This window comes from Ylistrum balloti, unplaced genomic scaffold (assembly GCF_031769215.1).
Source record: "Ylistrum balloti isolate Yb309-2 unplaced genomic scaffold, AGI_CSIRO_Ybal_v1 Utg370280, whole genome shotgun sequence".
Lineage (NCBI taxonomy): Eukaryota > Metazoa > Mollusca > Bivalvia > Pectinida > Pectinidae > Ylistrum > Ylistrum balloti.
Window position 1 is genome coordinate 215007 of NW_026782215.1, and position 144179 is coordinate 359185.

The following is a 144179-nucleotide window of genomic DNA, read 5'->3' on the forward strand; positions in this document are numbered from 1 at the left end:
TATAATGATTTGAATAACACAAGGTATTCCAGGTAGCAACCGTCATCTGCTTCATCGACGACACCTTATATGTAAATCTTCGTTTATCCAAGTGAGTAATGTCACGTTTCCGAACGCTAACACGTTGTTTGATATTGTATTGTATGGTTTTTTATAAGACCGAGAAAATCGTTCATCTGTGTTTGGCCAAAAGATCATCCGCAGATTTACAATAGATTATCATTGTAAATCTATAACCTCGACTAAAATAAATTTATCTTTTAAAGTAAACGTATCTTTTAATATATCTTCATGCTGTGACATAAACTAAACAATTTTCAATTTTTACTCAAATGTTGCCTTTCTTCAAAAGGTAAACATAGACATAATTGGTGAATTTCTACTAAAGGTCCTCCTATACAACAGTGTTGCCTTTATTCTAAAGATTATCCTATACATAAGTGTTGCATTTCTTTCAAAAGGTCCTCCTATGCATATATGTTGTCGGTCTTATAAGGGTCCTCCTATACACCACTTCACTTTCGTCTGTCTTACAAGTACTCCTATACATAATTGGTGACTTTCTACTAAAGGCCCTCCTATACATCAGCATTGTCTTTCTTCTCAATGTCCCTTATACATCAATGTTTTCTTTCGTCTAAAGGTCATCCTATACGTCAATGTTTTCTCTCGTCTAAAGGTCATCCTATACGTCATGTTTTCTCTCGTCTAAAGGTCCTCCTATACGTCAATGTTTTCTCTCGTCTAAAGGTCCTCCTAAACGTCAATGTTTTCTCTCGTCTAAAGGTCCTACTATACATCAATGTAGTTATTCTTTTAAGGTCCTCCTTTACAGCAATGTTGCTTTCCTTTTAAGGTCCACCTATACATCACTTTTGTCCGTCTTGAAGGCCCTCTTATACATCCAGGCTGTCTTTCTCCTTAAAGGCCTCCTATACATCAATGTTGTCTGTATTAAAAATGTCATCCTATACACCCATGCTACCTTTCCTCTAAAGGTCCTCGTATACACAAGTGTTGTCTTTCATATAAAGGTAATCTGATAAATCAATGTTGCCTTTTATCTAAAGGTAATCCTATATGCCAATGCTGTCTTTCTTCTAAAGGTAATACTATACACCAACATTGTCTTCCTTCTAAAAGTCCTCCTATACATCGCTTTTGTCTGTCTTAAAAGGTCCTCCTATACACCAGTGTTGTCTTTCTTATAAAGGTAATCCTAAACACCAACATTGTCTTCCTTCTAAAGGTAATCCTATACATCAATGTTGCCTTTCTTCTAAAGGTAATCCTATACATCAATATTGCCTTTCTTCTAAAGGTAATCCTAAACACCAACATTGTCTTCCTTCTAAAGGTAATCCTATACATCAATGTTGCCTTTCTTTAAAAGGTAATCCTATACACCAACATTGTCTTCCTTCTAAAGGTAATCGTATACATCAATGTTGCCTTTCTTCTAAAGGTAATCCTATACATCGATGTTGCCTTTCTTTAAAAGGTAATCCTATACACCAACATTGTCTTCCTTCTAAAGGTAATCCTATACATCAATGTTGCCTTTCTTCTAAAGGTAATCCTATACATCAATGTTGCCTTTCTTCTAAAGGTAATCCTAAACACCAACATTGTCTTCCTTCTAAAGGTAATCCTATACATCAATGTTGCCTTTCTTCTTAAGGTAATCCTATACATCAATGTTGCCTTTCTTTAAAAGGTAATCCTATACACCAACATTGTCTTCCTTCTAAAGGTAATCCTATACATCACTGTTGCCTTACTTCTAAAGGTAATCCTATACATCAATGTTGCCTTTCTTCTAAAGGTCTTCCTATATATCAATGTTGCCTTTCCCCAAAAGAGGTTTCTATACATCACTTTTGTCTGTCTTATAGGTACTCCAACATCAATGTTGTCTTTCTTCTCCATGTAATCCTACATGTCAATGTTGTCTTTCTTCTCCATGTAACCCTATATGTCAATGTTGTCTTTCTTCTCCATGTAATCCTATATGTCAATGTTGTCTTTCTTCTCCATGTAACCCTATATGTCAATGTTGTCTTTCTTCTAAAGGTAATCCTATATGTCATTGTAGCCTTTCTCCTAAAGGTAATCCTATACATCAATGTTGCCTTTCTTCTAAAGGTAATCCTATACATCAATGTTGCCTTTCTTCTAAAGGTAATCCTATGCACCAACATTGTCTTCCTTCTAAAGGTAATCCTATACATCAATGTTGCCTTTCTTCTTAAGGTAATCCTATACATCAATGTTGCCTTTCTTCTAAAGGTCTTCCAATATATCAATGTTGCCTTTCCCCAAAGGGGTTTCTATACATCACTTTTGTCTGTCTATTGGTACTCCAACATCAATGTTGTCTTTCTTCTCCCTGTAATCCTATATGTCAATGTTGTCTTTCTTCTCCATGTAATCCTATATGTCAATGTTGTCTTTCTTCTCCATGTAATCCTATATGTCAATGTTTTCTTTCTTTTTCGTGTAATCCTATATGTCAATGTTATCTTTCTTCTCCATGTAACCCTATATGTCAATGTTGTCTTTCTTCTCCATGTAATCCTATATGTTAATGTTGTCTTTCTTCTCCATGTAATCCTATATTTCAATGTTGTCTTTCTTCTCCATGTAACCCTATATGTCAATGTTGTCTTTCTTCTCCATGTAATCCTATATGTCAATGTTGTCTTTCTTCTAAAGGTAATCCTATATGTCATTGTAGCCTTTCTCCTAAAGGTAATCCTATACATCAATGTTGCCTTTCTTCTAAAGGTAATCCTATACACCAACATTGTCTTCCTTCTAAAGGTAATCCTATACATCAATGTTGCCTTTCTTCTAAAGGTAATCCTATACATCAATGTTGCCTTTCTTCTAAAGGTAATCCTAAACACCAACATTGTCTTCCTTCTAAAGGTAATCCTATACATCAATGTTGCCTTTCTTCTAAAGGTTATCCTATACATCAATGTTGCCTTACTTCTAAAGGTAATCCTATACATCAATGTTGCCTTTCTTCTCCATGTAATCCTATATGTCAATGTTGTCTTTCTTCTCCATGTAATCCTATATGTCAATGTTGTCTTTCTTCTCCATGTAATCCTATATGTCAATGTTGTCTTTCTTTTCCGTGTAATCCTATATGTCAATGTTGTCTTTCTTCTCCATGTAATCTTATATGTCAATGTTGTCTTTCTTCTCCATGTAACCCTATATGTCAATGTTGTCTTCTCCATGTAATCCTATATGTCAATGTTGTCTTTCTTCTAAAGGTAATCCTATATGTCAATGTTGTCTTTCTTCTAAAGGTAATCCTATATGTCATTGTTGCCTTTCTTCTAAAGGTAATCCTATACATCAATGTTGCCTTTCTTCTAAAGGTAATCCTATACATCAATGTTGCCTTTCTTCTAAAGGTAATCCTATGCACCAACATTGTCTTCCTTCTAAAGGTAATCCTATACATCAATGTTGCCTTTCTTCTTAAGGTAATCCTATACATCAATGTTGCCTTTCTTCTAAAGGTCTTCCAATATATCAATGTTGCCTTTCCCCAAAGGGGTTTCTATACATCACTTTTGTCTGTCTTATTGGTACTCCAACATCAATGTTGTCTTTCCTCTCCCTGTAATCCTATATGTCAATGTTGTCTTTCTTCTCCATGTAATCCTATATGTCAATGTTGTCTTTCTTCTCCATGTAATCCTATATGTCAATGTTTTCTTTCTTTTCCGTGTAATCCTATATGTCAATGTTATCTTTCTTCTCCATGTAATCTTATATGTCAATGTTGTCTTTCTTCTCCATGTAATCCTATATGTCAATGTTGTCTTTCTTCTCCATGTAATCCTATATTTCAATGTTGTCTTTCTTCTCCATGTAACCCTATATGTCAATGTTGTCTTTCTTCTCCATGTAACCCTATATGTCAATGTTGTCTTTCTTCTCCATGTAATCCTATATGTTAATGTTGTCTTTCTTCTAAAGGTAATCCTATTCATCAATGTTGTCTTTCTTCTCCGTGTAATCCTATATGTCAATGTTGTCTTTCTTCTAAAGGTAATCCTATATGTCATTGTAGCCTTTCTCCTAAAGGTAATCCTATACATCAATGTTGCCTTTCTTCTAAAGGTAATCCTATACACCAACATTGTCTTCCTTCTAAAGGTAATCCTATACATCAATGTTGCCTTTCTTCTAAAGGGCCTCCTATACATCAATGTTGCCTTTCTTCTAAAGGGCCTCCTATTGTCTTCCTTCTAAAGGTAATCCTATACATCAATGTTGTCTTTCTTCTAAAGGTAATCCTATACATCAATGTTGTCTTTCTTCTAAAGGTAATCCTATACATCAATGTTGTCGTTCTTCTCCATGTAATCCTATATGTCAATGTTGTCTTTCTTCTCCATGTAATCCTATATGTCAATGTTGTCTTTCTTCTCCATGTAATCCTATATGTCAATGTTGTCTTTCTTCTCCATGTAATCCTATATGTCAATGTTGTCTTTCTTCTCCATGTAATCCTATATGTTAATGTTGTCTTTCTTCTCCATGTAATCCTATATGTCAATGTTGTCTTTCTTCTCCATGTAATCCTATATGTCAATGTTGTCTTTCTTCTCCATGTAATCCTATATGTCAATGTTGTCTTTCTTCTCCATGTAATCCTATATGTCAATGTTGTCTTTCTTCTAAAGGTAATCCTATATGTCAATGTTGTCTTTCTTCTCCATGTAATCCTATATGTCAATGTTGTCTTTCTTCTCCATGTAATCCTATATGTCAATGTTGTCTTTCTTCTCCGTGTAATCTTATATGTCAATGTTGTCTTTCTTCTCTATGTAATCCTATATGTCAATGTTGTCTTTCTTCTCCATGTAACCCTATATGTCAATGTTGTCTTTCTTCTCCATGTAATCCTATATGTCAATGTTGTCTTTCTTCTCCATGTAACCCTATATGTCAATGTTGTTTTTCTTCTCCGTGTAATCCTATACATCAATGTTGTCGTTCTTCTAAAGGTAATCCTATACATCAATGTTGCCTTTCTTCTAAAGGGCCTCCTATACATCAATGTTGTCTTTCTTCTAAAGGTAATCCTATACATCAATGTTGTCTTTCTTCTAAAGGTAATCATATACATCAATGTTGTCTTCTCCGTGTAATCCTATACATCAATGTTGTCGTTCTTCTAAAGGTAATCCTATACATCAATGTTGTCTTTCTTCTCCGTGTAATCCTATACATCAATGTTGTCTTTCTTCTAAAGGTAATCCTATACATCAAAGTTTTTTTTCTTTTAAAGGTCCTCCTATACATAAATGATGTCTTTTTTGTAAAGGTCCTAAATTTCATTGATGTTGTTTTCAATCTAAAGGTTTCGCTTTGTATCTCCGAATACTTGTCTTACTCAACAATAAACTGGTAGCAATGCTGAATTATCATCTTGTACATTACACATATATAACACTTCATGGCAAATTTTGCTTCAGATTGTTTGCTACAAATGGTAACTGTTTCATGTTTTTTTGTAATGGAAATAGCAAAAAAAAAACTGAATGTATATATTCTTTTTTAATGTCAATATTTTCAAGTCATCATGTTGATATGAAATTAATTCCATATATCATAACAAGTATATCAGGTCATAGCAAAACCACAGAATTCAGCATCATTGTAAACTGTTCCAGCTTCTATACACGAACAATGGCTTTTTTTATATTAAAACACATTAGCAGCAACACACATTCCATATTGTATGTCCTTCGCAATTTAATTTTATCATAAAACAATTTTTGTTATAATTTTTTATGTAACCAAATTGTGTATAAGCATCGCTAAACACCAGTGAAGTTAAGGATTCAGTTTAATGCCGTAATAAAAATTTGTGAAAACATGTACAGATGTTTCGTATTTAAAAATCAAAATTTAATATTTTGTAAGTATTTTGATTTGCTTATTCAGCGTTGTGGCTTACTCTTTTTCTAATTGATTTTTTGTGCTGGTGTGCACCTTGTGATACATCTGTTCCAGCAGTGTTTATATGAGGAGTTGATATAAATTTTTAACAAGGTACACAAGTATAACATACTGGTAATTTATATCACAATAATCACTTACAGCACTACTTGTGAAGCATTAGACCTAGTTAGCTGTACATGACATCTATTAAATGCCACAACCAACCTGAGCAATAAAACTTCACACAAAAAAATAAAAACAAATTATTTCTTATGACTCTCTCTCAGAATAAATAAACATTTAAAATCTATGAATTGGTGTAAAGACAGACTTAGTAGAAAAGTACCATAGACTTACTTAGTAGTACAGTACCACAGACTGACTTAGCAGTAAAGTACCACAGACTTACTTAATAGTACAGTACCACACACTTACTGAGCAGTAAAGTACCACAGACTGACTTACTAGTATAGTACTACAGACTTACTTAGTAGTACAGTACCACAGTCTTACTTAGTAGTACAGTACCACACACTTACTTAGTAGTACAGTACCACAGACTGGCTTTAGTAGTATAGAACCACAGACTGACTAAGTAGTACAGTACAACAGACTTACTTAGAAGTACAGTACCACAGTCTTACTTAGAAGTACAGTACCACACACTTACTTAGTAGTACAGTACCACAGACTGGCTTAGTAGTACAGTACCATAGACTTACTTAGTAGTAAAATACCACAGACTTACTTAGTATTAAAATACCACAGACTTACTGAGCAGTAAAGTACCACAGACTTACTTAGTAGTACAGTACCACACACTTACTTAGAAGTACAGTACCACACACTTACTTAGTAGTACAGTACCACAGACTGACTTAGTAGTACAGTACCATAGACTTACTTAGTAGTAAAATACCACACACTTACTTAGTAGTACAGTACCACAGACTGACTTAGTAGTACAGTACCACAGACTTACTTAGTAGTACAGTACCACAGACTGACTTACTAGTATAGTACCACAAATTTACTAATGTAGATTTAAGAACATGGTAGTATCAGTATACACATTATATCAAAATGGAATTCAATATCCTTTTTTTGTGTAAATCCTTTAATGTATTTTCCTGATGTATTGCTCACTATTTTAAGTTCCTAACTATACCAGGATTACTCTCATTGAGTAATTATTAGACAGGTTCAATGGTTAAGTCACAATTAATATCTTAAGTCTTTTTCGTACGAAAAAAACAGAAAGAAAACATCACTCCGCAACCAAAACTGTATCACAGAAAACAAAAGTAGAAATACTAACAAGCTGTACACATCAAAACCTTTCAGACAATTAATTTGATTAAAAATGTCATGTAAATATAGGTAATAAATTAATCATACAATACAAACTGTACTAGCATTATCAAACAAGAATCAATCCTAGATTAGTCAAGTTCTCAAACAAAACTTAATCCTAGATTAGTCAAATTATCAAACAAGACTAAATCCTACATTAGTCAGATTATCAAGGAAGACAATCCTCCATTAGTCAAAATATCAAACAAGACAAAATCCAAAATAAGTCAAATTATCAAAAAAGGCTTAATCCTGGATAAATCAGATTATTAAACAAGACTTAATCCTAGATTATTCAATACAAACAACCCAAACAAAACGCAAGCACACATTAGGATAAAATCAATTCTAAAGTCATAACCAAACAAATTTCAAAAGAAGGTTTATTTCGTTGACATACCCATCAATATTATTTTTCATTTTTTTTCACCTGTCCATAGGCTATCATTTTGTTCCTGTAACAACAAAGGAACTGTATATATCATGTATGATTTAAGATGAAATGAACCCGTCTTCACATCAATGGAAAGTAACACAAGTCCTGACTGTTTTGTTGACAAAGTGCAGAACTAAGCCTTTCTTGTATGAAACTCTGACTACATACATTGCTATCCATTAATGACTGCTACTTCAGGTAGATGACTATAACTAATCTACATGCAGTTTGATTCAAAGTCATTTCAATAATTTTCCAAAACTAATATTGGTACATTTTTTTTTTAAAAAATCAAATCGTATCTGGCCTCTGACCAGTTATTATAAAAAAAAATTAATCTTATCACATAAAGTTGATCTTCTAAAGTTACAAGGTTTGTATATCTTAATATTCTAATGAAAAAAATGAAATGATGGCCTGCCTAGCAGGCTGAAACATATCAGCAGTCACATATTTTCACAAAAAGTGATGTGATTAGCTAACTAAAACTTAAGCCTAAACCTGCATTATGATCCTAGAGCCAGGACTTTGAATTGATTACATAATCTTGGGAATTACCTTCAACTATCATATATCATACCAAAATATGGTAATGTCATGATGATGTCATTCCAGTCATTTTTTCACTAACTTCCCAGAGTTTTTTAGCCAGTCCCTCATCGTAAGCTTTCTTATTAATGTACCACGTATGATCACGCACCTCACAGTCCATAAAATAGTGACCTGAAACACCCTTAGTTGCATCACACACTGCACAGTGGATGGTTGTTTGAGCTCCTTCATCTGGACTCTACAAAAAAGAACACTTTTTATTTTATCACTATTTAAATCTTGTACCATTTTGATATCTATTTTGACAAACTTCAATTTTCCTCAGTTGCCTTGTAGTTTTCAACTGTAATGCAGAAACTGGGAACAAGGCGCAATGAAGATTAATCTGATCTCAGTTTTTGTTTGTTTGTTTGTTCATCAAGCCGTGCAGTCATAAATGACCCCTCTCCTTACAGTTGTTTTCTAATCTTATCTACCTATGCCCCATTCACACCTATCCAGAAGTTCATTTATCCATTTCAAAAAATGTTTCACTTTTCAATGGCCAACAAAATAGCTCTTGTCAGGCCCATGTGTGCTGACTAAATCTGAATAGCCTAGCAGTGAATGGAGCACAGAAAGATGAAACTAGATAACAACTTTGAGCAGAAATAGATTCAGTTACTTTATAACTCACTAAAAAAGCAAAAACAGCTATCACCAAATTAGCCTACACTGGGCATGGTTTCAAATCCCTTCATTATATGTCCCAGTACAATTTTGTTAATTCTTTAAAACATTCCCCGAACATGATATTCAGAATATGTCATCACTTCATTCCAACTTCAAGGAAAGAAGAATGTATATGTAATATCTTAAATAAATAATTTAAAAATTTTAAATAATAAATCACCTTATCTAAATTAGGTAAACAAATGCTTTACAGTGATTCTATGACAGTCGTCCTGAAGTAATTCATGTTGATAGAAATACACTCATTTGGTTATGTCTGGATCATAACAAATTTATTGTACTGCTAAGTTAAATTCAGATTTGTTTTCCTTAAAATGTTGAAACGAAACATGAAATCATGTGATGTACTTTGGCAATATATCTCAGGAGAAAGTGGATGACCATATTAAAATCAAAATTCTTTCAGTCTTATATGGATCCTCTTTACTATAAACTAACTTGTATTACCTTAAAATAAAGCAACCCAATGAAGTAGCATATGAGTTTAAATGGCTGAGGCACATTGCGGAGAAGTTCAGTACGTATAGTTCCCGGATGTAGACAGTTTATAACAACATCTGAAAATAAGATAAATTGACATATGTATTTATGAAACTTTTCAGTTGACTTCTCAAAGCACCAGTGATATGTAATGATACAATGATCCAACATACATTCATCTGAGAATCACTGGTTAAGGAATTACTGGTTCCAGGAATCAAACCTGGACAACTAGGTGAAAGGCAGTGTTACCACTGCTCCACCCGACTACCCATGTTAATCATTATGATAAATTTTGATAAATTTTGATAAATTCGATAATTCTTTCCTGTTCACAGATTTTATAAGTTGGTTGAATTTAAGCATACTGGGTCTATTACAATGATATATCTTAATGAAACATAAAATCTACTAAGGAAGTAATTTGCAGCTCACATCTGATTGTAAAGGTAGTTCCTGCCAACATGTTTTTGAGCACAAGTACTGAGGCACCCATATTAACCACTGATTAGACCATAATTTAACATCATATACATAATGTTCATGACTTAATAAAATTTTATCTACAATTTTAACCCAGTCACCATATGTACCCTCTAACTATACCAAAATACTCTATGATACACTAGCTAGTATTAAAGCCTTTAGTACATGAATGACAAATCTCTTATTTTTTAGGATTGAATTCTCATTCTAAAACTCATCTTCAAAAAACAAGAAAGTATTTAATTGAGAAGGAAATTATGTTTTGAACGAAAGATTTTGATTAAACTAACGCAAGATACATTGAACACATGGAATATACATGAGAATGTGATTCTATCCTTAGACAAATATCTGAGTATGAGTATCTCGTATTACCAGCCAACAGTTTACCTCAGGACTAACTAGCAACCGCCCATGCTGCATGTATTTACCCTGATAAGAGACTTTGCAAACAAGTAAAAATTCAGAAACTACCCAAGTACATTAATTGTATATAAAATACTAAGGTACCTATCATTTCTTAGATAATTGTCCATTTCAGAGCTGTGATGCATTTGAAAGCTTTATATATATAATACTAACCATTTCTGAGATAATTAGCCATTTAAGAAATGTAATGCACCTGTCACTTTTGACCTCTGGAGTTTGTCAAAAGTGTTGCGTATTTCCATGCCTGTGATACACTTATGTACAAAACACATAGATAAACAAAATTTCAACTGCTTCCCAGGTAATAGGTCATTGGCTGTTTCAAATACCAACATAAAGGGCTATAACCTTGGTAAAAATTGACACAAGCATATATGAGGAAGACAGACATGCCAATTCCAGTAAACAAAATGCTGCCCCCGCTCCCCCATTCCCTCACTTTTACATCTCAAACTTGGTTGTAGGTAGTATAAAATGTCTATCTGTCTCAATATTATGCTATTATCATTCAAATGTAGTGAAAAAAATTTAATAAGAGGTCATGAAAAGGTAAATACCTGAATCTTCCAGTCTCCTACTCAATTCTTTTGTAAACAAGATATTTGCAAATTTTGTATCAAAATAAGGTTCCCCACTGTCAAACTTCCTTATCCAAGTCATATCATCAAAGTTAATCTTTCCAATAATATTGACAAGAGAGGATACCATCACAATGCGACTATGGCCCGTCTTCTTTAGCAGACCTAGAATTATAAATCAATGTTAATATTTACAGGCATTACAAAGATTGAAGCAATAATGAAAAGCTCTTAAATTTGGTGGGAGTATATTTTTGGGGTTGTCCTCATCGGATGCTCATGTATTTAATTTTGCACTTCCTTCAATCATTTTTAATACAGCAAAGTTAAATCTTCACGAATATTACCCAGCATACATTTTCAGGGCAAATAACTTCAGATATAGCAAATAACATCCCTATCAATTTGTTGGTATGACAGCTATTCCAATTTTACTGGAAACTTTGTCAACTACAGAAAATAAACAGAAAATAGTTCCATAATACCATCATATTTTTATCGTATTTTTGTGAGATATTCTCAATCTTTACAATTCCATTCACATATTGCTTACGGTTTTCTAGTTTATACAAAATGAATTCATCAAATAAGAAAAAAAATTAGACAAATGCAATATCTGATTCACACTAATTCTTACTGCAAATATACAACGGTCCCATTTCTACGGCCAAACTTGACATTTATGGAAGAGTAAACATCAATTTTGTTGGTAAGGCCAAATAGAGGATACACATTGAAAATGTTAATATAATCAAATAAATATACATACCCAAGAGTAAATTTGTCAGCAGGAACGGTCCCAAGTGATTTGTTGCAAGGGTATATTCCAGGGCCTCTGACGTAATCTGTCTTTTTGTACCTTAAAAACGTATCATATTGTCTGATTTGTATGACTTTGTTACTATGCTGATCATGATCCACTGTTTCATTTCTTTATTTCCATATATAAAATCATTGAGGCAAAATTGAGTACAACAAAGTAATTAATGTTAATTAATGTAATTAATTAAACAAAACAATGAAATGTCACATGACAGCTCACTTGTGAAAAGACAAATTTAAACAAAATCAAAAAGTTGAACAATCAATCAATCATCAGTGCTTTATAGCTTATTCGCAAGGAGGTATTTTAAGAAAGGAAATAGAAAACACATGGACACAAAATATCCACCACTATATCTTTCCAAACTTCAAATACACAAATTGCACAGTCCTTTCTGCATGGTTCATCATATAACATAATTTCATTTTACATCAATGCCCCTGATTGCAAGATTTAATCCCCAAAATATAGCTGGCAGTCAACAGAATGAAACACCATACAACATGAGGTCTGTGTCATTCACGGCTGGACGCTAGCCATGAGTCCAAAGTTGTTCCAGCAAACATAACACATGATATATGTTTACAATAATTACAGGCTTTCAATGAAAATGCTGAAGTATTGATCTGTATTTTACACCAACATACAAATAGATAATATGTATTAATATATTACAGTTGAACATCACTATTTTGAAGTTGGTGGGACCAATGGAAAAATTCAGTTCATCTGGATATTTGATTTACTTGAGATCGAATGTTTGGTGAAAAGTTTACCTGGGACAGATGAAATACTTCAAAATAAATGGAATTTTTGAGTCATACAAATTCAAGATAACGAGGGTCAACTGTATTTGCTTTTCTTATTCTCACCAAAACCACCTCGGTTACATACCTGCCACCGCTGCATTGTTTATAAGAATGTCAAGACGTGGCTCGTCCCTCAGGATGGTTGCTACAAACTCTCTCACACATTCCATATATCCAAGATCTAATTTCCTGACTACAACATTGGTGTTTCCAGTTTTCTCGATGATTTTTGCACATGCCTTTTCACCTCGTTCTATATTTCTACATGCCATGATGACCCGACATTTTCGACGAGCAAAGTCTTCTGCTGTTGCAAAACCTATACCTGCAGTCATATGTGGTTGTAAGTATTTATCTATCAACACCATCTATTTACAACAAAAACAGAAGTCATCTTGTTTAGACTGAGCGTTGCACTTACCAATAAATAAATAAAAATTCAACAAAGCAAAAAAGGATTGTAAATGGAAATAAGCATTAAACTACTTTATGACTTGTTCTTAGAAGTTCCTGCAGCGATCAGCTCAGCTTAAGTGTCACCAATCATTACATAAGCAAAATGAGAAAGAGTTATAAAATTCATCTACATCAAGTTTAACTTAAGCAGATAATCCCACCAATATTTTATCATTGGTAATGTGTTTATGCCCCTGAAACTACTATTTATCAGAGATATTATGGTTCTTCACAGTGCCTGATATTTTGATTGAAATCCCACAAGGAATCAAGCTGTTTAAGTGCAGACAATGATAACTGTTATCAGAGAACAATAACTTGCAAAATCTCAACCATCAAGTTACGAGGTCACCATCAAGTTACGAGGTCACCAGAAACAACCTCCAGGTCCAGTCCAATTATAGGCTACTACCATTATTTAACCACGCCAATAAAATAAAATGAGAGAAAATTGCAGCCTGTACATACAAACTGTAAATGATTAGCTTTCAACTTCAATACACACCTAACCACAGCGATACTTATACATTCACTAAGAAGACATAAAACTTCTGTTTTTATATACATTTTGTATATCAAAAGGTTTTTTTCTTGAAACATATACATACCAGAATTGGCACCAGTGATGATGGCAGTCTTTCCAGTGAGATCAGCTTTGCTGGTACACTTGCCCTTGATAATCTCCAAATAAATCTTCAAAACCAGTCCCAGACTCCCTACCACTGCCAGCAGCCACCACCACATACCTTATATTTGAGGAAATGACATTAATAAAATCATGCAAATTTTAGCTTTAATCCTTTAAGATAGAAAGTGTTGGGGAGGGGGATGAAAAAGTTATGTATGATTGTATGAATAAAAGCAACAACTCGTAGGTTTATATCAACAAACACCAAATAGACATTGTAACTATAAAAATTTGTTGTTTTGTCAACAAGTTGTATAACTGGATAGTCTTGACCTCGCTGAATCAACTAACTATATTATAAGTTTCAAATCCATCACAAGTCATTGAAGAATATTTCTATTGTATGCACATGATGGAAACTACCTCTCCTCTCTCTTGTCTGCCTCTCAGTCTCTCTCTCTTAAACATTCAAGCCTGTGAGATTTCTCTTGGGATGAGAAATGTGTGTTGATGTATGAAAATGAGTGGAGAACAATTCTCAAATCTTAAACTTTATTTGCTTCATTTTTCAAGATATTTAAGGTTATGACAACCTTTTAATTAACATCATGTAGTTTAAGTCCTTCTGTTATGATGATAAATGATGATGTATGGACAATGATTATGTTATGTCTGATGATAATGATGATGAGGAGTCATGATGATGTTAATGATGTTATAGGTAACATAACAACTGTTTGACATAAAATCAGTGAGTGTGAGAGGGTGTGAATGTTATTTTTGTCATTATGTATACCATATGAAATTTTCTGAAAATAAAAAAAAAATATATGTGCCAAAATCAATAACCCTATTGGAGTGTGAAATTATCCTAGTCATTATCTAATTGATAAAATGATGATGTTTTGGTTATATGTGACAGAGTATACATATTAAGGATCTTGATATTACATTCACAAAATTATGATATCATCTTCATTTACCAAATTAATAAAAAAAAAGTACTGATATTTATGCGGGTTGTTTCCCTTGCACTGTATATATAACTGTAAAACAGAACATCACCACGTCCAGCAGAAACACCCGATAAGTACTGATGTCACCCAAGCAACATATAATATTGCAATACAAGTTTGCTCTTACATTCGCCGCACATCTAGTCGATATCATCTTCTGTTGGGACCGACCGCGAGACGTATTGTCCTACACGTGCTTACATGTGGTAATGATTACATATACATATTAATATTTGCATAATGAAACCCAGAAGGCAAATTATGTTTGATCATGTTACCATCACTTCGATGGAATTCTCACACCAAACTTTATTTGAATCCAAAACTTACCGTATGCGCTATTGCCAAGAAATTCAGTCTTCACGACAGAGTTGGAAGTAGGCTTGTCTTATCAAGCTTTATGCAGATAAAAATACATTGTTTACATGTGGGCAAATGATCCGAGATCAGCCAAGTGTTTGGATATTCGATCATCCGGATGTACAAGACGCTTGTCTTGGGCCAAACAAACAACCAAACTAAGTGGAACAAGCGCCATATTTGAATCTTCAGTTTCATTTGCATTTCATCAACAGTGTTCGAAATTCCGACTGTAAATTGAATTATATGCTAATTATTTGTCTTTTCGCAGTGACATCCTCATTTTTATTAGTTTCTCGAATTGTAGCCTAAATTTATGTAGTTAAAATAACAATAACATTCAACAAAACTTTTAATCCAAGATGATCATCTAAGTTCCTGAGAGAGAGAGAGAGAGAGAGAGAGAGAGAGAGAGAGAGGGAGAGGGAGAGAGAGAGAGAGAGAGAGAGGGGGGGGGGGGGGGGGGGGGGAGAGTAAGGGAGAAAGACAGAGAATTATTTATGAAAAAATGGCAGTGATTTTTTTCCAATTTTGTCGTCAGTTTCATTTATAAGTTTTTTTTTCAGTCTGATTTCTGAATTGTTAATATTCTCTCATTTCAATCTTCAACATATCTGTACTTTTCATTTTCTGAGTCGACATTACTAGCCGTAGTACTGTGACTTTTATGTCTATGTATACAGATACTTGTCATAATAAAGTTTTTTCACCTATATCAAGTCATTACGCTACATCCTACACAGGTAGCATATAAATTTATATCCTATATTTTAGTGGGTTAAATTTTCATTTCATTCTATATGATTTTAATTCTGTTTAAGTACGCTGAACACCGACACTATCTGCACCTTATAACCACTTCTTTTCATGTTCTACCTGTAACGACGGCGTTGAGTAGACATTCATCATATAAAACAGTCGAACCTTGTTATCTCGAAAACGGCGGGACCGTAGGAAAATGTTAAGTTATCCGTTTATTCGATTTGTAAGATAGAATGTTTCGTGTAAATTTGGCCGGGACCGACGACATACTTTGAATCTTATAAGGTCTATGGATTATGAGTTTGAGATAACGAGGTTTGACTGTAACTTCTCATCAGGAAAACAATTTACGAATCTCGATTTGTTCTTGGTTGAAATATTTGTTTGGAGCAGCAAAAGATCAAAATGACAATAATAAAATAGACCTTCGAATATGGAAAACAAAATGGAAATAACCATAGTATTTACATTGTATTGAAATGTATTTTGTTTTTATCTATCTTGCTTCACAAGCACATTTCTAAAAGAAGTTAAGTATTGACGAAACGGAACAAATCTTCATTATGTATACCAGTAATATGATTTTGAGATCAAATTGGCATTAAAAAGACCTTTTTCCAAACAAGTAGCAAACCTTACAGCATCTTGTGTTGGAAAGAAACTTGAGTTTGTTCAGATTGGTTACAGCACTGATACAAATATACCACGATATGTAAAAAGTGAGTGATATCAACTGACATATCCCTTTATTTCTCATCACACTGACATTTAAATTATAGTAAAATTGGGCGCAAAAGTTGATGGTCTTCTGGAGCTGCCGCTAGCTGGCGCTGGAGTTGAAGGAGCGGTAGACGGCGCTGGAGTTGAAGGAGTGGTAGTCGGCGCTTGAGTTGAAGGAGCGGTAGACGGCGCTGGAGTTGAAGGAGCGGTAGACGGCGCTGGAGTTGAAGGAGTGGTAGTCGGCGCTGGAGTTGAAGGAGTGGTAGTCGGCGCAGGAGTTGAAGGAGTGGTAGTCGGCGCTGGAGTTGTAGGAGTGGTAGTCGGCGCAGGAGTTGAAGGAGTGGTAGTCGGCGCTGGAGTTGACGGAGTGGTAGTTGGCGCAGGAGTTGAAGGAGTGGTAGTCGGCGCAGGAGTTGACGGAGTGGTAGTCGGCGCTGGAGTTGAAGGAGTGGTAGTTGGCGCTGGAGTTGAAGGAGTGGTAGTCGGCGCAGGAGTCGGCTTCGTCGTTAGAGCTGCTGTTCCATTACCAAATTGTGTCGGCATTACTACAATTAGATAGGTGTGAAAGGTGACAATCGGGAAATCGACGTAGTTCATGTTAGGTTGCATATCATCAAACAAAATGACATTTTCAAGAATGTTCACGTGATAATGTGACCATGGGTTAAAGTTATATTAGTGCAATTTCCTAGAACAAATGCATACGAGATTGATGAAATTCGTCACGAAGCCATAATACTCTGTACCTTATATAAATCATAAATGCAAACTTTTCTTTTGCTTGATAGACAATTAATAGAATTGTTTCATGTTTTAATCCTAACGCCATTCACTCGTTTTAATTGAGAAATTAAAACGCAGGTGTAGAAAATAGTCAAAAACATCTTTTGGATGGTAAAATGAGAAATAAAAGTAATTATATAAAAAGTGCTGAATTATTATATATCATATATCTTGATTGAATGAAGCAGGAGTTATTTCTTTTGTTCTTACATTTTCTGAGCTCAAAACAATCTTTCTTGTTGCATTCGGATTCCTTGCAGCAAGCGTCACAGATCTTAACCCCGGAAGCATCCGAAAATCGAGCCTGGATACCATTCTTTATCATTCCTTCGCAGAGCTGTGTCGATTAAAAGGAATTGATCACTTTCTCTAATTTAATCAAATAAGATTTTTATGCATCCTCGATACTCCAAGAGTTACGACCGAGAATAAAGAATAACAAGATTTATTTCATGGATTCAAAACAGCAAGTTTTCAAACTTTTGACTAAGCATGTAAAAATACCACAATGACTTTCTTTCTTAATTTCAACTTGCTAACGCGTGAAACTTAAATATATATCCCCCCAAACCAATCGCCAATTTTTTATTGACATCATTACGAATGCAGATTTTATTTCGCCTACGACGAAAATGCACATAGTCGAACAATTTTAACCAAACTTGGCATATAGCAAGAGAACATATTGGACACTTCAACACTTCCATTATTTACAAAAGATCGTGCAGATGTTGAGGTACAGTAACTCTGAAAATTAGGGGTATCAAGAAAAATATTCACGTTTAGTTCAGTTTCTCATTATATACAAGTGCTTTATAAATTGAACATGGGACATGCTTACATTTTTGTATAGCTGCCTGGTCCCGTTTGCTCAAAATAAGCGTTAACCAATAGTTAAGGAACACTTAACTGTTGCTGCTGAACGAACAAGAACGCCGTGAAAGCAAAGGTAATATTACATCTGACGTGTCTAAACAAATCTGCACCTTTACCGGTACTAATTATTTATATTTTCATATATTAATTTATTTATTTATTTATTTATTATGGGAGGTAAGAGAATGGAGAGACATGCGTTTTAGAAGTAGGACAGTTGAGACACAGGTATACGTGATAATGATCAATCCTTATTTGGTGTGATCGTGTGTTAGATACGTACTGTACTGCAACGTATCGGACACAAGAATTTAATTTTGATAATCTAATTCAAAATGTTTCACTTAGGAGTGACATTGTCTTTTATATAATGTCAGCTTACATGCTTCTCCTCGCACCGGAAGTTGTACTTAATTTGACTTCCTCCCAGAATGTGTACGGACGTAGCACACACCTGTAACGAAACAAGAAATGAAATTGTTTCCTGATATCTTCGGTCATCCTCTGCACCCCTGGAATATGTCACGGCAAAATTGATGTCCGATGTGCGACACCATCTGACCTTTGATGTACATCAAACGATTTTCTAGGTCGCATAACGATATATTGTAATGGCTTTGAAGTTGTGTGTCGCACATTTGTAATCTTCAAAAGGAGCGTATTAGGCTGTGTCAAGTTTCTTTTTCTCTGGGAACCAATAAAATTACTTTGATTTTGCAGGGGTGCAGAGAGCGAAACTAACCGTAATCCAACCCCCGGAGTAACCACGATGATCTTAGGGTTTAGTATAAGGATTCTGGTTTTGATTTGCTTTTCTAGTGAGGACAGACTATTTGGACGTTATACGGGGAACTAAATGCACATGTGTTGTTAGTGACCTAAGACGTGCCAATAAGTAGCCCTGAGTAGACAAAAAGTGTTTTGCAATCTCTTAACCAAAACCGGAAATGACACCGGCTTGAAACAATATATTGCAATTAAAATATATAGAGATATAATATAGAAAAAGTATAGCGGAGGCAATTTTTCCTTTTGTGATAGAATTATTTAAAATACCTTCATACTCATTTCTTGCTCTAAGTACTAAGAGTATTTTCAAAGGCAAAAAGTGAATACAAAATAAGCGCGACCAGTAAGAAGTGAATAAACCGGAAGACATGAAAACAGAAAGTTAAGCAGTGGAATCCATATAACAGTTACTAGTCTAATATGTTGACTGTAGATACAACGATGAACATATCTAGACAGTTACTGGTCTAATATGTTGACTGTAGATACAACGATGAACATATCTAGACAGTTACTGGTCTAATATGTTGACTGTAGATACAACGATGAACATATCTAGACAGTTACTAGTCTAAGATATTAGCTGTAGATATACCGATGAACATATCTAGACAGTTACTAGTCTAATATGTTAACTGTAGATATACCGATGAACATATCTAGACAGTTACTAGTCTAATGTGTTGACTGTAGATACAACGATGAACATACCTAGACAGTTACTGGTCTAATATGTTGACTGTAGATACAACGATGAACATACCTAGACAGTTACTGGTCTAATATGTTGACTGTAGATACAACGATGAACATACCTAGACAGTTACTGGTCTAATATGTTGACTGTAGATATACCGATGAACATATCTAGACAGTTACTAGTCTAAGATATTAGCTGTAGATATACCGATGAACATATCTAGACAGTTACTAGTCTAATATGTTAACTGTAGATACAACGATGAACATACCTAGACAGTTACTGGTCTAATATGTTGACTGTAGATACAACGATGAACATACCTAGACAGTTACTGGTCTAATATGTTGACTGTAGATACAACGATGAACATATCTAGACAGTTACTGGTCTAATATGTTGACTGTAGATACAACGATGAACATACCTAGACAGTAACTGGTCTAATATGTTAACTGTAGCTACAACGATGAACATACCTAGACAGTTACTAGTCTAATATGTTGACTGTAGATACAACGATGAACATACCTAGACAGTTACTGGTCTAATATGTTAACTGTAGATACAACGATGAACATATCTAGACAGTTACTAGTCTAATATGTTGACTGTAGATACAACGATGAACATACCTAGACAGTTACTAGTCTAATATGTTGACTGTAGATACAACGATGAACATACCTAGACAGTTACTGGTCTAATATGTTGACTGTAGATACAACGATGAACATACCTAGACAGTTACTGGTCTAATATGTTAACTGTAGATACAACGATGAACATATCTAGACAGTTACTAGTCTAATATGTTAACTGTAGATACAACTATGAACATATCTAGACAGTATCTAGATATTTACTTGTAGAAGTTATTACCTGTGTATCAGTGCACACGTCTCTTTCGTTACAAGCAGCTGCCCCGGATACAAGGTGGTCACAATCCAGACAACGGATACTGTTATCCACTGCAGGCTCTGAATAATTAAAAAAATAATAAATTACCTTATATACACAACGTTTGCTTTTTATTTTCTAGAAAGCAAACAATAACAAACAAACAAATTAAATCAATCCCTTGCCGGTCTACCGATCGAACTAAAGAAAATTTCTTCTTAGAATACTAAAACATGCCATACTCGTTAATCTTGATTCTTCACATTTTACGACTTTAAGATTGACATCTTACCACAAAACCATGTGATTAGCAAGACTATTTCAATCATGAAATTCCCATTTCTAGATAACAATATCCTGGCTAGTACAGCTGTCGATGCTACGAAATTTAGTTCTGAATTTTTGCTGCCGATTTTCCAATACATAGAATCGTGAGATGCATGTTTGATTTATTATTATCTTTTTCGTTTTGTTTTATTTTGTTTTAATGTAAAACATATATCTATTCAGATTTAGCCACGAATGAATGGCATTATTGGGGTAAAATATAAAATGTCTTTTGAAACAAATGGTCGTATCGTCCTTGTAATATGTGGAAGGCTTTTTCAGTTAGGTCGATATGTTTCATTTTGGCTTTCTCTCTATTGATGTTATTTATTTTTGTTCTTATAACAGAAAAGTTTTTAAATACCCGAGTTTTACCTTAGTAAACAAGTTCATTTTAATATCATAATTGTTAATTTATGTACTCATTTAAATGTTAATCTATCTACGATGACAATGTGGCTTACTTGTTCCACAGAGCTCGGAGTTGCACGGCCCTTTCGCGACCACGCCCGGAGCAGTATTACAACATTGAGCACAGTTCACGAGTTCACGTGACGCTCTGGACAAATCTCTTCGTCCTGTACCACTACCTAAGGTTGACATGATATTACATACCTGTAATACATAAACATTATCGTTACATCTACGATTAAAACACCAATATTAATTTTACAGGTGTGAATAAAAACAAGAAAATATCAATATGTCAACATAATTATCATCCGAACCCATCAAATTCAATCAAACTAGGGGAAAATATAACCAAAAGAGAGATCTGCTGGGAGACTCCTGAAAAATGCACAAGAGAATAAGACCAGGTGTTCCGGAAGAGTACGATAACCGCCATGTAAGCCTCGGTCAATTCAAGTCAGTAATGTCACGTTCTCAAATGTAAACACGTTATTCAACAATGGAACCAACAGGTAAGCTAACAATCATCACACATGTCCAACCTTTATATCACACTAAAATAATAAAATATTCTTTGTCTATACGTCTTTCTGTCAGATAACTATACTGAAATATATCAGACACATCAAACATCTATATTATTTACACTTGCACAATCAATATCAGCTTAAATACAACTGTATATTCAAAGAGTCTCCGTCTTTACCTCTTACCTTGCCTTCGTCACATCGAATTTGATTTGATAAGGCCTTTTTTCATGTTGCCATGTTTCTAGCTGTTTATATACAAATGTAAACATATCGTTCATATTTCATTAATGTGAAAGGAAAATCCATCCAAAGTATCCAAATACTCGCAATATCTGCGTGATATACGAAAGATTTTCGGTGTAGTTTCACGCATGAAATTTGGATATGTCATAATCTGATCTATTTAATGGCGATTTTTTTCACTCTATCGAACTGATATATAAATGGCAGTGTAACAATCTTTAACTTACGAATGACGACCTGCACCCAGCATTGTACACAAAATTCAGATTCTTTGTGGTGACCTTTTCCAGAAAGCATTGCTGAAAAAAGATATATGCATTAGAACAGTTTGCTGAAATCTGCGGACATTAATTTTCCAACGTTTGACGAAGAACATTAAATAATCATATATTGTCTTCGTCACAACGAACATGTCATGACGTTTTATTCAACGGTATTCTTGGCTGATAAAATCTCATTTTTGCTGAAAGTATAATTGTCGCATTTGTCATCCTCCATACAGAATAATTCGTCTCTTACATGATTCCCAATTACTCCAATGTAGCTAAATGGACGTCCATTGTTGAATTAATTATCTTCTTTGTTAACTTACTTGCAGGCTCCTGTAGTTAAACGATTTATGCCAATTTCAATAATTGCCAAATTTTATTCTCAGTATACTCCTTTGATCAATTTTGTTCATTAACCGTCGGTATTTTCTGAGGTAAATTTATTATCACCCCTGTTTGTTAAGTTTTTGTTTCCAGATATTCATTTACTTTTTAAAACCTTTTCTACAATATCTTATTGACATTTAGTTCAGAATGTACAGGTGTTCTTGAATTACGAAATGTATTGAATTATGGGACTAGTGCACTTCCTCACTTTAATTTTGACATTTCTGTCGATCAAATTTAATTTTCCTCAGTCGCCTCATAAGTTTCAAAATTTAAGCCCTTTTGACGAGACCAAAGTGGGCGTTTCTGAAAAGGTAAGAATAAGCTAAAGGATATCTAGATATTTGAAAAAAGGTTGATCCAAAAACATTTAAATGATCTATTTCTGAATGATTGACTTACCTCTTGAGGGCCACATCTAATTGTTCCTGCGGCGAGACAGGCGTCGATGTCTATAGCTTCATCACACTGCATGCAAACAACGTCACCTCGAACAACTGTGACAGTGTAAAAAGGATTATAAAAAACATACGTAGAATTAATGAAACTGCATCATGTTAGTGATGCTAGGAGCCTTAATTGCTGAAACCTTGGAAACAGCCGATGAAAATCAGTATTGGTTAAATACAGCCCAAATGGTGCTTTAACTCCATGGTTTAATCATTTCGATAGTTTTCAATACTGCATTATTTCAAATGAAAGTAATGTACATCATATCCACACACTTGTGCATTTTGAACCGTGCAAATATTCGAATTAATTAAAACGTAGCATAAAAGGTTACTGGATATAAATTGTATTAATACATAAAATATACTATTTTCATATTTTGTCATTGGATTGTTGATTCAAGATTTAAAAGGGTCAGATAATTTTGCTTTCTTATATCTTTGTCACGAAAACCCAAGGCTTGAAACCCTTGCAGTAGCTTGACTAGTTAATCAAATAACTCCGTTTGTGATGGTGCTGATATTGTGTGTGGTGTATTCTGAATTGTATTGATCTTCCAGAAGACTTTGTCAGATGATAGACTTGAAACAACTAATAATTGAATATTCTGCAGCTTGACAAACAAACAGGTCGAAGATGATATTCGTATTTCCTGTTAAAGCAACCATTTACAATAAGCAAAAAATTACACAATTTTTCATATATCAGAACCATCCAAATTTCTTAGAAGGAAAATATATAGCTTTCGCTGTACTTACCATTTACCAACAACACAAGTAACCAGACTAGAAAAGGAAAAACAGAATTCTGATTGTGACAATCGATAAGAACATATGCACATGTATATCAGTTGAACATTAAACATGTCTGATGTCATTTCCACTAAGATATGAAGTTACTCTATCGCTTATTATTAAGAAATGTATTTACTTATCATCGTTTATTAAAACAGTGTTAAGTTTTTTTCTTTTTAATATTTCTGTTCGTTTTATTGGAAGTTGTTCCAGTATCACATGTCCATGAGTATTCTTTTGTTTAAGACAGGTAACTTACGCAAAAAAACACGTACCTAAATATATACATTGATAGGTATGCTTGTTATTAAGCTGTTTATTAATTCGTCTCTCTATACTAAACTATCACATACAAACAAACGAAAGGAAATCAGACTAAAATACTGTTGCAATAACAAGCTGAAATGCAAACCAATAAGCCAAAATACATACCAGCTGCTTGACCTCCTTCCATTATGTTCTTACTGTAATGAACAGAAGAGTTGAATTAAGATTTATCACATGATCCCCCCCTACCGATGATATTTGATGCCAGCCATTTTCAATTTAGTTTTATCAAATCGTAAAAAGATATTCGAGTGTGACATTTTTGCCTTCCTCGAACCACATTTATTTTTTAGGGAAGCTATATTAGCATGTGTATTTGTGTATTGGCACCCAATAGATATTTCAACTTCACTTTACAGTTAAAAGTACATTTTTCAAACATGATTCAGTATGAATTATGTTTTTTCTGGTTTCGTGGTTAATTACAGGTATACAAAGGAGCTAGATCCACTGAATTCTGCAAATATATTTACTACAGCTAATTAATTTTTGCGGAGAAAGAGTAACTATTTTAATGTGTATCCTTACAATAATTTAAAGCTTATCTAGTCTTTAAAGTACGCTTCAAGTTTGTATGTTCACCAATTTTTCATTGCAGGAATATAGCAACAACAACGTTCATGTGGTAGGTTATTAGCGCATCTTGATTAGAGCACTTCATCTGATGAAATATTACTAGATCTTTGCTTTATTCCTATCACAATTACACTCATATGAGAGTCCAAAGTGCAAATACCAATTTGCAAAGTTACGTGAACAGAAAATCTACTTTGTTCAAATGAAAGATTCCAGCACTAATTATACACCGACATTAAAGGAAACTCATAGAAAAAAAATAATAACGTATATACATTTAGTATGCTAACATAAAATCATATACCTGATACTTTAAGTTTAGAACATATATTAAACAAAATGTATCCTGTGATATTACCTTCGTAAAATGGCTGAGTTCTTTTGTTAGCCTGATCCAAATTTTTGTATAGGCTTGACCAAGTCAATCTGTGATGTGCGACTTGATGATAAGAGGGTTGCCTGTGAGACAAAGGTGTCACGTGCATTATGGCTTGTATGAATTTTGCCATATGTTGACAAAGATTGGGTCAGGTCACGTACACATAACTCATTACTCGGGTCTATGTCAAATCAGAGTAGTAGTGCAAAGATTTTTGCGTAATGATGAGTTCTAATTCTCTGGATGGTATATCCTTGTACATTTATGAATATTGCATTTGAAAGTTTTAAAGAAAACCTAAAGATTGTAAGAAAATACAAGATTTTTTTTTATCTAAAGCTGTCATTAAATATGGTTTCCTCTGTTAGAGTGTTCAATCAAAAGTCAAATTTTCTTTTCCTCTTTATTATTCAAAATTAAGGCATAGATATTCAAATGTTAATTTGAATGCAATTTGCATTTTTGAAAATAATTGTTCACCTGTATATTTGTTTGCTTTGTGTTAGAAATATTAAGTACGTTTCATCAATCATAACCCAACTCGTATAATCATGCAGCGCATAAGTCAATTAAAATCAATATGATCATATGTACTATACCTGTTCGTATTCCTGTCTCTGGACGGACTTTCTTACCGATGTAACTGCTGAAAATATATATAGTAGCAACAGGTGAACAAGTACTATATTCTATATATATCTGGATACAAAAACGGTCTCCAGATGAAACAAACAACTGCCACCCTTATTCTTCTATGCAAGGTCATTAAGAGCATATTATTTATGTATATGGACATGACGTTAGGATAAGATTACAACCATGTGATGACGTGCACTATTTAGATAAATACGTGATCTTACATAGGTAGTTGTATTTCGTCCAAATCATATCAGTTCTTATACGTCATGCTATGATGATCTCAATACATGTAGCTGTCCCTAACAAAAATGTATATTATTTATAAAAACAAACAAAGAAGATATCGACAAATCAAACGAGCGCTATATTTGAGTAAAGACACATTTAGACGGAGACACATTAAAATATACAAGATATTTCATTAGGATTTAGCGTTTTTTGTTTCATAAACATCCACCATACTATTTCATAAAATAAAGTGAGTAATGTTAAGGGAATATCGAACACATTTGACTCTTTATCGTACAAGAAACAAACAATAAACAACAATACCAAGATGTCAATATAATCATAATCAAACTGAAATTCACTATAACTAGGACAAAATATGAGCAAAAGGAAAATTTACATGGAGACCCCTGATAATACAAGGAGATTAAGATCAGGTCACGTTTTCAAACAAGAAAAGGGTATACAATAAAGGCAAACTAACAAGCAGCAAACACATCCAACTTAATATCGCACAAAGAAATAGAATATTTCTCAATGAGATCACTATGGCGACCGTAAAACATCCCCGTGATTTTCGTCAACCTGCATTTTTTTGAAACCCTGCGTTACGAAAATAAATTTCAAAGCAAATCTATTTTTATATTCATATAGAAAACTTATTCATTGCACTAAGAGATAAAATTTGCTGTGAAACATTCAGAGACAGAGTAGGAGAGAGAGAGAGAGAGAGAGAGAGAGAGAGAGAGAGAGAGAGAGAGAGAGAGAGAGAGAGAGAGAGAGAGAGAGAGAGAGAGAGAGAATATGGCGACAACCTGTTCTGTCTTTGTTGATGACACGAATCCCCTTGAAATATCTAAGCTCCACATTTAAGACGTTCAGTTGGGAATTAGGTTTATTCTCAGATATGGTAATTTGTGTTGCATTGTTTGCTGACTTTCATGGAAATGTAAGTGTACCATGGAATTTGTTTTCTGGTTTTATGAGTTTTGTATGTTTTGTGTTATCTTTGTCCATTTGCGTAAGTCTGCAAAAACACTAGTGAAAAATAACACTAATATATAATAATAATAATAATATTTCTTTATATTTCACTGGCAACAATGTAATAAAAAGCAAAAAAAAAAAAACATTGCTCTTTTTAAGAAAGGTAACATAATAAACAAATAATTTTCTAGAATGTCATTGAGAATGATCATGCGTAGAACGCAAAAACTATACACAGTAAGTACTACTGGAACATTTTCTAGGAGGTCGTTAACTACATTAATGTTGAGCATTCTATTGTCATGAGACATATCTTATAGATTCAAACTTCTGTAAATTGGCTTTACTATCACTTCACGAAGAATTATTATCACCAGACGATAGATGTTTATCAGGAATTGTTGTTCATTATTGCTTGTTCCTTTCTTATAATAGGGTTAGCAATTCAATTGGCAGCCGTTCTTCTGTTCACATGACAGGGATTCTCAGGCAGAAGACGATTGCCATTCCGGAACATCAGGTCCCATTCTCCTTATACGTGTACAGAAGTCTCTGTGTCTATGTGTCTTTTATTCATATTTTGCCTTTAGATTTTTTATGGAATTATAGTATGATTAAGATCCTTTTCACATGTGGTATTTTCTTCTTGTTGTTTAAACAAACAGTATACTTTTAATGTTGAGACATATCTGATCAGCCATCACTTTGACCAGTCAAAGCTACTGTTGTAAATGACATATTGATGTTTAGAGAAACTAAGAGGAAGTCTTGCTGGAAAAGATGTTTTTCATTATTGGTTATAAAGATGGACGTGCTTGAAACTCGTTACATTGCATAGCTAGTCCGTTGTTTATCTTCGAGAAAAAATTTACACGTCCGGTTATGACTCTTATCCAATGCACATAGAAATAGTTTGTAAACTGTAAATATGTTACGATTTGTTTCTATATATTAGTAACGGCAATGTGTAACATTATCCATGATCTGCAGAAATAAATTCTTATATTGTTGTTAATTAAAATTGTTTAGAAAAGGTTTTGTATTGGAATAGAGCTTTAAAGAATTATATAATTCACGGAACTGAGGCGAGTAGTTATATCTTATAAAAAAAATATCTTAAGAGATGCAAGAAGGAAAACTGAAAAAATGCAGAATGCAGAATATCGAATTATGGAAGGCAAGTACAAGGAAGGATATAGTGTGAAGTTGCAAGAATTATGATTTACCGTATCGCTTAAGCCTTATGATATATATATATATATATATATGAAACGTTTATGGCAGTAAGGACTTTGAATTTCCGACCCATGTAGGTACACTTTCAAGCGTTCATATGTAAAAAAAAAATCAAAACATGCTAAAAGCCTGATGTTTTTCAAATAACCTTTACAGTAATATACTTTTATGGATTTAGATAAACTTGCTGAGAAAATAAAATATGATAAGATAATTAATAAGAGCACTCAACTGTTTTCTATTCTTCTGAATTCCAGTTTAAGACAAAATTGTTGGCATCTTCAGTAAACGAGAAAGTGTACCAAAGGTTCCCATGGGGTTCTTTCGACAAACTTTTTGCAAATTTATCGATTTTCAAAATTGAAAGAAATACGATATCACAAACATTTCCATTGCAGTTGCCAGTATTTTCACCATATCACCTAGATTTAAAAATCTGAAAATAACAACTCTTTTTTCATAACATAATGGCCTACAACATTTGATTGTGTAATTTACTGGTCACATTGCGATCTATGATATACTTTGATTGCTCTGTTAGTAGTTATTATATAGGTAAGTTTTAGACGTTCTCAAAAAGTCAACATAAACTGCGTATGTCATCTTGTGGTAACAATAAAAAAAAATATGCATAAAGATGCTGTCAGATGTTTGCTTGTATTCGTTCAGCATCCATTTCATCGGATACCAAATCAAATCCTAATCCAATTAAGAGTGTAGGAGACGTAAATTCTTAAATTACCCAATTTGACCAGCCCTGTACTTATGTCGAGTTTAGTATAAATAATAAGCATATTATCAACAAAACGTTTTGTTTTCGACTAAAATGTACAGAACATTGAATGATTCTTTGTAAGTCTTTTTTCCGGTAAAACCATCGTTTCAAGTTTTATCATTATTGATTTCCAATGTTTCAGAACACTAAAACTGGATTAATAGTAACAATGACAACTATGTGTAAAGATAAACAGGATAACAGAGGAGACAAAATGTCGAATAACTCCTTTCAATAGAATTTTTGAAAAAGGTTCAATAGATCCGAATATAGCTGCATCGCCCTGTAGGATTCGTCAGTGGTGATAAGAGCCTACTGCTTTCTTTATGAATATGTGAAGATCTACATTAGTATACACGGATACATAAAAAACAGACGGGGATGTGCATTAACACCTAATTTCAATAAATTTCACAATTTTCAATATGGAATATTTTCATATATCTTAAAAAGACTGTCTTTGGGGATACAACATCGCACGTCATGTCTTCAAACCGATGATATTTTGTGACGGTGACATTATTTATTAAAAGTATTTTAGTTACATTGTTACATTTGGGCATCAAATACTGCACAGTATTTATTGCATACATATCAAAATATTGAACAAGAAGTTAAATGTTTAAGTATCGTTCGAAATTAATGTAATCAAAATACAGAGACTGTAAGCTTAATTTGTCATCGAAGAATTTTTGGTAAAACTACAATATGACGTGATTTCAATTTCGCTATTGTAATTTTTTTGTAAATTTATTGTAAATTTTCAATTTTTAAGAAAGCAACATTCATGCAACCCCAACCTATACGTGTACAAATCACAGTTGATTCGACATTCAAGGGCTTATTATCAATATCATGATTTTCAGGCAAGATGTCGTGAGATGCAGGTTGTGGTAGCTATTTGATCAAAGTGATCTCATTGGTAAATATTTCATTTCTTTATGCATTGCGAGGTTATATATATATTACTTTATGCAAAAAGATAGTGAATACATAAAGCAAAAAAGATGGGAATTGTTTCGCAAAAAATGCAAAAACCTTAATATAACCGTAAATGTACAAGCAAAAAGATGGTAATTGTTGTTTTACAAAAATGCCAATATCAACTTAACGTAAACATACAATGTACAAAAATTGACATCAATGCACATCAATGGAGGAATCAGTAAGATAGGGGAGGAGGTGGGTAAAAAATATCTGGTCGACCAAAATTTGTCTGTGCACAATTTTTTTTCACCAGTCACGTGATCACATAAACCAAAACATCACGTGACTTCCCTTCGTTGTGGCGATAGTAGTAAACAAAGGGAGGGTAAGCGTGATCCGGACAAGAATGTATAATATTCTGACAGAAATTGATAACATGCTAATACATTCAGATAAATATATAATAACTAATCAGATGATAAATTGATGCTCCTGTTTGTTCTTTTGTTGTAAACCCGGCCCTTACTTCGGGAACGTGACATTACTTACTTGGGTTGGCCATGGTTTACATGGCGGGTCTTGTCGGAGAAGCAGAAAACGCTTACTCTTCCGGAACTTTGGGAGTAATTGTCCTTGTATTTATTCAGGAGTCTCTGTGTTAATCTTTCGTTTGTTTATAGTTTGCCCTAGTTTTATATGATTTGAGTTTGGATGATAATTATGTTGACATATTGGTATATCCTTTTTTTGATACACACATGTAAAATTAATACTGGTGTTTTAATCGTAAGTGTAATGATAATGTTTGTGTATAACAGGTATGTAATATCATGTCAACCTTAGGTGGTGGTACAGGACGAAGAGATTTGTCCAGAGCGTCATGTGAACTCGTGAACTTTGTTCACTGTTGTAATACTGCTCCGGGCGTGGTCGCGAAAGGGCAGTTCATCTCCGAGCTCAGTGGAACAAGTAAGCCATATTATTTTGTGTGTTGGAAATATTAGAAATTTCATTGTCCTGATAGATTAACATTAAAATGATTTTATAAACTGACATTAAGATATTAAAATGAACTTGTTTACTAAGGTAAAATTTGGGAATATAAAAACTTTTATGTTATAAGAACAAAAATGAATAACATCAAAAATGAAACATATCGATCAAACTGAATAAACATTCCACATATTACAAGGACGATACGACCATTTGTTTCAAAAGACATGTTGTATTTTGCACCAACAATGCAACTCATTCGTGGATAAATCTGAATAAATGTATTTTTTACATTAAAGAAATCAACACAAAACGAAAACAAAAACATAAAAACCCACACACACAAACAAACAAATCTGTCAAAGAAGTAACAACAAGATCAGCATATTGACGAGATTCGTAATAAAAACAAGCATGCATCTGTCGACTCTATTTTTTAGGAAATCGGCAGCAAAAATATAGAACTAAATAACGTAGCATCGGCAGCTGTACAGTTGATATTTTGACCTAGTTTTATTATTCAATTTTACTTTTGATCGTGACTCTTTTGACAGCTTGGTTTATTCTTGGTTGTTTATGCATCCAACAGATACAAATAATGTAGATATGGTGAAGGTGAAAATATTTTTTATTGTAAACACAGTTGAGAATGGAAGAAAACAACAGTTGAGATATTCAACCACTAGCTGGCGTCGTGGGTGGCAGGAGACTATCAGCTGTCATTTCTGGAAAATAAGAAACAAAATCAACATATCACCTAATAAAGAGACCCAAAGGGTCAGTATCGCTAGCCTGGTTTAGTTTTCTGAAATTGATTAAGTTTACCTGAAGGAAACATATTTAAATAACTCCCCGCGATAGGCTCTACCCTCCTCTAAAAAGGGGAAAATTTTTACTGTTCTTTTCTCAAACGGAAGAAGTATTTTTCCTATTTCCCCTTTCGGAACACACCCCTCCCATCCTAGCGGGCTGATATCCACCGGTTCTGTAAAACTGATTTCCCTTTGTTCAAGCATACTTCAGTCCAAATTTGGACAATGATAGGATTTTTCCCATAGGGTCCCGTCCCTCTGGCCCAAGTCAAGGGGGAATGGTTGGGACATCAGACCTATCGTTGACAAAAATCTGATTTCCCTTTATTTATGCATTACTTCAGACTTCATTTTAGGACAGTATCCAGCAATGCCTGAAGAACGAGATAGATTCTACAAACATTAGTATAATTTTCCGCCACACCCTGTCCCTCCCGCCCCAAGGGGCTTTAACCCACCGTTTATTCAATGCTGATTTCCATTCACAGAAGACTAGTAGCGATTTGTATGAAAGGTTGACAGATGACGAATGGCGTACGGATAACACCTTTGGATCAGGTTAACTAATAATATATTAGTTATTGATTTTTTATATTAAAGTGGCACCATGGTTTGAAATGTGACTATGCAAGTTATGTATTTATTTATTTAATTGATAAAGAAATCAACAAGCAGAAATCACTTACTGCTATGAGTAACGTAACAGTCTTCTCGGTTGCAGTCTTTACCCCGGCAGCAGGCCGAGCATATTGTAATGCCTTCTGACTCAGTATTTCTCCTTCCAGCTGGCGCCACAGTCGTGCCGTCGTTATCCAGGAAAGCTTGACATAACTTCAAAAACGAAACGGTAAGAATAATGTAAGCAACTTTATTTAGGAGGTGTATTAGAAACAAAGTATTATTTGTCCTGTTAATGACCTTGTCACCGAGCCTACATCAGCTGACATCAATTTTCTACTTAGCTGTCTCTCATTTTCTTTTGTTTTGACATAAATCAACGGACGACCACCAATGTATCATGTATCCATTTTTACTGAATCTTCAATAGGTACAGTACCGTTGAGATGATTTAGTTTTGCATGTTGTATCGTTGTTTAATGAATACCGAATAAAAGAAACTGAAAGGTCCTGATCTGCTTTGATATTTCTAACCAAGTGACCCATTGCTTAACAACAAACGATTAGGATATTAAGTACTCAATTTCACTTTCCTGAGATATACATTGTAAGTATGATTTTTTAATTAAGATATCATATAATGAAACTTCTTTTTATTAAATGTATGTAAACAACGTACATGTAGTGATTCACATCCAAACTCATATCTAATCAAACCGCCTACAACGTGGATTGCTGACTTGCAGATCTGAAACGAAAATAAATAGAAGATTGAAGAATATCTTTTTATATCCAGATCGCGAAATTTGAATTCTTTAAGATATGTTTCGTTTAAAAAGGAAATCGCGCAAGTTTAAAATGTGGAAAATACTACCTACTAATTCGGTACTGAACTTGAATATTAACACCGCTAAACTAAACAGGTTTTATTTACCTCAGTGTCTTGGCATACTTGTCTCTCAGTGCAAGAACTAAATCCTGGCACCAGATGATTGCATACCACACAGGTGCTGACTTGAGTTATATTTGCTCCTGAGGAGGAAAGTAATTGTGGTTTCGAAATATTAGGATGCTTCTTAAAGCAGAGGATAAACATTGATAATTAATCATATAATGTAAGTATTATGTTGTGATTTATCAAATCAAAATATTCGTTGTAGATAGGTATATATTAACTCAACCATGTGTATGTATGTCGGATATGGATAAAACTAAACGAGGATATAGAATTGGAAAGAACCACCGAGGCTTAGCCAAGAATATTTTGTCTTTACCAATCTTCATGTGATTGACTGTTTTCTCCCGTCTTTTACATGTAAATTTGGTAAACACGATATTACCCAAGCAACTGAAGTGCGGAATATAGCCAATATTCTTTGTAATAAGCATCCAGACTCTATTTCTAAGAGTTTAAAAGAATATTTTCTCTTCATACGGATTATGGGTTATGATTTCTTTATCTTAATACATCCCCGTTGTATTTGGTCCTTTTCAGGTGATAAACATAACACATTATGTTAAAGCTTCTAGTAATTCAACTTATTCAGATTATATCCAAAGCAAGAACTAACAGGAAAACAAAACAGAAACATATGCAATCAAAAAGAAAAGGAAACACATTCTGACACATTAAAACGCAAGTGAACAGCTTGTTAGAAATAATATAGTCGAGCGCTTGAATTTAACTATTTCTCCCAGCGTGGGAATAACTGTGTCTATGTAACATACATATGAAATATTAAATTTTTCCCACAATTTCTTATCGAGTGAACTGTATTCGTTGCGACATTATCAGTGCTCCGTGAACTTTCTGTCGAAATCAGTGACGTCATGTGATTATGACATCATATTTACTGATGAATCGATCCTACTGTAAGTGGTGATTCAAAACACTTTTTAAAGACAAAAACTGGTTTTCCAAATTAAAATGCGGAATGAACCTGTGATTTCACTCATTACAGAAAGGGCGCTTAAACTCTAGGTATTATAGATAACATTTAAAATAAACACATACCAGCTCCACACAATCGCGCGTTACAGGGATCGGCGCCATTGGTAGTGTCGCAACACTTTGCACAGTTGACTAAATCTCTCTTTTTTCTTCCAGCACCAGACGATAGAGAGTCCATGATATTACAAACCTGGGTTACAGCAAGGACGCAGCGGGTTTTATTTGTCATCATTTATTTATTTATGTAATGCATTCAGTTCATTTTTACTCAAATTTCACAAAATAATAAAAAAAAAAAACATTAAATGTTTCTTGTTCAATTTGACCATAAAAAGAGTAAATATCAGATCAATATATATATCTAATTAAGTATCATTTCATACTGACGACACTGAGGCAACCAATAGTATCTTGCCACTATATAAAGTTGAAATTTGTTGCAAAACGTTTAAAATTAAAAAGCGACATGTTTTCTAATCAGTGGCAATGGCAGACATATGACTATTTACATATCATTTATTACGGGTGTCAAATTGAAATCTTATACAGTCGATCTTGTCATCATCCAATAATAAATACAATATTTCTATTCAGCCTTCAATCGCTTCAACTTCGATTATATTCTAATGACAAAATAGCTATGAATATATAATTGGGTGTGTTTTGTTAAAATAACGATTAAAGGTTGAAAAAGTCCTCAATCCAATAATTTGAAAAAAAAGTGTCAATGACCAAATGTATTGGTTTGTTATTTGTATTAATATCTCTCATTGAGTTGATAAGACTAAAACAGAAAATGTCGATATTTTTAATATATGACAAAAATAATGTTATAAAAAACTTACAGCAGCAGAGCGACAGCCGGCATTGTATACATAGTTAAGATTCTTCGTTGTGACTTTTTCGAGGAAACATCTCTAAAACAAACAAAATGCACATTTTCAGAAATAAACAAATGAAACAGATAGACTGATTTCAATGTTTGAAATAAAATATAAGAAAGAAATGGGATGATAGGAACATTGCCGATTTCTTAGGTATCGCGAATTTTCAACAGTAAACCCTAAGAATACAATGGTATAAACTTATAAGAACACGGAAATTGCTTCCGCAAAAGTTTAGAAAACACTGATAAAACCTACATTAACGAACAAGTATAAAAATGAACAGTTTCTTACACAAAGATATGTTCCATACAAATTGTATAATTCAATAATTCGTCAGAAAAAGAAATCTCGAAAGCAAATCACAGAAAATAAGAAGAGCAAATTATGACTCGGAATTAAAGATAATTTCAATGTAAATTGTTTCAACAGCTCACCTCGCTGGTTCCACAATCAATTATACTGGTTAAACAGTCGGATATGTCAGCAGCTCCATCACAAAACAGACATTTCATTTGTCCTTTAGAAGAAAATGAATAAATAATGCAAATATACCTTGTATAAGAATACATCATTTGTTTACGTCAATTTTACTTTGAAATCTACAGTAACCTCGTCTCTTTTACTTTTTTATTTTGTTTTCCGTCAAAAATGGTTTTAATTTTTATATCAAAACTGTAATAAGTCAATGTTAAATCGAAATATTTTTTACAAAATATAATATTTCTTTGAGTAAAAAATAAACATTTTAAATAATTGTTACATACAAAGTATAACAAAGAAATATTTTCTATTTTTTTTTTATCTATTGCAAGAGTTATAACCAAAATTTGTGTCTGCTAAAAAGATCTGTATCTTTATATTAAAAGTTCTCAAATACTTACCATATGAAACGCCTACAAGAGCTAAATGTAAGGGAAAATTATAATGATTAGTGATTGAAAATTACTGTCTGAATCTCCCAATAAGGCATGATACCTATAACGATATGAAAGAAACCACAAAAATGCAAAAAAAAAGTTTTGTTTGGGTTGATTAAAAAATTAAAATGTCGGCTGAACCTGTAATATAATTGGCGATAATAAAGTATGGTTTCTCATTCCGAAAAGACTGATTAATAATTGCATGAATGTGCATTTTCTTTGTGTTTAAGTGAAACTTTAGACCTGCATTAAGGAATGGTAAAATTACATAACACGTTTGTGGAAGGTCCATACCTAATTCCAGTCACATAAAATATTTTGAGATACTGTCCTATTTAATTGAATTTTCCCTTAGAAGAATAACAAATTGCAAATCATCATTCTAAAGATAATTTAATTGTTCTTCATACATTATGCTTTTAAGTGTTTTGTAAAGTCTCGAAATGATATCATATAAGATTGAATTTACCATTTTCCTTTGATCGATAAATATATTTCATATCTTTTATTGCTATATTAATTCGTTCAGAAAATGAAATTAACAAAATGGATTTCTTCTGATTATGGCAAGCAACCCTCACACCTCTTCCAGTACGAAAGATCTTTACGTTTAGATCGATAAAATGTCTCCGAAAGAGCTCTCCAATATGAAGCGATTCAATGAAAAAGTATTATTCTTATGTTCATTTTTTATGTTAGAAATATTTCTGTTTTATTACACATTTCTAGAATATATACTTTGTATGTTATATGAATATGAATATGAATATAAAATATGTCGAAGGTAATTTGTTAAGCATTAAGTAATCCGTGAATGAGGATTTCGCAAGTTATATAACTGGTCTTATCAAGCAGATTTCGTGTATAAAACGAGTGATAAGGCATATTGCAATATGGTGTTTCACATGAACTTTGCTGAGTGTTGCGATAGCAGGCTTTAGTTTCGAAGTGGTTTAGCTCACATTTTCACAAAGTAAAATTAAAACTTCTCCGGGTCATGTAAATTCCAGAATTTTCGTTGATAGTCTATCTGTCTTAATATTGTTCGATGAAAAAAGTCGCCTTTAACATAGAAACCTTGAATTTAAACATTCAAGGGAGATAATAAGTAATGTCTTTTCAACACTATTGATATAATCCTTGTCTCTGGTTTATTATAGCACACACAGTGTTTCTTGAGTAAATCATGATGAAATGTTGTTATTTGATATACATTACATAAATATACATCTAACACTACTTTCAAGAGTTTACAATGTTCATGCCGTCGCTTCTAATGACTTTTCGATGAGGTGTTTAATACGTTTAAGAGTCTAAGAAACATTTTTAAATTGCTAGCTTTTTTTTTTTTTTTTTAGTGTGTATTATATGACAACATTATATATCGATTTTAGCCTGTTCTCTTTGACTCCGTTTTATAAATTAACTAAGTGTTATGCAATTTATTCATATGCAATCCCTATACCATGCAATCTGACGTGCTATGAAATTTATTAAACTATTACCATATTTTAGCACCTTTACGTTCAATCTTTAATAAAGGTCATATGAAAATGAAGCATTTCGTAATTAACGTTCATATCTTAGACAAATACAGTTTTCAATAAAACCTCCAAATATCCAAATATGACAACATATGGTACCCAAAATCAACGGCGGGCTTCATTTAACTAATTATCTTTTTCAAGACTGAAGATTTATTGTTTCCATTTAAGAAATATTTACCTAATGGTATTTTGATTCTGAAAATTATGATCTTGAAAATACTAGGTCTGGATGATTGTGGTCATTTCCCAACACTGCACCGTAGTGCATATTTATATTTGTTCGTTTATGAATAAATGTATTTTGCAATATCACATAACATTTATGAATAATTGTATTTTGTAATATCACACAAGAACTGTTACATTAACAATATTCACTTACCTGACAAAACTAGAAACACCTTTATCATGTTGACTGTAACAAAATGAATTTATTATTATCAAGGATACTCTTTATTCTTATCACATATCTGAGCATAATGTTTGCAAATTTTTAATAAAAAGCATAAGAAAATAATATTGTTTAAGAAAAAAAAGAAAAGTTATATGAAAGCAGTTCTGAGAAACAAAATTCTTTTTTTTTTACGAATTCGTTGAGGTTGACATTATGGTCTAAATCAGTCCATGATAAATGAGATATCTTATTCTCATGTACATGAAGGCCAATAACACCGCTGATGTCCGAATTCCTTGAAGATTTCAGAATTTCATGCCAGTTAAGTTTCTTTCTTTGAAATCGAAACGTACACGTATGTTGAATCTATAACCCAATACAATTTGATTGAATAACAAACTTATATTTGCAATACGAGGTCTGCATTTAAAAAAGCTTCGTACTCGAATGATATGTTGGAACCTATCTACAGTAACACAAATATAGATATTTGCATTAATTATTGTCAGATAAAACCTTGTAATGACGAATAATTAATTGATTTCCTACAATATGTATCCATACTAAAGAAAGAAAATTGGAGAAGAAACTTAATCTTACCGTCCCATCCAATACTTAAAGAGGTAAACTATTCACTCGTCTACAGAGAACAAAGAATTTTTCACCCTTAGTTTGATATATTCAAATAACTACAAGATACTCAAATTGAAATTGGCTATCAAAATAATAAAGTTAAATTATCTACAAGCTTTCCTGACCTTGAATAAATGTCTCCTGCCTGCCTGAATGGTTTTCCCAGAATATGTGGCTGGAGGCTAACGCATTTGGCTTATATTTGCCATACAGCTGATAAGAAGAAACCTTATCTTCTGCACTAGAAACTTGTTTGGGGTTCGCTCCTAGTTTTCTGGTTATCTAATTCGACATTTAGTGCAATATGTTGTTGACATTATTTAAACGGTCATTTTTTACACAGTGCATTAAATATTCCAAAACAAATGTAGCATTTATCTCGGTGAGTTAAAGGAATTTGATGACACCTTATCATAACGTAAGTCATCATGAATTTTTTTCCGCATTTGACTTTTCTCTCAATCATTTTGGATTTTATTTTCCTCAGTCACGTCCATGTTTTCGATAGTTAGACTCATAGCATCACTGACGAGTTCTAGAAGAATAAGAAGCTGCTTGATGCAGTTTAATTCATTGTTTTGTTCTTCAGTTTCTAACTCCAACTAAAATGTGCTATTTAATAGAGTGTCTTTGTGCAATTTTTGAGATAGCAGGTGGTAGTCAGTGCCGATGGACTTTAAGTCTTAGAGGTTTGCCTTAACATTCATGCCACGTTTTAATTCATTCAAATTGTGACACAGTTCATATTATACACATGTACTTGACTTGAACGTTTGTACAATCTAAGTATACACAGGTGCTATTTACGTGTGTGTCTTTCGTACAATGTTTGTTCTCATCAGACAACAGCTTAACCATGGACGAGCCGGACAAGTGTGGTGTTGGATGATACAAAGTCTACTATCACTATATACAATGTTTATTCCACAAAATATACACGAACTTTTGGTATATTGCAACTATATGTAAAATATGCACATCTAGCGCCCACTCATTTATTTCAATATTCGTACTAAATACAAAAGATAATAATCACTTAAGACAAATAAACACTGCCTTAATATAATGTAGCACTGAAGAAGTCTAGGATTGACGTAGTCTGAAATCCGCAGTCAAACTAGCAAGAATACATTCTTTCCACCATTCTTTCATGAGGCTGGTACCTGATCGGGAATCCTAAACAAGCATACACCACGGGATACTAGCAACAGTCCATTGGGCGCCATGTTCATAAAGACTAAAAGGTCGTCAGTTCACATAGAACATATAATCGACTCTTCTCGTGTATGTAGATTTTAACCAATCCGAATAACACCACATTTGATTTCCTGTTAATTTAACATTCGGTTTGAAGAATATGATGTGGAACAAAAACAAGCTAAAATACAGCAAAGAAATGAACCAACAGAAGAAATAGCTAGCCCTTGTGTCCTGGTTTAGGGGACACTGTTTGAAGTGCAAGAAACTGTGTACTAAGTCTGTATAAGTGCGTCATATCGAGTGATCATTGAGTTTTATCAAGTCATCAAATGTCGTGAATGTTTCTTGTTTCTGGTCGTCGTCATAATGGTATTTGGTATAATTCGTCATAGGTACTTTAAATACTTCCGATTGCATCAACAATACGCTTACATTTCTATTAACTGTATTAAATCATGACTCATTTAAAAAATACAACTTACACAAACGAAAAAAAATAGTTTCGTAGTTGTGTTTTTTCCCCAGTAGATTTGAAAATGTGCATTGAAGCCCCGTTCCCAATTCAGTGATAACTGAACATGAGACGGGGATATATACATGATAAAGCAAATCAGCCAATTAGTAATTTCCATCTCTCAGTTGACTTGTCTGGAAGAAATCATTCCTGGTTCAAGTGATCAAAGACAAATTGTACCGTTTTTATTTTCGACTCCACTAATATAACCCTGTACATAATCTTACTCCAGGAAAGGTCTGTCGAATCTACTGATATAACCCTGTACATAATCTTACAGCAGGAAAGGTCTGTCGAATCAACTAATATAGCCCCGTACATAATCTTACTCCAGGAAAGGTCTGTCGTATCTACTAATATAGCCCCGTACATAATCTTACTGCAGGAAAGGTCTGTCGAATCTACTGATATAACCCCGTACATTATCTTACTCCAGGAAAGGTCTGTCGAATCAACTAATATAGCCCCGTACATAATCTTACTCCAGGAAAGGTCTGTCGTATCTACTAATATAGCCCCGTACATAATCTTACTCCAGGAAAGGTCTGTCGTATCTACTAATATAGCCCCGCACATAATCTTACTGCAGGAAAGGTCTGTCGAATCTACTGATATAACCCCGTACATTATCTTACTCCAGGAAAGGTCTGTCGAATCAACTAATATAGCCCCGTACATAATCTTACTCCAGGAAAGGTCTGTCGTATCTACTAATATAGCCCCGTACATAATCTTACTGCAGGAAAGGTCTGTCGAATCTACTGATATAACCCCGTACATTATCTTACTCCAGGAAAGGTCTGTCGAATCAACTAATATAGCCCCGTACATAATCTTACTCCAGGAAAGGTCTGTCGTATCTACTAATATAGCCCCGTACATAATCTTACTGCAGGAAAGGTCTGTCGAATCTACTGATATAACCCTGTACATAATCTTACAGCAGGAAAGGTCTGTCGAATCAACTAATATAGCCCCGTACATAATCTTACTCCAGGAAAGGTCTGTCGTATCTACTAATATAACCCCGTACATAATCTTACTCCAGGAAAGGTCTGTCGAATCTACTGATATAACCCTGTACATAATCTTACAGAAATAAAGGTCTGTCGAATCAACTAATATAGCCCCGTACATTATCTTACTCCAGGAAAGGTCTGTCGAATCAACTAATATAGCCCCGTACATAATCTTACTCCAGGAAAGGTCTGTCGATATAGCCCCGTACATAATCTTACAGCAGGATATAGATATAACCCCGTACATAATCTTACTCCAGGAAAGGTCTGTCGAATCTACTGATATAACCCTGTACATAATCTTACTCCAGGAAAGGTCTGTCGACTCTACTGATATAACCCCGTACATAATCTTACAGAAATAAAGGTCTGTCGACTTTTCTGATATAACTCCGTATATAATCTTACAGCAATAAAGGTCTGTCGAATCAACTAATATAACCCCGTGCATAATCTTGTTGCAGGAAAGGTCTGTCGAATCTACTGATATTACAGCAATAAAGGTCTGTCGACTTTTCTGATATAACCCCGTACATAATATTACTGCAGGAAAGATCTGTCGAATCTACTGATATAACTCCATATATAATTTTACAGCAGGTAAGGTCTGCCGACTCTACTGATATAACTCCGTACATAATCTTACAGCAATGACGGTCTGTCGACTCTTCTGATATAACCCCGAACATAATCTTACTGCAGGAAAGGTCTGTCGAATCTACTGATATAACCCCGTACATAATCTCACTGCAATGAAGGTCTGTCGACTTTTCTGATATAACCCCGAACATAATCTTACTGCATTTCTAGTTTATATACGTCACTAACTCTACAGGAGCATTATATCAGTGCAGCTTTAAAACCCTATATATTTGATAACTGGGTTATCTTTCAAATATTTTTTTAATTCACTGATTATTTACAAATTAGGCTTTACAAAATGACACAATCATGCAAATTTTTTTTTCTATTGGCAGTCGAACGAACCATATATTACTTTAAACTGGTATATGCAATAGTGGTTGAATATGGATAATCTTTTTCTTAGAAAGACATTCTGGCAACTACAACTTAACAGGGCAGTAGGTCCGTAATTATACATAAGTTTGTGACACTCTTAAGTTTAGTATTCCGGACTTATTAACTATTGTAGAAGCTCTTGAAATAATTCCAAATACACTTCACTTATATAAGAAATCATCATAATTACTTATATTAATCATGTGAAAGTAAACCTCAACCAAATCGTAATCCAAACTCAAAGTCGGTGAAACTAGGGCAAAGTATGACGAAAATAGGTATTTCCACCGAGACTGATGCAAATGTAAAAGCAGACTAAGAATTGTCCGGTGTTTCATCAACGACACCCATCATGCAAATATTGCACTATACCAATACAAAATGTCTCATTCCAAAAAGTAATATCATTTTTATATAGACGAAATTGTAGTGGAACCTCCAAGCTGCAAGAATGTTCAATTTCATACCCTTCAGTAGAATAGGATCCATTGTGATCCTCATTGTGAGTATAAAGCATAATCTTAAATAACCTCCACCTCTGGAAATCTTGCATTGTATGTTTATCTGTCGGCTGTGGTATCTGTATTTAAGACAAGTCCTAGGATATTGAATAAACTGCGACATTTTAACACAATGAATATGATTAAATCGAAACCATCATGCTTATCATACATCGTGGTGTTCCTTTGAACTCTTAAATATTAAAGATTTAGCTTACTGATGAATATGAAAAATATATTTATATTTCTCTGATATGGAGGTAGTATCCTTACTATTATAGTAGACAGTTTAAACATCTGGTGAGAATTCATTAAAACTATATCAATAAGGACGTATGTAAACAAAAGTGAATGCCATAACTTTGCACATCTTCAATAATTACACAAAGTTGTGAACATTTTCTAACATCGACAACGGTGTGTATTATACACAAAATACCTTAGATAAAAAGGCAGGTAATGATTGGGCACAAAAAGAGAAGCAGCAATCTAAATATGTCTTTTAATTTATTTTCGTCTCCCTGTATCCACGTCTGAAGTTTAGAAATGTGCTGTTCAATTTTGTTAGTTTTATACAATCTTTTATAATTGATGTCATTGTCATTAAGATGTTTTCCATCATTGTACTCTGAATCGTAGTACCTTGACGCTGCTAATTTTTTTCAATTATCTTGTTCAATTAATAATTGATGATTATTATGGAGGAATATACTATTTAGAATGTCAAAGTGTACTGACGGACGAGCGTATACTCAAGTAGGTTTTGTAAGTTAATTTTTGTACATCGCTATATACATTATGTCTAGCGCACCCTCTTAATGTCGTTGTGGATTTATTTCTTCTGAGAGGCACGATAAAGGAGATTTTTTACATTAATACTGGTAAAATAAATATCAATAGCAGAATCATTTAGTCATTAAAGAAACGATTCGAAATCGCTTCTGAATGATACGAAGAATGTCAATCTATTGGCATTAATTACACGGTTTATTCTTATTTATTTGAGAAAGACCCCATAATGACCGCTTAACTTCTTCAAGGTCACTTGCATCAGCACTTCTAGTAATATCCGCCATACTAAGAACAAAGGATATGGCTTTAGTACGTAAGAAAAAGTAGCGCTGATACAACATACACTGATCAGCAATTCCACTAGTATGTAAGTTTTGTAATTCTCCAATTGTACAATGTTAAGGCTAGTGGTTTTGTCTGCCTTAACAGCGCTAGTGTCAAGCCGAAATGTAATATATTTCCTTCAGGCCGAAGAATTAGATTGGGATTATGCTCCTTCAGGTCAGGACCTCGTCAATGACGATCAAACGTGAGTAATTCTTTACTGTAATTTCATACTGTCGAAGAATTTCATGGATTGTTTATATTGTAATAGTTAGAAAGAGTGGTTACTACATTTCATTCTTGTTCAATTTTAATGCAGCCGAATGGAGTGCGTTGCATTCACGTCTTCAATAATTCAGTATTGAGCATATGAAATTCCTGTTATTACAAGGGAGTAAAACATAACAACCTATTAAACAATGTTCCCTTCTATGAAAAGGAAAATCACTCGAAATTCGACCAACTTCATAGACAATTAAGGAAGCATCTGACAACTATCAACTGTTCGTCTAAATGTAATTCATTATTGTATATCTTATCATTAGTCTTGCAAAACATTTTTTGCCTGCTTTAGCCTACGAAAATACAGAAGAATGATTACAAAGAGAAAAAACAATCAATCATGAACATTTAGTCAACATGTAATACATCCTATCTGCTAGAGAGAATAAGTATGTATTTATGTATATGATATTTTGTGATATGGAAGAGATGTAGCTGTCTATTTATATATCTGAGGCGTTGAAAACTTTAATATGCATACCATATGGGGAGTTGTCAAATACAGGATGTAAGACATATTTAGTATGCACTTCAAGTCAATAAAAAATATAAACTTAGCAATATGCTATCCATGGCAGAGATATGAAATTCATTATATAGGCCACTATATCTAAGATATGATATACACTGTGTGCATCGCTTGCTAGTCAGGACATATGCAAAGAAAATACCTGGGTTATTCTTTAACGACGAAACATATATATTGATATAAGCATTCCCGTATGTTAGGCACGACTTTTTTGGAAGCATCTGTTTTACCGCAATGTCCTCTATGTTGGTTTTCTTTTTCTTTTGTATTTTTGCTGATTTCCAGTTTTTTGCTTCGCATAATCTGTTTGGTGTTGTATTAATTTTTCTACCAGAACCAATCGTTTGACAGGGCAATGAAGGTCATTGTCCTAGTGTTCTTATCTTTAGATAATGATATTGATAATGCTACCTTTGTTGGGTGTGCGTGGTCTTAATTTTGTGATGTTGTAAAGTTGATTTAGATCATTACATCAGTATATATCTTAAAGGTAAATCATCAACAACTAGCCACGTTAACCTCTAATAGAAGCCTTTAGACCATCACCAAAGAATTTGATCTCCGCACTAAATGTCGACATGAGAAATTAAAAAAAGGATAACACATTAAAGCAAAATGAAGTGTATCAGAAATCTAAGAGCAAATGAATAAATATAATGTTTTTCGTTCTATAACGATTTCTTCGCCGAACTTTGTCAACAACACCATATATCCCGCCAAACCTAGGGAAATTTAAACGTTTCGGCAGGTACCTTACAAACACAATTTCTTTTTTTCGAGGAAAAAAAGTACAATGATTGCATACAACATATAACGGTATTGTGATATACATGTAGTACCTTATCCTGTTTTTCTAAAGCAATGATTAATTGTACATTTTTCCTGACACACATCATTTCATCCTAATTTGTAAAGTAAACTAATGTTTCTTTCTTTTTTGTTTATCAAGTATTGAAAAGGTAAATTGCAAATCAGCATAAATAACTATTTAAAATATGTGGGTTTTCAGCAATGCTGGATTGTACCTGCAAAGAAGAGTGTACCGAAAGGTTGTTTACCGACAGTATCTGGACTCTTTATACACAGAAAGAGCTTCACGAGCAGAACATCTCGGTATCCTTGGACCAACATTAAGAGCAAATTTTGGGGATTCTATAACAGTACACTTCCGGAACACAGCTAGTCATCCTCATTCAATTCATCCTACACGATTGTCTTACACAAAGCAAAATGAAGGTATATGAATACAACTAATGTATACTGGTTCCTTTACTCTAATATTGGAGGTCGGATGGCACAATGGTAACACACTCGACTTTCACTTGCTCGACTACCTCGTTCGCTCTTCTCCGCACCAAAACTTCTGATTAACATAAGATGATTAAACATTGATTACACGATAGATTAAATTGATGTTAAAAATAAAGTCATCTCTTTGACAACAATTACAAAACCAGTTATTCCAGCTTAAATTCATAGTTGGCACGGATGTAAGTACTCGAGGGGATTTACATTGGAGTACCTGGGGGAACCTATATTGTCGGCAAGTTGACGCCATACCATTTCACTCCCTTTCAGAGAATCGAACACTCTAGTACCCAACCACCTCTGTTAATGTAATATGGTAAGAGTTTGTGTATACCACTCTGCCTACCGACCACCTCTTTTAATGTCATTTGTTTATACAGTATGGTAAGAGTTTGTGTATACCACTGTGCCACCCGACCACCTTTGTTAATGTTATATGTTTATACAGTAAGGTAAGAGTTTGTGTATACCACTGTGCCACCCGACCACCTCTGTTAATGTTATATGTTTATACAGTATGGTAAGAATTTGTGTATACCACTGTGCCACCCGACCACCTCTGTGAATGTTATATGTTTATACAGTAAGGTAAGAGTTTGTGTATACCACTGTGCCACCCGATCACCTCTGTTAATGTTATATGTTTATACAGTATGGTAAGAGTTTGTGTATACCACTGTGCCACCCGACCACCTCTGTTAATGTTATATGTTTATACAGTATGGTAAGAATTTGTGTATACCACTGTGCCACCCGACCACCTCTGTTAATGTTATATGTTTATACAGTATGGTAAGAGTTTGTGTATACCACTGTGCCACCCGACCATCTCTGTTAATGTAATATGTTTATACAGTATGGTAAGAATTTGTGTATACCACTGTGCCACCCGACCATCTCTGTTAATGTTATATGTTTATACAGTATGGTAAGAGTTTGTGTATACCACTGTGCCACCCGACCACCTCTGTTAATGTTATATATGTTTATACAGTATGGTGTGAGTTCGTGTATTGCACAGTTAGTAAGACATGTCAGAAGTAGAGCGTGATTTCTGACCAGTGTTGATAGAAGCTTTATGGAAACACGGGATTAGGAATGCATGATGTTTAATTATGGACATATGTTTGATTATAACATAACAAGGAAAACATGAATAAGTAAATATATGTCATTAAGTCTTCATAATCGTTTTCATTTGCGAGAATATACAAAAGCAAATAATTTATTGAATTAAAGATTTAATTTGTATACGAAAATACTGCCTTATGCCATTTTCTCCGAGCAGGAAAGCTCTATTTTTTGCTTTGTGTTTGTATAACATATTTCAGCTTGAATATCAAAGCCCACTGTCATTCCCCTAAGAGTGGACGGGGTAAAATGGGCGAAAGTTTAACTGAAGCGAAAGTTTTCCAGTGTACAAAGGTAAATAATTGTACCATGTCAGAAGTATAGACAATGGATAAAGTTAAGAAAAATAATATGGCAGTTTACTCCAATTATGTTATTCAGGAAGTCAATATGACGAATTATACGAATTCCTGCCACAGCCCGACGACGCCGTTTCTCCAGGTCAGACGTTTACGTATCATTGGAACGTGACTACTCTCAACATGCCACCACCGGACGTCACGTGTGTATCCGGCTTGTACTACTCTGACACTGATAGAGTTCGTGACGTCAATAGTGGTCTGGTCGGTTTTCTTATCTTGTGTAACGGAGGTTAGTACGCAATATTGAAACTGATACAATACCCTGTTACATAAAAACTCGAATTTTTAAATGTGTCACATACGTGATAGCCTTGATTGTTTCCTTGTTTCAGTGGGTTCTTAACCTCTTTTTAGTGTTTTTTTTCAAGATTTTCCTGTACCGATTAGGGTCATGTGAAGACGCAGCTGACACGAACTAAAGGAGCACATGCATGTTGCACCCAATTGCAGATGATAACATATATGATTTGTTGTTTATTTCCTTATGTTTACTCACATGGCCCGAAGGACCACAAGGGATAATTTTGTTCAAACCTTAGACTTTTTTGTTAACCATTAGGTCCAGAAAATTCCCGATCACAGGGGTGAAATTTGTCATAACCAGTAAAAGATTTCTCCTGGTAAACAAAATGGCTGCGAAAGATTAAAGGTTGTGTCTAGGTCAACGTATGACAATATGAGAACATAAAAAATGACATTTATCTATAATTTATGGTCATGAATGTCACTGCTTAGAGTTGACTATCAAAAGCGTAAGTTTGTTCTGATAATAGACTGAAATTGGATGGATGTGCCAACTTTTAATACCAGTGGTGTACTTCTTAATGTATTTGTGATGAACGTTGGCAATATGTTTGATAAACCAGCGCTGCAGACCCATTTGGCCTCTTGCTTTTTTGTGTTCTTTTCTTCTGTTTTCTTTAACCTTTTTTGTTTATCCTGACAATAAAAAGAATATGTGTTGTTTTTATGTGAAATTACATTATATCGGCCCTTCATCTTTTCGATGAAATTCATATCTTCGTAGAATAAATTAATTTTACCAGAACTTGTATACTAAGATTTCTTGATATAAAGTACCAAATATGGTTTCTAAAAATTGGTTGGACTCGCACAGAAATCCATGAACTAGATCTCTTTTTCCAACAGAATTCACCATGGAACACTATTTCATACGTGATATTGTACGTAATCCTCTCAATAACACATACATTCAGAAGATGCAAGTTGATGGAATTATGGAGAAGTTTTAGTGTCACCATAGTGATATCATTGAGAATGATTCTATTTCATTGTGTGGTATGAAGCTGGACGTTAGTCAGTTTGCTTTTTGTTTCCGTTGTTGTATATCTTGTTTTCGTTTGGTGACATTACTTACTTAGATTGATCAATGTTTACATGGCGGGTGTTTTTTTCAGGATTATCCGTGTAGATCTTTCATTTGATCATGTTTTGCTCAAGTTTTATTGAATTTGAGTTCGGATTATGATTATTGTACTATAACCAAACCATTACCCCACATGAAATATTGTACCGTAATTATTTCAATAGCGCAAAAATAACATTGTACCGTCATTATCTAAACAATACTAGAGTAGCATTGTATCGTAAACATCTCAATAACTCGTAATACTGTACCGTAATTATCTCAATAACCAAGATATGGTATCATATTTATTTCAACAGACCAGACGTAAGTTGTGTGTACCGATATATATCACCTCAATCACCCTAACATAACATTGTAACATTGTACCGTAATTATTCAATAATCAAGGCGTAAAAATTTACCGTAATCATCTCAGTGATCCAAGCGTTACATTTTACCTTACTTAACTCAATAATTCATACTGAACATTTTATACAAATTATCTCAGTATCACAAATTCAACACTGCCTATTATGATATCAACAATGTTAAGATAGCATTGTGCTTTTATCATCTCAATCACGACGTAATAATCTCAAGAATCCACACCCAATAGTTATCTCAATTACCCTAACATAATAATGCACATTGATTATCTCATTAATTCACTTTTGTGTTTTTGTACAATCTATGATATTTAAGTAAACTACGTGTGAAGCGTAGTTATTATGCAGCATATAAACATCATTGTGTATATATCTTATAACGGAAATTTTAAGCTAAGATGCCTGCCGACCATAAGACGTCAGGGCACTTACTTGATAACGAGCTTAGAAGAAAACTTACTCAAGTGCTAGCCATATTATCTGTGTATGCTATGTGTACACAGGGATATGTAACATTGTATTTTAAAACTCCATGGTACTGTAATACATAGTGAGAATCTGTGTTTATATTATGAATAAATGTCGTAATTTATTGTTACATGCCACTGTGTTTTGTGTACGTACATTGCATATTTTGAAAAAAAGATATATTATATATATATATACATCCTTCTTTCTAAGTATTAGAGTGTTAAACCACTTGAAAAGTAGCACTGACACATTTAAACCACTCCATGTCTTTTCATATGCCACTCATTTTTGTCTCAGAAATATTTGACATCAGCTGCAAGCAAAACCTTGGCGTCCACGTTATTATCATAATAACATATAATTAATAAATATACCTTCCCATTTTTGATGATAATTATAGCCAAAGATTCAAATATCATTCATTAGACAGAAAGATTAATAAAATATATTGATGCAATAGTCAATCAAATGAAAATGATCTCACCAATAAACAAAAGAAATATGATATCTAGGTTCGATTCTTTAATCAGACGTCCGATGTAAAAGAGTCACCTTGACTTTTTTCCCTGGTGCTCCAGTTTCCTCCCACAATCAGACACATCACACGATCCAATCCGGCCTAAAGGAGTGATTATCATAATTGTATAGTTTTTTCAAACACAAAATCGATGGATCTTTTGAAAATAAAATCAAAACCTTTCACGGAGACTCTTATAAAAAGCATTAAGATCAATGGTTCCTCCGTTTATAATGCAGTTTGTCCGATTACAGTCATGACAAGTTATACAATATCATGTATCATATTATGTTGGCGCTTGTATTCACTTATTCCATAGTCAATTTATAATCGTAAACACACGGAAATTTGTTTGGTATATACATATTGCTGTAAAACGTCACTCTAGAAAACTGAATGCTTTTTTAAACTTTTGCTTACAAGACAGAATTATATTCTTTCTGTGTTTGTATATATCGTTATCATTTGTAACTAACGGCAATGACCAGAGAATATTTAGTTGTTTTTCTATGCTTTTAGATAAAGTCAATGACATGTAAAAATTCAATTGTTTTCCTTTATTTGTAAATAGCGGCAATGACCAGGGACCATTTATTTGTTTCCCTTCGCTTGTAGATGACGTCAGTGAGTCTGAAAATCTGCACATACTCTTACAAAGTTTTGACGAAAACTTGAGCTGGTACCCAGATTCTACAGATTCAGCACAGGAGAGTAACATAATGCATTCTGTCAATGGATTTGTATTTGGGAACCTTCCTCCAGTTCATGTCTGCACCGGGGATGAAGTGACTATGCACTTTGGTAGTTTGGGAAGTGCAGCGGAACCTCATACCGTGAGAATACACGGACATAGCTTTGTCTACAGAGGTAAAAGGTAAAATTTCCTATACACACTAGTTGTGTTAATGATATATCACAGTGTGGATGTTCAAATATTTTATATAGGTCCTATTCTACCTGAATAAGTACAAGTCGATTTATCTTTATCTTTAAATAACTACATTGGATTATATATTGCAAGACTATTCCGTTTTTTATTCACATCACCAGTAGTATCAAACGTTCGAAAAATTCGCTGCAAGGAAACTTTATTTCCATGGCTATTTACATTGTTTAGTGCATAACATGATACAAATACTTAACGTATGATATTTAATTCCTTTAGAACATGTATATATATGGCCTTGATAAGTACTACATTCTATGCATGGTATTAATATGATAAAAATCTTGATTGGCTTCATTACTTTATCTTTATCAATTCCCGATCTTTTTTACTTGTAAATGGTAAAATAATGATATGTGTTCGATCATCGCAGGCAACCTTCCTTGCCCGTTATTTCTGGACTCACGGTTGATGCTCAGTTCCTAGCAATGGAACCCGGAAGTTGGCTAATGACGTCACAAAATCCGAAACTAATGAAAGGTGAAATTTTACAGAGTCAGATATTCAAAACATGTCTGAGATTAAGACAGGATAAATTTGAAGGTTTACTGCAATTTGAATATAATCTAATTCTCAGGAAGTGTACCATAAATTGGATAATGCGAAAATTCCATTCGATATCTTATATATTTCTTGGTTTACCATATATATAAATAAAATGTTAATAAAAGCACAACTCATTGCTTTACACTATAATGAGCAAAACAAAATTCGCTTTCTTCGATTTCATGCGTCACTTTGTTGTGTACGTTTAGCTGGAATGCAAGCGATGCTAGTTATCGAGGACTGTAGTAATTCGCCTATAGACTACGTGGTGAATGGAGTCATTCGCAAATATTACCTAGCCATTGAAAATGTCATGATTCCAGGTCGGAGAGAAAGGTAAGAAAAAAATTGATGTCAAACATTGTTCAGAGTGTGAAAAACTGGTTAATATTTGATGGCATCTCTTTGTTCATGTTGATATTTATTCTGTTTATATCCAATGTTGTAATTAATATAAATCATTTTCATGATGTAATAGGAAGTTTAAATAAGAAAAGAAAAAGAAAAAAGCAGGCCGAGCCATTGATGTCAAGAAAGATTATAAGTAGGTCGTGAAATCCTGTCCAGACAGAACTCTCAATGTTAATCATTTTTGTAACACCATAAATACAGTTAAAGTTTTACTATTGATACAACTTTTATTTTTACTTTTGCAGGTAAATAAATCCATGATTACTTAAAGAGCAAGTTTTTATTTATGGATGGTTTAACCCAAGATGCAAAATTCTTTTAGTTTATTGACATAACATTTATTTCTAGCTAGAATTGAGTGTTTTTGTTATGATTGATGAATTAATTCAATTTATTTCCTTTTCATTGAAGCCTTGTTGGATTTGTTGGATATACTGACTCAAGATTCAACACAAAGCAAATGCGAACGAGAAGTGAAGATTATCTAGGAACACTGGGCCCACTGTTAAAGGCAGAAATTGGAGATACTGTGAAAATTGTTGTGAAAAATAACGACACACACCCGCATTCTCTGCATCCAAACGGAGGAGTTCGTGTCCACAAATACAACGAGGGTGCTTTCTATAACGACTCAGTTGGTATGTATGAGTGACCATGGAACAAAGCGTGTTAGCAATACATATTCTACCTACAACAAATCAAAGACTAATTTTTTTATCCAATGTCCATTCAAATTCGCTGATCTAATTAGCTGACTGTAAACTAATTGTGTTTCGCGGTTGCCCAATTCCACGATTTCCGCAGCGATTAATCTTTGCAATCATATTCTATTATAATTTTATCGTTCTTGTTTTAATTCGCAAAGCTTTCCTTTCGTGGCGAAATACTCCCATATGACTGTTTGGGCCTCGAAATTTGCAAGAATAAATCGCATACAAAAACAATAGTTGGTGTACAGTCTTCAATAGTCTCCGGTAGATTGATATAATATTTAACACATGCATGTTTTAATGCCGTAAATACAACTGCTGCTTGTTTTGATAGTCATATATCATAAAATAATTTAAAGGATCAATGATGTGACGAGTTAATGAAATCAAATATCATCCAGGTCATCTATTGCTCTTCCACATTATCTACACTAACGAGATTATCACAATCACTGATTTAATATCAACATCAAGAGCATGCCTGAAACCTTTTGCAGAAACAGCACCAATCCTACCAGGTCATTCGAAAACGTATTTCTGGACAGTCTCCGCGTTTACTGGCCCTACAGCTTACAATTTACCTTGTATGCCAGGCTTCTACACTTCCGGAGTTGATGTCATCAACGAAGTACACAGTGGTTTGATCGGGCCCATATTGATTTGTCAAAATGGATTACTACGGAATATGGTAAAACAAAAAGCTGAAACAATATATCAAAATACTATTTTTTTTTCTATGAAGATATGTTTGTTAACACGAATATATACACATTCTTGGCAAACTTTAGCGTTACACATGTGTATAACATTGTACCGGTGAATTTAACAATTTTATCAATTTGATAAAAACTTATTTCATCACTACATGTTGGAATAAACCGCACAGCGGTCTATTCAAAATGGGGTCATCTTGTTGTCGAGCGTAATGTTACAATATCTGAAATTTTAAAAAAACGTGCTAATGTTTTCCCGCATTTATTTGAACACCTCATGTGTGATAATTTGTTTTACCTTTAAAATGTTTTCCGTTAAATATCGTATATATTTCAATATTTCACACGTCTAACAGAATATACAGAGGATATATAATAGTGTCTTCAGTCATAACAAGTATATTTCACAAATGTGTCTAATATTTCAAGCGCACTCATGAAAGATACAAAAAGTATTACAAACACGAACGAGATATATTTGTTATTACTGGAGACACCAATAGATATTCTATTTATTACATTTGCACAAGCAAGAGAGCCAAGTCACTGGCATGTTAAGAACAAATTTAAAACGAGGAAGCAGACAAGGTTTCCGAGGGCACTACTCACTCATTACAACTTCGTAGTGCGCGACAAATATTGTCCTTTTTATAATCATTCAATATATGTTTACAAAAAAAAGAATCAATGTAAATTTACTTTTCTCTTCCCGATAAACAATTTGTATTGTTCATGTCGGTAAAAGACAAAATTTGTTGTAAAACGTTCAAAGAGTTTAACCCTCGATAAGTTTCTATGCGGCTGAAAATATGAAGGCAACCTACAGTTGTCACTGTTGATGACACGAATTCCCTTGAAATGTCTAACGTGTTTGCTTCACATTCAAGACGTTGGGGATTTGATTTGATTTGATCACTGATAAGGTAGTTTGCGTTGCATTGTTTGCTGGCTTTCATGGATATGAACGTTTACTTTGGAATCGAATGTCGTATCACAAGTAAAACAACCCCTTCAGATGTCTGGTTTTGTGTTTTTGTCAATTTTATCAGATGATTTGTGTTCTCTCTTTTCATTGGCTTAATCTGCAAAAGCGTTATCTTTCCCTAGTGAAAAATAACATTTTTATCAATGACATATTTCGCTATATTTCACTAGCAAAAATGTAATAAAACTGTATATTCTTCACGAGTGCATACTGATGAAATGTAAATGGCATGTAAGCGGAAACCATTTGATATCCTTTATGTATTGGTATATATGTGGTTCAAACTGTATTGCTAGTTAATATATCTTATATAATATCTGAATGTTATATCACAAATGAGCTTGAACTGGTCTTTCTCAACGGTGTCATGGTACGAAATATACACACATACCAGTGTTTATTTTTAAATAAATCGATACTGAAATTTATGAAAACGTTCTTGGATTTTTGGTAAGTATTCCCCCTCCCAACCTCTCCTAACTTATATAGACCCCAGCCCTAGGCATCACTGACAAGTCCTAGATGGACGAAACAGTTAAATCTAAATCTAAATTTTGAGTAATGTAACGTTCTGTTTATTCGTTTCAGGATCCGGGGATGCGAGATATTTTTCTTTTCTACATTCGAAGCAATGCCAAAGCAAGCAACGAAATCCATGGTAAGTTATTGTGACTTTACGGTCATTTTCATTTTGTCTCACCATTTCAGAGGAATGTTTACATTATATTTGTAGAGATTTTTCTTATCAATTACATTGACGTTAAATGTATTCGGTAGGTTTTCATTTTCACACTTCATATAACGACAGCAAATTTCAATCCTTACTTAATCGTTTCTTGATATTCAGTTTTCAAGAGCTCGCAATTTTCCATCTCATGTGTAACCCGGATACTGTTTGTCTCTCAAAAATGTTTATTTACTGATAGTTTATGTAATTACCTTGTAGGATTGAACGGCTTCCCGTCTAATGCCTTCCCGCGAATAGAAATAGATGTTGGAGATACAGCCAACTTCCACGTCATGAATATCGGATCTGATGACACAGCGTCTTCATTGTTTGTTGATGGTATTTTCCTATCGCTAGGTGGCACTCGAATATTGACTCTCGGACTGCATCATGGTCTTATTAAGTCCGTTCAGCTTCCTGGCCATAAAGAAGGTATATATACATGTGTAGCCCTTTTTTTACTGAACGATTCGATATTGAGATGAAAGCTGGTATAAAGGCAACAATGTGAAGGCATAGGTCACTGGATAATTTGGTCAGAAAAAAATTCAAATATAATTTTTTCGTTAAATGGCCATCAACAATTAAAAGTACTGTTCAAAGATTCTGTTGAACGACATTTGGTTAACTTTATGTTGTTATTGTCAGAAGTGGTCTTGGATGCATGTGTTATTACCATAAAAGATCAAAAGTGACTCGCCTATAATGTAAATGTAATTATGACAATACCAACGCTCTAAAATAGGTCTACTTACATTGTTGCATTTACCTATAAACATCATATTAGTACTACGATAGCTTATCTATATTTTTTTCTTGCCATGTTTAGTTCTTACTTAACGAAATATGAGGGTCCTTTCACACAGTAGTAATCTTGTTTTTCGCTAACTTATAATGCATTTAAACATATGAATATCATATTCTTTTTTTCTTTTTGACATGTAGATAATAAATGCAGAAGTAGAGAGATTCACAAACAAGTTCTGCTATATTTATTTCCTCTATAAACAAAGATGTACTGGTTAATTTTTCCCCAGGACAATGGAAAATTATAAATACTGCCGGTGATGAATTATCCTTCAGTGTCCGAGTGGGCTCGGGTTTAGAATCAAGGGATCCTTTGACGTCGAATGTTAACCTCACGTTTTACATTGCAATTAAAACGGAGACGTTTGACTATACCAGCAGATATTTCAGTACGTCAGAGTGGAGGGGGTATGTACGATTTTGGAAATTCTAAAACACTTTAGAAAAAATTGTATCTCATTTCAAAATAGTGATACCTGAGATACCGACAAGTCGGTGCTGTCATGATTGTGTCCTTGGAAAAGTAATTTCACCCAAATTGCTATGGATGACACGTGACGGGTCTCCCATATGAAGGTCAATGAGGAAGACATCAGCTAGTACAAGGAAGCCCCGTCTAAAAAATACCTGGCTGTTCTAGGGGCGACAAAACCAACCAACCAAGCTAAAGACAAAGAGACAGAATGGCATTGTCATAGATCTGTCTACTATGTTTCCTGATTTGAGAACGAACCGTTAAACTACTTTTCGCATTTTGTTACAAAATGATGATACATTGTGTGACATGAAGCTAGACGTATTTGATTTCTTCAGTTTGCCTGTTAGTTCCGTTGTTATTTACCTTGTTCTCTTTGAGAATGTGTCCATTACTTAGTTTGATTGATTAAGATTTACATGTCGGGTGTCTTCGATGAAGAGGAAGACGCTTACTCTTCCGGAACACATGGTCTTATTCTCCTTGTACTTTTCCAGGATTCTCCGTGTAAATCTTTATTTTGTTCATTTGGTGCCCTAGTTTTATTGAATTTTTGTTTGAATTATGAATTATCATTTATTTTCATATCTATTGATTACATCATGTCTTCAAATAAGAAATATATCGACCACGTCAGTTCTTTATACTCGACAGCATTGGCAAACAAGGACACAACAGACTCTCCTACAACAAAACTCTTTAAGGACAGCTTTCCAACAAGCTTTATGATAGGCCAGATAATTTCAATTTCTTTCTTTTTTTATTTCTCGGTAGCAGTATAACTGCATCCCCGACCTTTATTGTTTCCATGTTGCAGTTTATGCGATATTCACTCTTTATTCAATATCCCGATTGACGTGGTTCTTATTTGGGAACGTGACATTACTCTTTGAACACTTTGTCTTCCACTTTTCAGGAGCCATCATGTAAATCTGTCTTTCATCTATATGTTTGCCCTAGGTTCATGAATTTCAGTTTGTATTAAAACCCAGTGCTCTGTTATGATATTTGTTTTGTCTTTTCTCCAGTTTGCAGACCGGGGATTATAGAACAGGACCAAAGTTCAAAAAGGCAATGTATCAATGCTACATACGCGGATTTTACTGGCCCTGTAGGGAAACATCAAAACAGCCACCTCTACGTGTAACTGCTGGCACGAATATCAAAATTAGTAAGAATTATTGAACTTCTTTATTACATTTACATAAGAACTATCAAACCCGATTTTCTCTACTTAACTTATTCTTTTTTAAGCATCGGATGTCAAAATTAAGTTCGAACATTGAAATTATTGGTATGTCTTAATTTCATAACTATGGTCATGTGGCCATCGCAACTTCTACATGATGATTGTGAAATCAATGATCTTAAAAAACGATCAAACGACACGCGAGTGAAGATTTCTTTTCAATACATATTGAAATAAACGTCGCTGATTTAGTTAAAATATAATAGATATTTGATCTTTTTTCTCCGATTTTATGAGAAAACTTTCGTCAGGTCAATGACCAACCCTGAGAACAAATCCATGATGTCACTCTACTACATGTGTAATTATTATATGCTTCGTCGAGACTTTTTTTCCTAACGTGACTTTTCAAACTTTGGCATTGGATTTTAATGTTTTGCGTCAATCGATATCAGCTGTTTTATAAGGTCGAATATGAAATTCAAATAGATAGAACACATTTAATCAATACAGGTAAAAGCAAGATGTGTTGTTACATTTAACAACACAGTATGTAATTTCTATGAAATGTTAGCGTGCTTTATGTCAAACGCTTGATCAAAATTATGAAATATTTTGGGTGAAGTAATCTTAATCTTTTGATATTAAAACATTAGCTACAGTTATTCCCATTTACTTCTAAATTATGGTTTGATTATATGATATTGATAAATTGATTTTGACCATTTTCCCCCATTTCCCATTGTTTCTGTGTAACGTTTTTAGTCAGTGTTTTAATGTATTTCCTTAAGAACTTTAGCCAACAAATAATGCAAAGAGGATAACTCCGTAGTTTTTTCCAATGTTAAATGTATACAAATACATAATTAGATTAAATATGCATTTAAGTTCAAGACTTTTCGTGTAAAGCAAAAATACGGGGGTTTTTTTGCCCTTTTGAAATAACGTTTACATATTACACACGGAATAACGAATAATGATAATAATTGTTATTTATATAGACATAGTTTCGCTCTTATCATTTAAGAGATACACTATTAAAGAAGAGTGCTCAACTTTAATCTTTAAAGGAGCCAGTTTATAGAAATTTTCCATTGACGATGTTTATTTTCCAGTGTTTCAAAACAACAGCACCCGAAACTTCTCGATGTATTCTCCTGGAGTAGTAATACGCCGGTCAGACGGTGGAACGCGTATGGTTGTACGACCCATGGAACAAGTAGAATTCATATGGAGCATACCAGAGTCCATCGGTCCCGGAAGTGGAGATCAAGACTGTGTGATGAGAGTATGTTTATATTGTCTATAATTACTGTATCTTTGTGAAAAACATGTTTTGTGTTAACTCACAATATGCTTGTTCGAGGAATAAGATTTTTTCCAATACAAATGATTGGATGGATCACTTTGCTTTATAATTAGGATCCGGTAATGAAAATATGGGAAATTAGTAAAAACACTATGCATGAAAATTGTATGTGTGATTCATGAAAATTATCATTTTATTTATTTATTTATCATTCTTATTTTCATAGATTATAATTAGTCAGATGCATATATCAAAAAATCAGTGCAGAATCAAATTCTTATAACCTTTTTGTCTAATTTTACATTTTCATATTTTACATTACAAGAACAAAAAACAAACAAAAATTTAAAAATTGGGGGACCTAGATGCATATACTTTCTTATTGTTGATATAACATGATTCTATACAACTTATCCATTGAAATATATGGTACTATCCCATGATATTACAGCAGGTGTCTGTCTTTTAGATGCTAAATGACATCTTCCATCTATTACAGGTTCATAATATTCTAAATACATTTACTTCATCTTTTCTGTAAAAGTAGAAGAAATTAAAGTATTATGAGCAGTAAGTCATGTTCTACAATGGTGACCACATGGATTATATACTAGTCAGTGCTTATTATCGATGGGTTTTGTTTTTCCACTTTTTAAGTAAAGAAAACAATAAAGAAATATGAAATTGTGAAAAAAAATAATAGTAACAAAAAAAACAAACAGAAAAAAACAAACAAAACAAACGAAAACAAAATAAAAAACAAAATACCAACATACCAACATAATCATAATCCAAACTCAAATTAAGTAAAACTAATGCAAAATATGAACAAAGTAAAGATATACTAGGAGACTCCTGAAAAGTGCAAGGAGAATAAGACCACGTATTCCGGAAGAGAAAGCATTTTCTGCTTCATCGGAAACACCCGCCTTGTAAATCAATCAATCCAAGTACGTAATGTCACGTTCTCATGTTGTACAACAATGGAATCAACAGACAAACTAACGAGCTTCAAACATGTCCAGCTTCATATAGCAAAAAAAAATGGAATATTTCTCCATTAGGTCACTATTACGACCTTAAAACTTATCCATAATTATCATAAATCTGACGACTTCTTGCATAACATTCGCGAATATGGTATAGGAACAGGCCGTAGAATAACGAATCAACTGCGACATGTAAACACCATAGGTTGGGGATACAGGTAGGTTGCAATCCAGATATGGAAAATTCACAACTTTTGTCTGGTCGATGATTATTAAAATTCATTAAAAACAATCCACATTGACTGATTTCGAAGTGTGTAAAATGACTATGTAGTAAGTATCATTTCTTATTGATGCCTAATGTCTATTACAGAGGTATTATTCTAATGTGAATTCGGAGCGAGATGTAGCTACTGGTCTGATTGGTCCACTGATCGTTTGTCGTAACTACGCAGGGACCATCGCCGACGACACGGTTAACATGCCATTGCTTGTCGGTGTGGTCAATGAAGCGAAAAGCTGGTACATCGATGAAAATATTCCAGCTGGTTATTCGTCAGTAAACCGTAGCGATCCTAGCTTCATCAAGAACAACAGGATAACTGGTATGTATACTATGTTATCATTACTGCACCAGATGATATAGTTCAAAAGATCATCTCTTATTCAAATAGGCTATATTGCTACTGCTAATATTGTAATTTGATTGGTCAAAAACAAGTAAAACGTCAAAAAACAAAGTTTCACTTATAGTTTTACCTTATATCATAAAGCAAATGTAATAAAATCAACTTTTCTTCAGTAATAGGTTACCGTTCTGCTGCACTTGATTGGATTAAAGAAGGATACATCAACAAGAGAACGGGCTTTTATTTACATAATGTTGGCGATGAATTTCATTCGATCCACTTTCATGGCTGCATCATCACTGCTAGCAGTGACGTAGAACTAATTGGGCAGAACGTTGTCTCTCTCTTCCCTAGGGAAACTAAACACGTAATCTTCTCGTGCACACAGGTTGGGAGCTGGCAATTTGTAGGCATGAGATACCAAGACACAAAACAGAATCATAAGCTCGCTGGACTGATTGAAATCATTCCAGAACTAACAAGTGGTATTAGTTAGAATTATGATTTTCGATTCTGAATAGCATTACTAAGAGTTTCGAGATATCTATTTGCATGAGGGTTTCAAAACGTTGAAAGTATACAACCTAAAAAAAGAATATTGATTTGAAGATAGATCATACATGTAAGGGCATCTGAGCGATATGAAATATTTTGTTCATAACAATTACGACAAGGAATTTTAACCGCAATTCAATTTGGAACTAATCTATAGAAAATACTTAAACTCATCTTATTAGCAACATTTATACAGTGGTTTTTGTACTGATATTTTTTATACATTACTTGCAAATAGAAAAGAAATTCAGATATACTCAATACTAATTATCTATTGACCAAGTAGCCGTCCATGGCCGCTAGTTGTTAAACATGTTATTGTAAAATGGTAAAAATGTAAACAATTTAAACCCTTGTCGATGTTCCCCAGTCAACATAATCTCACAATATCTACATTAAACAATAGTGATATCCAGCTGCTTGTTCATAGCTTGTCAATCATAATTTTGTACAGTGGTCAAACAGGTAATCAATCATCACATACATTGAGTCAAATGGTTGTTTATTCAAACGACATTACACAATCAAGTTATGATAAGTACATTATATAAAAACATCGCAACATAACAATTACATAATTTAACATAACATTTTCTGACATAAACTTTGATCACTGCAGATGAGAGTCACCAAGCATACAGATTGGACCATACAAAATCATACAGATTGGACCATACAAAAGCATACAGATTTGACCATACAAAAGCTCACATTCACATAGTGGCCAAATAATGACATAACATGCATCCCATCCTATGTATATTCAGTATTCCGAATACAGATTGTCCGTACTTTACAAGTTGTGCCGTCGAGAGATTGTTTTTTCACACTTGACTGACAGAAGTAAGCTATTTGTAGAGAGAATGCAATCGAGTCAATTTTAACCTAGAATTTAGTATTACCAAGCTTTATGTTATGGATTGATTACTTATACCACACTTGTTCCATAGGTAAATAAATACTCTGTTCTAGTTTTGTAATGTATAAGTAACGATTTTATTCTGATATGTGTCAATTACCTATACTTTGTAACGTAGCTCTGTTTCCCAGAATGTAAATTTATAATATTGATTAAAGTACTAAAATGTATTTTGAGATTCGGTCGAAGTTTGCTGATTTAGACAATCTGTAAACATTTATTGTCATACAAGGACAAAGCTGAAGGAGTGTCTTAAAGGTGTTTTTAGCTTCTTGTTTCTTGTGTCATTTTTGTTTTTGTTTGTTTGCATTATTTTTAATGTGAAATTGTATATAAATATGTGTTTATCTTCATAAGTTACACTTAAATTTCAATTTATATATATATAATTCTATGATTTTCCTGAATAAAATCATTGCAAATATTTATAGTTTTATATGTATTTTTCTACGATTTTCTTTCAAAACCAGTTCAAGCAATACATGCATGAATGTTCAATTTTAATCGTCTCATGCGGCACGCTCTGACCTTTCTTCAGTAGACTTTACCATCTAAATATTTTTTAACCATTGTTTAATATTGTTACAACATGTGCAAATTCCTGCAAAGGCTGTGACCGCATGCGCTATTCTAATAAAGATGACAAACGGAAACGATTTAAACGAAATGTTGAATCGATTTTTATTGAAGACATAGATCGTTAATACAGGCTGGTTTCGTCTGTTTGTGTTTGCTCTCTGTTCTTTATTCTCACGTATCGATTTTTTTTAATTAAAAGACCGAAGTTTCCATTCCAATACCTTACGAACAAAATCCTATAACGTTGATCATAACGTATATCACGCAGCCATACTAAGTATTCCAATAATATGTATCAGCTGGGTAATGTTCTCTATCAATGATCTAATCTACTATAAGTAAAAATATATGAAACATTAAAACGTTCGTAAGATACTGCATTTATAAAAATATGAACCCTATTTAATCGGCGACATTTCCCTCATTATCATCAAATCAGTTAGAAATATATCAATACAAGCAATGGAACTCTGATCCAAGAATGGTGCTTCTTTATTATTTCCTACCTTTTATATATGGAGATATTGATATTTACCGAAGTTTTTGTAGGGAAATTGCAATATTGAGCACCATTTGATTTATACCCTTGTGAACTAATTGGAATTATTGGCACGATATGGTATTTATTACATGGTAGTTATATTCCAGTTTTATTATTTATATTCATGATTTAATAAATATTTACAGGCTAAACGAACCAATTAGTGGAACCTTGGTATTAACTTTGTTTATCACAAATAAATATAATGGCCACTTCTAATTTAAACATATTAAAATACATATTCAACACAAACAATACTTCTACAAAAGCCCCCTTATTGCTAAGAGAGTATGTACGACAGGTGCTAAATGTAAAATATTCTTATCGACGTTGTTATTGAATTGATTAGACACTGTCTCGCCCTGTAAATAGAGTATGACCACAATACCTCACTATATTTAAACATCAATCTTACGATGTGGATGTATGTGTACATGTGTTGCAGCTTCGTAATTCATCCCGTTTTTAGCAGTTATATTGATCACGAAGATTACAAGTTTTATGAAGGTAAGTTTCCTTAATCTTTTTGCCTGTTCCTATGTAAAATAATATCGCAAACACTTTGGGTGTCATAGAAAACTCGGGAAGGAGAGGGAGGAAATTGAAGACAGTTCTTCAAATGAAAGATTGTACATGTATACTGGCGGATTGGGGGTGGCAATTTTGTCGTCTCATGAATGTAAACGACAATTACATAAGTGATTTATTTCGTTGAACAACGCTAGAAGATAAGGCTTAACAAAAACTTTAAGACGATACCTGAGAACGTACAAGTAAATTTAACCAGGTGTTCCAGAACAAGAAGCGTCTTCCGCTTCATCGACCACAATCGCCATGATGATCTTGGTAAATTCGAAAGCAACAAGAAAATACCAATATTAGAACATAATCACAATACAAAATCAAAACCAATGGAACCAGAGCAAAATATAAATAAAAGAAATGTTCACAAGGAGCTTGAAAATGTACAAGAATAGACCAGGTGTTCAAAGAAGGGTAAATGTAGAATAGAAGTTCTTATAACACAGTAGGAGATTAGAGTGTGACATTTCCATGACTACACGGTCACCTTCATCTTATAACACAACCAGTAGGAGATTAGAGTGTGACATTTCAATGACAACACGGTCACCTTCATCTTATAACACAACAAGTAGAAGATTAGAGTGTGACATTTCCATGACTACACGGTCACCTTCCCTGGCCAAAGACCAGTGTTGACCGTACTTACACTGACGTAGGTAGTTAAGAGATGGTACAGAATCGACTAACTTTTTCGGCTGCTCTATAATCCTTTGTAAACTAAGGTCGAAAATAGTATGACTGAATGGTAAACAGATTATAGACCAAACAAATACACCAGATGGTAACAATGTAGTGTAGTCATTTCGGTTACGCTTTAATACTTGGTCATAGATGTGCAATAGTCTGCGCCCCTCGCCTCTATTAAGTAGTGGCCCGCTGCGCCGTATCTAGATGGTTTTCCATTACCAACCGTCTGAATGATTGTTTTCCCTGTCGACTATTTTGGAATTTTCTCAGCAAAATCACATCATTGACTGTGAAAATTCCAATATATAACGAAATACAGAACCATTTAAAAGTAACAATCTTTACTGTGATTATTTCGATTCGATACATACTAGATGTAATATTTAAGTTGATGTAACTTATGAGGATGTTTTACGTCATAGTGGTTTCATAGAAATTCTATTTCTTTGGGCAATTTAAAACTGAACGTGTTTGATGATCGTTGGTTTGCCTGTTTGTTCCTTTGTTGTATACCATGTGTTCATTTGAGAACCTGACATTACTTACTTGGATTGACCAATGTGTACCAATGTCGATGAAGCAGACGGCGCTTGTTCTTCCAGAACACGTGGTCTTTATTTCCTTGTACGTTTTCAGGAGTCTCCATGTAAATCTTCCTTTTGTTCATATACAGCCTGAATTTCCTCTTCTCTTTTTTTTTTTTTTTTTTTTTTTTGTTTTGTTTTGTTTGTTTGTTTGGGTTTTTTTATTTTATGTATTATTTATATCTATTTTTTTCAATTATGTTTATACGTTCGTATTTTCTTGTTATATTACATAATAGCAAACAAGGTACTAAATTACCACTTTAGAAATGGATGCATGCAAAATTGTATTATTTTTATTTTAGGGCAGTATGGTTTCACGAGGTATCGTCTACTTTTGGACAAATACAAGAGAAACACCGCATATGAAATATGTCAGCTTTATGGAGGAAACCTCATTCGTCCCGACAGTATACAAAAGCTACAACGTCTGATTCATCTCAACAAAGCAGTGTGGCAGTTTGAAATGTTTGTATTGGCCATTCAGTATGCATGAAATTTAGATTCATTGTTTTTTTCACGAGGCAGTTTTCAGGCATATAGGTCGGTATAATGTTTTCATTTAGAGAAGAACTGTCAAGTTTATTAATTTCCGTAGGAGATGTACTTTTTCACTTCAAAGATTATCTTAATTTTATATTATGAACTTTATTAATTTTACAACAGTGACGAAAAGAGTTCTTTTGAGGGGTCTTATTGTGGGAGGAAATCGGAGTATTCAGGAAAAACCCACGTGGTCGGGCAGGTGACCGCATACCTTTTCACTTTATTCCGGGGATCGAACCCTGGACGGCTAGGTGAAAGGCGATTGCGTTATCACTGCGCCATCCAACCACCTCTTAATGTACGAATCCATATGTCCAAGAACAGTTAAAATTGGTTTTATAAAGTAAATATATTGGGATATTTATTTGAAAAAACCAATATCCACGAAATTCTATTGTTTTCCTGTGACCCAAAGATAATTGAGTCACACGGAAATATGTGATTTTGCTGTAGCCTTTTTCAAATCGATAAATATATGTATCAGCATGGTTCTAAATGCGGAATTTATTTTCCGTTCCTAATCATACAGATGAACCATAGATAATCAAGTTTGACAAAAGAAGATCTTTATAGAGACAACATAAGCATACATATTTGTTCCTTGAAATGATGGGGATCAGATATTTGTGTATGTCTCAAACATTTCATCGGTCACATCGGAGACAAATTTGTAGATGACATATCAATTTCGTGTTTTTCAAAGGCATCATGATTTCTGGATTGACCTTGTACGTGAACCGGACACCAACACATTCACATGGACGTCTGACTGTACGGCTTTAGACCCATCAACTGATTGGCACTGCATGCTTCCCAACTTTGACGACAATCCCGATAAGCTATGCATAGTGTCGAAACATGGAAATTATTGGAATAGTAAGAATTGTGATTCAGATGCCATGGTCATTTGTGAAACATTGGAAATAGGTACGTGAATATTTCTTAAAACAACTCTCATTCTCCATCACAGATTATGCCCCACAATTTGTTTTCAATATTAATTATTGTTATGTATATTAATGCTTCGCCTGTAATATTTCATAGATTAATCGCATTAGTGATGTCGGAAGTGACAGTGACTAGATTTGTCAGTGTTAAATAAAGCTATGCAATGTGTCGGATATGATTTTTTTTCAGATTTGTCGTGTGTCGCCATGGTCTGGTTTCATTGTATTAATCTGCTAAAAAAATCCTTAAAACTGATTTGTGAAACTCGAGCAGATGACTTGAGGCATAACAACATAGATTTCATTAGAGGTTTTTAATTTAACTGACATTTCCAAACAGAAGAAAAATGTTCCGAAATATCGAGGACTCAAATTTGAAAACAAGTGGGAAATTGTTGTATAAGTTGTGTCTTTCTCATGCTGCGTTAGAATAAAGTCCAGATTTGAACCAGCTCTATTTGTATCAATGTGAATTAATTCTCTTTTTAAGGAAATCCCTGTTCCTATGGTTCTTCAATTAAATATCCGATGATCTCGATGGAAAATTTCACTATAATCACCTGTCATGAGAAATGTATTTCGGAATCAAATTGTTGGGCATATACCTTCTTCCAAGAAAGTTCATCGCCCGGGACTTGTGCCTTCCATTATGATGCCAGTAAAGAGACAAACCCACTTTATGCCGAAGCAACAACAAAACTGAAATACTGCTATGATGGTAAGATTGCCATAAGTACATTTATATTCGTGTTTAAAATAGTGCTTTATCACTTGTCTAGTTTTATTTTCCTTCTTCAAACAAAACGATTGATTTAGTTGTATAATTATTACATTATCAGTTAGGAGAAGTTGTTTTCGTCGCACTGACAGGTACTTGTATTTTGTGCCAAATTTCTACTCCTCTGTGAATCAGCGAAATGACTTCGGGTTAAAATTCATTTAAAAGTCTAATCTTTTTATCTAGAACTCGTATAACTCGAAGACCGCGTTTAATTCGAAGTATTTCGTCACTTTGATCATACTTAAATAGAATACTCGGATAACTCGAAGTTTTCCAACGGTCTCGTCGACTTCGAGATAACGGAGTTCGACCGTGTATGAAGAGAACTGTTGGCATGGTATTTGTAAGTATGAGATTTATTGGTTAAGGAAATGACATTACATTTTCTTCGTTTATCATATAATGTTTACATGCACTGGTCTTCAAAAGAAAAATGTAGGAAGATTAATGTGTTTCGATCTCATTTCAGATCAATTAACCTAAAAAATTTGATTCTAGCAAGCCTCTGGAAAACAAACTGAAAAAGAACACTGTGATAAGTTTTATAAATCACTGATATAATGGGAATAAATTGGAGATCCTTTCTACCACGTGATCAGTATTTGACTGCCAATTTTTCAGCAAACGTGTTTTTTTTTCGTTTAATCTTGCTGTTATATCTGTGATCTCTGTCATGACGTCATGATATGATATACATGAGTGTGGTACAGTTTCTTTATCATATCGGTGTCACAATGTGCGAGTTTCTTATATGTATGTCGGTACATGCATATTCACAGATTCGAAAAAAAGAAATTCTGACAACCGAGCTCCCTTCATGAATATACTTCTGTCTACAGAAGTAATTATCACAAGTTACATTTCTTTCCTTTTAGACAAAGTGGGAACTTAAAACTGGTCTCTGCTACAAAGTATTACAACTCTCTTTATCTCAAACAGCTAAAAATTAATTCAACACAATTGTAAATGTACATATTTTAATGGTTATCGTGTTTCAGCGTTTTTTATTGCGATGAATCAAATAAGTACACAGTAACCGAAAGTTTTGCTAGCATTTTACGTTTAAGAAACTACCTGCCTACACTTTTGGACCGTTGATAAATTCGTTGATGTGGAACTATAATGCTAAAACGAAAATATAAATTTTCATCGGGTTTCATTTTCACTATTTTAGAGCAGAGAATAAAATCTGGTAAACCGAGAATTCACATTTTCTGTAAATGAAGTTACTGAAGAAATTGTCGTTTTTTATGTGACTGCACATAAGTCATATGATATTTTTTAAAGACAAACAAAAAATAAAATATAAATAAAAAAACAAAACAAAAACATTATTAAGGTATCGTCAGTCTGGAGTGTAGTTCATGAGTTTAGAATGTAAATAAGGAGATAAATTATCGATGCTGTCATTATTTATTTATAACTCGTGTTTTGTTGTTTTTAGGAGAGCTGGTGGAGGCGATAGATCAAACATGGTCCATAGGAACAAATGGTGATTTAGATGTGCCCATTTACAACTGCACATCAAATACCTTAACCTACTTTCAGCCTTACTACTTATCACTTGATCTATATAATGGTGGGTATTGTTTATTTCTTGATATTCGTTATTGGGTCACAGTTGTGCAAATGTTATGACTAAATGGCATCATCATCGATACCCTATGGTTTACGATCACTTTTGCTCTCTGCACCCCTGGAACATGCCATGGCAAAATCGAAATCACAAGCGAAATAATTTGATTGGTTCCAGGAGAAAATCAAAGTACTGAAAGTAATGAGAGGCTAAACGTATTGAAAAATGTTCACAAATAACCGCAAAGATATATTACTTTCCTCATACTCCTACACTTTGGAATTCAAAAATTACTAAAATAAGAGAACCAGAGGCTATTTGTCTTAATTTTAAGCGATTTTATATCTTCTTTAAATCTTATTTAAAATTTGACGACAATAATGTGAACAAATCAAAATAGGTAAAAAAAATAACAAAATACACACAACCATATATTTATCGCCAACAAGCCAAATGATAAATAGCTCTATGATGGAGTTGACTAAATAAAACCTTTGAAATACCCAAGATGTTGAAATTACTCTCCTATCAATATGAGGATTTAAACAAATCGAAAGGACTTAATACCTTCTTCTTTATTTTGAATATATTGCAAAGTAATAGTCCTTACTTATCATGAATATATTTGTAGTTGAGGAAAGTAGATAAGGTGTACACAGCATTTCAGATGGATTAAAGTGTACCGTAAATTTGCGGGTATAGTGCGCACTCGGGTATAGTGCGCAGGTACTTTTCTGGGGTCAGATTAAAAAAAAAAGTTTTCTACAGAAAGATTAATTGATTACTGGTTACCGCGATGAAACGGTTGTGGTTTGATCCATTGATAATTAGGAAACCACAATCATCGTGACCCGAACATATTTAATTACCTTACGTAAACAAATTCACACAGGTATCTGACTTAACAAGCATGAAAGGCTTGGCTAATTGGATAATTAACGGTTCTTAACAGGTAACAAACACATCGAGTATGAGGTAAGTAATTACATTAAAGGTATTTACATGGCCACTCTTCCTTGAAGTTTCATGGTTAGAGTTTTCTTCCAGTGATTATGTCTATAAAGACATAGTTCTTTGAGATTAAACCAGACTTCCATATATATATACAAAATTTACAATATTTCCGCTATAGCTACTACTATTTTTGATCTCCAATGCATTAGATAATGTCACCATGACACGCTAAATGAATAAATATGTTATGGAAATATTTCGTTCTATTTAATTGATAATTATAAACATGAATATTTTTAGATTTTTTTATACGCGCTTTGTTTGAAGGAATATTTTCATTTCAAGGAACTTTGATACACATTAACAATCTTTGAGAAATCAGCACAATCAACCTTCATCAAAAAAAACTAAAAGACAACAGAGTCAACATCATGATCATTACAGTATTAAAAATATATTATTAATAAATCATGAGCACCAAATGTACCTTGCCTACGAAGCGCAAACTTTTTATCTTCAAAAACTTGAAAAAGTGTCATGGCGGTGGGTGTGAAAAACCTGAAAAATTGTCATATCGGCGGGTGTGTGCGTGGGCACGGGGAGTAATCACGTGACTTGTAATGATCACGCTTTCGCCAGAAGCGGCTCGCCTCGGAGGTAAGTTGACCTTAGTTTGATATGATAGCTTGTGAATTTGAAAATAAGACATAGCCCACGGAAGATGTACATATTCCTTTAGTTTTTTCCCCAAAGGACAGCATTAAAACATGTGTAGTTTCTGTAAACACTTCGACAAAGTGTCGAGCGAGTTATAATTTTGTGTTGATCACACCTATTCTTTTATCCTATCGCTGGCGAATTTGAACGAAATCACAAAATTAACGTGTTTCATATGCAATTTTCCATCGTCCACTTGATGTTGCTTGCAAAAGATTATCAATCCAACAGTGAATATGTCTGTAAAACCTGTAAATTGACGGATCTGGTCAAATTACGTAAAATGATCACGCTTACACTATGTCTGTTGGTTGATAACGCTTACACAAAATTAAAATGTTAATAGTAATCTCTTCATTTTGTGGAATAATAAGTTATTTTAGCAATGTCCTTATCACCTGACTATGTCTGTTTATAATCAAAAATGTATCCTTTTGTCACTTCGGATTTTTTAGCATCTATCACCAAAATTGAAATATGCATGGACACCAATTATTTTTATTTTTTTCAGAATGACTATGAAAAAGACTCAGCTATGGCTTAACTGACCAAAAAGAAGATATTCAAAGATCTCAAAGATCGAAAGTGGTATTCGGTCGCCATTTAAAACGTTAAAGACGTTTTCAAGATCACCATTAAAGTCACCAATGACCAAAAAAATCAAATTGACAGGAAAAAAGTGTTCACCGTTCACAGGTTGGGTAGCGCCCCTCTTGAACATTACAAAGGCGCGTCATCCAACCTCAAAGCGTTTACCATATACCATTACGATAACACTAGATTCATTTCATATCAAAAGATCTAATTAGTCATGTCCACAAGGAGCCGCACATGGAACATTCAATTTTGCCACGACATGTTCAATGTGTGAAGAGAGCGAAAGTGATCGTAACCCCTGGAGTATCAGTTTAAATCATTACTTGTCTCTACCAAATATTTTTTTATTTGTATTTAAAGGTTATGTTTACTCGTGTGTCTTTTGTACCATGCAATTTTCCCTTTATGCAGTTATTGTCGGTTTTCGAACCTCGGTCCAGACATTATTACATCCATACTTCGAACACATGCTTATATAAATCTTAAACGAGTGTAATGAATGCTGTTGCAGTTTTTAAGGAACTATACCATTCGGAATAGAAATTCTATATATCATGGTCAATCTTGAATCCTTTCGTTCTAATTGTTTTTCGTCTGTTTATTCATTGGAATAATTTACAATTGTAACTGAGCGTTATTGACTAGTCTTAGACGAGCAAGTTAGCTGTATGGTACAGTTTGCTGTATCTAATTCTGAATTTTTATCAAAAATCACTAGAGTGTCTTTTGTACAATCTTCTACCTGAAAATATCACTATGATTTAATCAGTTTCGTCTTTTCAGATACGTGTTCGACTATGACTGTCACAAACGTGGCCACATTAACAGTCACGGATATGACAACTAACAGCATGACGGTCTTTATAACCGAGAGTCCGACAACTGTGGTCACGACAATAGAAATACCGACAACTGTTGTCATGACAACAACAGAAATACAGTCTCAACTCGTAACGACAATAATTTCTACTGTAGTGGAAGTTCCGACGACCATTGCAGTCACGACAGTCATTCCGGCGTCTAACGTTACTATAACGATAACACCTTCAAACGTTCCTGTCACAACTAAAGTTATCACAACAACGGCAGAGGTCCCGACAACGATCACCATTACTGAAACTCCTTCTGTTATCGTCTCGACTGTAGCGGTCACCGTTGCTGCGACATCAACAGTTATCGTTCCTACAACAGTTGTTCATTCGGAAGTTGAAACGCTTACCACAAAGGTTTTGATGACAACTGTTGTCATAACAACAGAAATACCCTCCCAACTCGTAACGACAATAGTTTCTACTGAAGTTGCCACAACAACAGTGGAAGTTTCGACAACCATTGCAATCACATCAGTCATTCCGGCCTCTAACGTTACAATAACGATAACACCTTCAACCGTTCCTATCACAACTGTGGTTTCATCTGAAGTTATCACAACAACGGCAGAGGTCCCGACAACGATCACCATTACTGAAACTCCTTCTGTTATCATCTCGACTGTAGCGGTCACCGTTGCTGCGACATCAACAGTTATAGTTCCCACAACAGTTGTTCATTCGGAAGTTGAAACGCTTGCCACAACGGTTCTGATGACGACTACAGTCCATGATAGCACATGGAGCACCGTATCTCCGTTAGCCTCGGCGGAATTGTCCCAGAGGTTAGAAAACATTGTAAAGAACCTTACGGTACCAAAGAAAAGCACAAACGCTTATCAGCGCAAATTGGTTTGTGCGGAAGACAGTCGTCTGTCTGCAATGTCTTTAGGCTATGTCGGCGTCATGCTCCTGCTTATTCCACTTGCAATACTTCTCTGTTTTGACATTCCATCTGCAGTGGTTCATATCAAGAAGCTCAGGGATTCTTTGCGGAGGTAAGAAGATGCCCATGAAAATATTAAGACATTCCTGGATCATCACGAACATATGTTGGCTCATTTCTGTCATTTCGTTGTTTCATTTTGTCGTTCCAACAAAACAATAAATCATTTTCGTCCCAGCTGATTATCGTCTTTTCTCAGAGACATAACGAAAAGACGACATAATGTCAAATAACGAAAAGGTGAAGTTGCTGTTTTTTCGGGGCCTCGCTATTTATCGTCTTTTCGTCTCGAGATAACGATAATTATCCATTATGTCGCCCCGCTGATTATCATCTTTTTGTGGGCACAAAATGATAAATTAAGTCTCTTCTCCGTCTGTTCTACTTAATTAATGTGTATTATGTATTCTACTTCTATCTCGGTTCTCCTTTTGAAGACATAGCATGGCAATGATTTTATCTTTGTCTACGTAATGCGTGTTATTGATGAAATAGTATACACGTAACATTGCGGAATGTTTTGTTTAAACATCGGTGTTTCAGGAGTTCGTTTGTTACTTTCTACAAGCCTTCGTTGTTTTCCCCGTTGTTTCACTTGAGCTTTCGTCGTCTTCACTGAGATGTTTTAATGGCAAAATCAGTCTACTAGTGAGTCCTTTGCTGTTTCAACTTGTAATAAGTGAGCAACGGTTTTCGTTTGGGAATATGATGATTATAAACCCGGAATAGATTTTTCGTCATCATAATTAATTTTAATCGCTCGTGTTTTCAGAAAGTGTACTAACCACCTGATGCTATGAGGAACTAATTACGGTCTGAATTGAAGATTTCAATGTGATAATGTTGTAGAGTTGACTGAATATATATGTGTGTTAAATAGTGTTGACATGTGATACTTGACAACGTCGATCTGAACAAGAACTAAAAACAAAAGAGGAAACGGAATTGAGAATGAAATGAATTTTTTTCGATAAGTGGCGTGAAAATTACCTCGGATAACGTCAAAATTGATGCTTAAATGGGGAAAAAATAAGTTTATTATCGTGAGTTCAGCAATTTCGGTTTATCGTTAACTTCAAATACGTAGTCAAGATCATTATTCATCATTATTCATCGTTCACCCGACAAAAGAAGCACACACTTCGTATAAACAGGTATCGTCTCCACATCGGTTCCGGAACGATATATATTTCGGAGCGCAATTTTGCCGAGCTTTGTCATATGAACTGCTGACCTGAAACAAACAAAATACTGAGATTAAATCCATTCACCGTGAAATATTATGAGTATATATTTGTCAAATTTATGTACTTTTTTAAATACACATTTTTACATGTCAAACATCCTCCTTCATGATGAAATAACCAATCAATCCATCCGCTGATGCCAGTGTTTTGTTGTCGTCTGTCAAATGAATAAAAAATTACCATGAATAATAGGGATTACCTCTTTGCAATGATGTACAGCGGAAGGCCAAACATGCACACCAGATATTGGAAAAATGGGTATTTTAAAAAGACCACTTTTGACGACTTATTTCTGATTTGAATCAACAAGCGTGATGTAGACCGACGGATAAAAAATAATTTTATTTTACCAGTTTGTGTTGTAAAAGAAGTTAACCAAGAAGCAAGGCTCAGTTCATGGAAAAAAGACCAAACGATAAAAACTCGAATCTCTTTAGAAAAGGTGCACACCTAAACACAGTTATTCACCTTTTGCGTTTTTTTTATCGAAATTTCATATCTGTTAAGTGATGATTTTACGTAACTGATGTGTACCTCTGGGTCACTGTAAGCTGACACAAGCGTTACAGATCCAAAATCACGCCTGCGATAGAGCGACAACTACAACAACGTTTAAACAAATACGCCCCCCCCCCCAAAAAAAAAAAATCAAAGTATAACATTGATGTGGACCCCCTCCCCCCGACTGCTCAGATTTCCTACAAATTCGTACGATGTACTTCCGGGATCTCCAAAGTCTTTTCATCTCAGTGGACGTGGATGAAATACTGAATTACCCAGAGAGATTGGCCTCTTGAACAAAATATGAACCATATGTGTGAGTTATAATTAGATGTACTCATTCTCTGTTGTTTTTATCATCCAGCACGGACCTGCGTTTAACACATCACTATTTCAAACTTTCATATGCTATCATTTGGTTTAACCATTTAAACTTTTTTTTTCATTTGACTACTTTCTACTACAAATAACCGTTTAATTTGGCTGTCAAAATAACAATTAAACTAATTTAATCCCTAATGCCCCTATTAACCTAACGGTCAAAATCGAACAATATCTAAATCTCAACCAATCAGAGGCCACCATTTGCCTTAGCATGGTTGTCAGGTCAAATGACCTGTTTACAGTTACTTGTTACCAGGGTAACCAAACTTTCAGGGGGAAACAAGAAAAAACCTGTACTATATGTTCAATTGTACTGTTCAAACTTTTACTTCCAAAATCCAAGATGGCCACCTGTCGGCCAAAAAAGGTACAATGCACAACTAGGGACCAAGGGGAACCTGCATATGAAATTTGAGAAAGATCCATCCAGTACTTTTCCAGAAATAGCGGTAACAAGAATTGTTTACGGACGGACGGACGACAGACCACGGACGCAGGGCGATTTGAATACCCCACCATCTGATGATGGTGGGCTAAAAATGCAGATCCGGACAAAGTTGGTCTATTAAGAGATTATCAAGGTAATTTCAAATATAACATCCTCCGTTTTCTGCAAATTATCATATACATGTATAGTGTATGAAAATTGTGATTTTTCTTTAGTTATGTTATAAGTGCTTCTCGAGATCTAGATCTTGACATTTCTTTGGATCACTTTGAATTCTTCTCATTCGCCTACTAGGTTTCAAACTTAAGACTCTTAACATAGCTGACGAACCCTAGAAGGACAAAATAGCTGTATGATGTAGTTTAATAACCATTTAGCTCTACTTTATCTATTTCTAAATTTGTATTGAAAGGCGCTATTCCCATGTTGTCCATCATCATACAAATGTAAAATGTCTTATCGTTAGATGCTGTACGGGGTATATTTTTCTCTAAGCCAATTACAACTTGCAAGTCAATTGGCTATAACTGTTGACAAAACCTATTCGTTCCTACAGGAAGGGTGGGATTTTAATGATTTTGCTCTTTTCCCCATTCTGATCCCCACTCATCCCGCCCCTGGGGTCTGACGCCTACCATTTATAGAAAAACTGTTTCCTTTCACCCACAAACGCTTCAGACCAAATTTGAGCAATAACCATTCATTCCTACAGGAGCAAAATTGAATCATTCCTACAAGAGGAGTAGGATTTTAAAGAAGCTGCTCTATTTCCCCTGTTGAATCCCATTCCTCCCAACCCAGGGGACCCCGGAGACCTAATGTTTATTCAAGATTGATTGCCTTCACCCAAGAATGCTTCAGACCAAATTTGAGCAATATCCATCCTTTCCTACAGGAGGAGTAGGATTTTAAACAACTTACAAAATGTTCCCTTATGGGTCTGACCCCTCAAGCCCTGGGGCCAAGAACCAGTATTTATATCAACTTGGTTCTCCTGCCCACAATGGTGTTTTTTTTTTTTTACCAAATATGGCCAAAATCTATCAAGTCCTTCCTGACAAGTAACTTTCTTAGTAAACGGTAGACGAACAACGGACATATACTGTTCCGTGACAATAGCCTACGGTCCTCTGGCCCTGGTGGACTAATTATGAAGTCTATTGAACTTTTTACTATTGCTCCTCCCACTTTGATTTTTGATATTTGTTTTGGCCAATTTAGATCTTTTGAAGTTGCCACCTAGATTACAATAGCCCAGGCTCTTAGAAAATTGACAGTACTAGAGTAGGAAACAGCTGTAAGATGCAATTGATTAGACTCTACTATATCAAATTCTGAATTTGTATTGAAAGGTTCAGCACATTTGTGCCTCTTACATAAAATCATTCAGGTACTGTTAAAGCATAATTTTCATGGGCTTTTTATTCTCCTTGATTTCATCATTACTCTTTATCCTCAAATTCATGTCCATGGACTGTTAAAATTAATATAATGTGTTTTATCTAAGTATAAATATTTATCTATGAAATCAAGTGCCCAAGAAATATTGATTTTACAGTATATTATGTATATGTGAATTTGCTAACAGGACCAAGTTTGCAAAAGTTTCATATACTAGGTATATTAATCACTAGGCTGAGAAATGATGAATTACAAAACCAGTACTTGTATGATTTATCTTTAATTAAACTGTTAAATTCATACCAAAGATGTCATAGTTAACACATTTTTTGAAATAAACATCCTTGTTTATAATTTACCATGATAATAGTATGTTGTTGACAATACTACTACCCATCCTTTTCTATCCTTCTGTACAAGCACAGCAAGTATTCTTTCAAACACAAAGCACAAACTCAGAAAAAAAATTAAAAATTCAATCATTTCAATATATGAGTCAAGATTTAGATAATTTAAATAACTGTTGAAGCACACTAATAATATTTACATTTAATTTGTATCTGTTTGACCAAATTGTTCATTACATCATAATATGATATACAGATGGTAAATGTATGTTTTTAAATAGATGTTACCTGTATATACAATATTTACATTCTAGGTTCTTACAAAGAACAATCAATGTCCCTGTGTAAAAGTGTTAAATTACTATAATTCTACTTAAAAACATTTCATTAAAATTTTTAAAACTTTTGTTGTGATAGTATTAAAAGCGAATCACAAACCTCTAGTTCAAAACAATAAAAAGTAAAAATCGTACTTTACAGAAAACAACACCACTTGAAAAACCACTTACACTAATACTCCATTTACAACAAGCCTTCATACAATGTGTTAATCTACACGACCATAATAATGTGATAATCAAAAAATATTATGTATTGAAGTTGAAAATATTACTTGAACTGCATAGGATAATAATTTATCCCTGTATGGTCAGAACTATACCTTCATACCAGCCTACAATTGAAAGTGGTCATTTTTCACAACTGGTATGCTTGTCATTGTATAGAATCTCTCACTCAACAATCAGGCAAAAATTGTATTGCTTCAATTAAGAAATATAATCTTGAAAATGTAAATGTTTTTAGCTCATGGACTTTATGTACAGTGCAATGTTTCAATGTCAAAAACAACTATCAGGGTATATGTATTGTGTAAAATAAGCTTAATAACATGCTTCTCTGTGGTGTTCATGTTTATCTTTCTGCAAAGCAGACAACTTTCATTATCCTTTTCTCTTTCAACCATGCGGGAGAAATAATGCATATGCAAAAATAATTTGTCAAGCTCTTTAGAATAATATTTTGAATGCATTTCTTGTCTTAGATGACCTTCATGAAAATCAAAAAATTTTGAAAAAAATATGCTTATGAATGAATTTATGCTGAAGTTTCTTGGCGTAGTCATTTTCACAGAAAATTTTGATAAAAAATGAATAATAAGGTCCCTGTACCATTAATAAGCATATGCCAAATTCTAGAAGCAAAAATTGTTAATATTTTTTCCAAATTTCCTAGTTTTCATATGCCTGTGTAAGAGTTAATCAATACAGGATAGTATGGGTCGAGTGAACTATAAACTTGAGATCAATGCAATTATCACACAATTTACATACACAATCTGTTGACAAATTCAACCACATCAAAATACCTACACTATTCCGTAATTACATTTTACCTGAACATCATAATTCTGTCTCAAATTTGCCACAAATCTCACTTTAACTTTAAGGATATCATCAATTTTTAAAAAACAAATTTTTCAGGAGGAATTCATTTTCCACATATGATTAAAATAACAATCTCTTTACTTAAAATTCAAAAGACAGAAAAAAAGAAAAATACTATTGAAACCAAATCTGAAGTTTGATATAAATGGAGTAAAGATAATTTCTGGGGCTAAATCATTAATGTTACAGTGAGTCGATAAAAAGATTCCTTCCATCAACTATCAGGGGTGTATTATAGATACCTTGAATGAATATGAAATAGTATTAGTAAGTATTCTGATGAATGTTATTTAATATCTATGTCTAATTTTCAAAATGAATCGTTTTAAACCCTGATTAATGCCATCAAATGTAACCATGACAAAAATATATGATAGGTTTCCTGTCTTCATTGAGATTCTCTTGATAATAATAAGTGCATCACTATAGAGCTTGAAGTAAAAAATTCATTTGCAGTCAAATTTAGGAATAAGATGAAAAATTGTTAAAGTCAAACAATAGATGAAATTGCATTATAATATCATTACTGTCCTGTTAATTCTTCAGGCATGGAAATGTAATATTTTATATTTACCTATCAATATTTTACAATACTACAAAATTGAAAAGTTCAAAACACTTCAAAATATTAATGAAAATCTATGAAATTATATCTTGCTTTCCCAATACTGGAAATACGTAATTGTATCACAAGAATTTTCTACGACATACAAAAAATATAATTAGAATCAAAACCACGGAGAATTTATTTGAAATAAGTATTGAATGAAATAATATATCATTTAAAACATTTTAAATCATATTGTTTGTTTACATTTCCATGTAAATGATAAATAACTATAATGGAGCAGTATCCTAACTAGATGCATGAATTTTGATTATCACATTGAGAAAGATACTGCCAAATGATGAATAAATTGATTATGGCATCAATGAAAATATTTACAGTGGATCCAGACTACAAAGTAATAAAGGATTTGATAATTCAGATGGAAATTTATGGCAAAGTCTGGGAAAAGAGAATCAATCCGAAAAAATATTGATGGAACATCAGCGCGAATTGTATTTAGGACAGCAATAAAAGTTCTTTAACAAAAGCTTTTGTCGGCTGTTGTAAGATATTGAAACAAATGAAGCATCAGTCAACACAAGTCTAACCCTATAAGATATGCATATGCATTTCTACTACAACTTAAGTTAGTATATCATGTTGTACAACCTTATGGAGTCTTGGACACATTTCCTACACAAGGAATCATCAGCACTATAGCTTGTCTTTGGTAAAAGATCTATATGTCTTGTATTTAAGAGGTATTAGAATTTTAGGAATATGGTAATGCAGATGAGTAATGGACAATCTTATAAGCCAATGCGATTTCTTTACAAATTTTACAAAACATTGCCAATTTCTGGTAAAATATTTCCTATACTTAGAGTTAAACTAGTGTAATTTATTATGAAAATGCCCCAATTTTAAGTTTTACAGTCATTCTGGGAAAATCACACTTTCAAGAAGGAATAAAAGTGATAGGATTAATAATAAATGATTGTTTAAAATGACATCAACTCCTGTTAGACAATTCCAATAAATCAACACACGCGATAAACACTGTATGGATGTTTATATAGGGGAAAACAGATCAAAATATAAACGTTTGACTGAATACACACATCACTCAACACAAAAACCGAAACAAGTGCACCACTTTGTAAAAACAACAATCACGAAAAGACTAAAAACTCATACTTGCAATCATATATTTCGAAATTATTTATATGAATATTAATTTCATATTTTGCATATTTGCATGATGGAAATCCTTTTTTTATTGATTAGAAACTGCATATCTACAATGAGGTAATAGTTTTCACACCTGATTGTAATGTTTAGCAACTGAAATATGATAAAACAGAATTAGCATCAGTTTCTCGATCTTTCAAAAATCCTGATTCAAAAATAAGTTCAAAACTCAGTTCCAAATTTAAACAAGAACAGTTAAACGAATAAAAATCTTATTGAAAGGTATTGAAAGCTGGAGGTGAGATTAACAAATTGTGAATCAACTTGTGTTTGCATTCCTCAATTGATATATAACTACTGCCCATGTTTATATCAAAGTTCATTGCAAGTCTTCTGAATTTTTTAATCTACAACATCAGTGAATTATTTTGTCAAAAGGTAATTCTTAAAACTTCTTTTTTATTTCCAAAATTTAAATAATTTTTAATTTTAGTAATATTTTTGAATATCCTTTAAAAAGCAGCGCAGTAATTAAAACATCCAAAACATTTCCATATTTCTTGACATTTCAGGAAATTTATTATAATAATTGCTACAATAAGAAATTATAAACAACAAACTTCACACTTTGTTATAAATAGAAGTCCAATAATTAATGTGACCATGGTCCACTACAAAGGTATGATATCACATATTCATGCATAAAATGATAAAATTAACATACAACACTAACTCTCAGAAACATTATAGAATCACAATCTAAAGAGAGGGGAGTGTATATCATTAAAGCTTGTTCATTCTAGTCATTTCCCCTTGAACTCGGAGTTTGCACTAATTCAAACCAACTGTCTCTTGTGTTATGTAACATTTCAGAGCATAATAGTAATAATTATATTTTTGATGTGCTTTCCTCTTAAAAATTTTACATCCCTGTGAAGGGACAATACATGAGATAACCTTGAAACAAATGAGCATAGGTTTATTTGAAGTGCACACAATTTTACACATTTTCACATTTACGCTAAACAAATGCACAAACTTGTGTATATCAATTTATTTGTCACAAATTCAAATATCTAATACATGTATACCAGAAATGTCCCTTTATAAAATCTTCCACAATTGCTCATTTTCATTTGCAGTTTTTTTTCCAAAATAAACAGTGTATTTTCCATCATTTAATTATTGTTTTATAGATTAGAGTTTAATAAATATATATGTATATATATATTGACATGATCAGTGAAATGTCTACTCCATTAATTTTTAGTCTACTAACAAATCATTTGGAAGATAAATTATCTTAAATTTACTCCCGATCTTCAATATCATATAATACCAAAATGTGACATTTATATTTTTGTAAGTGACAATGTTCTTAAATGAAATTTTTCTTGAAAATGACTTAACATATATGACAGTATGAATCCAAATAGACTCTTGATATTTCACAAAACAATAAGTCAAATAATTTCATTTCTATATACCCTGCATAAGGAAATATGAAGAAAAAGACTGATAGTAAATTTGTTCTAAGAAATGAAAACTAAATATGAATTATGAGAAACTAAATATGTACAATGTACAATCATTCTTCAAACTTAAAAAAAATATTTTGGCAATCTATTTAAATAACACACATCAACACTTTACAAGATGACCTGTGGAATGTGTACATGAATCACATGCACAGCATTTGTAACAGCCGTAAACACAGAATTAATCACAAAGAGTAACATGAGATTTGAATCAGATTCACATCATGCAAATGTGAATGAGCTTCACATAGAACGTTGATTTGAATGTAGTGAATCTGATTTACACATACCGACATGAGAATCGAAAAAATGTGAATCAGGAAAATAAAATCTATGAAATGTGAACTGTATTCACATGAGTGAACAATGTGACACTTATTCACATGTTAGTACTGCGAGTGTGAAATTATCAAACTGAGTCAAATTTACAAGTAACAAAAACATATATCATCGCTTCACATAATCTCTGTGAATCCTAGTCGAGAGTGATTATGTGAATCACCAGTTCTTTACTATCCACAAATTTCATCTTGCACACTGGCAGTTTTTTCCAACTTTTTTTTCCACGTTTGTGTGTCTCTGTGTAGTTGTAAGTCACAGCCTTTGTGTAACATGTCTGCTTCACTTTCCTGTTAAAAAACAAAATGGGATTAGATGATATCATATAACTATATCAGACAGCATTGATTGTTAACCATTGTCAAAATATCAGACAATTTTAACTGATAGACAATATCACTACATCAAAGATTTTAACTGAAAGACAAGGTCATTGTATCAGACAATATTAACTGATAGACAGTGTCATTTTATCAGTTGATATTGACTGATGGACAATGTAATTTTATAAGACAATATTTACCGGTAGACAATGTCATCAAATCACACGATATTCACTGAAAGACAATGTCGTCTTTCTCTACCAAACACAGCTTCTATTTATACATGTCTGAATCACTGCAAACACATTTTATTAATTTTGCCAGACTTCAATGAGAATAGCTGTTTCAAGTGTCACACTGGCTTATGAAAATTTCTAATAAATATGAAACATTCAAACAAATTTCAATACCCGATTTAAAATTTAAAATAAACATGAAACAAATCATACAGAACTGATCTTGATATACCACCATCCCTGGAGTAGTTACCTCTGTGTACACATTTTATGATTCAGCGCATGATCAGGGATGATCAGGGATGATCAGTCCATACCTTACACATCCCAATATGAGTGTCTATACAGCACTTGTCAGTAAGACAACCCACCACCAAATTATATACAGCCGAGACATGCTAACTTTAATGACATTCACAGCACAAAATACATGGCCTGGTATGGAAACTTACCTGTCTTCACCCCAGTGGCAAGCTGAGATGAGCCCACATTTGCCACAGCTCCGGCTGCCGCCTTCTGTTTTAGTAAAGTCCAATCAAATATATAATCATACTGGTAGTTCAGTGTTCTAAACAAAATCCTGAACAGTTGTCGCAGGTACATGTAATCTGGAGCTTCCTCAAACCGCAGTCCTCGACAGTAGTTCAGGTACATGGCAAATTCAGCTGGAAAACCCTGCAAGTGTACAAGGCTATGATATGTAGACACAGGTTTCAGAAGGAAATTTCCATTGCAATATTTTATCAAAATTACTGATATACTTTGTTTTCAATATCTGATAGTATAGTGTAAACTACTTATTATCATGTTCCATTTGTAAGAAGGAAATGTGATATTAAGCAAAACATGACATTAACTGACGTGACATTAAGTGGTTTCAACTGTATTCCTTAATTCCATCTCATGCAACTGCCTCATTGTTTTTCATCATACATTTTACATACGATCTTAACTTACTTTATGTACAAACAAAATCATCCTTCTTAACAGTGCTTTCCATGAAGTGTAAAATCAAATAGTTGGGATATTCTGATTTTTGAAAAGGGAGAGGAATGTTCAAATTTTGAAAGGTAAATTGATCAATGGAAAGGAGATCAATAAGAAATTATAACAAAATTAAATCCCTCATCATTGATGAACAAGTACTGTATGTTTTTCACTGAATTTAATCAAAATGAAAACTTCTACTCACCTTGCATAAAACTTCAACAGGTGTTGACATCTTCTTTTCACTAATTTTTTCATATTTCTGTTTCTTTGTGTTGGCCTTGAAGATTTAAAATAAAAATAGGAAAGGTCTATAATGTTCTGACAACCTATGCACTATCAATTAATTAGTCAATAAATTCATCAGAAATTCTGGGGGGAAAATCAACATTCAATACCAGGTAACATGCTTGGGTGACTTTGGGTTTTGTTTTTCCCCTGATATTATTTTGTAGAAAATACATGAAATTGTTGTAAATAATAAAACTCTGTACAATTTGAGTATATCCTGTGTAAATCCTCAAAGCAACCCTGATAAAGCTTATTAAGGCAATGTGTAGGATGGTGTGTAGGTACATACAACTCATCTGATACACAATAAAGGGTGTTTTGTGCTGTAGATGTCAATGTCTCAAACTGTAGGAGACCCACAATTCTGTTAACTTTTACATCTGAACTAATTTCAAATTTACACCTACTTTCTTTCTGATCATGAACCCATGAAACACAAATTCTTCTGAGGTGTTTTCACCTTGTAAAAATTTAGATCAAAGACTGTTTACAAATAAAGTCAATGATATTGAAGAAGACCGGCTGATGATTTGTTTTACAAACATGTGCAGTAATTTAGTGTCTCATGCCTAGAACAGAGATTTATCTCTGTTAAGATATGAAGTCATTATAGTGGTGATACTAAATAGCTTTAGGGATGGGACAGGACGGGACAGCCATGGCCATGAGTGGTATCCTAAATTACTTTCAAATGAAACTGTTTTCAATACAGAGACAATTCTAACTCAAAAACACACAAAATCGTAATTATGATGATAAATACAAAATGTAATATCATAATTACCTTTATACGTCATTCACAATATCTCTCATACCAGACAAACCACATAAGTACAGTTTAAACTAAACTGAATAGAGACAACAGACGTTACTTCATATGAGAAAAAAAACACTGTATGTATTGCCATATAGGAGAAATGGGAGAATGGAAGAAAGAAGAAGAGGAAAAAAATCCAGAAAAATAAAAGAATGAAACAATAAGGAAATAAACACTACAAGCATGTCAGGGCAGGAAGACTGCAAAATGTTGTATGATTACCAAGGAAGTAACATAATTATTACCGAAGAGAGTCTACATTTAAAACTTGTGTAATCTTCATAATCTATATCAGGTTTAGGAAATATCAGTTGAAAAATAATAAAAATGAAAATAATCAGCATAATCTGGTTATGCATGTTAAACCTACTGAATCCAGTCCTCCATTCATTAAGGAAAATTTGTTTAAATAGAATTATTTTTACCATATGAAATATATCTTTGAACCACATGGTTTTCTGTTATTGCCATGACAACAGAGATTTTAGCTCTGATACAGCATTCAATCAGAAGCTGTACTTCATTAACTATCCAATTTCAAATTTCAATATCATCACCAAAACCAAATAACATTGTTTGTTTGTTGATTGGGAATATAACTGCTGGTGCATTTAATAACAATTCAAAACTTGCCCAAAAATTACAGACCTCATTGCATACTTGTAACTTATGCACGATTGTCTCCCTTCCTCTATTACAGACATTACAAATAGGAGTGTTTGAGAGAGGTCTTTTAAGCTAGTTGTCAGAATATAGAGTAAAACTTTAACTTTTGTAGCCAACAAAGTGTAGAATTTTGAGATGACCAAAAACCTTTATATTTTAGCCTTCCTCAACCATTTCAATAGAACGGAGATAATCAAGTTGAACATTAGATTTTTGGCTTTAAACCTATTAGTATTATACCATTATGGAATTACCATTATATTTTCCTAACATATGGTATATGTCCAATGTTTCAAAACATTAAATAACGCAAAGCATAAGAAGTTTAATTTTAATTATATAGCCCCATTTTCAGCTTGAAATTTAGAAAAAATAATCAAATACAATAATTTCAACTCCACAACACAAAACAAAATGTGACCCCTCACCTTTAACCCTTGCCAAGGAAGACTTGACCTGTTGAAATACATTAGAACATATCCAAGGGATTCCATGTCGTCTCGGCGACTCTGCTCAATGCCAAGATGTGCATTTATGCTAGCATAACGGGCTGTGCCCGTGAGATTCTTGTCCTCTCTATAGGGAATGTGTTGACGGGTACGACTGTCACGATATTTCTTTGCCAAACCGAAGTCTATTAGAAACACCTGGAATTTACGTGAAATTGTATGGTTAAATTTCTTCTGTCTTGCTGAGGTGCAAACTCAAATCAAAATAAAAAGTGGCAGGATATATGAACATGCCAAAGCAGGGGAAGAATGACCTCAAATTTGTTGTCAAGAATTTCTATATTTCACCTTTTTCTTTGGTGGATTAAAATTACTAAAAATAAATACTGATACAAAGAAAATTAAATCAAAAGAGAAAACTATATTCTGTTTAATGATTTCTGAGCAAAATACAATCTTTTACATAAAGATTATGGTAAAATGGAAGTTAAATTAATTAGAACAACAAATATTACCACAGAAGTTTCTTGATACTAAAGTGGGTACCATTCCCTACACGTATAATATGACTGTCAACATTTGCTTACCTTATTACAGTGACGGCCTATACCCATCAGAAAGTTATCTGGTTTGATGTCCCTGTGTATGAAGTTTTTATTGTGGACAAACTCAATCCTGTTTATCATCTGAAAACAAAGAAATCCAGATAAGATTAATGCATACAGGGATTTCCTCTTATGGGAAGATATTATTATACTTTATCAGTTAATATGAAAATGATGTTGAATCACGACACTAAAACAATAATGTTAGCGGCTGATAGCAGCAAGGACTTGGCAAAAACAAACTGCCAACTCCAGTAATATCTATACATACTACGGCCCCTGGGATTGAGAATTTGAATAAAGTTCCAGTACAACAAATGCAGTGATTTTTTTGACACAAACATCTGAGTTCTGGACTGGTTTTACCATGGGACTCACTCAAATTCTAAAACAAACTCTTTACATCTTAGCATTGGGACTCCAGCAAAATTTTGGATTGGTATTCTGGACTCGTCACAAAAAAAGCTACAAAATTTATTGTAATATGTAGGTTTTGTTTGTACAAGCTTTAGAGGTTTTTAAAGTCAAAAGACAAATATCATCAGTGTTTTTCATTTGTATTTTAAAGACATTATTCCAGATAATATAACTAACTTCATCATATGAAAGAAATACAATGTAATTATAAAACTATAATCGAAATAAAAACTGTAACCAGATTCTTAATGTAACCATGTTAAAAAATAGTCACAATATACCACTCAGCTAGAATATTGAGAAATCTTCAGTTGAGCGCCTGACTAGTAAACTGGAGGTCTCAGGTTCAAATCTTTGCAGAGGCATTGAAATAAATAATGACCTATGTCCTATACTCATACAAATTTTATGGGATTTACAGAATTTCTGGAAATACTTATATTTTACATCGCAGGGCCAATTGTTTAAGCAATAAAATTTTAAAAAGATGATACATCGAAGATTGATCACTGTATATGCGATGAAAAGGAAACAGATACAATTTACTTTAAATATTTATAGGCGATTTCGGCCAATGTAAACATGTATGCTAGAATGACAATGACAAAAAAGACCTGTATAGAGGGGCTAGGGAAGATCACATGTCTTGAGTTACCAACAGGAAGGAGAAATCACATCCCAATCACTGTAACTGGAGATGGGAGTAAGGGGAGATATATAATGATCATTTTACACCAAGACTTTTGATAAAAACATGTAGAAGGAATTAACTCAATATTACCTGGTACATTTCAAAGTCAACAATATTACTAAATTCATCACTGAAAGATCATGCCTGCTAGCACATAGGTAGCAGATTTATTGCACACATACTTGTAGCTCATCAGGAAAAACATTTTATCATTTTTGTTACTCATATCACAATATTGAAATTCAAACCTGGCAAGTCAGTGTTATATATATAAAGTACCTCAATGTACAAATATTGCTTTTGTCATTATGGGTATATCATTTATGCCATCAATCAATTCATTTATTTATCTATAGCAGCCAATTTCATTTGGCTTTAAAAAATCTTTATATGATATACTTGTATTCATCAATATATTTACTTCCACAGTAGTTAGTAAGTGCACTGAACATCAAAGACAGTCTGTAGCTTATGTGTAGGAAACACATTTACCTGCTAAGCAATTTACTGTAAATCCATTTGGATAGATATGAAGTTGCCGCAATGAAATAGGGTACATCTTTTTTCATGTTGTAATACCTTAGACTCAAGATCAGTACATCTTGATTGCAATTGGATGTAAATACATTATTTGAAGTTTTCAAAAATTGATACAAATATAACATAAAACCTACCTGGTCTGCTAGCATCAGAACTGTCTTCATACTAAATTTCCGAGAGCAGAAATTAAAAAGGTCCTCCAGACTTGGCCCTAGCAGGTCCATTATTAGTATATTGTAATTTTGCTCTGATCCCCACCATCTGGAAATTAAAATGAGATTATAATTAAACACAGCTACATATGATTATTCAACAAGTAAACAAAATGTTACAATTTCTTCTTATCAAATACCTGAAAGTCTTGAGAAAAAATGAAAACCAATTATCAACAAAGAATGACCACAAATTCCACATAAGACATTCAGTGATTTTTTTGGAGCAAATATCTGTGTCCTGGACTTGTGATTCTCCTGTGGAAATTGATTGTAATGTCATCAATTGAAAATAGCACCCTAACATAGCTGCCTTTGTTTGATTTTGACCTCTCCAACTTTACTGTAAAAACTGTTAAAACGTATCTTTTCTGAGTTCTGTTATAAAAAGATTACACGGCTCCTAAATTAACAAGAGGCCTAACAGTCACCAGAGGTAAGCAATATCAAATATAAAATAGGGTTAAGTGGCTTTCAAGTGTCAAAAGACATTGTGACATTAACGATAATAAGCCTGAAGTAATGTGTGTTTTAATCCCTTTGGAGTCAGTCTGTCAGTATATGCATACCATCAAAACTGTCATTCTTCACTAATAATTCTTACCAAGTTATTATCCTGAAAAATTCTAAACAAACTGAAGTTAAATTTCCCCCTTTCCCCAGGGAGAAATGTGGGAACCTGGGGTCATGAAATTCATAATTTTGCCTATACATCTAAAGACCTTTTCATTAATGTTGAGTGTTGAGAAACAGATTTTTGAAATTTTAGTAAATTTTGACCCCTTATAGCCCTGCCTATTAGCCCCTGGGGGTCAGCCAGGAGCAATATGTGCAAGGTGTCATCCTTTGCTAATAATTCTAACCATGACTGAAATACTTCCAATGGAAATTTAACAAATTATGATCAAAAATCTATTAATCCTATATAAACTATAGTAAACCCCCAACCCCTCTTCCTCTTCACGGAGAAATGTGAAACCCTGCGGTCATGAAATTCACAAATGGTTAAGCACCTTCAGGCCATCCTATCCCTGAAATGTATTTGATTCTACCATATATGGGTATTGAAAAGAAGATTTCTTAATTTGAGGCACAGACACATGATACCGAGCAAAGGGTAATCAACTTTGCAATAACACTTTGTCTCAGGTGACCTAAAAACTTGTAAGAATTGTGACAAAAAATTTGTGCAATAAAGATTTTTTTAATATGTATTTTATAGTTATTAGTTATTCATCCCATCAGATATATATATATTTATATATGGCAGGTAAAGTTTTATTTTACAATCTTTCAATTGAAAATTAATCTCAAATATGCCAATCTATTCTCAATATCAGTAAATCATACAAATTAATAAAAAATATGAAAACGTGTTCACAATCAACCTACATAATTTTTAACAAGCAAATATACAAATAACATTAACAATAAGTCCATCTCAGTGGGTAACAAGTCCATCAATGTCTAGAGAACCATTCCATAAAAACATCAACAAATAGTATTCTTTTGTCCAGAAATAAGCTAAGTCACACTTTGAGCCAAAGTTATATATATGTATTTACCGGTAGTTAGTCTTGGCTGGCTAGCACCTCGGCTTATTAATGGATTAGCATTATAAAACAAACAGTCATTGATTTGTCTGTTAACCTATGCATAAAAATATGGTTTTAACTCAGAATTCACTACAGGTAAGTAAATATGGATTCTTAAAACAAAACATAAAGCTTTCTTCCACAATTTGAAATGGGTGTAACCAAAGGCATGCTGATATAAAACCTGTCATATCTTCATAGAGTGATAACTTATAAACTCTTTGGTTAATCCCCTGCTTTGCAGCCAGTCATTTGTCAGAGTCAGGTAAAACTGTTCACTGTTCATACCAGTGTGGCCCAGGATCAAGGATGTGAGTGGGGTGTATACTTTAGGTCTGGAAACAGCGGGAGGTTGAATTATATAACTATGTAGACAACATGATAGGAGGCTGGAGTGCTATTATTTATACATGAAATAGGTCATATATTTGTCCTGTATCTACTGGGCTTTTTTACTCTCTCCCATCGCTTCCTATTTTTCTCTCCTACTCATTGTGGTCCGCTGAAAGGCCGTAATAGTGGACATCAAATTTGTTAAATAAACCAATCAATAATTTATTTACAACTTAATGCCAAAAACCATAGGAGGTAGAGGGGGACACGGTGGTTACAATACAAATATCCTCACATTTAAGTCTGTGGGCTGATCTGCTGGAAGAATGTAATAATGGAGTTAAAAACATGCTGTATAGATATGAAGTAAGGTTTAGTGAGAAATTGGAGTTGGGGGTGGGGTTCTTGTAGCATAGTGGGATATTGAAGAGGGGTTTGCAGCAATTGCTTCGTTGGGTTTTGTGGAATTTTGAAATTTGTTTCCTTGCTCACTGAATTGACTGGAAGGGAAAATAAGGAAACTGGGTCCTGATCAAATGTGCTACCTGATTTATAGGTTACATTTTCTATTAACAATCTTAATCTGATGAATGAAATTTGATTTCTATTTGAAAATCTGGTTCTTCAAATGGGAATAACAGAAAAGTTTTTATTTCTTTACACACTAATTCATGACAAGACTTGTACTTTGCCATTTTACTTCTACTACTTAGTGTGATGTTGAACGAGATAAGTAAAAATCTACCTAGATATTCTATTGTTGAAGGATTTAAAAGGCCTTGTGTAGGAGGTGTGCACATGTTATCTCTTAGATCATGGAATTATACCACCAATATCTGTGGTAAACAATCAACACATACCCTACATAAATGAATGGCTCAATATCTCTGTGTAGTCTTTTGAATTTGATGAAACATTGTATTTCTTTCAATGCTGTTACAATATACACATATGTTTTGGGTTGTACCTATTAAGTTATAAATGCAGTCCTTCGTTTAAACTCACCTTATATGAGGAATTCCCACACCACCTTGTAAAATTTTATACAGTTTACTTTCGTACAACAACTGTGGGTGTTTAGCTTTCGTCGATTCCAATTTGACAGCAACCTCCTGATATATATATATAAACAAAAAAAACGAACATGTAACTAATTGACAACGAACAGGTGCCCGTTATCTACCCATATATACCTGTATGAGAAAATTATAATGACAAGTTCGCCATTGAAGGATTAAATACTGTAAAATAAAAAGCCAACTATCGCTAAATATGGATACAACTGATTTTATCTGTCAATGAAATACATATATATGATAATCCAAATAAATAAAATATGTTCGATATTGGCCATGTTGAATCTTGTTAGGAGTACGTATGTGATCTAGAACGACTACATTGTAACAAAATATGTGACGGGTTATTATAGTTCGTATGTATGCTATTGTTTAACACAAACGGGGTCAAACACAAACAAAGAATGCGATATACACATACTAACAACGTACCTCTCCGTTTGATTGGTGAATGGCAAGATATATATCCCCGAATGATCCACTTCCGATTTTCCTGACCAGACGGTATTTATTCTGACCTACCGTAAATTCGGACGTCTTAGAACTCAGGGCACTCGCCATTTTCGCCATCTTTCTTAATGTTTTGGTTTGTAATTAAGAATAGACTTCTACATTTTTCCTAATCCATGTCTCTCCCTTCTTCTGGTCCGATCATGACGAGTCTCCCATAACACAAAGCCCACTGAGGCATTGTGGGAAATATGTACCAGCTGATTTGGACTTCTGTTGCTATGGGTGACTTCCTGTTAAGACACCGGTCAGGCAGAAATTGCCCCCCAATAACACGCTGGCTATATGTTTTAATTAATCATGATATTGTTTACTGATTAATAACAACGGTCATCAATAGAACAGTAACACGATGATTTAACCATACTGTATATCTCAACAACACGTCTGATTACAGGTCGGTTCGTCTCGTGCTAATTAGTGAACTTCCTTTCAATTAATACAAGCACCAGCCAATTACTGCTGTTAAAGGTTGTAATTGAAAGAAAAAGTCAGAAAGTAAAATTAAGTATAACATTTTTATTCGTATGGATAATTTTGTCCTTTTGTTTATATTTCTTATTTTTACATTAACATGAAGTAGACGAACTTTGATCACCAATGATTTTATTGTAATACAGCCATTTAATATAAATATCGTTTACCCTTACACAATTATAATGTAACTTACACGACCGAACTTTTGCGGTTCTTTTACACAACAAAAGAACACTTGCATTATTGAATACGATTAGTATGTTTTTAATTTTTATTTGTCAGTGTCACGATGTACCACGACATCATCATCACACCAGTGTTTCATCATCATCATCATCATCATCATCATCACACCAATGCACTTTAATTGCCATTAAAGTATATTAAGAGTTCTAAAATGATAATAAAAAGAGATTATCACACCAGTATGACAACATTTTAGAGGAAAGTCCCTACAGTAACAATGTCCCACATAAATCAAAACATGAGTTGTATGGACACAATATGTCTAGTCAATGTAGCGAGCACGGATAAATCAAATATGTAATACAGTATAACCTCGTTATCTCGAACTCGTTTAACTCCAAGACCCTGTTTAATTCAAATCATTTCACGGTTTGTTTTTCAGTCAACATCATATTTTCATGTTTATTGTATAAATACCTGTCACGTGCAGTATATTAATCATTTGTAATTTTATCTACGGAGAAGAGTTCATAAGTTGCTAGAACTTATCTCTGCTTCATTTATCTGCTACTGATAGAAATATGTTTGAATCATCTGAGCACAACTCATATTTCCGACGTTTGTCTACGCCACCCCAATATGCCATATTTACCACTCATCATCATTAAGTTTACCTTTATCCTTGATAAAGGTACTAATTGCATTACGCCCCAGGGCAAACCTCGGCAGCAGGTATTTTTTTTATATCTCCCGCTCCCCATCTTATCAGAAATGACATGAAGGGTCAATTTCCAAATTCCATTATTGTTACATTGTTTTAATTATTTAAGTAACCCATGAATTATCAAGCGGTGCATTTTCCTTGCCAATCAAACATGATCTAACAGACATTTAGGTTTCAGATTCAAAATTATGAACAGACGTTTTGCCCAGGGGCATATTACATAGGTGTAGTTGGTGCTTATCTAGTGTTAGCTTTTGTGTTTGTTCAATGAGCCGTCAAGACATTCTATTTGTTATTTATCGGAGACGCACTCACTACACAATACATGCTGTCTCAGAACTGACCAGAGTTAGTTTGTCGTAGAGTGAAAAGGGAATCTTATTTTCGTAACAAAAATAATGCTAATAAATTATCATGACGAATCATAAAAGCTACATTTGTCAAACGGAAAATTATCGAGATTTTAAGTGTCATGGATTTACAAATTACTTTCGCCAATAAAGGGTAGTAATTCAGTTGTGAATAGCTCAAACATACGTTTTGTTTGAAAAAAAATCTAAAGTTAACAGAAAGTATTTTTTACAAAAGTTGGCGCGATCAATTTGAAAATTAAGATTTGTGTTATACTGTTTATTATGAAAAGATTAATTATGAACTTTAGGAGAAAAATGGTAATCAAACAGAGTAAAGCCATTTAACTCTGTTTGACACGGTATTTCAATTCAATATATTCCATAATACAATCATCGTATAGAAAATATCAATTCATATGTTATAATTTGCACGCTTCGTGACAATCGTAATAATTAGATATCAAAATAGATATAACTTGCATGCATTTTCTAGCATCTGAAACAACTAGGGAAAGTAGGAAAAACACAGTCTCAAATCCCTCTATTATACGTTTCTGATTTACCTGATATAGTTAACTTTTAAGACTTTGCTAAAAGAAGATTTAGCTATGTTAGCATGCTAGTATCGCATCTAGTACATCGTATGTCAGTACATTGGCATTGTAAAACATCACGGACTTTACTTTAAAAAAGTAAGAACACGGATTGATGATACAATAACCAAGGAGATGAATTGCGTAATAACATTGACTTATTGACTGCTATTTATCCAGGTAAGTCACAAATCTTATTGAGAAATAAAATGTACGAGTTAAATGGATTCAAGATTTGGTCAATACTATGTATTTGTATTGGATAGAAAAATTGCCTCAGTAGAGAAAAAAAATGTAGTTTTTAAAAAATGCGATGGTTAATTAATTTCTAATCATTGTCCTTCTTTGCCTTGATGTAATGAGTTAGTTTATATATATAGTTAACAGTAGATGTTGAAGATCCCATCCGATTCGAATCCTTGATCAAGAGTTTTCAATTGTTAATCTTTAAATTTCAGTTGGTACAGTAATAGTCGATTGTACTGTTTGCAGTTTAATTTATTTGTTTTAAACCGAATTCAGGATTTTTGTCAATGAGCCCCTGATCAAATCAGATGATTTCTTCGTATATTGACTGTATTAATGTGTGAAACTATATAGGACATAGTGATAGACGATGAGAAAGTAGCCCATGAAAGAGAGGACTATAGTTCAGACCTGTCCACGTAAACGACATGGGTTTTCAGTTTTACTGGCGCATCCTTCGAAATAACTGACCATACACACCCATATAGTAAAACGTGGTGTTTTTGTTCAACAGATAATGTTTAACTGAAATTTAACACTCTGATTTTTATAGTTATCATTGAAGGTGGTAAATTTTGTTTGTGATTTTGAACATGACTGGCCCCATTCTGTGGGTTCTCGTGCCTACGATTCGATTAGCGCCAAGGGGACGTCACCCAAGATATCCCGTAGTGATAGCAGCATATGATCGATCCCTGCATTCGAATTTACTTAATTCGAACACTCGGTTATCTCAAAGTTTTCCCATGCTCCCGCGGAATTCGAAATGGAGAGGTTCAACTGAAATTATTTTCTATGAGTTGTAATAAGAATTAAATATTTACAAAAGGTTTTGAAATGGTAACCTTGCTTCTCATCAGAGAAAACAAAAGATCTTAACGAATAAGTTGGATATTAGATAAAGAAAAAATCTAAAGTGAGTTTCATCTTCAATTTCGTATCTATCTCATAGTTCACACATTGGTATTTAAGTACATACCAAAGTATCTACGCAGTTTTGACGTATATACATCTTACTGTACAAGAAATGATATGTTTTATTTTTAAGTCAATGATCTTAGGCTATAGAATTAAACAAATCAATCTGGTGTGTAAAAAATCATGTTTATATAATGATGCATTTCGGAGATTTTCAAAAATATTTCTTGATTCTTGATTGAGGATATCTGGGATATCTTATGCCCGTTGTTTATAATAACAAGACATCTTTGCTTTGACACATGCTACCATAAAAAAACCTCAATATACAGTCTTCAGTTTTCTTAAGTTAAACAGCTAATATCTAACAAGAAAAATCCCGCAGTTCCAAGGAAAAGACAAATTTCAAAATCTTAACACATGACAGATATATCCAAAGTCCCTGACCTCATAGCTGTTGGATAATGCAAGCTTTTATTAAGAGTTATCTCCCTTAGCACGTTATACGTTATCTCTGATGTGTGACTTGTCGCCAACTCGCATGACTTCATTGGATGATGACCATTCTTATTTTTAAGGTGTATTTACAAATTTCATTTGTTCGATCTAATGTAGTCAAAATTATGTCCAATTAGAACGTAGAACATCATTTGAATACAAACAGATGTACAGATACCTATACAATAGTCTTGAAAATACTTGGATGACCCTCTGAAGTATTTTTCACAAAAAATCATTTAACTCTGTCGAATCTCTTAACAAATGTATTTTGTTCAATAAACGTTCAGTTTCAGTGTATTGTGGTCCCAGTGGGGTTTCAGAACATGGACCCAATCCAAGTTGATTAAAAGTTCCAATTCTTCTTTTGGCCTATTCACAAAACAAAATATAAACTAATTTGAACATACTTAATCAGAGACTGCAGATATGGCAAGCACCAGACTCCGCTGTATACTATGAGCATATACTTCTAAATCATATAGATTTTCGATGTGGTTTTCTCACAATTAGATGCACCATATGCATGGGTGCTCAAAGGTTAGTTAGAGTTCACTGATGGGCGAATGAAAAAAAATCACACGTAGATTAAAAACAGAATGTACACAGCAGTATATACAGTAATAAGTGTCATTTTTCTGTGGTGGTCATTAGATTAACTCAGACCAAACTTTGACCAATCGACCACGGCCGCGCGAAAAAATATTTATGTGACGTCACGATATCTCCCATCATGCATTTTAATTTCTTTCTGCAATAGGAAGCTGTGTCGTCTGCGCGGGTAGGTTCTCGAATTATTTAATGTTTATTTGAATGCTGTTTAGTTTCTATTGTGCTCAGTTTCCTTTCGCGTATTGTTCATGTTACAGTTTGACACTGGGTTAGCATTTTACCGATATCAGATACGTAGCACTGCCCGATTGATCTACATTTGACAGTGACTATCGTTTGTAAATTGATTTCATTTCACTGTTAGTACACTGTCATTTTCTTGTATTTTTGTTTGCTTTTTGCTTTGTCGATGTTCAAGTTTGTATTTGCTAGTTCTGGGCATTGACGTTTATAACGCACGTCTGTTTTCTGGACGCCTCTAAACTAGCCGCCATCTTCAGACCTCGATTGAATAGTGGTCAACTGTTTTACTTTAGCGCCATCGACGAGAATAGGTTGGCGACCAGTACATTTTAAGGGGTAAGTTGTTTTTTGCTACGGTACTCAATCTCGCACTGTGAGTTGGCCGGAGTAAATTTATATTGGTATCAAAAGAGTTCTGACGATCTATCCGCATTTTTTTTGTCTTGGTCGCGCGACGAAGTTAAAAATAAACTCGCGGATAGATAGTGAGAACCAATCGGATTAACATATGGTGGTGCCATTGAAGTAAGTGGCCATGTTGAACTGAAATCACCAAACGAAGGACTCCTTATTTTGTCTTTTCACATGTTTGTCGTTCTTGTCCTTAAGTAGTCAGTGTCACTCGGTGCTTTTGCCAGTATATGTAATTTTATTTGACATAAAATGGGAATGCATTGGAATCTAACTTCAATTATGTTTTTTTTTTATTTTGTTTCATTTTTTGTTCTTGTTTTACAACAAAATATCGTATAGACTAATTACGTCCTGCACCCTCGCCGTGGAAAATATCGAGGCTACCCTGAAAAACAATACTGATGGCGGTAGTACCTATTCCATCAGCAAACCAGTCATTCTAACATGTGCGGAAAATTTTCGACCGGAAATTTCACCGAGACGTTTGTAGATTATTAGTCCCCAATTCCAATCGGAAACCTTCGACACTTCCAATTCCCAACACTCCAGTACAAAATTTATTGTAGCCAATAGCAATTCATGTACACGTCTGTTTAAGAAATTTTGAAACCATTTCCCTAACATCAGTCTATGTAGTGTTTTCATGATATTACAGAACATTCGTGTACATGTACATGTAACGAATGTACATTCTGAATTTCCATAAATATTTAATATAAATGTTGAAATAAGCATTTTCATATGATGTAATGAAAAAGTTTATTTACGAAAAGTCGTAAGATCGCTGTTTTATCCGTTGTGGAAGTTTTGAACTTATATTTCCGCGCGGAGCGTACGTCATCGGGCAGAATTCAGAGTAACGCCAATGTGTAAACAAAAATTGAACAACAAAACCGTAGAAATTTTGATTGTCTAATTTTCGGTCAGTGTTGCAGGATGAATAGAACCTATGGTCAGTGTCTTGAACCTTAAGCAGTAATTTGAATTTGGACGGAGAGACAAAACTGGCTCGCCAGAGGCTCTCCCCTTTTATCTTTCTTCACCCTCACCTAAAATAGTTTTTATTTCAAGACGATGACCATGTCTTCTATATATGTATCGGGCCGCGTGATTGTGGTTATGCAACCATCGATATTGGTTAGATCATTTCTTTATTTTTATGCCTTCAGAAATAGGGGAATTTATACATATAGTAGGGTTTTCTGAAAAATTGGGAAAGTACTTTATGAATAGACGAAATAACTTTTAATTTCCTGATATACATTAAAAACAAGAGTCGTCCAAACACTTAATATTTTCAATCACATTTCAATTAAGCTAAGCTGTTTGTGAATCCAATGTGATTTAAACCAAAAATTTCAATAAATGTCACAAGTCTTCACTTTCGTGTACCGCAATAGAAGGGAAGTAACTTGTTTTAGTTTCCTCCACCAATGCAAGGGATATAATTCATCTACGGTTTGTTATCTTGTACATATTAAAAAGCAATACGTAATATGTATATCAAAGTAATCGTCCAAGCTGACGACATGTTACTAATTACTTCCTTGTTCAAGGTAATCCATATGAAAATAACCATGGCGCATACGCGCATGTATATCCAAGGAAAAGGAGCACACGTTGTAGAAACCAAGCTAGTATATTTTTTATTGAAGTTAACTGTTAATGAAGCAAATGAAATATTTTTTTAAACATACTTAACTGATATCTGTCATAGCTTTCTCATCTTCCTGCAGGTGTTACATTAACAATACACCAGATGAATTATTTCTTTAAATTAGGGGATAATTTCGACTTTATTTTATAATAGGTACACGTACTGTACTGTAGTTTTTGCGTAAATGTATGATATGATGAACATAGAAATGACAATGATTGTTATTAAATGAATCAGCGTTAGTGACTTTGTGACAAATATTTACAAATCATTTTCACTGCATAACGTTCTCGCAGATGATTATTTTGAATTTCGGATGGTAGTATATTTTTTAAGTACGGTGGATGGAAATACTTTCATTCATTCTGAAGTAAAATGACGTGAAGATCACCAGTTTATAATTAAATGCGATATTAAAATTTCATGAAATTTGTCATCATGTCCTTAGCTGTCACTCAGAGAACCTTTGATCTTGAACACGTGAAATGGTGACAGAAATAATCTACAACGGGAATTTAAACTTCTGAAGTGGCTACAAGGCCAAGTTCATAGTGTTAGAGGGTGTGTGTATTTTTTATACCACACGGTATTAAAATCGGTGCATACATATTGAAAGCAAGAGACGTGAATACAGATTGCTTGCCTCTGTTAAAGAACATAAGAACATTGCATTATTTAACATGCCAGGTATTAGTCAGTTTAGGCATGAACAAAAACATGCTTTTGAAAACAAGGAAGTTACTCGGTAGTAACATGTATACTAACTTTAGATGTTTATATAAACATTTCTATTACGTAGTGTGTAACAGAAGGGTGTAACAGATGCAGAATGACGTAATGTTAGCATTATTGGCATGTGAGGTGTACAATAACATATACACCCAACAATCATGCACAAATAAGGAATATGAATTTATAATAAACAAGATGACCCAAGCTTTTTATTATTTAAACGGATGTTTTTTCTATATTAAATTACCATTTCTTTCTTGATGACCACAAATAAAGAACTATTGATTTAACTGGGCTTTTACATAGTATTCGTTTTTTTATATGTGCATTATTATTATTTATTTTATATTATTATTTTTAGACTTTCATATTTTAGTAAGGTTTATCAATCCCTTAACGACCCCACGAAAATTAATAACTGATATCTTTTGGTAAGAGTGCGTTTTTTCCCCCGATGAAATATACATGCACCATTGAATGTTTACTTAATTTTCTGTTAAGGACTTAGGTGTCTATTTCCTTTATCGCACTACTGTGGTATACAGGTGCAAATACTTTGTATGTGAATCAGTTACAGTCAATTTGACAGATATACGACCGATATCCTTGATTTGCCCATAAAAACGATTAGCCGCACAACGTCACTTTGATATTTGCCGGAAACTGCAGCGGGAAAACTTTCAGAAAACATGTATTGTTATTATTTGAATCATGCCTTTGATGTGTGTGGATTTCACTACAGATTCAGACGGAATTTAACTGTCAACAAAACCGTAGTAAATTTTTAAAATCGTTAATTAGATTTAGCTTTTTGGACATTTACGAAGGCGATATCTACATATGATTTGGCCACTCGAAGGTTAAATTTATAGTGTCATCACACCGAAATAACAGCATGATGATGAATTAGCTTAGGAGCAAAAGATAATGTAAATAATACATTTATCAACATGTATATAAATCAAGTCTACCATGTATATAAAGGCAGAGAATGAACAAAAGTCTTCAATATGATCATTGCATTACATTGTCATTCTTAACTGTGATATCCTTTAGTCATAAAGTTAGTTGCCTCCCTTGTCACCAGTAGTTATATTCAATAAGGAAATGTCTAGGCGCGGAGTTATGTCTTAGTTCTTGGTCTTACAGCTGCAAGAAATGCGATGTTTGATTTACAGTCTATTTTAGATATTTAAACCATTTCTGTCATATAGATGTAGGTATGTAGATATCAAGAACATCGGAAGATCGAAATCACGTTCTACCATATAACGTAGTGGGAATCCACCTTAGGTACGATCTATATACATCGTATAAGACATGTAGTTTTAAAATGTGGATACGAGTTTTAAAACAAAGTCAAAGGACTTCGCTATATCTTTCCTGCCACGATAAGCTCTTTGATAATAATTACGCCTGATACAAAAGCAAAACGCACAATAAGAGAGAGGGAGGGGCACAGTAGATTTTGTCTTTGTGAAAACTTGATGGACAATACCATATTGAAACCTTATGCAGCAGATATGTTGCCAGTTAGTATAAAATTATTCTCAATTTTCTACCTGCTGTACAATTCCAAATTCTCAACTGACGTGATGGGTAACGCCTGACAAGTTTTTCCCATGTCAGTCAGTCTGAATTAAATCGCATATGTTTAATTCATTGTATGTGTGCTCACCAACATGATGGGGTTTGAACGGACACCTCATATTTCACACAATCTTTTACAGTTTATTTGAATGAAAAAATTACGCGGATTTCATTATACATGTACCTTCAATGAACACGGATGCTGTTCTATGAAAAACAAGTTTCAGATTTTCCTGTCTATAATCATGGATTTGTATACTAACTTAAAGTAAAAAGAGTGTGTGTGATTAAAGTGCAACATTACATGTATGAACGAACGGTTGTCAAATTCTGGTTAAAAAGGTCATTGGCCTTTTCTGACTTCAACTGTGAAAATGTTTTTAGCTCATCCGAAGATGATTATAGAATTTTGTTTACATTTGATTTCCTGGATAAGTTAAGCTTAATAAGTCTACTCATAGGAATTTTCCAAAACCAAACTCATAAAATAATTTTACAGAATCAAGCATATCGAGGAGAGGTATACATTACATATTCTGTTAGATGAATTTCTTTCTGTTCGCATATTTTAGAGCTTAGAAATCAAAGTTTCGCAAGTATATGTTCATTTGATATATTACATGAAATTTATGCAAGTGAGAATACTTAGGGCTTTGTTTTTATTCTATTTTTGAAAATTGAAAAGGAAAGTGTTGAAACCAGGTTAGCTTTTATTTGATGATAATAATAACAATACAAATACACCTGTCAGAAGACTAATTAGGAAAACATAAACAAAAGTGAAAATAGTTGTGTACGTGTTGATCTGTCAATTTTATCTTGGTGTGTCGCGTTTTCTAAAGGTGACACGGATCCTCACTAGTATACAGAAACCCTAATAGTGACAAAGAGGCTGTCTAGTATACAGAAACTCTAATATCAGTGACAAAGAGGCTATCTAGTATACAGAAACTCTAATATCAGTGACAAAGAGGCTCACTACTATGCAGAAACTCTAATATCAGTGACACGGATCCTCACTAGTATAGAGAAACCCTAATATCAGTGACAAGGAGGCTCTCTAGTATACAGAAACCTTTATATCTGACAAAGATGTTCTCTAGTATACAGAAACCCTATCAAAAGTGACATGAATGCTCTCTTGTACACAGAAACTCTAAAATCATTGACAAAGAGGCTCTCTAGTATACAGAAACCCTAATATCAGTGACAAGGAGGCTCTCTAGTATACAGAAACTCTAACAGTGACAAAGAGGCTCTCTAGTATATAGAAACACTAATATCAGTGACAAAGAGGCTCCCTAGTATACAGAAACCCTAATATCAGTGACATGGAAGCTCTCTAGTATACAAAAACCCTAATATAAGTGACAAGGAGGCTCTAATATAGGTGACAAGGAGGCTCTCTAGTGTACAGAACCCATAATATCAGTGACAAAGATGTTCTCTAGTATATAGAAACCCTAATATCAGTGACAAAGAGGCTCTCTAGTGTACAGAACCCTAATATCAGTGACAAAGAGGCTGTCTAGTGTACAGAAACCCTAATATCAATGACAAAGAGGCTCACTACTATGCAGAAACTCTAATATCAGTGACACGGATCCTCACTAGTATACAGAAACCCTAATGGTGACAAAGAGGCTCTCTAGTATACAGAACCCTAATATCAGTGACAAAGAGGCTCTCTAGTGTACAGAACCCATAATATCAGTGACAAAGAGGCTGTCTAGTATAAAGAAACCCTAATATCAGTGACAAAGAGGCTGTCTAGTGTACAGAACCCATAATATCAGTGACAAAGATGTTCTCTAGTATATAGAAACCCTAATATCAGTGACAAAGAGGCTGTCTAGTGTACAGAACCCATAATATCAGTGACAAAGAGGCTGTCTAGTGTACAGAACCCATAATATCAGTGACAAAGAGGCTGTCTAGTGTACAGAACCCATAATATCAGTGACAAAGATGTTCTCTAGTATATAGAAACCCTAATATCAGTGACAAAGAGGCTCTCTAGTGTACAGAACCCATAATATCAGTGACAAAGATGTTCTCTAGTATAAAGAAACCCTAATATCAGTGACAAAGAGGCTATCAAGTGTACAGAACCCATAATATCAGTGACAAAGAGGCTGTCTAGTATACAGAAACCCCAATGTCCGGGATAAAGGGATTCTCCGGTATACAGAAACCCCAATGTCCGGGATGAAGGGATTCTCCGGTATACAGAAACCCGAACTCCTCCTCCTCCTTCTTCTTTTACTCATCCTTTTCGAATAAGATTCCCAGAGAGTTTTTATCGGCATATTGTTATTTTATTCATTAAACAGCAAGTGCCTGTGTCTTTATTATACAATCATTAATGGTCCAAGCAGTCAGTAAATAGTGTTTATATGCTCTTGCATGTAGTTTGAAAACCTTGGAAATGTACTTAGTCATGTTAAACTCGTTCAAAAACACCTGCGTCATTTAATAGTCATTTTTTTTAGATTCGTTCTGTAATCCTTCATGCAGTGAGTCGAATCGAGTTGCATCGCAATTTTACATGTACGCCCACCATACTTACAGTTTTAGATATCAGGTTTTATGAATTACGTTTTCTACATACAAGATTTATATTTTATAGTTGTTGCTTTGGAAAGACGTCAATAAACACGGCTTTCATACAGAAGCAATACTTTTTGCTCCACCTTGGGTAGCCGTTACTAGATTATTACGAGTTTCGATCGGGTGGTGCCGTGGTAACGTACTCGCCTTTCACCCAGCCGTCCGGGGTTCGTTTCCCGTGGATCTAAATGATTGGGTGTGTTATAAAAACGTCATTTTTATTTACTGATATACCCATTAGACTAATTTTACACCAATTGCGAAACAATCTTTCCCAGCTTCTATTAATCACTTTTGTTTGGCCGGATGGAAGCGTGTGAGGGGCCTTACTGTGGAATGAAACTGGAGTCCCCGGGTCGGCCAGGTGACTCCATACCTTATTGAGCCTTGCTTTGAAGAAGTTGGGCAGGGATGCCCTTTTTCAGCTCTACTATTCCGTGACTATTTAGGTCGTGAATCCGAAGACTGGAGCTATTCGGTTAGTTTATGTCAAAGTGGTAGCACTCTAAAGTAAATAAGGTAAATGGCTATTGCAAAATGGACAAAATCACTGAAAGAGCAGTGATTCAATATTTGCATAAGAAATGTTTAGCACCTAAGTATAACTATATTGATATGGTGGCAACACGTTGTGTAGAAAAAGGCAAGAACTTGTTAAATTTTTGTACACGGCAATATAATCTACTGTGTACCGAGACATAAATGTCAGGACTATGTAGTAATAAGGTTATACTGTGTACAGAGATTAAACAGTCTGGATTAGACAGTAATTAGGTTCTACTGTGTACAGAGACTAGACAGTCCTGGTTAGACAGTAATTAGGTTCTACCGTGTACAGAGACTAGACAGTCTGGATTAGACAGTAATTAGGTTCTACTGTGTACAGAGATTAAACACTCCGGATTAGACAGTAATTAGGTTCTACTGTGTACAGAGATTAAACAGTCTGGATTAGACAGTAATTAGGTTCTACTGTGTACAGATATTAAACAGTCTGGATTAGACAGTAATTAGGTTCTACCGTGTACAGAGACTAGACAGTCCGGGTTAGACAGTAATTAGGTTCTACTGTGTACAGAGATTAAACACTCCGGATTAGACAGCAATTAGGTTCTACTGTGTACAGAGATTAAACAGTCTGGATTAGACAGTAATTAGGTTCTACTGTGTACAGAGACTAGACAGTCTGGATTAGACAGTAATTAGGTTCTACTGTGTACAGAGACTAGACAGTCTGGATTAGACAGTAATTAGGTTCTACTGTGTACAGAGATTAAACAGTCTGGATTAGACAGTAATTAGGTTCTACTGTGTACAGATATTAAACAGTCTGGATTAGACAGTAATTAGGTTCTACTGTGTACAGAGATTAAACACTCCGGATTAGACAGTAATTAGGTTCTACTGTGTACAGAGATTAAACAGTCTGGATTAGACAGTAATTAGGTTCTACTGTGTACAGAGACTAGACAGTCTGGATTAGACAGTAATTAGGTTCTACTGTGTACAGAGACTAGACAGTCTGGATTAGACAGTAATTAGGTTCTACTGTGTACAGAGATTAAACAGTCTGGATTAGACAGTAATTAGGTTCTACTGTGTACAGATATTAAACAGTCTGGATTAGACAGTAATTAGGTTCTACTGTGTACAGAGACTAGACAGTCCGGGTTAGACAGTAATTAGGTTCTACTGTGTACAGAGACTAGACAGTCTGGATTAGACAGTAATTAGGTTCTACTGTGTACAGAGACTAGACAGTCTGGATTAGACAGTAATTAGGTTCTACTGTGTACAGAGATTAAACACTCCGGATTAGACAGTAATTAGGTTCTACTGTGTACAGATATTAAACAGTCTGGATTAGACAGTAATTAGGTTCTACTATGTACAGAGACTAGAACGTCCGGGTTAGACAGTAATTAGGATCTACTGTGTACAGAGACTAAACAGTCCGGATTAGATACTAATTAAGTTCTACTGTGTTCAGAGACGTAACTGTCCAGACTAGACAGTTATTATGTTCTACTGTGTACACAGACAAAACTGTCCAGACTAGACAGTAATTAGGTTCTACTGTGTACAGAGACTAAACTGTCCGGATTAGACAGTAATTATGTTCTACTGTGTACACAGACTAAACAGCCCGGACTTGATAGTGAATAAAACCCTACGGTGTTCAGAGACTAAACTGTCCGGATTAGACATTAATTAGGTTCTACTGTGTACAGAGACTAAACTGTCCGGACTTGACGTTAATTTGGTTCTACTGTGTACAGAGACTAAACTGTCCGGACTTGACGGTAATTAGGTTCTACTGTGTAGAAAGACTAAACAGTCCGGGTTAGATAGTTTTTACTTTCTTTGTGTACCAACATCAAACTGTTTGGACTACATGGTAATAATATTCTACTGTGTATAGAGACTAAACAGTCGGGACTTGACGGTAATTAGGTTCTACTGTGTATAGAGACTAAACAGTCGGGACTTGACGTTAATTAGGTTCTACTGTGTATAGAGACTAAACAGTCGGGATAGATAATAAAGAGGTTCTACTCTTAACCAACATCAAACTGTTCGGTCCGGACAGTAATAACGTTTACTGTGTATGAACAACGAACTAGCTGTCCTAGATAGAAGTAAAGTTCTTCTGTGTACGGACACCAAACTGTCCGGACTTCATTGTAATAAGGTTTGATTGTGTATGGACACCAAATTGTTTGTACTAGAAAGAAATAAGGTTACACTGTTTACGGACATCAATGTGTCTGGACTAGATAGTAAAAATGTTCTATTGTGTACGGAGACCAAACTGTATGGACTAGTTTTTACAGACAACAAGTCTCTCCGGAATAATTGGGTTCCGTTGTACACAGAAACAAATCAACCCAAGTTAATAAAGGGGTTTTCTATACAGTTACCTGACTCTCTGGACTATTGTTCTTTTTACAGAACTCGAACCACGCTATCTAGAATATGAAGGTTCTACTGTATACAATTGTTAAACTGTTTGGAATAACGAGGTGTTTTGAACGTTCACCACGCTATCTAGAATATGAAGGTTCTACTGTATACAATTGTTAAACTGTTTGGAATAACGAGGTGTTTCTTTTTTCATAAATTAACTGTCCGACCTTACTGAATAGTACTTAAATGACCGAACTATTCATTGAGTTCGGTGTATTTATATCTAAAGTATAGTATTTTTGTAAGTATTTCCGTTCCCAGACATTCCCCGATCGTTCTGGTGTGTATAAAAGCATACTTTTTTTCAAGTAAACTTGTATGACGAACCTACATTCCGTTACTAATCTGCGTCATTCCATGATTTATCATATGTAAACCTGTTACCTTCAGTGAGTCGAATACGGCTGCCGGAAACTACACACATTAAATTTTCAGTCTTTTCACTGAATATTATTTAAATGTTCTACGTTGATCCCCCACCCCATCCCCACCTCTGAGCCCCTGAGAGAAGAGAAGAGTTTTAAAAAGTTTTTAAAAAACATCAACAGGACATGGAAAGATATAATAAGCTGTATCAAAGTGCTTCTTCATGAATTTACTGTTGAAAACATACAGCTGAAATTGTGAAATTACATACATATATGTCCGGTTACAAAGCGGTAATTTATTTTTACCGAGTGTATCATAAAATGTATATATTTACTGGTAGTCATGGAAAACCCGATTGTTATATACTTATATCAACATGTCCCCGGATATGCTTGATCACTCCAAAGTCTGAAGATCGGCTTGTGGTTTTCAGATGTTTTGCTTGAATTAACGGATGGGACAAATTCTAATTTCGCCAAGGAAAGAAAATGTTAGAATACATTAAGTTGATATTTGAAGGGAAAAAAACTTTCATTCGAAAAAAATCGAAGTTGAAAGAAAGTAAAGCTCATATATACTCATGCTTGGGAATTCATTTTGATATGCGATTTAAGGAATTAATCTCAGAATTTGCAATTTTAGCGAGCCTTTGTAGAACTAAACGGATATTTGCCTATGAGTTTTGTAGATCACATATCAAATGGAAATGAATTAAGATCCTTTTTATCACAAGATCTATCATTAGATTATCCAGGCAAATTTCACAGAAAACTTGATGTCATTACTATATCTAAGATTTCCATTGTTACGCCACAATGCAGTATGTAATTGTGCGGCATCTTCACATTGTCTAGACCCGATGTCACAACAGGTTATATTACGCATTGTAAACATATTAAAGGAATATATTCACTAAATAACAACACAACCAAGCGATCAATGATTCGTAATGACAATATATTTTTGTTCTAATTAATTAACAACTAATGATAAAATAAGTTATCAGATCCATCATTTTGCATCCCATTTAAACTAAATGATTTTAAGGGGAAAATGTGGAATGTTTATTTTTTAAAAAGATAACCCATATTTAGCTATGTATATAATTTGTGCATCTTTTAATATATACAAAGCCATTTACAAACATGGCAGGTTCCATTGGACTGAAAAATAAAAATGCAAACTTTTTGTCTGTCTTTGCCAACAGGTATTTTGTAGCTTCATTGATTTTTTTCTTAAAACCATTTTTTACTGGCGGCAGTAAAACAGATTTTTAACACTATAATAAACCAATAAACAAAATGTGAACGTGCCAAAATGAACATACATAATAATGAATCTAAAGGGGATTCTTGGAGCATTCTTTCAAAATATTGCATGTAATTCGATCAAATCTTGACTTTGAGGCAAATTGCCCCTACCCCCTCCTGACCATACACGATTCTCCTGATAATAAAGATTTACAAGTGCTACCTTTGTCTAATTTTTAAGAACGATAATTACAGCTCCGTAACGTCCACTGTAAACACAACGCACGCATCGAGATGTTGGTCTTTTTCCATCCTGTATATGACTTCCTGTATGGATGGGACTTTATTGAGTACCGATGGAAATTCATTATAGATTCCTACTAAAAATACGCAACAATTGTCCCGTTTACCCGCTGTTAATAAGGAGAACTTCTTTTTATTTTGTGATCTTATAGTACAGGCACTGAAGTTGAGAAGTGATTAAATTTTTCGTCTTTTCCTAACATTATTTCTGTATTTAATTTTACAATGGTGTGATATTTCATGTTGGTCTCATATTAAATATTGGCTGTAAAACATGTTTATCGGCCAATGAATTAATCATATCAATACAAATTATTTTTTCATAGATTTTTGGCGATTTTCCCTACCCATAACACTTTATAAGCAATATAGATGTACTTGATGAACCTATAATTTACATGTAAACTCGGACTGTATATATTTTTGTCGATTCCGTCATTTTTAAAAGTTTTCAAGAATTAATGTGAAACTATTGGGATTGATTGCTAATTTAGATGAAATATGTTGTACAATCTTGTGATGATGACACAGATTTTACGTTACATTCGATCAATTCATTTTGAAATGTATATAGTATAGTTCATGATTTAGTTATCGATAAATCACTTGATTATCAGGTAGCACGTGATTATGATAATATAGATTTCATATTTGCTACTTATTTATATCATATCATTGCGACACTCCTGTGTCTACACATGTGCGCAGTTGTAATGGAATTTCGACTTTTTCGATACGCACTATAGAATTTCTGGGGACTTCCCCAGTCTAAAAATAGGTACAGCAAGCAGTGGTGGCGACACAGATGGTGAATCGACATCAGTGTTATTGATAGGTTCACGGTAAGTCTATTTTCGTTCTTGTATTGTAAAATTTTGACATTTCTTATTATTTATAACTTTTGTTTACTGTTATTATATAAAAGGATGCAAATTTGGAACTACAAAACATTGGGAACAGTAGAATCTGTCCGAGTATTAAGAATTTTCAAACGTCCTCTAGATTGTTCTTGTTGTTCACTCAGGTATCGAGGCTCCTAACAATTGAGGTACACGAAGGGGGGTTTACATAATTTTGTTTAAACAATGCGACTCCTTGCAGCAATATTGAACTTAAATAATTATCACGAATAAGGGCCACGTTATAATGTGTTTGAATAAATTTCTGTTTCAGTAGTTTTAACAGAAAATAAAACGATTTGATCCTCGGGAACAAAATGAGTATGGATGGCAATGTTAACACTAGTGGGACTGACCTCACATCCATAAGCATGGAACAGGAGCTTGATTCATACAAGGAGAAAGTAGACCATATGAAAATGTTAGTCAAACAATATAGTCAGGAGTTACAGTCACATAAGATCAGAAAGGAAGGAGTTGAAACGGTATCCAAACTTTTACAAGAAGGTAGACAAGAAATCGCATTATTGCAGAAAAAATGTAAAACTCAGGACACGGCCATCAGGAACCTTCAAAGTCGTTTGACGTCAAACGGGTTGTCGGACAATATTACCATGGAGGAAGGAGATATTTTTATGCCCGGAACATCGAATCAATTGCTTGATAATTTATCACGGGAAAACGCCAGACTACGTACTCTCCTTCGAGGCGCCTCTGTAAATCCGGAAGAAATAACCACACTGCAGCAGGTTAGTTGAGCGTTACTGCGATTGGCGTGAATTTAGGCCAATCGTTGGACGTTCTGGTTTTTCCGCACTACGGGGTCATTTTATTGTAGAATTCAGGGGATTTACGTATTGATATAGTAATGAAAATACCGAAAAGATCTCTATATAATATCAGAAATCTATACAAGATTCATACACATAGGATAAATGTAAACCTATTCGGCCTGATAAACATTAAAATAAATTAATAGAGAATGAAAAATGAACGAAGCACACATTTTACGGTAATTTGATGTTTTAAAGGCACACTAAGTATATTCCATTTTGGATTATTTATGTGACAGAAAGTTATAAGTTATTGTAATTTTGATTATTTTAAAGATATTTTCAACCTTTTTATTCTTGTTAGCGGTTTTTAATTATGTCAGTTGAAATGATACATAGTATTTCCGTTTAGTTTTCGATTAATCACTGTCATTAATTATCACTATTCATAGTTGACAGTAGTTCCTATAGCTTTAAGTCATGTATTGAGATTTATATGTTATTAAACCAAGTCATTAGTATTTTAGTACTGTTACACATCTTTAGTAAATCTGTTGTAAAGTTGGGTTTATGTTTTTTATCTGCTTTTCAGTCTCGTAATTTCTGTTATTCTGTTTGAAATTGAAATAAGGTAACATCAATTATATTGATCGATTTATTTATGAACAAACAGGCATTGAAGAGGAAAGATGAGACAATAAGCAGCCAGACACGGACATGCGAAGAATTACAAATACGAGTTAATGAATTAGAGCAACTAATGGGTTCATCTGAAAATGTAAAAGATCAAACAATTTCAACCCTACAGACAACCGTCCACAAAATGAAAGAAGAATTCCAAACGCGAGACGTCTTATGTCACTCTCTGGCAGAAGAAACTACCAATTTACGTCAGCAACTCCACGACGTCGCAGTCACATGTCAGCAAATGGCTCTGCGATTGGAGCGTTCTGAAAACGCTTCTCGAGCACTGGAACCCAAAGTGACAGCTTCAAATAAGGTAAACTATGAAATACAAATAGAAAAGTAAAATCTCATTGTTTTTATTTTGAAAAGTAAAATATTACCAATAACACTTCGTATAAAAATTCAGTATTGCAGTATACACACTTTTGTTTTCTCTTTTCACAGATAAGCGAGGGCAGTGATGAAACCAAGGAAAAACTTATTCAGGATAACCGGATACTGCAAGAAAAAGTTGAAGAGGTAAATTCCTTACAACATCACAATATCGAAGTTCAAGAAAAACGTGAAACCTGAAAAAAAAGTATTAAAATAAGTCTGAAGGAATCTTTAATTCGTATGATTATGTTTTCTAGGGCCTATGTCAAACAGACAAAATGTACATTTTACTATATGAAGATACTAATCAAGAGAGACGCTTGACTTCATTAACCATGTGACATGTGACATTTAGTATTTTAAGTACTTCAGCTTCAAATCGGGTCTGATTCCAGGTGGTTACGATGAACAAGAGATGGCAAGAATATGAAACTCAGAGAGAACAGCACGTGAGGTATCAGGAGGCGGTAATTCGGACGCTGCAGGGCCAGCTGGCTTCTGCCCAGGCCAATCAACTTTCAATTGCCAGGTCAAAAATGATCAACCAGGCTCTTGACGAGGCAAAGAGGCGTCTGGCTTTCGCAGAAGAAGAAAAACGGAGAGTAAGTCACACCAATATTTAAATTGATTCAAAGTTTGGAGTCACTTTTTGGTCCCATGAAAAGTTGTAGAATTATACCTGAATAATGTTTCAAATTTTGAATTTCCGATATTTTACAAAATTTCCTTGTAGTATAATGTTATCTGATTACTATATTTGTATGATAAAATCACCTCATTCGGTTTCCACTCTACTTTGATTAGACAAAGAAATTCAACTACACATGTATCGAATATACAGTCGTTTAGCTAAAGCCTGCTTCTATTTTCTTAAAATGTAAAATTGTTCACAATATTTCAGTAATTGAAATGATTCTGATGATTTCATTTATTCTATGATAGCTTGAAACTGAACTTTTGGAAAGGAACCAGACTTTGATTGAGCAGACGACAGAAGTAGAGCGACTGAAAAACGAATTAGAGCTTTCCCACCATGGCAGTGGTACTCGGAGTGATGTAGAAATCCTAGACGCGTTAAAAGCACAAATCCAAATATGCACGGAAGATTTTGAGTCGGAGAGACGTGACCGAGAAAAAGCACAGAGTAGAGTTTCGACCTTGGAAGCAGAGCTTCAGAAAGTGAGAATGGAGGTGAATTTTTAAATAGACACAGGAATGATTGTAAAGCAAATCGTTTTACACATTATTTATTTCGATCAGTCAATGATATACACAATGTGAAGGATAGACGTCATGTTTCATGCAGAATAAGATGATATCAATGATTGTTATCGTGTTAGGTAATATAGAAATATATTTACCAGTTCCTTTATGTGACATATTGAAACATTCATAGTTAACATTAATAATCATTCAGGAAGCAAAGGAAGTCTGGAATCATGTACATGGATCACATGAATCAGGTAACTGAAAATAGATAAATAGTTCTAATCCTTTACAACGGAAATAAGTCGATGTTACATGTACCTGTCGTTTTCAGAGAGATCGACTCGCACAAGCGGCTGTCCACCGTAATGAACCACAATACAACGCTCCATACTACCAGAACCAAGACTTTTACAATAATTTCGATGTGCCAAACAATTACCAAAATGTTCCTCATTACCAGGTATGTTTAAATTCTGTCTGCCCTTGGACGTATTTCGTGCAATAATATTGCATGCAATCCCAAAATACAGTATGCATACCGTAAATGATTTTATATCTATTTTCATACATGTAAAATGTATCGTCCATTTCCTACATTCATTTCAAAGACATTGACTCATTATTCGGCACAATATTCTTAATGAAAATAATTGACATGCCAATCACAAAGATGTAGGTTTTTGCAGTAGTCCCTGGAGACGTCCTGCTCATTGAATATAGATACAGATATTTCGCTTTGAAATAAATTGAAGGCATGTTCAGTGAATAGCAGCTGCTTATTTTTTATTAGATATGTATATATCCTAGAAGTGTTGTACTTTAGCATGTATGCATACTCTTGTAGAACGAACTGGCGACACGGGGACCACAGAGACGCTTTGACATGTTGGAAGATAACGTTATCGATGGTGGTGTCCAGGTTGATGCACCACCATCTAGCGTTGAGAAAAAAGAAACGACTTCTGTAAGCACCAATGAATCAACTTATAAAAGTGATATGACTGATCCATTGTTGGGTGGGTTTCCTGTGCTGGAGGACGCGCCATTGCTATCGACTGATAAAGATATCTGTTTAGATGACAATGAAGAAACAACATGTGTTGGCGGCAGTGATGTCAATGAATGTCATTCGTCAAGGTCGTCGTCTCCTAGACGTTCTCCGAGGGCATCCCCTAGATCATCAAAAAGAGAATTGTTGACTTGTCCAAAATGTCGTAAAGAATTCACGTGTGATAAACATGGAGAATTGCTTGAACACATAGAACTTTGTTGTGATTAGAAAGAGTTGAAATTGCACCATACATTCAACTATTTTAAAAGGGTGTGAATGACACCATGGAAAGTGTTCAATGTATGATGCAATTTCAACTTAACCGTTCCTACTTAATCCCACCTCCACCCCAGGATGTGAAAAGATCATAAATTCTTCCAGAACCGCTCCGAAACCGAAGGTTATGGATATCCTAGTCTTCACTCCCATTTACAGGCAGATCACAAGTCGGAGAATGTAAACTGAAGGCAAGAGATGACGGGACATTTTATGTGAAATGAATGAAGGTTTGTTACTGTTCACAGTCGATACGAGATTCTTTATTTGGCAAGGAATCAACTATGAAAAGTAATGGGCGGTAATGACAAACCAGAATGGTTGTGGTATTTGAAAGTCAGATGTCATTATGTCAAACGATTGCCTATATTTACAACAAGGAAGATTTGTCAGAAGGCAGGAAGAGGAAGAGCCTACTAAAATGATAAAAGCGCATGTATTCAAAAAACACCGTCCTCCGAAACACGAAATACGATGACGAGGAAATCCGTCAAGAAGGATGTTTCTGAAAAAAATACCCTCACGTTTCGTTCTGAGGATCAAAACCTACTGAAACTTTCGCCAACTTGCATAATATGATAAACAGATAGTGGTCAATATTTAACTTTATACCACTGAATTTCAGTGGTCAACAATGTACATTGTTCAATGCACATAACACTGTTGTATATCTCCGGATGCTTATGAAATCTGCGATCATAGTCGTGATATCGTTCGTGCCGGATACAAAAGTCGTCGAGATATGCCTGCTCAAATAAACGATTAACAATACTGGTTAGATTGCATTGGGGCGATCTATCAATTAGAATATGAGATAAAGATATTATCAACATATTGTAACCCGATGTGCTGTATTTTTAGACATTCTCCCGGATATCGATATCAATCCTTATTGTAGCATGGATACTTAATTTAGATTTAAATGGTGCACTATTGAAATGGTGACGTGTGCACTATATTACCGGTTGTGCCAAAGTAGATGTGTATAGATATGATAAACTATTGCAGTGATAGATAAATCTGCCCTAGCTCTAACAAATTCAGTTATGAGTTCTATTAGTGATTCTGCAGGTCAGAATACATTCTGTAGAACGTTCATTCTCCTGTTGAATTTGTTTTGAATATGTTTTTGCTAATTAGGAATATTGCATGTATATATGTGTGTTATTGTATGTAATTTGATTAATTCTAAGCAAACGATGCTCGATTAGCATTCAACAATGTTATGCCAATCTAATTTTGTGTGTTTCAGTTACCAGTAAATAGATTTGCGTTAACTTAATTTGATGTAGTAAGATTCGATGAGAACTTGTTATAAAGGGTAATACATGTTTTGATGTAATGCCATACCAGTAGATTCAATGAAAATATAAATATATATGGCGTTATATAGTTTAAATACTATTATTCATGACATCATGTGGTTCACTGAGTATACGATCGGTGATTTAGTGTTTTATCAAATCTTGTTTATATTTTTACATTTCAGTTAAGTTATTTATGCTAACAGCTGATAAATCTGTTGCCTATTCTGTATATATAAATAATCATATCAATGAATAGTAAGTTTCTTGATTAAATCACTTAGGGTATTGTGTTCTGAATAGCAAAATACGTAAATTGTCAAAATGTTGTAACGATTACTCTTTTAGCATCACAAAATGCTTATTGTGGACATGGAACAACTATGTAAGTATGGGTTTTGAATATCTAAAATGCCGTTTATCCCTGATCCTGTCATTTAAGATGTTCCAATGGAGCTATCGCCTCGTCAAAATATCAATATAGTTGGTATGTCTGTAAAATCTGGTCCTATGGTTTAGAGTTTAATTGCCTCTGTCCTGTCATGTCTCATTTACATGGCATGGTATGTAAAACTGAGATCTACATGATATGTATGAAGTAAAGGCACTAAATTGAACTACTTTCAATTCACTCGTATATCATCGCGTCACACCTGACATTTCGTTTACCTAATTTATACCTGTATACATTTGTATAACAAATCAACATTAATTTTACGTTATTTTTACACATATTGTACATAATTACATCATATTAATAATTATTTGTATTGTGCGACCTCAGGAAGTCATATTTCACATTTTCTTGAATGTTTGTACAATTAAAGAATAGGGAATTAAGAATGGGTCTTGTTTTTATGTAGAAACATAGCTTTTATGTTATGGCTCTCTCTTTTAATGTGCAGACTTGTTAACTTCGTATGCAGAATAATTTTATAATACACGATTGATATTTATAGTATGACTTATGTATTATTCGTACATGGTAGTGTTTGCAAATGTTGTTAGTTCATGTTTTTTGGTGATAAATAAAGCCACAACAGTATGTAAATTAATAAGTTTATTATATCAGATTTCTAGTGATTTCTAAAGATGTGTCAAACAGATATGTTTGGAGACCATGTTGCACTTTTACATAATGTTATTTAAAGGGCCCATGCCTATAGAACAGATGTACAACATTGTTCTTAAGTAAAGTATCCACGGATATATATAACTTTTCAAATATGGCGCGAAACAACTTCTAGTAATCATCACATTCCCGATGATCATTTCTACTTGGTTTCGTTTATTTAATATTATCAGACATAATACAACAACGAAATTCATTTAATTATGGGGCTAGCGCACTTCGCCAACTAGATTGTGACCATTCTGATATTCCTCAATCATCTGGTAAGCATCACTGATGAGTGCTGAAAGGACGAAATAGCTGAATGAAGTGGTTTCATTATTTGTCATGCAGTAGATTCTAAACATGAATTGAAAGTTGCATTCACTTGTATGTCTTTTGTACAAAATTCACTAAAAGAAGTACAAAAATGTACCAGGTATTTTCCATTTAACTTATGAAATGGTCTACAGTTTCCTATAAAGATTATATTTTGAAATTCTCTTTTTCCACAATTCAAATCCGTCAAATCCTATCATATTCAGAGTCCTTCAATACATGAGAATGTTTTCACTTTCTGACGTTCTAGAAAGGTCGAACCCATCACAACCAGGAAGTGTGTCAGTGTTCGTCGTTTATGCACTTCAGATATATAGAGAATTCATTATATTGATTTTCTCATTTTAACATGTAAAACAAAGTGTGAAAATCTCAAATATTATGTGAACGGAAACTACATTAGCCATGTTAGCCACAGTTTTCCAACAATATAAGAGGTTTATACTACGAGATAAAGATGACAGGCACCAACTTCACACTTCCCGATGCTGATTCTAACATTGCCAAAGTTGTGATTTTCATTTGGTGTTCAACGGGATATACGGGATGATTCTTTATACAAATTAATTATAAAATTCAAAATAGTTCAAAATTTTCGTATTCCCCTTTCTGCGTGAAGCAGACAAATTATCAGCGTATCAATACGAAAAGAGTAATATATGATAAAATGTTTTTCATTTCTTCCGTCCAGTTTCGGCGAAACAATCGCAAAGAATTAAATTGCTCTCGAAGCAAGAGGTTGTAGTCGACATAATGATACCAGATATTAAATCAGCCGTCTAATGGCCTCCTGTCTTGTAGATGTACCATAGATCGATAATGACAATACATAATCCTTAACGGTGCATGAATGCGGTCTAAAGAACATGTCAATTGCCAACTGCACTCGTTCTATTGTGTTGATATCATTATGACATTCAGTCCTTGTATGCTATGAATATGGTTTGGTTTATCATGGTTTGTATATTACGATGAGGCATATAGGAAAATAACAGGATAGGGAAATTGATTTATTCTTCTTGTAGAAGACTTTGAATTTCATATAAAATATTTTCCTTATTGCTTAGACTTACTGTACCAGAAATGATATAGATAGCATAAGAGTAGAAAACAAATAAAAAAAATTCACGGATTTACTTTCAGTTTCGTTTAAGTAATCTTGGAATTCATTTGTCTTCAGTTCCATATTCATGACTATTCGCTTTCGGTTTATAACTTAATGTTTTATTTTCATACTTTCATTTCATTTCCCAAATTAACCGATTTTGAAAAATGGGTATTTCTACTTCCGTTTTTGCCATAATTATCCTTTATGTGATATTTATAATCAGATCTGTTATTGATTTACCTACTTCTTTTTTATGTCGGGATTCCTACTGTCGCTTTTGATCTTCGTTCGTTTCAGTATAAGATGGAAAATGTACCTACTAGTATATTCATTAGTTTGAACTTCTACCAAACATCGCAAAACCATTTCTGTGATTAATATGTTTATACTTTGTGAAATAAGCACAGGAATGGAGAGATGGATTGTTGTTACACACACTTCTGTACAGAGTAATATACGTTACCTGTAGTTTTATATAATTTTTTCATATGCTTGCATTTTAAATTTTGTGTTTGAGTTCATGCTGATCAGTCAAACACAGTAATATGAAATGGAGACCCTATTCATTTCCGCACAGCAAAGATTAATCATGAAAATTCAATGAATAGCCTTTAGATTTTTTGGTCGACATTTATTTAAACAGTTCTTTTCGTGTAATGTTAATTCTACGGCTTACCTTTCTATATCTATATCGAATATTGCAATCATTATCACGTATATTTGTTTTCACTCATAGATGACGACTGGAAAAGAGATGGTTGATATCCTATATGTCGTCGAGGTCTTTTCTTCAAATTCATTATTTGGTCAATTTAAATCCTGAGGTCCGAATTGTACAAAACCTAGGTAGATGAAGACATAATAACCAGATATTCTTTTTGAATATTTTGAAAATGATGTTCAAATTTAAACCAGGGTAGATAAAGATGAAAAACCATCAATATTCGGTAATAATTTCGATTTAATGAAATACCTTTGTATTAACACATAGGTGATATTTACAATAAGTATGATAACACGTTAAAATACTGTTATATTTATTTAATTACCAAAAGTTTGTCTTTCCGAATAACTTGAACCGAACAATTTTCAAAGGCAATTAGTTTTTGTTTTGTTTTGTTTTTTTTTTCTTGAAAAAAATCAAGTCTCAACATTGACAGCATAGCTACTGCCTACCTATACACTTGGACTCAAGTGCCAGATTACAAACAAATGTTAAATGGAGAAACAATGAGTCTAACTTCTTTAGCCGCTGTCGTCTGGTTGAATCAGGTAGTAATTAATGGCCACGAAACATCACGTCTCCCTGAATTGATTACACTTCCTGACACGCTTGATAACACTGCTTTCACAATGATTCATTTATCACATCTAATCTGAATTCTTATCTGAAGACCACACATGTTTCTTTCCAGGAAGTACACTTTAAAGCGTTAGTGTAACAATCGTGCGAATTCATATGTGTTCGTTATATGCTTATATAATGGCTTAACTTTAAGTGCCAAGCTTGTATAAGGTTACGAGTAGTTTGTTGTAATGAAGTGCAATTTATTTGTGCCAGTGCCTGGCCTGAATTACTCTGAACTTAAGAGCGTCTTGATATCTACTCTAGGCCAAAAATGCATCAAGTAGCTCTAGGTTTTAAGTTTTCCTTGACTTTGGTAGATAACATTTACTTATCTTTGATATCCCCCATTTCTTATTATTATTTGACATTTTCTTAGAAGTTGATACTATGATAAACAAAAAGCGCAAATACCTTATGTTTATAGGTGTTGGTGTTATTGAAACAGGTATTTTTGTAGAGGTCTTCAATTTATAAAAGAAAAAAAAATCTGAAATATTATTTGTTTGTTTTTCTAACAGCTTAGATCGCAAATCAACTTTGAACAATCCCCTGGAGAAAAAAACTCATTAAGAGTATAACCTTTTTAAAAGAGAATATCCAGTACTATAAAGGCACAATTTAGCCTCTACCATTGCACCATTGCATTTTGTTCAGAAAATTTGAATGAACATTTGAAAGTTCTCGAGTCTGTTCATTTTACACTATATAATCATTAAACCGCTGTATATAGTGTTGTGACATTGCAAGTAATTTGATAACTTGTGATTACCTGTTAGTTCAGCCGTTACTAATTCGTTTGCCTCCATATCTCTCTAGTGAATCGGTGGACAGACTGGCCGTTTTCATGGGGTACTTACTGTTCATCGTCAACAACAACATTTAACATTATCATAGTATCCATTGTATGTATCAGGGTGATGCATTTATTTAATATCGGGATGTTGGTTATGTATTTTTATAATATCGAGATGTAGGTTATGTAATTCTCTAATATATGGATGTGAGTTATGTATTTCGTTAATATACGGATGAGGATTATGTAATCCTTTAATATCGTAATGAGGGTAATGCATTACTTTATGATAGTTATGCAGGTGATGAGTCTCTTTACTCTTACATATGACACGCATTAACTTTATCAAGGCTTTCTCTGGGATATTCCAGGTGTTAGGACGGCAAACAATTTAGTTAAGCTGAAATACTAAAGACCAGAACAAATGTCAACTCAGGATGGATGACTGATAACATTACAGGTCGACAGGGTCTATCACGTGTGATTGACAGTTTGGTGGTTGTAACAGGAAACACAAATAATTTATCAGCCGTGTTCTTCATCCTGCTTCAAGACCAGATAATTTTCTGTATGGTCACTAGCTTTACAAAGGCCTGGTATCACCAGGCTGTTCCACAAACCTTGCAATATAATACTGACTCAGTGGATACTAGCTATAGACAGGTCAGGTATCATTAGGCTAGTGTATAAATCTTACTATATAATACTGACTGTGGATACTAGCTATAGACAGGTCAGGTATCATTAGGCTAGTCTATAAATCTTACTATATAATACTGACTGTGGATACTAGCTATAGATAGGTCAGGTATCATTAGGCTAGTCTATAAATATTACTATATAATACTGACTGTGGATACTAGCTATAGATAGGTCAGGTATCATTAGGCTAGTCTATAAATATTACTATATAATACTGACTGATTACTAGCGATAGACAGGTCAGGTATCATTAGGCTAGCCTATAAATCTTACTATATAATATTGACTGAGTGGATACTATATAGATAGGTCAGGTATCATTAGGCTAGTCTATAAATCTTACTATATAATATTGACTTAGTGGATACTATATAGATAGGTCAGGTATCATTAGGCTAGTCTATAAATCTTACTATATAATACTGACTGATCACTAGCTATAGATAGGTTAGGTATAATTAGGCTAGTCTATAAATCTTACTATATAATACTGACTGACTGATCACTAGCTATAGACAGGTCAGGTATCATTAGGCTAGTCTATAAATCTTACTTTATCATACTGACTGACTGATCACTAGCTATAGATAGGTCAGGTATAATTACGCTAGTCTATCAATCTTACTATATAATACTGACTGTGGATACTAGCTATAGATAGGTCAGGTATCATTAGGCTAGTCTATAAATATTACTATATAATACTGACTGATTACTAGCTATAGATAGGTCAGGTATCATTAGGCTAGTCTATAAATATTACTATATAATATTGACTGAGTGGATACTAGCTATAGACAGGTCAGGTATCATTAGGCTAGTCTATAAATCTTACTATATAATATTGACTGAGTGGATACTAGCTATAGACAGGTCAGGTATAATTACGCTAGTCTATCAATCTTACTATATAATACTGACTGTGGATACTAGCTATAGATAGGTCAGGTATCATTAGGCTAGTCTATAAATATTACTATATAATACTGACTGATTACTAGCTATAGATAGGTCAGGTATCATTAGGCTAGTGTATAAATCTTACTATATAATACTGACTGACTGATCACTAGCTATAGACAGGTCAGGTATCATTAGGCTAGTCTATAAATATTACTATATAATATTGACTGAGTGGATACTATATAGATAGGTCAGGTATCATTAGGCTAGTCTATAAATCTTACTTTCTCATACTGACTGACTGATCACTAGCTATAGATAGGTCAGATATCATTAGTCTAGTCTATACATCTTACTATATAATACTGACTGACTGATCACTAGCCATAGACAGGTCAGGTATCATTAGGCTAGTCTATAAATCTTACTATATAATATTGACTGAGTGGATACTATATAGATAGGTCAGGTATCATTAGGCTAGTCTATAAATCTTACTATATAATACTGACTGTGGATACTATCTATAGACAGGTCAGGTATCATTAGGCTAGTCTATAAATCTTACTATATAATATTGACTGAGTGGATACTATATAGATAGGTCAGGTATAATTACGCTAGTCTATTAATCTTACTATATGATATTGACTGAGTGGATACTATATAGATAGGTCAGGTATCATTAGGCTAGTCTATAAATCTTACTATATAATATTGACTGAGTGGATACTATATAGATAGGTCAGGTATAATTACGCTAGTCTATAAATCTTACTATATGATATTGACTGAATGGATACTATATAGATAGGTCAGGTATCATTAGGCTAGTCTATAAATCTTACTATATAATATTGACTGAGTGGATACTATATAGATAGGTCAGGTATAATTACGCTAGTCTATAAATCTTACTATATGATATTGACTGAGTGGATACTATATAGATAGGTCAGGTATAATTAGGCTAGTGTATAAATCTTACTATATAGTACCGACTGTGGATAGTAGCTATAGATAGGTCAGATATCATTAGGCTAGTCTATACATCTTACTATATAATACTGACTGATCACTAGCTATAGATAGGTCAGGTATCATTAGGCTAGTCTATAAATCTTACTATATAATACTGACTGTGGATACTAGCTATAGACAGGTCAGGTATCATTAGGCTAGTCTATAAATATTACTATATAATATTGACTGATTACTAGCTATAGATAGGTCAGGTATCATTAGGCTAGTCTATAAATCTTACTATATAATATTGACTGTGCATACTAGCTATAGACAGGTCAGGTATCATTACGCTAGTCTATAAATCTTACTATATAATACTGACTGTGGATACTAGCTATAGACAGGTCAGGTATCATTAGGCTAGTCTATAAATCTTACTATATAATATTGACTGTGCATACTAGCTATAGACAGGTCAGGTATCATTACGCTAGTCTATAAATCTTACTATATAATACTGACTGTGGATACTATATAGATAGGTCAGGTATCATTAGGCTAGTCTATAAATCTTACTATATAATACTGACTGTGCATACTAGCTATAGACAGGTCAGGTATCATTAGGCTAGTCTATAAATCTTACTATATAATATTGACTGTGCATACTAGCTATAGACAGGTCAGGTATCATTAGGCTAGTCTATAAATCTTACTATATAATATTGACTGTGCATACTAGCTATAGATAGGTCAGGTATCATTAGGCTAGTCTATAAATCTTACTATATAATACTGACTGTGGATACTAGCTATAGACAGGTCAGGTATCATTAGGCTAGTCTATAAATATTACTATATAATATTGACTGATTACTAGCTATAGATAGGTCAGGTATCATTAGGCTAGTCTATAAATCTTACTATATAATATTGACTGTGCATACTAGCTATAGACAGGTCAGGTATCATTACGCTAGTCTATAAATCTTACTATATAATACTGACTGTGGATACTATCTATAGATAGGTCTGGTATCATTAGGCTAGTCTATAAATCTTACTATATAATACTGACTGTGCATACTAGCTATAGACAGGTCAGGTATCATTAGGCTAGTCTATAAATCTTACTATATAATACTGACTGTGGATACTATCTATAGATAGGTCTGGTATCATTAGGCTAGTCTATAAATCTTACTATATAATACTGACTGTGGATACTATCTATAGATAGGTCTGGTATCATTAGGCTAGTCTATAAATCTTACTATATAATATTGACTGAGTGGATACTATATAGATAGGTCAGGTATCATTAGGCTAGTCTATAAATCTTACTATATAATATTGACTTTGGATACTAGCTCTAGACAGGTCAGGTATCATTAGGCTAGTCTATAAATCTTACTATATAATACAGATTGTGGATACTAGCTATAGACAGGTCAGGTATCATTAGGCTAGTCTATAAATCTTACTATATAATATTGACTGAGTGGATACTATATAGATAGGTCAGGTATCATTAGGCTAGACTATAAATCTTACTATATAATACTGACTGACTGATCACTAGCTATAGACAGGTCAGGTATCATTAGGCTAGTCTATAAATCTTACTATATAATATTGACTGTGGATACTAGCTCTAGACAGGTCAGGTATCATTAGGCTAGTCTATAAATATTACTGTATAATATTGACTGAGTGGATAATATATAGATAGGTCAGGTATCATTAGGCTAGTCTATAAATCTTACTATATAATATTGACTGACTGATCACTAGCTATAGACAGGTCAGGTATCATTAGGCTAGTCTATAAATCTTACTATATAATACAGACTGTGGATACTAGCTATAGACAGGTCAGGTATCATTAGGCTAGTCTATAAATATTACTATATAATATTGACTGAGTGGATAATATATAGATAGGTCAGGTATCATTAGGCTAGTCTATAAATCTTACTATATAATATTGACTGAGTGGATACTATATAGATAGGTCAGGTATCATTAGGCTAGTCTATAAATCTTACTATATAATATTGACTGAGTGGATACTATATAGATAGGTCAGGTATCATTAGGCTAGTCTATAAATCTTACGATATAATACTGACTGTGGATACTATCTATAGATAGGTCAGGTATCATTAGGCTAGTCTATAAATCTTACTATATAATACTGACTGAGTGGATACTATATAGATAGGTCAGGTATCATTAGGCTATTGCACAGGTGTTACTGTGTATAACACTGTATACTGCGGTTACTTAAAAAACATTGGGCCTCATTGCAAAGGTTGTATGTTTTTCTAAACGCCATTGGAGAACATTTTGACAGATTTACTATTACTTGCACTGTAAGTTGAAGATGAATGTTTATATTTGCAAATTTGATTTTGGAAATTGGAATTCCTTTCCCTCTATGATATGTCCCCATCAATGAGTGAAGTTAATTCCAAAGAGAGGTTTTCCGTGCCATGAATTCCGATAATTTGAAAACAAGAAAATGTAGAAAATAGATAACTAATAATTCATTAATAAATATAATAAATTTTTACAGGATAGAGAAACATCAATCGAAAGAAAACCATATGCTCATGTACGCTTCAAATTAACGACTCTATCTGTAACGCCAATCGGACCAGAGACACAATTCAGACCCGCCTAACCCTCTATAAACCGCTGTAATTTCCTTAACATCTAAATATGATATTTCGCAAAAATCATTGAACCGACATTTATAACGAAAATATTGAAACTTTATCGTTAATGTGATCAAACAGAAAGTCACAATTAAAATTAATGGTAATTATCACGTGTCACTAAAATAGATGGATTTGCCATACACTATTATTATAAAGAAAGATGTGTGACAAACACGTGATTTAAACATAGCGTGATAATCAATGTTTCCCTATCCCTATTCCAGTGCGTCTCTGTATAATACAGCTAAAAATAGAACAGGGGATGGTTTTTCCGCTACAGGAAATTTCTTCATTATAGATAATAAATACAAAGATAATTTGTCATACAACTTTTACTATGACTCGGTCTCTTTTCTTTGATTATGCTGAAAAGTAGCCTTTGATGTTATGATTAGAAATCTGGTCCTGATCACTGGAAGTCTGCAAATGTATATATTTATAGAAGTAATGTATGAACCGATTTTTCGTGTATATTTAAAAATCCGTTTAGCAAATTTTACCTTTCGCGGGGAAGTTTCAAATACATCAATTTCTTATTAAATTTCGTTCCGGAAATGATGCTAAGTATTGGTTTTATTGGATACCGTATAAAACGACACTGTTTAGTTCATTTCCACTAATCCGGACTATTGTATGAAAACAGCATAAGATAAGTATAGCATTGCCCTGTTGTGAAGTGGTCAAAATTCCACCCATTCCTTAATCCTAAACATTTCGCCCTACATTACGATCCTCAATAAAATTATATTCCCGGATATTTAAGAAGTCATATGATATGAAAGCTTGTGGGTTTTTTGTTGTTGTTTCTGAGTTTATCCCGGACCCTAACACGTCCGGTATACGTATAATTTGATATTGTTAATACCCTGCCTACCGTCGCCATGAATTCTGTATATCAAGTATGACACTTGTTGAATTACTTACACTTATTTTATTACAGGATATGATTTTTTTATCCGGATACGATGTTGTACGGTCATATCCTTGGTGATGATAATGTGATAATCTGATGTCAATGAATTAGAAAAACGATGACCACCTGGTGTATTTCTAAGAAACTCTATCCATTTTCTAACATTTGAAAAAAATGACCGATTTTTTTTTTAAATGTGATCCTTTTGCCCTTTTGATATTGTTATTATTCTTACTGTTTGCTTTTTGATGAAAATATGTCCTCTTCATACTTATTTATCTAATTTTGACGTGCTGTTGTATTTGTTCAGAAGAGCTGCATATCACTAACATTAAGATGCTGGATCTAATTATGTTACACATCGTTTATCGTATTTGTATTGGGTAAGCCAAGTATAATTGATTTTTAAAGAACGAATGTATAAGAAAAAAAAACGATTTAAAATCTGATGATGACCATTTTGATCTTCTGGTCATTCTAAATATTAATCACTATTCACTATTATTTAATATTATTATTAATTTCTTCGCTCGACTCGTTATGTCAGAATTGAGCTTAAAAATCACAGATACATGAATATTGTTAGAACTAAACAAACAAATTCCAACTAAGCCCACGAGAAATTTCTATATTTATTGCAGTTTAATTACTCATATGTAATTTCGTATTTGAATGATTTTAGCTGTATTATAGGTATAAGTTAGATATAATCTATGTTTATTATTAGTATTATTTATTTAGTAGTTTTTGTTAATCATGTGTTGTATAGACGAAAGAGAAATAAATATTGATTTTATTTAGTGACATGATATAGCACAAAACATCCCGAGTTTAATCAGAGGTCAACAGGTATAGAGGTCACTAACTAGGTATGTATATCTACATGGAGATATGTACATGATGGGTGGTAATTAATGTTCAACTGCCCATTGTTTCTCGTTCAACAATGTTGATAAGATGATTGTGTTTTACCTCTTCACTGGTATTTATGTAATGTGATGTACTGTTGGTTTTGTTATTGGTACGACTATTATGTAAACATTATTTTATCTACAATATATTTATGGTATTATTTCAGATTAAGTCAATTGAATTATTGGGATATTATGTAGATATTTAATGATAAATCATCATGGTTATTCGTAGTCATTTTGCTTACGTACAACGAAATCAACGAATTTATTCCTTTCACCTTAAATCTATTTATGAATATAAAATAATTACAAAATAATAATCCTTACGGATAAATTTCCATTCAACTTCAATTTTCTGTCGTTACGTAAATTTCTCAGATTATGTTGCGAAATTTCTTCCTCGCGTCATTCGGTATATGTATGTGGGAGGGAGGCGCTACTCATGTCCTTCCTGTATGACGTCATACACATAGTTCTATTTGTTTTCACTCGAATGTCTCTTGTATAATCCTTCTTTATTACTAATGTTTTATTGTGTAAAAAAAGGCGTCTCTGTTCATTCACTGTATGAGGGATAAGGCCTGATAAGTGAAACAATCAAGGGAGTTGCCCAAATTTCAATCCCATAAATATTCTCATACGTATCAAATTTAAAAGGAAAAATGTTAAAAGTTTCGAAGAATTTATCTAACAGGATTTTCAACATGAGTTCAGGATATTTCATTAATCTTGTAAGCTAGGCCTATATTGCCTATTTTCCATCTTTCTATGTGTTCGGATTTAACTTTACTTATAAAAAATTGACAACTACCAATAACGGGTTTACTTTAAGAATATCAAATGAATAACAAATAATGTGACGTACATATCTCTGAGTCCATGTCTTCAGATATTCTACAGCAGTTATATTCAGTGAAGCTGGAGAAGCATTTCTAGTTAAATATATTGTTTAATCAGATACAGATAAAAACGCTAATTCATAGCAAGGCGGAAAAGACGTGTTTATGAAACAATCCCATCAGTTTTGTCAGGAATTTATGACGGTACAAAAGACACACAAATATATAGCACTTTTCAATCAAGACTTAGATTTGAATTGGTTAGTACAGTCAAATAATGACTTAAACTGCATTATGCAGCTGTTTTGTTCTTCTATATAAGACTGATGAAGTCATAGTTTTGTTTCATTTTAACGAGCTGTGCGCGGTTTTTTGTGATAAATTAAGTATGAAATGGACATGCCCCTTTCATTACGTTTTAAAATGCGTTGATACTGCATTCTGAAAACAGCTGTTTCCTCTATGTAAAGTTAGGATGAAGTTTACAAATAAATATGATGTCATTTATTATCAATTCGTTGTAAACACCATTTGATTAGCTCATAATTCAAATTTTAACAATAATGCAATCAACTTATATTAAGGGAATCTAATGGTGAATATTTCAGACAGACAGACGGTCACATACATACACACACAGACAAACAAACAGACAAGCTCAAAGAGATAATTGAAATGAACTAATAAACAGACAACACTGCAAAATTTTGCCGGAACAAGGAAACATTCTATTTGTTACATTGCGTGACATTCTGTGTATTATTGTGATAGAATACACATTATCGACCATATATTATCGACGTATTGTTAGCGATGTTTCAGATATAATGGCGAAAATACCGAAGAATAGTAAAGAAGTAGTAAATATCAAACACAATTCCCAATGCTGTTTGTATGACATGGATAAAAATCTAAGTATATTTCATGATACACAACAGGCACATCTGTCACGCCTTTGTTTTTAATACTGTTGAATTTTTATTTATTATTTTTTTCGTATTTTAGTTTTGCAACAAAGTGTATATACATATATATATCAATGTATGGATGTATTTTTTGATATGTTAATTGAAATGCGTTTAAATATACTTGCAACTTTTATATAAAATATTTATGCCCATCTATATAATCACTATGGGGATTTTCATTTATCAATAAACAACTAAAGTACATTTTGTACCCATACACTTTCCCCAGAACCCCTCCACCAGGTTTTATTGGCACTGGTACAATAACCTTAAATATTTCCATTTGCTATTAGGAAATGAGCTCGAATCTAGATTTTATAAAATCATTACTTTTCGTTAGGGAGGTATTTTCGTTTAATTTTATGAGTACTTTGAATTCACGAATGTATATGTCCATGAAAAGAGAAAAAGACAAAAACTTGAGATAGATTATAATACTAGTGGATTTCGAGAGCAACGTTTATCCAACGAAAATGCATATTTTTGGAAAACCATAAAATTTGAGCCTCACGAAAATATATGATTTTACAGAATAAGATAAAATGTTGTGATAAAGCAGACGTTAATTATTGTTTCATACCAGGGATAAAATTAATGAGCAGTGTCATTAAATGGAACTCGTGCGTGAGGGTGTGGGTGTAGACGTGGGTGTGTACTTCCGCTTAAATTTGATTACGCTAAAGTAAGTACGCCTACTGTATCAGATTTTGTGTTGTGTATAAATTGATTATTTTTTACTTCAAATACTATCACCACCAATCACATATTTTTGAAAGGTTAATAATTCTGTGAAGTTTTGTAGTAATAAAGTCCAGTCCAATTTCCTTGTATCAGTGTAGTTTAATAAGTGTATACATACAGGGTATGTATGAGGAGTGACAATTATACAAATAGTAGGGCTTTATTTTATACTTAATAACAGATAGAGGTTAGATGGGTAGACCCTAGTTTAGCTAAATATTAGATATGATGGAACAAACAGGTGTAACATAAGTTACATAAGGCACCGACACAGAGATGATCACAATCACACCGACCACACACAATTCACATGGCCCCCTATCTATGCTGACCTGTGCACTAGTATTTAGATAATTAGTTACATGTAATATTAGCTGTAGATCAACAAAGACTGCTGACCATGTGTAAACCAATATCTGATCGCCTACCTTATCACAACCTAGGAACAGTGTACATGCACATTTTAACTATACATTAGTGTTTCAAACTTAATTACTTTATGAAATTACTTTGCTAAAATAACTTATGATGGTTCATTTTTATAACTCGCCTCCATCACCTAAACTACGACGGTAAAATCTTATTATAATTTCTACTTTTTAATGTCCCACAAATTGTTAAGGTAATACCATGCTTTCTACATTACTTCTAAAATGATTATAAATGATAAATAGAGGGTGTGCAGAAGGTGTACTTTAGAATCAGTGTTTTTACCCAAATTGTTTTGGTGTAAAAGTACTGAAATGCTTCTCCTTCAGCTCTAATGAATGTAATTGTACTTCTGAATTTGAAAACAAAATGAATGATTTACAACATAAAATGCTGTAACATCGGTTTGTCTTACCTTTGTATACTGTAAATATGTATTGGTATTTGAACGCTTCTCTCGCTGAAAGTATGGTGCTAACTTCAGTTTCTGTACGCTGTTTATACAACAGGTACTGCTGTGCTTATTTTCATCATTGCGCCAATTTTCTGAAAATTAATTAAATGCTGTTTCAGCACTCACCCTGTAAACTTTAGTGCCAGTTTGACGAAGACATGGTACGTCAAAAAGTAGATAAATTTGCAAATCAAAGAATCTTAACATTTTAACACAAAAATGCATTAACATCATTCCCAGACCCCTATTGATTTAATGCATGTGTAATATAATTGTGTTTGAAATAAAAAAATGAGTGATGCAGTCTTGCAAATTCAGGAACACCGTTCTACAAAAACCTTTACAATATATATATATTGATAAAACCGTTGTACCTTTATAGCTTTTCATTAAAAAGTTTCATTTCTCTTGAATATAATTTGAAAAGTACGAAACTTTTAATATCACACCTACGTCCTGCTCGAATCGAACTTCCGTGACATTGGGTGACATTATACCTCTCGTAGCCCGTGGTCTGTAAATTTTTTTAAAATAGAAAAAGCTTGTGTCATTAAGGATGAATCGTGAAAGTGTGTAAACCACATACAGTATATGTGCATATCCGTACCATGGGACGACGAACTTGATTATGAACTTACCCCTCAAATGCTGATATTGTTTGGATAAAGTTATATCAGACAATACGTCACGTCGTTTCAATATGCAGGAAGTTATTGGGGACACACGTCGCCCTTATTTAACACAACTCCTTTAATATAAAGAACCGAACGAATTATCATAGATACACAAATGAACAACACATTTCAATACAAATTTATACATGCCTTTATTCAAATGAATCAAAACAAGGTACCTAGCCCACAGCAAACCTCGAGGGTTAAAGTTCACTACAAACATTGTCTACCATCTGCAATTTCAGTGGATTGTACAAAATACGGACAAGTACATGACACCTTGTTATATTTTAAACGTAACCAATAACATACATAATTGGCTACGTAATTAAAAAAAACATTCCAAGAACCAAACTCAAACTCGACGAAACTTAATAACTATGTCGATAATCACCACATTATTTTGTAATACAAGGAAGTTTTTATCTTGTCACAAGGAAGTCGAGTTTGTTAGTGAATATTGAGTTGATTATATAAACTTTTGTCCATAAACGTGTATCTGTTACAATTTTTTAAATACTTCTCAAGAAAAAGTGTAAACGTCTACTTTGCTGGTCTGGCAATAGGTGAAGGACTTGTCGAAATGCATTCCAGTGGTAGTTCTTCACGTCATACAACTCTGTGACACGTTTCAGATATATTTTAGACATAATCACGGCTGCCCGAAAACCTTCAAGAATGAATTATCTGTTGTAACAAAACGTTGTAGACTGTTTTCATTGATGATACATTCATTCTGTCGATATTTAGTATCGATAATTGGACCTAACTATACCGTCCATTTAAGCATTTGGCTCTAACATGCCTACATTTCTCTGGCTAGCATTCGGCGGGCCTCCAGTATGGCCTTCATTGATGTAGTCATCAGTTCTACAACACAACTCATCTCAAAATTACCTTGGCTGTTTAAGGGACGAAATAACACAGGCAAACTTTCAAACTTATTATAATTTTACAAGTTTACAATAAAAAGTTTATAAGCTTTCAGCTTGTTTGAAATCACTCGGCAGATCGATACCCCGAGTGATAGAGATTGTACATTGCTTGTAAATACAGAAGTTCAAACTTTGGATTCAAAGAATTTTCAAAATGGCCCCAATCGGAATTGAGGGATACACTGAACCCATTAAGTCTAATGAATAAAAAAGGATTTATTCCCCTACCGCTAGGGGTAACGCGACGATAAACATGTAGGGAAAATAAATACGTGGGTGGATGATTTCAAAATCCCATGATGTTGATTATAAACAAATGGGTTGATACTTTTATTGGTTTTGGAAGTAGGGACACTGATGTGAACCGCTTAGTAATGTCGAGGCACAAAAACAACACAAAGGTAAACATAATTAGACAGATATTCTATACATAAACTTTATTGTAAAACTGATAACTAAATTACCTTCTTTTAAACAGGTAATGATAGTGCAAATTATCTCTGAAAAGAGCGTCTCTGTGTCGGGTAGACAAAGATAGTAACACCCACTGGAATATACGTCCTATTATGAGGGAACGAACAATTAAAACACAATCAATTGACTAGCACTATTTGTTACAAGATATTGGAGAAGAGTTTAAACAATACATACAACTGCATCAGACAGTTGTTTTGTGCTTCTGGGATGCTCAGCGCCATAAATGTTGAAACCTGGGAAGACAATTTGATTTTTTAGCAATTTAGTAAATTACGCGAAAACAAAACTGACTAGATTTCAGATGTAGTGTAGATAGGTTGTGGGTATACTCCTTAATATTGGACCAGCAAAGCTTTACTTTGCCACAGTGGGATCCTTGTAACTAACATCACGATCGAGATGCAGCTGATATGTATAAAGAATACTGACATAATTCAATTATGACAAGAATTCAGTGAAGTTTTTGTCTTTCACTACAACCACGTACACATCACGACTTCGTCTCATTTGGGTTTAAGGTTATGGACAAGAAATCAGACGCTTGCTAATACTACTTGTTTCAAAGTTGCGAGCTCAGCAAACAAAATGTATGACGGTACAAACTGTCCGTATGTCTTTGTGTCTGTCGTCCGTCCAACAAATAATAATCGCTGCTAGTCAAGAACGACTGAAAGGATTTTGACCAATATTGGTCGAAAGGATCATCGGGTTAAAAAAAACAATTTAGAATAAATAATGGATCTGGGCTCCATCCAGGAAATTCAGCATTTTTGTAAAAATCTTTCCTCTGAAGGAGTAATAGGATTTTTGTCAATATTTGGTCTGAAGCATCTTTGGTTGAAAGGAACTCTTTAATTCATAAACGATGGGTCTAATCCTTTAACAGAAAAGAGGCTGTGCCCAATAGGAGAAATAGATGAATAATTTTAGTATCCTTCTTCTGTTGAAATGAGGATTCTTTGACCAAATTCATCGTAAAAAATCCTTCGTGAAAGGGAAACCAGTTAAGCATATAAACGGTGGGTTTTGGCCTAGGGGAACCTGAGGGGCGAGGACCAACATGTATTGTAGGAATAACAGGACTTCCGCGGAATTCGGTTTAAAGTAACTCCGGGTAAAAAGGACTCACCGGTGGTTCTGATCTCCCGGAAGTCCTTGAAATTCATCTTCTTTCGTTGCGATGAATTTATTTTGCCCAGATTTGGTTTCAAATACTCTTTGGTAAATGGGACAAAATTTTCATTACCGTTTGGGAAAACGTATTTTAATGTAAAACCTTAATTATACAGGCTCTATTGGCCTCTTGTTTCATCGTCATATATATTGTAGTGATCTTGTTGAGATTATCTGGAAAGTTACCCGATGTAAGAACTAGATCGTTTATTCTGAGCAGTATTTCATTCATCAATCACACTCGTACAATATCAGAGGACTTATTGGTGGCTATAAACCCATTCAGTATAAACATAGGTAAAATAATGACTGCTGCACTCAAACACGTTGCTTCCTGATTCAGTGGTATTGGTAAATCAATAGTTACTTTACGTTGAGATATATCTAAAATCCCCTTCTACGCCACTATTACTTTTTAATTCAATATACACAACGTCATATTTCAGGAAAGTAACCGAAACCATGAACTATTTTATCATGCAACATCTACATAATAACACAATCATTGGCGATCTGGTAGTCTGAAACACTCTGTATGTATTGCTTTATAATGAAACAAAAATAAACCCGGATATTTGGGAAAATCTGGTTTCCGAATTATTTGTTTACGCAGAAGGGAAACAAGTTATGGAAATACCAAGTGGTTTTATTAGATTACATATCAACTACAGAACATTTGTAGTATTGTTGACAACATATCAATCTAGGTCACCTTGCATGTGTGTGTATATAGCTGACTTACAGTCAGGAATTGTAGGTCTGAAAGCATTGTTAGTTTCCCAATTTACCAACTCGCATTATAATTTGAACATTCTTCTAAACCATATAAATATATTTGAATGTCTTTCGTGAATGAGTAGTCATTCCGAATCTGTTTGTATTTTTATCACAATGAATCCACTGCTAGTAAAGTAAAAATCATCTTTACTCATACATACATACATACACGCACGCACGCACACACATACACACACACATACATACATACATAAAGTATTTTTAGTTTTGCATTGAGATTGAATTACTATTTATTAATGCATGTTGATAAAAAGACAACACTTTGACAATAGAATAGAAGGTTTTTTTTATAACACAACCAGTAGAAGATTTAACTGTGACTTTTGATGACTACACGGTCACCTTCATCAGACAAATGACAAATGACCAGTGCGAAGCGTACTAGCACTGGCGCACGCGATGTACGTGAGTAAGTAGTTGTGTTTAAAGACTTGATATTGTTTTGACGTTTCCAACCCGAAGAAAATGTTCCAAAATACACGCTTTGATAAAATTGTTATTTTTTCAGACTTGTAGAAATATTTGTACGGATTCAAGTAATAACGCCAGCAGTAGGTACATTGGGGTCTCTACCTTTTCTAAGTTGATAAATTAGGACTTGAAACTAAATAATAAATCTCAAACCAGGAAGTCTTGATAATATAAAACTATATAAGAGATGTTTTTACCGAGTGTCTAGACGTTTGCCGACAAACTGAGCTGTGTGTAAACAGATATGATTGTGTTATTCAAATTTTCTTGTTTTCAGAATTTTTTGTTTACGAAAGTCATTTTTAAACAATTGTATTGCCATAAAGATAGTATGTTTATATTTACGGAATGCTTGATGATGAGTTTTTATGTTAAATATTTTCAGAATACATGTACTATGCCTTCTCAGTAAAGATATACTGATATGGGCATCATATTTTTGTCCTGAAAGTTATCATAGTAAATGACCACGATAGCTTGGTCGGTGGGACACTAGGTTGTTCAACCTCAGACGAGGTTCCTTGGACCCTTGTGTAGGTTTATGAGGAAGCTGAGAATCCGGTGTTATAGTGCCTGGACAGGACACGTTATACTCTTTGTCCTGGATAGAAGGCGATGGGTCTGCCGTATGTTGTTCATAAGATAAGTCATAAACAACTACAGTGAACCCTTGCCATCAAATGGATCTTAATACTGACGAGACACTAAACCAAACAAACAATATCTTGTATTCTTGAATGTTTCGCCCTGTGTGTATTTATCCTGGTTTTCTTTACATTTTAGTATTGCCGTGTCCAATAAAAACATATTGTGTCAAACAAGCATACCGGCAAATGTAACTGTTAGGGATATATGATGTTATCAAATGTTATATCAACACTGACTGATCTTCAAATAGTACAGATTTATCATTATAAAGGTATTAGATAAAAAGAATCGAGAAAAGACACAAAAGTAAAAAAAAAACATACCATACAAAGTTTTGAAATATGGTCGAACCTCCTTAGCTCGAGACGTCGAAACCGCATAAAAACTTCTAGTTTTAAATCAATGAATAAAACTCTATGTAATCTACATATTATATCATTTCATTATTCGATGTTACTAAATATCCAAAGAATTTTATACAAAATGTGTATACATATCCTTTCGCATTGTTTACATGAATAGTTTTATGGTTGAAAATAAATTTGACTCTTTGCATTACCTGAAAAAAGCGGTCATTACCTGAATATCTGTGAAGTCTATGCATTGCTATTACAGATGATACAGTTACCTGTAAAGAACGGTCACTATCTGAATATCTGTGAAGTCTATGCATTGCTATTACAGATGATACAGTTATCTGTAAAGAACGGTCACTATCTGAATATCTGTGAAGTCTATGCATTGCTATTACAGATGATACAGTTATCTGTAAAGAACGGTCATTACCTGAATATCTGTGAAGTCTATGCATTGCTATTATTGATGAAAAATTTACCTGTAAAGAGCGGTCATTACCTGAATATCTGTGAAGTCTATGCATTGCTATTATAGATGATACAGTTACCTGTAAGGAACGGTCATTACCTGAATATCTGTGAAGTCTATACTTTGCTGTTACATATCATTTACTTAACTTTGAAGAACGGTTGTTACCTAAATATCGTTTTAAGTGTATTTATAACTATAACTGAATATACAGTCACCTGTGTAGTGCGGTCGCTTGCTTAATATCTTTAGAGTCTATACATTGCTAATTCTTCTTATACAATAACCTGTGTAGAGCGATTGAAATATCCTTGTAGCAGTAGATGACAACCTCATCGAACTACGTGACATCCATAGGGTAAATGTGTCTGCCTAACGGCACAACCGCGTCAGCACTGACCGCACCATTTCCCAGCTTCATGAATAACAGAAACCGCCATTGGAGTGTGGACCCACTCATCTCGGATCTTAACCCGAGGTTACGTAGTCCAGCGCCCTGCAGCAACGAAATATGTATTATCAATACAATATGCATGTGTTTAGATATACCATTTTTTCTATATAGATATTTTTCTATGATTACACCGTTACATCAAGATTACATGTATTTCAGTTTCCCCGAATAATGTACGGTATTACATAGAGGTAATATACCCTTACATATTTTGGCGAGAAAGACAAAAGGAAGTCTGTTAAACATTTAACAGTAATTTTTATGTTCACAACTATGTGGTTTTAATTTCGCTTTGGGATTCTCAGGTAAATGATATAACGAAAGTTTTATCGCCGATATTTTTCATAGTCATGCAATATATGACAAAATCTCAAAAAATTAAGAGAACTTTTATAAATATGTAAAAAAAATATTCATATATGTACGTAATTCTTGTCATATGATTTTGTTACTCTATGTGTTCGTGCGTGATATTGTGTACATGTGTGTATCAGAACATACATAATAGAGGTATGTAATAAATACGTCTATAGCCTATATACAAAAAGGTACCTTGTTAGTTTATCTAACAAGTAGAATTTTTCTTCCTGGATTTGAGTAAAAATACACAGTGCGAAACAGGTGATTTTTGTTACGATACCCTGAACACCACTGCAGTAATTTCCCCAATTTCGGAAGTAAATGTCAAATTAGTTATTTCTCAAGATAACGCTATTTACGCAGTTTGTCTAAAATAAATCTTCATTGTACACAAACGTGTATTTTATTGCTTCGTAGTTATCCATAAATAGAAGTGTCATTTAACCACACCACTTGGCAAGGTGACAATTTGCTGATGTCAAAGGGTATATATTAAGAAACTTTCATAATACTTAAATTTCAGGTAAAATAAGATCATGATTTAAACTAGTCTGATCATATTACATGTTTTTAAAACTAACAGATAGTTCAACATAAAACATGTAAAGTGTACATCGGTCTCGCTTCTACGCGACACATCAATTTAGTTGGAAAATTCAAAATAGTAAATACACACCGGGAATCTAGATATTTGAAATTATCAGATATGTTATATGTAATTCATTGAATTGTGGGGTCAATACACCTCCAGATTTAGATTTTGACAGCTCTTTAGATTATTTTTTTAATTTTCCCCGTCGCCTCCTTTGTTTCACGATTTATGCATCATTGACGATTCCTAGAATGTTGGAACAGCTGTGTAATGAAGCATCATTGACGAGACCTAAAAGGTTGAAACAGATGTGTAATGAAGCATCATTGACGATTCCAAGAAGGTTGAAACAGCTGTGTAATGAAGTATCACAGACGAGACCTAGAAGGGCGAAACAGCTGTATGATGTAGCATCACCGACGAGACCTAGAAGGACGAAACAGTTGTATGATGTAGCATCACCGACGAGACCTAGAAGGACGAAACAGCTGTATGATGTAGCATCACTGACGAGTCTTAGAAGGACGAAACAGCTGTATGATGTAGCATCACCGACGAGACCTAGAAGGACGAAACAGCTGTATGATGTAGCATCACCGACGAGACCTAGAAGGTCGAAACAGCTGTACAGTTTATTCATCGTTTTGCTATGCTTTATATAATTCTAAATTTGTATTGAAACATGCTATTGACATGTGTGTGTTTTTGTAGAGTCTTTGATACAGACACACTTGCAGTATAGTGTTTCTCATATTTCAACGTCGGCATCTTAAAAAATGATAAAAAGTTAATTAATAATCGAAGATGTTCGAACAATCATGTCGTAGTTTCATCTATTGTTAAGACAATGAAGCCTTTTAGTATTGAAATTAACTTTGTCCTTAAAACAAAATTCCTTCGTGATGCACACTTTTGTGCAATTAAAATTGGTAATTCAACCACACGACGGACGAACAAACTACATTATTATATATAGGGTAGTTAGAAGAGATAAGAAAGACACAATAATAGTATATATTGTTGAAACATGAAAATATGTCATTCGCTACCTAGAACTGACCAAGTCACATCAAGGATACGAAATGATTAACGGACATTCACATCCTATATGAGGAATGTTATACGTTGGGATACACCTTTCTGTTTTGACCTTTGACCTGTAAGTACAGGGTATGATAATACTGCAATGATAAGACATGTGTTTAAAAACAAGATATCAAATAGGAAACACAGACTTTTAATTCCCTGGTTCATATCTTGTTTGAAGCCGTTTTGTATGTTTCTCCCTAAATGGACAGGAAAGTTCTTTTTAGTACAAGGACGTAACAGTTGTTAGTCAGTGCTAGGCTGTACTTTATCTAATTCTAAATTTATATTGAGTGGTGCTAGTCACTTTTGTGTCTTCTTCACAAGCCTTAGAACCACCTAACAATTTCTGAAGGATTGGTTTCTGATAACAAAATAAACACCAATTGATAAGCGACACACTAAGAACCCCTATCCTGCGATCAGGAAACGAAAGCTCAATTTTCCTTATAAGGAAACAGTATGTCGGGGTTAAAGACAACAGGAGGTCGTAATCATAATGGGAAAAGAGTGAATATGAACCAAATTTGCGCCTTTTTTTATTTATCTATTCTTTTAGTAATTTTGATTTTTTTTAAGAGTGATCCATTTTCTTCTGGCTCCAAACCGATTTCAAAAACATCGATAGAACGTGAGAATAGTTTGGACTACATTTTAATCCAACTAGCTGTATACGTGATTTGAAAGAATATGGTGTGAATGATTTAAATCTATTGTGTTAATGGCAGATCTTGTACAATCTTTTTTAATTCAAAGGTTGACAAGTGTGACATTTGACCATTTAACCTTTAACTATAACCACCAGACTTTAATCAGGTATTGAAATTTTAATTTTGATTTAAATTTTAGACAAATATATTGATAGCTTCACAAAGTAACTTTAATAAAAAAATAAGTTTACCCTTTTTAACCTTGAGTAATGCTCACCAAAATCAAGCGTAGGGATTAATAATACACCAATACACGTGTACATGTAGGCTGAATTGGAATCATATCTATTGAGGGGCCAAAGGTATATCTTGTAAGTAGTTAGTAGCGTTGTGTTAGTGACTCAGTTATCAATCTATTTAGCGGGTTTTACGTCCAATATTTCAGCGGACGATGTGACTCACCGACAGTTATGATCATACACTTATTGTACATTCAAGCAGGGACTATTATATAAAGATATATATATATATACCCCCCACCCCCCGATACTTGAACCAAGTATGAGTTCGGTATTATATTAATTGATAACGAGGTGTTCATGCAAGTAAAAATTGACAAGCAAATTGTTCCAAATAAATCTATTTATAGAAACACCTGGGAAATGTTAAGTACAGAAAACGAAACCAACTTACAGACAATGAAAATATTTTTACGGTCTGGTTTCTCCAAGATATAAAGTCGGTAAATGATTTTTTTTCTTTTTCTTCCAAACATTCCCAATATAATTAATGCATCTGATAACTCTCTCCCGCGAACGGAACTCCTTAATCGATAAGTACTATGACAATATATTCTGCTGTACATCATAACGTGGATCAAACTAGAAGAAATGCTATCACTTTCCTTTAATGAATATTTCTTTCGATAATTTAAAATGTCTGCAGTAAACCACGATAGGACCTGGGCCTGAAATATAAGTTCAAACGGTTTTTAAGATTAACTCCAATTACCAAGTCACGATTTTCACAGAAGCTGAATTCGCTTGTTAGGAAAAAAATGAGAATACTTCCGCTCTGATCTAGTGGTTTTTTTCCTGCTTGGGATTCCGCGTTTGAAGTTTCCGATATACGATTTGTCGCAGTTTTTGCATCCGATTTTGTATACGCAATTTTGCAACGTTTCCTTTGGGTGTTTTTGTCCCTAGGGTGGACTAGGATATTTCGGAGAGTCATGTTCTAGGTAATTCCTCTGAAAGGCTTCCGATAGGCCTTTGATGGAAGAGATGACTACCTGTACTTTCATTTTGTTCTTTTCTGTGTTGTTTCATCTCTAAGTCTTTTTGCATTTATCAAATTCGTTGTTAACTTTCTGGATTGCCCAATCAGGGTATCCACGTGTTACCATGGCAATATGAATGTGATTTTGTTCTTGCTTCTTGTCTTGTTCTGTTGTGACAAAAGTTTCACATCTGTTGAGCAAGATTCGTACAAAGCCCAACTTCGGTGTGAGGGGTGTTGTGATCGGAAGTTGAGGTTTTTGGTCGTGTGCGTCTTTTCCCTAAAGACTCACTCTACTGGTTGTGTTATAAGAACTTAAATTCTTTTCTGTCTCGTTCTTCCATATATGAGTTTTTAAAGTGAACTTATCAATTTAACGAAAAGCATCGGATAGAAGCAACGAAACGTTATAAATCGCTGGATCAATCAGGATCGCAAAATATTTGAAACATTCTTTGAGATTTTAGGGTAGATCCAGTAGGAACACTATGACACAAAGTTTAAAGCATTATCCAATACATTATTTTATCTCAAAACGTTGGACACGGGACAAATTAAGGCCAATGTATATTGAGAAACACATTTTTTTATTGCAAAACTGAACACATACGGAAGCAGGACGTTACACCGTTACGTTTTTTAAAACAAACGTATTAATTTTATTTATTTGTTTTAATTCTCGAGCAAAATTTACGTTCTACGAAAATTCTTAAACTTTTTGGACAATAATGTTTAACAGGGAATTTTTATCAAAACCTGTTAAGAATGAAACTTTTCAATATGCCAAAAATTAACGGTACAGCTTAAAACCGGAACTAGGAAGCCAACCGAAAATGAGACTGGTCAACCTCAAAGGAAATGTTGTGATTAAACAACGAGGCAAAAAAGGTAATTTAGTCTGTGTAATTTAATGTACAGATACAGCCTAGTTCTCTTTATATTAAATCATTACTTTTGTATCGTCAAAAATATTTTCAAACGAAGCGAAATGGAACTACTATCCTTTTTAATGATATTTAGATATTGTTTGTTGCATTTTTAACGAAGGTATATCTGAATTACTATGAGGGATACCTGAATTACTATGAGGGATATCTGAATTAGGGATACCTGAATTACTATGAGGGATACCTGAATTAGGGTACCTGAATTACTATGAGGGATACCTGAATTACTATGATATAATGTAATTTTCACAAGTTTTTGTACGAGAATATCTGATAGTTAACGTACTTTTACAGGAAGAATTAAATTTCCCCATTTACTAACACCTTTGTTGCTGGGCGTATCTTCAACAAACTCATGACTAGGATGTTTAAGGTACAAATGCACGACTGAAGACTATTTAAATCTCCTCTCACGGGACCAGGTAGAAATCAAATTTTATTAACATCGATTTAATAGTTTTAAATAATTTTTGTAGGTCAACGACTTTTGTAAATAGCATTTATTCGATTTTGAACTAAACATAACCTGTTCTGGATACGATATCAGCCTTTACTTCATTTTATGTGTCAATAACGACATCTGGCATGGCTTAAGCTATGTTAAAATTACCACCTTCAGACGATATGTTGCCCTCAAGTTAATACCACTTCGTGTGGTTTCTATGATAAAAAAGATTAAAGGAATATTTCTTCTTAATATTTGTAATTTGTTTGTCTATTTGATCTATAGTATATCAAACATTCTGATGACTTAGACAAATCCAATTGTTGATAATTATTATTGAAAAAATATATAGCTGAGCAATACACAATCGGAGGAAGGCAATTTTGTAAATTGAATCATAAAAATCATTTTATCGATTTTGACTTTAGATTACGATGTTGTAGAAATGCTGATATACTGTTTACGTGCTTTGAAATGATACATAAAATCGATATGCTGTTCCTTTCCCAACAGGTACAAGTGTTGCGGAAGCGAAGAATCAATTTGACAAGCTGGACTATTATAGTGCTGTGTAAAGGTTATCACGTTTCTGCCATTTTAGTGCGATAAGATGTAATATTACGCACATATAGCTCACAATCTTTGGACACAGGCGTCATATGATCATAATGGCGATGACGTACACAAATATTTAAGACTAGATGACGACAATATCAAAGGCACGCCCGTTTGTGAAGACGAAGGTTCTAAAATAGTGTTTACTTCTTAAACAATTAAAGAAGTCAATGGTTTTTGTTTGTTTGTTTTTTATCGTTTTAATTTGAATATGTTATCGAACTTCCTGGATCAGATAACGGGTAATAAAACCGGTAAACGCGGTGTTGCCCATAAACAAACGATGTTGATGTCTGTCTTAAAACAAGTACACACATGTCATCTATTTACTTTTGTAAACAAAAAGGTAGCTAAGCAAAACTTGTAAGGTATTATTTGAAAGTTGTTCGATAGTTTGCAGGGAAATGAAAGTCTCTCTCCTAAAAGTTTAAGAAGGTCTAGCGTTAGTGTATGTATTAGATTCCGGGTGAGTATTCGAGTTTTAGGGTAAGTGAATGGGATGTAGAAGCAAATATAATACTCGCATGACAATAGGAGCCACCTGCACTGAATTATTATGGTAGCAGAGACTCTGAGTTCTGCACTGAATTATTATGGTAGCAGAGACTCGGAGTTCTG

The 144179-nt window shown here is 33.7% G+C and overlaps 7 protein-coding genes across 8 annotated transcripts; 3 read left to right on the top strand and 4 right to left on the bottom strand.

The window, feature by feature from the left end:
- Window positions 1-5574: 5574 nt before the first annotated feature.
- Window positions 5575-15184, bottom strand: LOC132552787 (retinol dehydrogenase 14-like). Its single transcript, XM_060216980.1, has 7 exons — window positions 15085-15184; window positions 13719-13856; window positions 12740-12979; window positions 11792-11881; window positions 11002-11187; window positions 9497-9606; window positions 5575-8555 (listed from the first exon to the last, which is right to left on the bottom strand). The coding sequence occupies exons 2-7, from the start codon at window positions 13852-13854 to the stop codon at window positions 8361-8363; spliced, it is 957 nt and encodes a 318-aa protein (XP_060072963.1). The 5' UTR covers window positions 13855-13856; window positions 15085-15184; the 3' UTR covers window positions 5575-8360.
- Window positions 15185-16644: 1460 nt separating this feature from the next.
- On the bottom strand, window positions 16645-24509 carry LOC132552805 (threonine-rich protein-like). Its single transcript, XM_060217000.1, has 9 exons — window positions 24488-24509; window positions 24020-24046; window positions 23214-23308; window positions 22383-22454; window positions 21436-21586; window positions 20627-20724; window positions 18638-18709; window positions 17590-17716; window positions 16645-17141 (listed from the first exon to the last, which is right to left on the bottom strand). Exons 1-9 carry the CDS (start codon window positions 24507-24509, stop codon window positions 16645-16647), a joined length of 1161 nt encoding a protein of 386 aa, XP_060072983.1.
- A 7288-nt stretch (window positions 24510-31797) lies between these two features.
- LOC132552806 (uncharacterized) lies at window positions 31798-38267 on the bottom strand. The gene is made up of 8 exons (XM_060217001.1): window positions 38240-38267; window positions 35825-35907; window positions 35349-35420; window positions 34567-34693; window positions 33487-33584; window positions 33232-33300; window positions 32621-32765; window positions 31798-31847 (listed from the first exon to the last, which is right to left on the bottom strand). The coding sequence occupies exons 1-8, from the start codon at window positions 38265-38267 to the stop codon at window positions 31798-31800; spliced, it is 672 nt and encodes a 223-aa protein (XP_060072984.1).
- A 5972-nt stretch (window positions 38268-44239) lies between these two features.
- On the top strand, window positions 44240-62944 carry LOC132552783 (hephaestin-like protein). Its single transcript, XM_060216976.1, has 15 exons — window positions 44240-44458; window positions 46074-46300; window positions 47885-48094; window positions 51224-51482; window positions 51928-52034; window positions 52310-52436; window positions 52923-53149; window positions 53719-53909; window positions 55508-55577; window positions 55866-56078; window positions 56684-56861; window positions 57957-58099; window positions 59233-59405; window positions 60789-61020; window positions 61218-62944. The coding sequence occupies exons 1-15, from the start codon at window positions 44325-44327 to the stop codon at window positions 61538-61540; spliced, it is 2814 nt and encodes a 937-aa protein (XP_060072959.1). The 5' UTR covers window positions 44240-44324; the 3' UTR covers window positions 61541-62944.
- Window positions 62945-64054: 1110 nt separating this feature from the next.
- LOC132552807 (uncharacterized) lies at window positions 64055-73483 on the top strand. Its single transcript, XM_060217002.1, has 7 exons — window positions 64055-64145; window positions 65800-65962; window positions 66744-66967; window positions 67478-67705; window positions 69213-69347; window positions 72396-72526; window positions 72839-73483. The coding sequence occupies exons 1-7, from the start codon at window positions 64055-64057 to the stop codon at window positions 73481-73483; spliced, it is 1617 nt and encodes a 538-aa protein (XP_060072985.1).
- Window positions 73484-82434: 8951 nt separating this feature from the next.
- On the bottom strand, window positions 82435-92714 carry LOC132552786 (casein kinase I-like). The gene is made up of 8 exons (XM_060216979.1): window positions 92489-92714; window positions 91986-92092; window positions 88975-89101; window positions 87175-87273; window positions 86567-86785; window positions 84570-84644; window positions 83830-84052; window positions 82435-83108 (listed from the first exon to the last, which is right to left on the bottom strand). Exons 1-8 carry the CDS (start codon window positions 92624-92626, stop codon window positions 83101-83103), a joined length of 996 nt encoding a protein of 331 aa, XP_060072962.1. The 5' UTR covers window positions 92627-92714; the 3' UTR covers window positions 82435-83100.
- Window positions 92715-110096: 17382 nt separating this feature from the next.
- LOC132552779 (TNFAIP3-interacting protein 2-like) lies at window positions 110097-116725 on the top strand. Of its 2 annotated transcripts, none has more exons than XM_060216969.1 (8): window positions 110097-110150; window positions 110482-110956; window positions 111654-111980; window positions 112112-112186; window positions 112438-112644; window positions 112985-113233; window positions 113583-113711; window positions 114096-116725. In XM_060216969.1, exons 2-8 carry the CDS (start codon window positions 110525-110527, stop codon window positions 114528-114530), a joined length of 1854 nt encoding a protein of 617 aa, XP_060072952.1. In that variant the 5' UTR covers window positions 110097-110150; window positions 110482-110524; the 3' UTR covers window positions 114531-116725. The 2 variants fall into 2 exon arrangements, with proteins under 2 accessions (XP_060072952.1, XP_060072951.1); XM_060216968.1 differs by having other exon boundaries at window positions 110105-110150; window positions 110485-110956.
- Window positions 116726-144179: the final 27454 nt, after the last annotated feature.

What these genes read in the sequence shown, in the direction of transcription:
- LOC132552787 (XM_060216980.1), bottom strand. Translation starts at nt 13,854, where the DNA reads ATGTGGTGGTGGCTGCTGGCAGTGGTAGGGAGTCTGGGACTGGTTTTG. An exon ending in CATCACTGGTGCCAATTCTG is followed by an intron (nt 12,980 to 13,718) that starts GTATGTATATGT and finishes ATATGACTGCAG; the next exon opens with GTATAGGTTTTGCAACAGCA. An exon ending in TAGGAGACTGGAAGATTCAG is followed by an intron (nt 9,607 to 11,001) that starts GTATTTACCTTT and finishes TCTTATTTTCAG; the next exon opens with ATGTTGTTATAAACTGTCTA.
- LOC132552805 (XM_060217000.1), bottom strand. Translation starts at nt 24,509, where the DNA reads ATGGAAGGAGGTCAAGCAGCTG. An exon ending in GGAAGGAGGTCAAGCAGCTG is followed by an intron (nt 24,047 to 24,487) that starts GTATGTATTTTG and finishes TTCCTTTTCTAG; the next exon opens with TCTGGTTACTTGTGTTGTTG. An exon ending in ACGTGTGCACTGATACACAG is followed by an intron (nt 18,710 to 20,626) that starts GTAATAACTTCT and finishes GTTTCGTTACAG; the next exon opens with GTGTGTGCTACGTCCGTACA.
- LOC132552806 (XM_060217001.1), bottom strand. Translation starts at nt 38,267, where the DNA reads ATGATAAAGGTGTTTCTAGTTTTGTCAG. An exon ending in GGTGTTTCTAGTTTTGTCAG is followed by an intron (nt 35,908 to 38,239) that starts GTAAGTGAATAT and finishes TTTCTTCTAAAG; the next exon opens with GACAAATGAAATGTCTGTTT. An exon ending in TTGATTGTGGAACCAGCGAG is followed by an intron (nt 35,421 to 35,824) that starts GTGAGCTGTTGA and finishes TGTTTGTTTTAG; the next exon opens with AGATGTTTCCTCGAAAAAGT.
- LOC132552783 (XM_060216976.1), top strand. Translation starts at nt 44,325, where the DNA reads ATGTTAAGGCTAGTGGTTTTGTCTGCCTTAACAGCGCTAGTGTCAAGC. An exon ending in TGGCACGAATATCAAAATTA is followed by an intron (nt 58,100 to 59,232) that starts GTAAGAATTATT and finishes TTTATTTTCCAG; the next exon opens with TGTTTCAAAACAACAGCACC. An exon ending in ATCAAGACTGTGTGATGAGA is followed by an intron (nt 59,406 to 60,788) that starts GTATGTTTATAT and finishes TGTCTATTACAG; the next exon opens with AGGTATTATTCTAATGTGAA.
- LOC132552807 (XM_060217002.1), top strand. Translation starts at nt 64,055, where the DNA reads ATGTGGATGTATGTGTACATGTGTTGCAGCTTCGTAATTCATCCCGTT. An exon ending in AGATTACAAGTTTTATGAAG is followed by an intron (nt 64,146 to 65,799) that starts GTAAGTTTCCTT and finishes TTTTTATTTTAG; the next exon opens with GGCAGTATGGTTTCACGAGG. An exon ending in ACTGAAATACTGCTATGATG is followed by an intron (nt 67,706 to 69,212) that starts GTAAGATTGCCA and finishes TGTTGTTTTTAG; the next exon opens with GAGAGCTGGTGGAGGCGATA.
- LOC132552786 (XM_060216979.1), bottom strand. Translation starts at nt 92,626, where the DNA reads ATGGCGAAAATGGCGAGTGCCCTGAGTTCTAAGACGTCCGAATTTACG. An exon ending in TTCTGATGCTAGCAGACCAG is followed by an intron (nt 87,274 to 88,974) that starts GTAGGTTTTATG and finishes CTTTGTTTTCAG; the next exon opens with ATGATAAACAGGATTGAGTT. An exon ending in CTGTTGAAGTTTTATGCAAG is followed by an intron (nt 84,053 to 84,569) that starts GTGAGTAGAAGT and finishes GTACACTTGCAG; the next exon opens with GGTTTTCCAGCTGAATTTGC.
- LOC132552779 (XM_060216969.1), top strand. Translation starts at nt 110,525, where the DNA reads ATGAGTATGGATGGCAATGTTAACACTAGTGGGACTGACCTCACATCC. An exon ending in CAGAAGAAGAAAAACGGAGA is followed by an intron (nt 112,645 to 112,984) that starts GTAAGTCACACC and finishes ATTCTATGATAG; the next exon opens with CTTGAAACTGAACTTTTGGA. An exon ending in AAAATGTTCCTCATTACCAG is followed by an intron (nt 113,712 to 114,095) that starts GTATGTTTAAAT and finishes ATACTCTTGTAG; the next exon opens with AACGAACTGGCGACACGGGG.